Source organism: Rhinoderma darwinii, chromosome 9 (genome assembly GCF_050947455.1).
Source record: "Rhinoderma darwinii isolate aRhiDar2 chromosome 9, aRhiDar2.hap1, whole genome shotgun sequence".
In the NCBI taxonomy this organism is placed as follows: Eukaryota; Metazoa; Chordata; class Amphibia; order Anura; family Rhinodermatidae; genus Rhinoderma; species Rhinoderma darwinii.
The window spans coordinates 2,032,261-2,176,439 of NC_134695.1; the positions used below are offsets into that span (position 1 = coordinate 2,032,261).

General features: G+C 46.0%; 1 protein-coding gene across 1 annotated transcript; it reads left to right on the forward strand.

Annotated features, from left to right (window-relative positions):
* Positions 1-44,935: 44,935 nt before the first annotated feature.
* On the forward strand, positions 44,936-110,373 carry LOC142660238 (solute carrier family 22 member 6-A-like). Its single transcript, XM_075836821.1, has 10 exons — positions 44,936-45,301; positions 53,758-53,861; positions 54,194-54,348; positions 60,871-61,039; positions 81,152-81,275; positions 87,949-88,064; positions 95,162-95,376; positions 107,748-107,856; positions 107,949-108,152; positions 109,829-110,373. The coding sequence occupies exons 1-10, from the start codon at positions 44,936-44,938 to the stop codon at positions 109,935-109,937; spliced, it is 1,671 nt and encodes a 556-aa protein (XP_075692936.1). The 3' UTR covers positions 109,938-110,373.
* The last annotated feature ends 33,806 nt before the right edge of the window (positions 110,374-144,179 follow it).

The following is a 144,179-nucleotide window of genomic DNA, read 5'->3' on the forward strand; positions in this document are numbered from 1 at the left end:
GCGGCGCTGTCTCTATTCCTCCCGGTGATCATGTGACAGGTCACATGATCGCCGGGTGCCGTTAGTGGCAGACTGTTGCTGGGTCTTACTAGACCCAGCACAGCCCTATTAGTGACAATCGTCACTGTGAGAGGGCTGATTTCCCCTGTAACTGGGGCTGCTGTGCAGCTCCAGTTACAGTGGAAAAACATGGTGTAAAACAAAGAGAAAGTAGATATAAAGTTCCCCAAAGGTCTTTTTTGACCTTTGAGGATCAGAACATAGTAATAAAAAATAGTAAAGTGCAAAAAAAAAATATAATAATAAATACACATAAAATACCCACCCCAAAAAAAACGTTCCCCCCGCCAATCATTGTTGTAACGCTAGCGCTGACCCAATTACCCTAATATAGACATGTAATATATTAAAATTTACGGTAGACAATGACGATCACAAATAAAAGGTCTATTTTAGGGTAAAACAATGTTATTACCAAAAAAAAATAGCTGAAACGTAAAAAAGCTTATTTTTTTACTATTATTTTCAAACTTTATGAATAAAAATTCTAAAATGGCAAAAAATGTGTGCATAAAAACGATAAAAAACGAAACCTGCATTGTCTACGGAAAAAACGTCGCAAAAATAACGTCGGTTTTATTTTTTTTTAATAAAAATGTGTGTTTGGTGCAACTTTGTAATTACGTCTTATTAAAAAATATTTTCACTTTTTGAGATACAGCTGCTTTGTATCCTGTATCCGTCAGGTCAGCAGGACTGACGGGATCAGTGAAACGGGCCCTGCGCTAAATTATAATCTTAGATGTGATAGATTTGAGGTGGATCCTGCGTGTCACTGATCCCGTCAGTCCTGCTGACCTGACGGATACAGGATACAAAGCAGCCGTATCTCAAAAAGTAAAAATATTTTTTAATAAAATCAATCAATCACACTGATACACAGACATACTATATATATATATATAATTATAATATAAAGTTTTTAAATGTGTACATAACCTTGTGGCACTATATACAAGGGGGAGCGCTGTGTGGCACTATATACAAGGGGGAGCTCTGTGTGGCACTATATACAAGGGGGAGCGCTGTGTGACACTATATACAAGGGGGAGCGCTGTGAGGCACTATATACAAGGGGGAGCGCTGTGAGGCACTATATACAAGGGTGAGCGCTGTGAGGCACTATATACAAGGGGGAGCGCTGTGAGGCACTATATACAAGGGGGAGCGCTGTGAGGCACTATATACAAGGGGGAGCGCTGTGAGGCACTATATACAAGGGGGAGCGCTGTGAGGCACTATATACAAGGGGGAGCGCTGTGAGGCAAGGGGGGGCTGTGTAGTGCTATCCACCGTGGTATGTGTGTGGCGCTCTTTATAGGGGGGGCTTTTTGGTGCTATTTACAAGAGGGGGAGGGCTGTGTGGCGCTCTCTACAGGGGGGCTGTATGGCACTATCTATAGGGGGCTGTGTGTAACGCTCTCTACGAGGGGGATGTGTGATATATAGAGGGGGCTGTGTATGGCGATATCTATGGGGGTGTGTAATATCTACAGGGGCTGTGTGTGGCACTATGTACAGGGGGCTGTGTGTATGGTGTTTTACAGTGTGTGGTATTATATTCAGGCGCGCAGTGTTTGGTGCTATTATATTTAGGGGTACACTATGTGGCACCATGATAACTTTATTTTCGTTTATAGGTGTGGAAATGTTGGAAAAGTGAGGAGACGTCTAAGTGGCAAATTCTGCAGAAATGAGTCATGGCCGGGAGAAGTCGTCATGAGCGCTGGACCGGATGGAGAAGAAAAGAGGAAAAAAACTACTAGAATCTGAGACGTCGTCACCTGTGAGTCACTAGATTTATAGAGAATCTGTCACCTCTCCTGACATGTTTATTATAGGAAATCCTTGTATTTCACAAAAAGTCTTTCTGCGGTCCAGGACTGATAGACAATTCCCCTTGTCAGGAGGTTGTGTCCCTGCACAGTGTGATCCTGTCAGTATGTAGGGACACCGCGCTGTGACAAGGGGAATCGTAACACTGTTAATGCTTGCCCAAAAAGGTAGTGTTAAAAATAGTTACGGTGAGGAAGGGGGGCCCAAGTTTGGGTAACAGCCCAGGGCCCATGGTCTACTTAATCCGCCACTGCTCCTACCTGTCTATGGGAAGGATGCATGCACCGCGCTCCATCAGCCCGTGCACCGCGCTCCATCAGGCCGCGGTGCACGCTGATATTGGTAGTTCTTTGATGGCCTGATAAGCATTGGCGGCAGTGGTGAGCGGCAGGGAGCATGGACTACATTTCCCATAACTCCCTGCATAGCCGCGCTGTCTGCAAGCACGCACCTGCGTCCCCTAGTGAAGCGGCATTCTTTCTTCTGCGAATGCCTCAAAGCTGGCATTCTCTCAACATCAGGTGGGAAGAATGCCAGCTTCCAGTCATGCGCAGGAAAAAGAAGAAGCCAGACTGCTGGACTGATGTCATGCATCGCAAGCTCACAATGTAAGTTATTTATTTAATTTTTTTACTGCTAATTACCATTGTTTCAGTCCAGTTGTGGCTTTATACAGCAGGGAGGAGCATTCCTTGCTGTACTAAGTGAACATTGGAGCGATTGATCTGTCAATGGCCCTTTAAACATATTGTACGGCTCTCGCGGAATTATATTTCAAAATATGTGGCGTTTACGGCTCTCTTAGCCAAAAAGGTTCCTGACCCCTGCTATAAACTATGGATAGGATACATTGGCTCAGCAGACAGTATCACACATGATAGGATTAGATATAAGGCCCAGCAGACAGTATCACACATGATGGGATTAGATATACAGCTCAGCAGACAGTATCACACATGATAGGATTAGATATAAGGCCCAGCAGAGTTTCACACATGATGGGCTTAGATACACAGCTCAGCAGACAGTGTCACACATGATAGGATTAGATACACAGCTCAGCAGACAATATCACACATGATAGGATTAGATACAGTGGCTCAGCAGACAGTATCACACATGATAGGATTAGATACAGTGGCTCAACAGACAATATCACACATGATTGGATTAGATACAGTGGCTCAGCAGACAATATCACACATTATAGGATTAGATACACAGCTCAGCAGACAGTATCACACATGATAGGATTAGATACAGGACTCAGCTCGCTGACATTGCGGCTCCAGCGCTGGACCCAGGAAAGGTAAGAATAATAATTGTTTTGCTTTTTTATGTGTTTCTAATTATTTTTGTGTGTTTGTGTTTTTTTACAGGTTCGGTTGTTGGACTTCGGATTCGAGGACAATTTCAATGACAGCGTTTTGTTATTCTCCATAAAATGGTTAATGAGGGTTGTGTTTTTTTATTTCAATAAAATATTTTTTCTATGTGCTTGCACTTTTTTAAACTTTATTATTACCGCCTTAGTAATGGCTGCTGGCTGATTGACAACCTCCATTACTAAGGCGGGGCTTAAAGAGGCTCTGTCACCAGATTCTCAAACCCCTATCTCCTATTGTATGTGATCGGCGCTGCAATGTAGATAACAGCAACGTTTGTTTCTTAAAAAACGTTCATTTTTGGCCAAGTTATGAGCTATTTTATATTTATGCAAATGAGCTTTGAAATGGACAACTGGGCGTTATTTTCCCCGTTATGTCAAACTGAGCGTGTATTGTGTTTTTAACTGGGCGTGTTTATGTGTATGACGCTGACCAATCAGTGACCAGTCAGAGTCATACACTCCTCAACATCTGCACGCTCCTCTCCTGAAATATTCTGTGCTGCTGTGAACTCTGCTTATGTGCAGGGTAATGAACATACAGACAAGCAGTAGAAGACTGACTAAGGGCTGAGCATTTCATTGAATTCAGTCTTCTACTGCTTGTCTGTATGTTCATTACCCTGCACATAAACCAATCACGTTCTCCGAATATTCACAGCGCAACCAATCTGAAAGTTTACAGTGCTTGGGAATAAGTGACTGGGGCAGAAGAGGATAGAGGCGCAGCCTTATATAGTGGATCGAGCGGGTTCCCCAGCAGCATTTAAAAAAAACAGGATCCTGACCTGTCCACAGAGTTTAAGGCAGCACAGAGTATTTCAGGAGATGAGCGTGCAGATCTTGTGCAGGGTGGTGACTTGCCAATCATGTGAAGGTGTTATTGAGGACAGGAGTGGAGGAGAGGTAACAGACTGAGAGATACGTAATGGTAAGAGCAGAGTTCACAGCAGCACAGAATATTTCAGGAGAGGAGCGTGCAGATGTTGAGGAGTGTATGACGCTGACTGGTCACTGATTGGTCAGCGTCATACACATAAACACGCCCAGTTAAAAACACAATACACGCCCAGTTGGACATAACGGAAAAAAAAACGCCCAGTTGTCCATTTCAAAGCTCTTTTGCATAAATATAAAATAGCTCATAAATATAAAATAGCTCATAACTTGGCCAAAAATGAACGTTTTAAAAAAAAAAAAAAACGTTACTGTTATCTACATTGCAGCGCCGATCACATGCAATAGGGGTTTGAGAATCTGGTGACAGAGCCTGTTTAATGTTAGCAGGTGCAGAGGCTAACACTAACCCCCATTATTACCCTGGTACCCACCGCCACCAGGGGTACTGGGAAGAGCCGGGTACGAACCAGTACCCGACCATCTGCAGTGACGGCCAGGTAGTATTAGGCTGGGGAAGGCCTTATACAGTGGCCCCTACCACCCTGGTAATGCTGCTTGCTGCTGCTGTGTTGTATCTGGCTGGTTATGAAAATTAGGGGGGACCCCACATCGTTCTTTACAATTATTTTGTATTTTTTTTTTTTTAAATGACGTGGGGTCCCTCCCATTTTTCATAACCAGCCAGATACAATAAAGCAGCAGCAGCCCAGCATTACCAGGGTGGGAAGGGCCACTGTATAAGGCCTTCCACAGCCTGCGGCCGCCCCATTGCCCGACCATCACTACAGATGGTCAGGTACTGGATCGTACCCGGCTCTTCCCAGCACCCCTGGTGGCGGTGGGTATCGGGATAATAAAGAGGGTTAGTGTTCGCCTCTGCACCGGCTAACACTAAGCCCCGCCTTAGCATTGGACACTGTCAATCAGCCGGCGGCCATTACTAAGGCGGTAGTAATATAGTTTAAAAAAAACCACAAAGACATAGAAAAAATATTTTATTGAAATAAAAATAAACCACACAACCCTCATTAACCATTTTATTGATAATAAAAACAGCCGTCATCTAAGTAGTCCAGGAATCTAAAATCTTGTGTAAGAAAACACACAAAAAACGATTAGTAACACGTGTTAGGCTTAGATACAGGGCCCATGTGTGATACTGTCTGTGGGACCCTATATCTAAGGCTACCACAAGGTAGGCTTATATACAGGGTCAGGCAGACAGTAATCTTATACAGTAATACAGGGCCCATCAGACAGGATCACACATGGGCCATGTATCTAAGCCTACCATGTGATTGGCTTAGATACAGGGCCCAGCAGACAGCATCACACAATCTGTGATCCTGTCTCATGGGCCCTCTAAACCTGCTACATCATAGGCTTAAAGGAACAGTGTTACCACAATTTTTTTTTAATATGTTAAAGATGTTAGTGCTTTATTAAAAACGTTTGGATTAATTTGTGTGTTTGTGTGTTACTTTTTCTTATTTTTACACTTTTTCTTCCCTATGGGGGCTGCCATTTTTTTTTCCATTTCTGTATGTGTCGATTAACGACACATACAGACATGGAATACGGCAGCTCCAGTCCCATAGGGACTGCGAACGGGGCCCGTTCCATCTACTAACATGTACGCCGCTGTGTGGGAACGGCGCATGCGCCGCTCCCACACAGTTCAATTTGAAATGCGCGCCGTCCGGCGCCATTTTCCTGTGGACCGGAAGTCGCGGCCGGACAGTAAGATTACTACTTCCGGTCGCGGCTTCCGGACTTGTGCACATGGAGCAGCGGCAGCAGACGGAGCGGATGGACCGGAGGGAGCGGCGGCGACTGGAGCAGGTAAGGGTTTTCTATGTATGTTTGTGTTCAGTGTGTGTTTACTACTGTATGTAAACCTTCTACACTGTGTGTTAGCTCAAAAAATGGCGACACACAGTGTAGGAGGTTAGACCGTTCAAACCCCTCGTTTCTCCCGGCACTAGCCAGGATAAAGGAGGGGGGGATGCTGAGAGCTCACTAGAGCGAGGGCTTTTTACCCAATTTTGCAGCATAAAGCAATGTGGTTGCTTTACCACATGCAATGCTGCAATTTTGGGAATGGCTCCATCTAGTGACCAGCAATGGGAAATATTATAAATTAGAATCCAATTGAATCCAATTTATAATATTTCCTGACTCGTGAAAAAAATAAAATAAATTAGAACAATGTTTAATCACCTATACACTAATTGTTTAAATAAAAATAAATAAATCATGTTTTGCTGGCAACACATTCCCTTTAAAGGACTTGTCCAGTCCCTAAACATTGATGGCCTATCCTCAGGATAGGCCATCAATAGCTGATGTGTCGTTGTCCGTCTCCCGGGACCCACCAATCAGCAGTTTTGAAGGGGCCGCAGCACTCGTACGAGAGCTGCTTCCCCTTCAATTCCCTTACTCGCTAACACTGAATCGCCGACACGGATTCACAGTGTGACCGGAATGAAGTGACCGGAATGAAGGGGAAGCAGCTCTCGTACAAACACTGCGGCCCCTTCAAAACAGCTGATTGGCCGGCTCCCGGGAGACAGACCCCGCCAATTAGCTTCAGCAGACAGGGATATTAATCTTACCCTCCTCTTCAGCCGCGGAGGAAGGTCTATCCTAACTCTATCCAGGATCACGATGTTGTGTGCGGTGTATAGCGCTCTGACGTCATGCGCTGCGCACAGCGCTTGACGTCAGGACCTCCACTGCGCTCCGGAACCAGGAGGGTAAGTACTGTCAGTTACTATAGTAACAGGGGCCCGCGGCCCGAGTTACTATAGTAACTTTTTATTGATGTGGTGCGGGGGGCTGCGGGCCCCCCTGGCTTCAGGGCCCGTTCGCAATTGTGACCGCTGCGACCCCTACAGCTACGCCGCTGCCTATTATATTGCAACATACACTACGCACAATACTGCTACACAGCCTACACACACACAATACCAGTATATACACTATATACTCTACACATCAGTTTTCCCACTATTTACACAAAAGCACAGAAAAACTGTTTCTAAATTATTGCTGCAAAACTACAATGTGTGAATGACCTTACAGTATCATATGTACACGAGAATCATATATATCCACATACACACAGATTATATATATATATATATATATAATCCAAAAAAATGAAGAGGCAGCACTCCAAGGAAATTGGTGAAAAAAAGTGGTGTGTTTATTCACCCCAGGCAGGCAACGTTTCGATCCGTCTCTATGGGATCTTTGTCAAGCAATGACCAACAATCTTAAAGGAACAGTGTCATCAGAAATAATTTTTTTATATGTTAAAGATGTTAGTGCTTTATTAAAAACTTTTATATTTATTTGTGTGTTTGTGTTTTACTTTTTCTTATTTTTACACTTTTTCTTCCCTATGGGGGCTGCCATTTTTTGTTCCATTTCTGTGTGTGTCGATTAACGACACATACAGACATGGAATACGGCAGCCACAGTCCCATAGGGACTGCGAACGGCTCCCGACCCATTGACTGCAGTGTACGGCGTCTGTGTGGGAACTGCGCATGCGCCGCTCCCACACAGTCCTATTCGAAATTGGCGCCGTCCGGCGCCATTTTCCTGTGGACCGGAAGTCGCGGCCGGACAGTAATATTACTACTTCCGGTCGCGGCTTCCGGATTTCTGCACTTGCACCAGCGGCAGCAAACGGAGCGGACGGGCCGGAGGGAGCCGTGGCGGCAGGAGCAGGTAAGAGATTTCAATGTATGTTCGTGTTTGTGTGTGTTTACTACTGTATGTAAACCTACTACACTGTGGGTTAGCTCAAAAAATGGCGACACACAGTGTAGGAGGTTACACCGTTCAAACCCCTCGTTTATCCCGGCACTAGCCAGGATAAAGGAGGGGGGGATGCTGAGAGCTCACTAGAGCGAGGGCTGTTAACCCAATGTTGCAATGCTGCAATTTTGGGAACAGCGCCATCTAGTGACCAAAAATGGGTAGTATTATAAATTAGAAATAATTTATGATATTTCCTGGACTCGTGCAAAAAAATAAAAAAAATTTGAACAATGTTTAACCACCCACACACTAAATGTTTAATTTTTTAAAAAAAAACATGTTTTTCTGGCAACACATTCCCTTTAACAGGGTATATGTAACCCAGTGTGGTAATACAATCAGTGATTCAACCTGAGTTAACAAGTAGGAACAGGTGATCCATTAGTGGTTACTACATAACAACCTAAGTGAGCGTGAGGCATCTGCGCAGAGGGCCCTCTGTTATAACAGTGTGTATAGCGGTACAGTGTATACAGTGTTAAGTAAACATTGGTGAAGTGGCAGATTTACAATAAAATGTACAGTACAGGAAAGACGATACGCACCGTTGGACAACAATCAATGAACAGAAACTCAGTACATCAGCGTCCCCGGCTCACGTATACGCATGCGCGCATGTGATGCATAAGGGGAGGAGACTCCTGAATGGCAAATCTGCCTAAGTATGCAGTAATACCGCAGCGGTTAGTAACATTGTTTTGAAAATTGGTTACGCACTAGTTACGATTACTTACCTGGTCCTGTTATCTGCCGTTCTTGGTACTTTTTCTTCTATTCTTTCCTCTTTTACCCTGCTGCACTGAAAACATCATATAAGCGGTGCGCATGTGGGGACGCTGATGTAGTGAGTTTCTGTTCATTGATTGTTGTCCAACGGTGAGTATCGTCTTTCCTGTACTGTACATTTTATTGTAAATCTGCCACTTCACCAATGTTTACTTAACACTGTATACACTGTACCGCTATACACACTGTTATAACAGAGGGCTCTCTGCGCAGATGCCTCACGCTGAGGCCCCATGCACACGACAGCAAAAAACCTCAGTTTTTGCGGACCGCAATTGCGGTCCGCAAAAACGGAGCCATTCACTTTCATTGAACACTGACACCTTTCCGTAGCACTACGGAAGGGTGTCAGTGCCGTGGAAATGTTCCGGGAATTATGGAACATGTCCGTTCTTTCGCATTTTGCGGGCCGTGCTCCCATACTTTGTATGGGAGCACGGCGCGAAAATGCGTCTGTCAGTCAGCGGGCGGCCGTGCCCGCAATCGCGGGCCGTGATTGCGGGCACGGTCGTGTGCATGGGGCCTCACTTAGGTTGTTATGTAGTAACCACTAATGGATCACCTGTTCCTACTTGTTAACTCAGGTTGAATCACTGATTGTATTACCACACTGGGTTATATATACCCTGTTAAGATTGTTGGTCATTGCTTGAGAAAGATCCCATAGAGACGGATCGAAACGTTGCCTGCCTGGGGTGAATACACACACCACTTTTTTCACCAATTTCCTTGGAGTGCTGCCTCACACACATTTACACACTCATACACACACTTACCTTCTATGTAAGATCTCTCATGCAGTCTCTTGAAGCAGCAGAGGCATCCCAGGTCAGCAGATATAACCAGCTGCAGAAGTATCTGGTCTATTAGACAAATAGGGGGACACAGCACACGAGAGGAGGGGGGCAGAGGAGAGGGGGGGTACAGGGGACACAGGAGAGGAGGGGGGCAGAAGAGAGGGGGGGCAGAGGAGACACAGAAGAGTGACACAGGAGAAGGAGAGGAGGAGGACACAGGGGAGGACTAGACACGGAGCTTCCTCTGTGCAGACGCTGAGGCTGTGAACTCTCCCCTCCCCCTCTTCTCTGCACCGACTGCTTCAGACGAAAGGGAGAGAGAGGGAGAGGAAGTAGTTTGTTTGCACAGCAGTCTCACCTCATTCGTCTGGTCACTTGTTTGAGGAGACAACCACTCCTCCTGCAGACCTGCTCCTCTCTGGTGGCGCGTGCTTCATACAGCGTCAGAGAGGAGCAGGAGTGTTCTCACAGACGGGCACGTCTGCTAAGTAAAATAATCCCCCTCCCCGGTCCAGTCCGTCTCTGGCTCAAAATGCCGCCCCCCACTTTCCGCTGGGCTGCGCCGCCTGAGGCTGTCAGCTCACATTGCCTCATGGTAGATGCGGCACTGGACATGGCCACTCCAGGACAGCCTTCACTTTCTCAGGATCCATTTTGAGGCCTTGATCCGAGATGATGTAGCCCAGGAAGGGCAGAGAGTTCTTCTCAAAGACGCACTTCTCCAACTTGGTGTATAAATGATTCTCCCTCAATCGTAGTAGAACCTGACGGACATGCCTCCGATGAGTCGTCGGATCTGGGGAGAAAATCTAAATATCATCGAGATAAACAACAACACAGACATAGAGTAGATCCCGGAAGATATCGTTAACGAACTCCTTAAACACTGCGGGAGCGTTACACAGTCCGAAGGGCATCACCAGGTATTCGTAGTGCCCGTCCCGGGTGTTAAATGCCGTCTTCCATTCATCACCCTGGCGAATCCGGACTAGATTGTAAGCCCCACGCAGTTCTAGCTTAGAAAAAATGTTGGCCCCTCGTATGCGATCAAACCGCTCAGAGATGAGAGGCAGCGGGTATTTGTTTTTGACTGTGATCAGGTTGAGGCCCGGTAGTCAATGCAGGGACGAAGGGATCCATCCTTCTTTTTAACGAAGAAGAATCCAGCCCCGGCCGGGGAGGAAGATTTTCGTATAAAACCCCTCTCCAGATTCTACTTGATATAGGCCGACATGGATAGAGACTCTGGCAAGGAGAGAGGATATACCCGTCCACGGGGGAGAGAGGCATTTGGAACCAGTTCAATGGGGCAGTCATAAGTCCGATGTGGAGGCAGCGTCTCAGCCTCCCTTTTGCTGAAAACATCTGCATACTGAGCAAATTGGGAAGGCAATCCCGCCAACGACTGAGGCAGAGGAGGCTTGACAGGATGGATCTGCAACAGACAACGACCATGCACTTGGAGCCCCATTGGAGAACCTCTCCAGAATTTCAGTCCAGGACTGGGCCATGTAGTTGAAGCCAAGGCAGGCCCAGCAGAACAGGATTGATGGCCTTGGGCGAAACAAGGAAATAAATATATTCAGAATGAAGTACTCCAACCTGGAGCTTCAACGGCTTGGTTTTAGAGATAATGGGATCAGGCAGAGGCAGTCCAATAACTGAGAAAACAGCCAAATATGTCTCCAGGGGAACTGTGGGCAACTGAAGATGATCCCCCAGCTCTCTCTGGATGAAGTTTGCAGCAGAGCCAGAGTCAAGATAGGCAAAAACTTGATGCGTCCTCTCGCCGGATACCAGGGTCACAGGAATAGTCAATTTGGAAGCGAATGCTCTGTTAGGCTCCGTTCCACCTAGGGTTGTCTCTCCAACCAATCCTAGGCAATGGGGTCTCTCCGGCCTCTGGGGACACAGACTCACAATATGGCCTCCATGGCAGCAATACAGACAAAGTCCAGAAGTCCGTCTGCGTTGTTTCTCCTGGGTGGACAATTTGACATAATTGCCCTGCATCAGATCCACTGGTGGGACGACTGAGGAGGATTGTGGGACAGCAGAATCCAGCCTGGGAAGTTCTCTCCCCCGGAGAACCTCTTGGGAATGTTCAAGGATCCTCATGTCGACACGGGAGGCGAGTAGGATAAGATCGTCCAGGGTGGATGGCAGATCATGAGCAGCCAGCTCGTCCTTGATCCCTGAAGACAGTCCCTGCCAGAATGTAGCCACCAAAGCCTCGTTGTTCCAGGTCAATTCAGCAGCCAGGATACGGAACTGAATAGCATACTCGCCCACCGAGAGGTCTCCCTGGTGTAGGGTTAGCAGGGATGCAGCAGCCGAAGTAACTCTTCCAGGTTCCTCAAAGATCGAGCGGAAGGTCTGTAGGAAGCACTGCAAGTCCCGGGTCTCTGGTCCCTGATGTTCCCACACAGGATTGGCACATGCCAGGGCTTTGCTAGTAAGGAGAGAGATGATGAAGGTGATCCTGACGTCATCTGAACAGAAGGACCTGGCATGTAGTCTGAAATGGATCAGGCACTGATTCAAAAATCCCCTGCAGAACCTCGGATCTCCGTCATAGCGTGGAGGTAGCGGCAAGAAACACAGGGGGTTGGTACCGGTACAGACAGGAAGTGTAGCAGGCGGAACCGCAGGAACGGGTGCGGTGACAACTGTGGTTGGAGTGAGCAACCGATGGGCTATGGCGTTCACCGACCGGGGAAGCTGGTCTTGTCGTGACTGGAGATCCTCCATCTCGGACAGCTTGGCTTGTGTCGTCAAAGTCTCAGGTTGACCAGCGGGGTCCATGGCCTGAGCGTACTGTCACGGAGCGGGTTAGTGGACCCACTAGGCCGTACCGCCGTAGCGGGAAGGCAGCTGGCCAAACCACAGGAAACCGCAGAAATACAATGTCCCGCACAAGGGTACCTGAATAGTCCAGATGGTGGCTGCAGCTCTGGCACAGATGAGATGGGTGCAGCAGATGGCACCAAACGTGGCGGATGACACAGGAGCCGCAAGTTGCGCCAAACGTGGCGGATTCCTCCGGACGTGGCAGATGACACAGGACGTGGCGTATTCCTCTCGACCTGGCAGATAACACAGGACGTGGCGTATTCCTCTGGACGTGGCGTATTCCACTGGACATGGCGGATTCCTCTGGATGTGGCGGATTCCTCTGGACGTTGCGGATTCCTCTGGACGTGGCAGATGACACAGGACGTGGCAGATGACACAGGATGTGGCAGATGACACAGGACGTGGCAGTTGACACCGGACGTGGTGGATTCCTCTGGACGTGGCAGATGAGACAGGACGTGGCAGATTCCTCTGGACGTGGCAGATTCCTCTGGACGTGGCAGATTCCTCTGGACGTGGCAGATGACACCGGACCTGGCAGATTCCTCTGGACGTTGCAGATGACACCGGACGTGGCAGAACTTGATACTAAGGCAAAGCATGGGAAACAGGAACGGGGAACAAGGCACGGGTAACAACAGGAATGGGAAACACTAAGAGACCATTTGCAAGACAGACTGGGAAAACTAACAACGCTCAGACAAGGATTAGAAGGCCAGGGGCCTTCTTATAGACCAGGAAATCGTGGCAGTTGATGATGATGACGATTTCCTTATTGCGCGCACTGGCCCTTTAAGGCCAGGCGTGAGCTTGCGCGCGCATCCTACGGGACACAGCCGAACGAAGCAGAAGTGAGCGCTGGCGTCTCCTAGGAGGGAGACGGGGACCAGCGCTCACAGATCCATGGCCGTGGGCGTCGGGAGGTGAGTGAACCCGATGGCCCGCGGCCATGGACGCTACACCCTTTTCCAGTTCCTGACTGGTTGGCGCTGGAGAGAGTCGAACAACCTCAAAGACGCCGCCCCAGACGATCCAGCCAGTCTTTCATCAGCAGGTCCCTCCCGGGGGCGATACATCTACTGCTAGTGGATCTGTCCCGAAGGGTCCCACCTGAGGCATAATCTTGGATATACGAGCCGGTACCTTCTTCTGCACAGTCGAATGGAACCTTGACTCCACATGTCCTGTTTACGCGTTTTTGTTTTCTTACAGTTATCACCTTGCTCCACTTGTTAGTGAGTATACATTACAATATGACTGTGTGATGAGACTTCTCCAAACAATTAGTTAATATATTTTGTCAGAACAACTGTTGCAATGAGTTAGCCTCACTCCATTCTTTCAACATTAAATTTTTATTACGTTTTTTCAGGTAATACAAAAACAATGCATACGCCAATATATCTCTAATCAGGCTATCAATGACAAAATTATACATAACCCACGGTGTTCACAATAAACAATTCTTGTCACAATCTTACATAGAGACATAAGGCCCGGGCAATTACAGTGCTTATCAGTGCATTATTCATAGAAAAGAAAAATAAATTACAGCAATTGAAATAATCAAAACCAGAGGAACAAAAAGAACAAACAAACAAACATCGTCCATCCAGAACTAAACATGTCTTGGCTTCGTTACATGCCTATGAATGAGGTAGAAAGACCATACACAATACCGGCTGGCATTACCCGTGCTCTGGTATCCGAGCCTTCGGCCGTGGCCAGGCATTTCCCTTCCACGGGTTTCTAGGTCTCCTATGAAGTCCCAAGTGTCTGCTTTCGACAGGGTCAAACTATGGGGCATATAGATGCTCCTGCATTGAAGCTCGGGATTGAGGAAGCCAGATAATTCTGCCATGGCTCCCATAGTCTTAAAATTTTTGGCAACTGATGTGTTCGTAACGCATGCATGCGTTCCATCGTGAATGAAACATTCACTAGATTGACCAGTTCAGGAATGGAAATAGTGTCACTGCATTTCCATGATCTAGCAATCAACAAACGAGCCGCTATAATAATGTGGCTAGACACCGTCCTGGATACCGCTGGGATCTCTGACATATCAAGAAAACATAATGCCATAGCCGGGCTTGGTTCTACTGTGCAGGAAGACACTTGAGAAATCATTGCAAATACCCTAACCCAAAATGAGTGGACCTCAGGACATTGCCACCACATATGAAAGTATGAACCCCTGCACCCACATCCTCTCCAGCACGCCTCCGAGCAAGTAGGATCTGATCTCGCAATCTGTGAAGGAGTCATATACCATCGTAGTAGTAGTTTCTGAGACGATTCCCAATGTTTTACACCTTTCGATATTTTCCTAGTCCACGTGAAGGCCGAACCCCATTCCCTCAATGTGAAGGATGAGCGTAATTCTCCCTCCCATTTTACACAGTAAGGAGGCCTGCTGGAGAGAATGCCGGCACACAAATCTTCGTAAAACATAGAGATACCCTTCTTTTGATTTACAGGACCGAAATAATAGTTTTGGGCTACAGAAGGAAATAATGGCACATTAACATTCAGAGAAGTAAAGAGATGCCTGATACATAGATACTTATAAAAATCCCTATTCGGGATAGAGTACTCCGACACCAGGTCAGAGAACGCCCGCAGAGTGCTACCCGTGAACAGCTTGTATATGTGGGAGATTCCAGATGATATCCAATTGTCCAGAGACACCCCCGGGAGCTCCGAGTTCAGGAATTTCAAAGGTAAATTTTTTATAGGTGTAAGAGCCGATGAGGGGAGATGCGTTGAGTAATGTTTCCAAGCTTTAAGTGAAGCTGAGATAGGCGGGGACATTACCCCGGAAGGCTTAATATTTACTTTGGGGTTTACCCTCAGGAGTGATAAAAGAGGTTGCTCTATTATGGTCTGCTCTATCTGGGCCCATTGTTTTGAGGGCGTAGGCGTACACCAAAATTTTAGATGATCAAGTATAACCGCCCGGTAGTATCTCTGGACGTCTGGCACCCCCATCCCCCCCTTCCTCCAATGTCTGTACATCGTGTGCATCCTGACTCGTGGTTTTTTGTGTGCCCATATAAAATTATTCAGCAATCTTTGGAGCTCTCTCAAATACGAGTTAGGAAGGGGTATTATCACCGTACGAAATTGATACAAGATTATGGGAATGATCATCATTTTAATGACCGCGATTCTGCCCGCCCAGGACGTGCTGACATGGGAGTATGATGCTAATTGTTGAGGAATGGTTTGCAATAATGGGCTAAAGTTATGCTTAAAAAGGAGATTAGTGGACTTGGTAAGAGAAATGCCGAGATACGAAATTTTAAGGGGATTCCATTGAAAGGGAAATGTACTTCGTATGGAGGTTTGGACATGTAAAGGGAGACCCACATTCAGCAAGTGGGACTTGTTGCAGTTAACCTTATAGTATGACACCTCCCCAAATTTGTCTAGCGTCTTTTGAGCCTCTGTCAGAGAAGCTAACGGATTTGTCAAGGAGAGAATCACATCATCCGCATATAGCCCTATTTTATGCAGGGTGTGACCAACCTGGATTCCCTGAATATCAGTATTTTGCCTGATTGCCGCCGCTAATGGCTCCATTACTAAAGCAAATATCAGGGGGGAGAGTGGGCATCCCTGTCGAGTACCATTAGTAATGGGGAATGGCGAGGAAAAGAAGCCTGATGCCAAGACTCGGGCGGAAGGGTTAGAATATAACGCAAGGATCGCAGATTTAATCCATCCTGTAAATCCGAATTTGATAAGGATCGCCTCCAGGTATCCCCAATGAACCCTGTCGAATGCCTTCTCCGCGTCCAGAGCAAGGAGCACAGAAGGCACTCGTCTTTTTACAGCCCAGTCTATCAGATTAACATATCGCCTTGTGCCATCAGGTGCCTGCCTCCCTGCAACAAATCCCACTTGGTCTTCATGTATAATGGTAGGGAGCAGATTAATCAATCTATTAGATATTACTTTGGCGTAAAGTTTAATATCCACATTCAAAAGTGAAATGGGACGGAAGTTTGCCGGGGAGTCCGGAGACTTCCCAGGTTTTGGGAGTGTGACTATAGTAGCGGACAGCATCTCCTCTGGGAAGGAGCCTACTGCCGCCGCCTTGTTGAACACCCCCACCAGATGTGGGGACAACACCTTCGTAAATTTTTTATAATAATAATTAGTGAACCCATCAGGGCCCGGTGCCTTGTGCTGCGGCAAACTTTTAATGGCTCGGGAGAGCTCCAATTCTGTAAAAGGCGCTTTCAGGGCCGTACTATCGGTTTCTGAGAGGGAAGGGAGATTCAGGCTGCCCAAGAAGTTATTTATATCCTCCGGGGAAGGCTGGTGCGTCAATTGATCCTCTTTCAGATTATACAGACTATAATAATAGTTCCTAAATTGTTCACTTATCTCCTGAGGGTGAGTGATGTGACCCCCCTGTTGATCTAATAGGTGCGCAGTTCTTTGTTTAGCATTGCGCTTTTTGATCATTTTGGCTAGTAAGGCTCCCGGTCTATTCCCTTGAGTGTAAAACCCCAGCTGCATAGACTTTGACAATGTCAAATATCTTGACATAAGCACACTCTGGAGTTGCCCTCTAAGAGCTTTGATGCGGAGGGAAGTGTCCGGAGTTACCTGTTTTTTATTAACTGATTCTAGACTATGTAATTGGGAGAGAATGTCAGCAGTCGTTTTTTCCCGATGCTTTTTTAATCTAGACGCGGCCTGAATCCCCATTCCCCTCATATACGCCTTATGCGCGTTCCATAGGGAGAAACTATTCTCGGAGGAGGGAGAGTTCACCTCAAAGTATAAGTTGAGGTGGTTATTCATAAGATCCTCAGTCATTGGGTGATCTAGGACCAAATCATTCAATTTCCAAGAAGAGAAGGGAGGGGAGGGGGACGCATCCGAAACCACCACAGTAATCGGGGCATGGTCCGACCACGAGATATCTCCTATCAACGATGTAGACATATATCGCAGGCTCCTTTTACATACCAGGAACATGTCAATTCTAGAATATACCCTGTGGGGTGCTGAGAAATACGTAAAGTCACGTTCATTTCCATGCTGACATCGCCAAATGTCATACAGCTCCTCCACATGTATCGTGTGATGTAATTGGGAGCGTGGCCTAAGTGCGTTCGAGGAGTCGGTTATAGGGTGCATTACCTCATTAAAATCGCCGCCAATAATTAGTAAACCCTTTTCAACTTTCCGAACTTTACGGAGGATTTTATGGAAGGCCCTGAGTTGATGAGAGTTCGGGAGATATAGATTAACCAAAGTATACGTAATATGATTAATATCACAAATGAGGATCAAGAATCTGCCCTGGGGATCTAATATCACCTCGTGCTCTTTAAAAACCACTGATTCCTTAATTGCCGTAAGGACTCCTTTGGTTTTCTTGGAGCTGTTGGCCTGATAAACATGCGCAAATTTAGCGTGTGTGCATTTAGGGGGGTTGAGTTGCGAGAAATGAGTTTCTTGTGCAAAGAAAACCTCACATTTCAAGTTTAGCGCCTCTTTCCACATCATTTGACGCTTGAAGGGGCTGTTAAGCCCTTTAACATTCAAGGAGGATATTGTAACCGGCATAGTGTTAAATCTGAAGGTGCGTTAGTGAAAGCTAAATACCTGGTTGTCTCCCGCTGGCTGCGGGTGATCCAATCAAGATATCTGGATGGACAAAACCTGGTAACGTTAAACATAAAAACCAAAAGCATTAAAACATAAATGAGAAACACATGGCGCCTACACTGCGCCGAAAGATCCTCCATGGGGGGAGAGAAAAAGGCATCAAGGTAGCATATGTCGCGCGTTTATTATCAGACAGTCACCTTTGAGAGTCCATCCGTAGGGTGTCCTTAATTCGTTTCCCACTCGGGGGGAATACGGCGTGGAGATGCTCTTGAAGGGACGGCCGCCAAACTAGTGATCGGGATATTCCATTGTCGCAGCAGCGATACTCCATCCGAAGGGGACGATATCACATGAGTAGAACCATTCTTATTGACGATCAACTTGACCGGGAATCCCCATTTATACTTGAAATTGTGCTCCCTGAGAGTGACTGTAATTGGTTGGAATTGCTTGCGAAGCATCAACGTAGAGGCAGATAAATCCGGAAAAATCGAGACTTGGGTGTAGGGTTCAGGAAGTTTTCCCAGTCCTCTGGACTCTTGAAGGATGCGGTCTTTAGTTTGATAAAAATGTACTCTTGTTAATACATCTCTTGGAGAATCAATAGGAGCTGAGCGGGATTTAGGGATCCTGTGCGTTCTATCTAGAGTCAGGTCTAGAGGAGCTATCGTAGGAGACAAAGCTTTAAACATGTCCTGTAGATAATTCTGCAAGTCCCCAGGGGAGACGGTCTCTGGGACCCCCCGTACCTTCAAGTTGTTACGTCTGGATCTATCTTCCTGATCCATTAGTTTGGACTTCAGCCATACCACTTCGTCTTTAAGGGCAGAGTGAGCATAAGCGTATTATGGGCTGCAGCATAATCACCCATTTTGCGTTCAATGTGGTCGGTGCGGCACCCCAGGTCATCCACTGACGTTTGAATCTGTGACATCATTTTATGTAATGTCTCCGATATTGAGCTTTGCAACGACTGTATTAACCCCTTCATGATTGCAGTAGTAAGGGGTGCATCATCTGAGATGGCCGCCATTTCAGGAACGCTGGTTGCTGTGGGGCCGCCCACGCAGGCCGTTAATGGAGCAGGGGACTGTGCTTTCTCCTGACCCAGGTTCATGCTGTTAGGCGGGGAGGGTGCTGAACGAGTCGCCCCCCGTTTGGCCAGGGTACCCACATCTTTTGAGCTCCCCTGGATAGAAATATCCCTGTCTGCTGACTGACCTGGGTTAGCCGTTGTTGAGGCACAGGGACGCGTGTCTTCCCTCTCATGAGGCGAGCCGGCGCCATCTTGGATGCGGTCCGTCGCTGGGAAGTAGTCCGGGAGCTTTTTCAGCTCTACCTTTGCTCCCCTTCTCTTAGTCATGTTGCTCCCCGATGCTAGGAAGTTTAAGGAGTGGAACCCTCTTTTTTCCGTTTCTCTTCAAGGCGATCTGTCGCTGTGAGCCGCTACTTAGCTACTCGGTATGCAGGAGAACTTTTCTTACACCGCCATCTCAGTCAGCGGCAAGCTCCGCCCCCTCGCCTCACTCCATTCTTTATAGCAACACATGTAAGTCTATTATTCTTACATGACCTCGAGGTGGGATGCCATCTGCTACTTAATGAAGGCTACAATTCTCATTAGTGAACCCCTCCCCCTGGTCCTCATTCCCTTCCCCATCACAATCTTCCTTCCATTCCCCCCCATCCTTTGTCAATTCCCCCCCTCTCCGACCAGTCACCCCCCTCATCAATCTCTCCCCCCCCATTTCCCCTTCCATACCACCCCTTTCTCTCTCATCACCCCCCATACTGCGTCACTACAGGACTTTTTTACATGCATCTCAGGGTATTAAAATGGTGGGGAATTATCAGGTTGAGCTGCTCGGGGGCTGTTCTATTTCTTACTTCCAGACTGTTGATATTACTGCGCTTATTGTTAGATATGATGCGGGCTCCCATGTCCGTTCTGCGGATCAATTTGTTTCCGCCTGGCGGTCATGGAGACCTCTACTGGTTGCTCATTTAGACACTGATTTCCTAATACTTAAGGCAGGCTAATATGATACTCAGCCCTCTTATTAGCAGGACTCATATAACATACATCATCCCACCAGGAACTGGGATGCAGACATCGGTTCTACAAGTGTTTGTGCCCTCGTCGCTTTCCTTACGACGGGGGCACGCGGGAACAAATGGTTTACTGTTTGATTGTTGTGCTTGCTGTGCGAGGCTCCCCCCCCCCCATGGTTTTCCTAGTCCCCATAAATTTAACACCCTGTCTCCACAGGTTTGGTACCTTCGAGGAGTTGGCCCATGGGCCTCTTTCTTGTGTGTCTTATTTCTCCCTTTCTTTCTTCTCCCTACTTACTCTATTCCGGTCTTTAGTTTGCTTTCTTTCACCACCCCTCCCACCATCGCATCCCACTGCGGATATGGCGCAACAGGTGGATTTGAAGATAGGCTCGCTGAATGTCAGGGGTTTAAACAGTCCTGGAAAGCGATCCATACTCTTCAACATGTTAAAGAGTAGGCACTTACAGGTTGCGTTTCTTCAGGAAACCCATCTGTGTAAGCAGAAGCTTTTTTTAAGTTGTCTAACTTGTTTCCTCATGCTTACCATAGTTTCTCATCGGACCAGAAATCCAGTGGGACAAGTATTCTGATCTCAAGATCCCTCCCTTGGGAATTCCTGGAGTCTCACAGTGATGTTATGGGATGAATGCTTTTACTCAAGGGTTCTGTTGATTCTCAAGTATACACCTTCGCCTCTTTGTACCTGCCCAATTCCGGCCAGGGTACGGCCCTTATTGGCTTTTTGGATGCCCTGGAGAAGTTGGAGCGGGTACCATAGTCTTGGGCGGGGACTTTAATGTCGCGCTGGATCCTACTATGGATACGTCCACTGTGTCATTCTCGTTGTCCCAACTTCGTCGTATTATGCGGTCCTTTCACGATCACCAATTGGTGGACACCTGGCGGCTCCTACACCCGGCAGATAAGAATTTCTCTTTCTATTCCTCAGTTCATGATACTTACTCACGAATTGACCTCTTTTTTATCAAACACCACTCTCTATGATCTGCCGACATTGATACGATCTCCTTCTCGGACCACGCCCTCACCACCCTGACCCTTTTCCTACACTCCCCTCTTATCCGTCAGTCACAGTGGAAATTTAATCCTTCTCTTCTCACCGACTTGGTAGTTATTTCTGATATTCAACGCTCATTTTGTAACTAATGCCACTGCAACCACTAACCCACGTATCGTTTGGGAGGCCCATAAGTGTGTGGTTAGGGGTACATTTATCAAACACGGCGCTCGGTTGAAGAGGGAACGTGCCGCAGCCACTGCCCGCCTATTATCGGAGATTGCGCTCCTTGAGATCTCGCATAAACGCTCCCGAGATCCGGACTGTCGGATAGCACTCCTCCACAAAAAGGAGGAACTTCGAACCCTACTGAGGTCCAAGGCCAAAGCCACGCTTTCCAGATGTAAATGCCACTTTTATGAATATGGCAACAAAAGTAGTAAATCGCTTGCCAGAGCACTGCGCATTCAACAGTCCCAAGCCTACATACCCTCCATTACGTCCTCCTCTTGAACCCGTGTCCATCTACCCAGGGCCGCCATCAGGAATTTCAGGGCCCCCTACAGCTACATTTTCTGGGCCCCCCTACCGTGGCACCGCCTGTTAACGGTACTCCGTCCAGTACTATATCATGGTACCCAGGGCCGCCATCAGGGGGGGTATTAGGGGTACTGATGTGAGAGGCCCGGCCAAACCTAATTGAAAGGGGGGCCCGGCAAACTGCCGCGACTTGCCTTTGGTAGAAAAAAAACAGGCCCCTGCAATGGGGCCCGTTTTTTTCACCAAAAGAATGTCATGAGCTGCGGGCCCCCCTTTCAATTAGGTTTGGCCGGGCTTCTCACATCAGTACCCCTAATACCCCCCCTGATGGCGGCCCTGGCTAGCATGGGGGTCGTCATGGGGGCCGTCAAACACCGCCGCCCGTGCGACCGATCACGCAAACTCCCGCGCATGCGCACCGGCGACCGCCTGGAAGCGCGCACCGAATTTTGAGGCAGATTTTGACCTGCCCACACTATCTTGCCGCGTTTTTTGCCTGCGGCGATTGAGAACAGCAGACAGAAAACGCAGCGAAAAATGCATTTTCTGCCTCCCATTGATTTAGATGGGAGGTCAGAGGCAGAACCGCGGCAAGAAAGGATGTGCTGCTTTTTCTTTTTTCCGCGACTGGCTCCCATTGATTTCAGATTAAATCAATGGGAGGCGGTTTTGGAAGTTTTTTGGTGCTGATTCTGACGCAGTGTCCGAGTCAATATCAAGGCCCAAAAACGTTGAACTGGGCCTTATTGTTAGGGCTTATTCAGACGAACGTGTAATACGTCCGTGAAACGTGTGTGATTTTCACGCGCCTTGCACGGACCTATGTTACTCTATGGTGCCGTGCAGACTGTCAGTGATTTTCACGCAGCGCGAGTCCGTGTGTCCGCTGCGTAAAACTCACGACATGTCCGATATTTGTGCATTGTTCGCGCATCACGCACCCATTGAAGTCAATGGGTGCGTGAAAATCACGCCCAGCACTTCCGCAGCCGTATAAACTATGAATGAAAACAGAAATGCACCACGTGCTACAAACATACAAACAGAGTGTCATAATGATGGCGGCTGCGCGAAAATCACGCAGCCGCGCATCATACGCTGCTGACACAAGGAGCTGTTATGGACCTTTTGCAAGCGCAAAACGCCACGTTTTTGCGCGCGCAAAAAGCACACGCTCGTGTAAATCCGGCCTTAGGGTAGGAACACACTAGGCATGAACACTGCGGATTTTATGCAACACATTTTATTGTGGAAAATCCGCAGCGTATCACAGTCGCAGCCGAGGGGGTCAGATATGAACAAATCTCATCCACACGCTGCAAAAATAATGGACCTGCCGTGTGGCTTTTTAAGCCGCAGCGTGTCAATGTATTCTGTGGGATCGCTGCTCCTCTGTTGCAGAAATGCTGCGGTTCTGCCGCAAAAATCACAAATGAGAAAAAAAAAAAAAGCCACTTTTTTAAATTTATAAAAAAGTTTAGACTTGCCCCGGCCGTAGTCCTGGTGACGCGATCCTCTATTCTTAGCGTAGCCCCGCCTCCTGTCATGACGTTTCATCCCATGTGACTGCTGCAGCAGTCACATGGTCTACAGCGTCATCCCAGGAGGCGGGGCTACGTTCAGAAGAGAGAGATGCGTCACCTAAACTACGGCCGGGGTAAGTCTAAACTTTTTTTTCCCTGCAGGATTCCCGCAGAGGACATGTCTCACGAAACCTGCGCCACTATTTGGTGCGGTTTTGCTGGCGGAATTCCCTGCGGCTCCCGGGATAAGCTGTGTAGTTTTACTCAGCATATCCGCCTAGTGTGTCCCTTATGATGTCGCTCCTGGAGCTGCTGCCGGTCTCTAAATAGGCAGTTGGTCCAGTAGAATTTGGAATTATTTTTTTTTGTGAACCAGCTTAAAAAAATACAAAACTTTGGTGTTAGGGCCTGTTCACATCACTGTTCGCTTCCGTTCCGGGGTTCCATCTGAGGTTTCTGTCGGGTGAACCCCGCAACGGAAAGTAAAAGTGATAGCACAGCTTCCGTTTCCATCACCATTAGCGCAGTCGACTGCGCTATTAATTCCGTCCGAAAACCAGCCGGAATGGTGACGAACGGAAACCATTAGCGATGTTTCCGTCACCATTGAGATCAATGGTGACTGAAACGGAAGCTGTGCTGTCACTTTCACTTTCCGTTGCGGGGTTCACCCGACAGAAACCTCAGACGGAACCCCGGAGCGGTGGTTCGTCACCATTCCGGCTGGTTTTCGGACGGAATTAATAGCGCAGTCGACTGCGCTAATGGTGATGGAAACGGAAGCTGTGCTATCACTTTTACTTTCCGTTGCGGGGTTCACCCGACAGAAACCTCAGACGGAACCCCGGAGCGGAAGCGAACGGTGATGTGAACAGGCCCTAACACAAAAGTTTTGTATTTTTTTAAGCTGGTTCACAAAAAAAAATAATTCCAAATTCTACTGGACCAACTGCCTATTTAGAGACCGGCAGCAGCTCCAGGAGCGACATCATAAGGGACACACTAGGCGGATATGCTGAGTAAAACTACACAGCTTATCCCGGGAGCCGCAGGGAATTCTGCCAGCAAAACCGCACCAAATAGTGGCGCAGGTTTGGTGAGGCTTGTCCGCTGCGGGAATCCTGCAGGGAAAAAAAAGTTTAGACTTGCCCCGGCCGTAGTCCTGGTGACGCGTCTCTCTCTTCTGAACGTAGCCCCGCCTCCTGGGATGACGCTGTAGACCATGTGACCGCTGCAGCAGTCACATGGGATGAAACGTCATGACAGGAGGCCGGGCTGCGCTAAGAATAGAGGATCGCGTCACCAGGACTACGGCCGGGGCAAGTCTAAACTTTATCAATTTAAAAAAGTACCTTTTTTTTCTTCTCTTGTGTGATTTTTGCGGCAGAACCGCAGCATTTCCGCAACAGAGGAGCAGCGATCCCACAGAATACATTGACATGCGACTTAAAAAGCCACAACTGCAGGTCCATTATTTTTGCAGCGTGTGGATGAGATTTGTTCATATCTGACCCACTCTGCTGCGACTGTAATACGCTACGGATTATCCACAATAAAATGTGTTGCATAAAATCCGCAGTGTTCATGCCTAGTGTGTTCCTACCCTAAGGCCGGATTTACACAAGCGTGTGCTTTTTGCACGCGCAAAAAACGTGGCGTTTTGCGCATGCAAAAGGTCCATAACCGCTCCGTGTGTCAGCAGCGTATGATGCGTGGCTGCGTGATTTTCGCGCAGCCGCCATCTTTATGACACTCTGTTTGTATGTTTGTAGCACGTGGTGCTTTTCTAATTTCATTCATAGTTTATACGGCTGCGGAAGTGCTGGGCGTGATTTTCACGCACCCATTGACTTCAATGGGTGCGTGATGCGCGAACAATGCACCAATATAGGACATGTCGTGAGTTTTACGCAGCGGACACACGCTGCGTGAAAATCACTGACAGTCCGCACGGCCCCATAGAGTAACATAGGTCCGTGCGAGGCACGTGAAAATCACGTACGTTGCACGGACGTATTACACGTTCGTCTGAATAAGCCCTAACAATAAGGCCCAGTTCACAGAGTTTTTGGGCCTTGATATTGACTCGGACACTGCGTCAGAATCAGCACCAAACAACTTCCAAAACCGCCTCCCATTGATTTAATCTGAAATCAATGGGAGCCAGTCGCGGAAAAAAGAAAAAGCAGCACGTCCTTTCTTGCCGCGGTTCTGCCTCTGACCTCCCATCTAAATCAATGGGAGGCAGAAAATGCATTTTTCGCTGCGTTTTTTGTCTGCTGTCCTCAATCGCCGCGAGCAAAAAACGCAGCAAAAAAACGCGGCAAGATAGTGTGGGCAGGGCAAAATCTGCCTCAAAATTCTTTAAGGAATTTTGAGGCAGATTTTTTTTTGCCTGCAAAATACTGTGTGAACAGGGCCATACATAAACAACACTTTGAGATAATTTACTCACTGTCAGAAGAGCTGCTCCCACTCCAGTCCTCTTCCGGCGATGTCTTCCAGGGGAGGTCTTCGGTCCAGACGTCCAGTCCTTCACCTCCAGCCAGGCTCCAGGTAAGTTTTGTCCATGTGTGTCCGCGGCTGCGCGCGCTTCGTTCGCGGGTGCGCGCGGCCGGTCGCGGGTGCGCGCGCTTCGTTTGCGGGTGCGCGCGCGGTCGATCGCGGGTGCGCGCGCGGGCGGTCTCCAGTGCGGGCGTTCGTGGATGCGCGCTCGCGAGTGCGCACGCGCGGCAGTTTCATTGTGCGCGCGATCGGGTGCGCGCGCGGGCGGACGGTTTGACGGCCCCCCATGACGAGGGGAGGGGGCCCGCAGCAGCAGCAGCAGCAGCAGCAGCTCACGACATTCTTTTGGTGAAAAAAACGGGCCCCATTGCAGGGGCCCGTTTTTTCCTACCAAAAGAATGTCGAGGCAGTTGCCGGGCCCCCCTTTCAATTAGTTTTGGCCGGGCCCCTCACACCACTACCCCTAATACCCCCCTGATGGCGGCCCTGCATCTACCTCTAGATATAGCCTCGACATTTCAGGATTTTTACGCTTCTCTGTATGGTGCGGACTCAACCAACCCGTCCAGGCTATCCAGAGAATTCCGGTTGAATATCAAAGCTTACATTGCAGACTCCGGCCTTCCCCCTCTATCGGACAATAATCTCACTGATCTGGAAGAGCCGATTACCTTGCAAGAACTTTCCTACGCTCTAAAACATTCCCGATCGGGCAAAGCACCCGGCCCTGATGGATTCACGCTCCCATATTATAAAAAATTCTTAGAAGCACTGAGTCCGCATTTTCTAGCCTCCTTCAATTACTTTTCCACCTCATCTCCTACCCCCCTGATGCTCTTAGGGCGCATTTCGCAGTGATTTCTAAGCCCAGGAAAGACCCCTCACAATGTGTAAGCTACAGACCAATTTCCCTCCTTAACACAGACGTAAAATTGTTTGCAAAGATTCTGGCTGTATGTCTGGCCCCGTTGCTTGGGGGTGTCATTCACGCGGACCAGGCGGGTTTCATGGTGGGCAGAGAAGCACGGGACAACACGACTAAAGCTATCAATCTTATACATAAAGCGAAGATATCCAATACACCACTCATGCTCCTGTCCACAGATGCTGAAAAAGCGTTTGACAGAGTCTATTGGACTTTTATAGAAGAAACCCTTCTCCGTCTTGGCCTCAGATCCCACATGATGGGCTGGATAATGTCTCTATATTGATGCCTGTCTGCTAGAGTCCGTGTGAACGGAATCCTCTCGGAGGGGTTCTCTATTCATAATGGAACCAGGCAGGGTTGCCCTTTGTCCGTGAAATCCTATATACGCTTCATATTAATGTATTCACAAGACAAAAAGTCTTCCAGACATATGTTAGTCCAAAAATATACATTTTATTGTTCCACAATTGGAATACCCTCCCAAAGATACCCATACAAGTACACACAGAATTTAAACATACTTAAAAATCGAACAGAGACCAATATAATCAATACACCACCATGTCCCATATATTATATTGATGCATATTATACAACAAGTCTATCTGAGTGAAGTTCTATCAAGATTGTTATACTGACCACCATACTATGTGTTTATATGTAGAGATGCTTTTATAGATTGAGATGTGGTGTATTTGATGAGATCACTGGTTTTTTATTAATCTTACATGAATTTGTGAGTCACTATTTCACTAGTTAATATATAACTGAAATATTGTTTATATGAATTGATATTAATGTGCACTTTCTACATAATTTAACACGTTAAAATGTTTTTTGTCCCTCGCTCGCCGGACTGGTCTGGAATTATCTCCGGACGGTTCTGGTGACTAATGGACAGACACTATGTAACACTTCTATGTGGAGTGTGGCTATATGTCCACGCTCCTCATACTCTTATACTTTATATAACACTTATAATTTTTTTTTATTTTTTTATTTCACTTTACATTTTGTTAATTTTGCTCCTGGTGTGGAGGTGTTCGACAATTTTATATATTATAATTATGTTTAGGTGTTATGTGTTCACTACATCATCTATAGAACATGGAATATGCATTTTTGTATCTATCAATCACCTTGCATACAGCACCATATCTGTATTCATTGCAATTGTGTCTGGGGTGTACTCTGTGGATTGTCACCCCCACTCAAATGGGTGGTGGCCTTCGCCGAGTGTACCCCAGACATGCGGAATATCTATTCATTTAATATGGATGTACGCACTTTATGTACTTTACTGACCTGGGGTGTCTCGTTCTGTCATGGGGCGCGGGGTGTGCGGCACGGGGGTCCAGGTGGGGGACACTCACCCTCAGTGTTGGGCGCTGGTGGTGGTCTTCCCTATCCGTTCTCCCGGTGCTGGTGCGCGCCGTGCGGCATGGTAGAATGATGCACTCCAACAGTGTGTCCTAATGAGCTGATGTACGTATTTTGGAAGTGTGGGTCGCGGTGCTACTTTGGTGGGGGTCCGGGTGGTGGATTTCCACCGCCGGTGTTGAGCACTGGTGGTGGTCTCCATCTCCCGTACTTCCATTTTTGGTGTTTTGTGCACCGCATAATTTATGACCTATTTATATTTAAATGCACTTAAAATTCTGGGTGTAGGTATACAATACTGCATGTATACATATGTACATAGTGAGCATAACAAACTGTAGTATCCATCAACAACCATCAGTATATCTTACAAACACTCTAAACTCCCCCCCGCTACAAATACATTGTAAATAGTTTGAATGGTTGATTGATACTTTATCACCAGATGACTTGACACACAGGGTGACGTGCGCATGCGCTTGATTGACCCTCCACATGTTGTGCCGGAAGTTGTCATAGTGAGAGCGGAGGTGCAGATGATGGGGGAACCTGCCACTGCACGGAACGCTCCTGACGCGGAAGACACACATGGGAGGGTGCAATGAATCATCATGCGCCATTGGTCACCATTATACAGGTATAGTGTTTAAACCACAATTCTGTACACTATCAGCCACTCCTGACGAAGGGTGCGAAACGCGCGTCAAGGTGTTTTTTCTGAGACCATCAATAGCCATCATGTCGGCCACAGGTAATTGATATGCAACTATGCTGAGTATTCATGTATGGTGGTCAGTATAACAATCTTGATAGAACTTCACTCAGATAGACTTGTTGTATACTATGCATCAATATAATATATGGGACATGGTGGTGTATTGATTATCTTGGTCTCTTTTCGTTTTTAAGTATGTTTTAATTCCGTGTGTACTTGCATGGGTATCTTTGGGAGGGTATTCCAATTGTGGAACAATAAAATTTATATTTTTGGACTAACATATGTCTGGAAGACTTTTTGTCTTGTGAATACATTAATATAAGGCGTATATAGGATTTCTTAAATTATAGATTATGTCTTATGGTTGTTATGCTGCCTAAGGGATATTATAGGTGCTAAGGGTTGCCCTTTGTACCCCTTGATATTTGTGCTCAATCTGGAGCCATTTCTCCGTCACGTCCGAGCAAATCCTGACATTATGGGACTGGAGACGGATGCCACAGTCAACAAGGTCACAAAGGATAAGGAAAAAAAGGGACCAACGGCGCTGCTATAGACAATGTCGAGGCGGAAGATGATGATTAATGTTTAATGAAAGAGGCTACGCGTTTCGACACTGTACCGGCGTCTTCATCAGGCCAATACAAATTGTGCGATATGCACACGTTTAAATACAAAAAGAAATGAGACATAATTGCCAAAAAGAAAAAAAGAACCGCCAATAAGGGCGGGTCAAAGGTCAAATATATAAATTACATAAGTACTGATGTGCAAAACAGCGCGTTATAAGGTTTGTTCAGAAAAAACAATGTTAACATAAATAAAATATGGTTAATACAATAAAACTGCAAAAATCACTAACAGCGTATTAAGAATGAACATATTAGATCAAAAACAACACACAATCGTTAAAAATCTTTATATTAATTATATTACGTATTCGTCTTAATATTAGTATGGGATTGCAAACATCATTCTATAAAATGTGTTAAAAAGAAGAATTACCGTAATGCAAAAGGAACTATTCGAAGCGTCCCTGAGCTCCTAGGTAACGCTAAGAATACGGTGGCCGAAAGGGGACAATATACTAGATGGACCGCATTTGGAACGCAACAAGATACTCAACGGTCACATGAGCAATGAACCCCAGGATACTAACTGGACCGCTTTTGGAACGCAACAAGGTCCTCACAAGAGCAAAGAGCCGAAAAAAATGAAAACGCAGGAACTATAAGAATAACGGCAAATCAAAGCAAGGGAGAAGATTACAAAGGTAAGTAAAAGGACTAATTAAAAGTGCGATAATATATGAGTTATGAAAATATGGGATTGCAATAAAACATGATACAATGTGATACAATGATAATCGGTTGCTTAAGTTAAATGAAAAAATACTCTATAAAAGATACTCTATAAAGGATATTGTAACTACAATGAGAGAAACAATTAAAGGGAAACCTATATTCAAATGGCATATATAATATCATATAAACATTAATAAAAAAAGTAGGACAAATAAAACATTAAACAAAATGTAATAAAGCAAGGTACAGTTAGACCTAGTATACCCAAATATATATACGTATATATCAGATTAAAATTATTCTAGGGACGTTTCGGTGAGATCATTTAGACCACTAGGGTGTAAAGTCTCAAGCTTGAAAATCCAGAAATTTTCTCTCTGTTTTAGCCTGTTAAACCTATTTGGCACATCTAATGGGATTTGTTCTATTGGTGTTATGACAATATTTTCAAAAATGCACTTATGTTTAAATGCACAGTGACGGGAGACACTGTGCTTGAGAAAACCTTGTCTAACATTAAAACGATGTTTATTAACCCGATTCCTAAGCGTTTGGGTAGTCCGACCTACATATTGTAAACCACAGGTACAGTGCAGCAAATAGATTACATACGTGCTCCCACAGTCCAAATGATTTTTAATGGGAAAAAAGGCCCTAGTTTTAAATGAGGAGAATTCGACTACTTTATCAGAAATATTAGCACAACAAAGGCATCTCTTATGCCCACAAGAATATGACCCCTTAATATTTGACAGAGGGTCTACAATTTCCTTTTTTATGACAGGTAATTTACTAGGTGCTAAAATATTTTTCAGGGTTTTTGATCTTCGGAAAGTAATTAGAGGTTTAGCTGGGAGCAAAGGTTTAAGGAAAGGATCACTAGTCAAGATGTGCCAATGTTTCAGAAGGATAGACCTAATGTGTTTGCTACCTTTATTAAAGGACGTAATAAAATTCAAGTTGTATTCAGTTGGTTTGACTTTCTTACTGTCGGTAACGCTTGGTACTATTGCTTGGATACATTCTAGTTGTGTCATGCCTCTAGCTCTTGATTCTGCCCCCTTAATCAAAGTCCCCGGAAAACCTTTATCTAAAAACCTTTTATTTAGAATATCGCACTCTTTATTAAAACTACTATCGTTCTTTCTTATTCTGCGATATTGGCCGAAAGGGACATTTTTAAGCCAGGGAATGTAATGTGCACTACTGAAATCCAGATAACTGTTTACGTCCACACTTTTGAAATGGGTCTTGGTAGAAAAATGACTGCCATTATTAGTGATAGTGAGATCTAAAAAGTCTATAGTGGTACCCGAAAAAGTATACGTAAAATTTAGACCAAAATTATTAATATTTAAAAGATCCATAAAAGCAATAGCAGAGGCCATGTCGCCTTTCCAAATGAAAAATAAATCGTCAATATAACGTTTATAAAAGACAATATTGTTGGAAAAATTATGTGCATTCAATATATGGGATTCCTCAAAACAGCCCATGTACAGGTTTGCGTAGGAGGGTGCGAAACGCGACCCCATTGCACACCCCTTTAACTGTCTATAAAAATAATTTTCAAATGTAAAAACGTTGTGTGTTAGAATAAAATCTATGCATTCAATAATAAAATTAAGCTGTTTATTAGAGAAACGAAGGTCCGATACAAGATATGAGGAGATGGCTTCCATACCAAGAAAGTGTGGAATGTTGGTATATAGAGAAGACACATCAGCAGTTAGAAAACTCAGATCAGATATGTCACAGTTAGGGGGGATTCACACGAGCGTGTATTCGGTCCGTGCGGGCCGCGTGGTTTTCACGCGGCACGCATGGACCAATACAAGTCTATGGGGCAGTACAGACAGTCCGTGCTTTTTGCGCAGCGTTTGTCTGCTGCGCAAAAAGCGCGACAGGTTCAATAACTCTGCGTATTTCGCGCATCACGCACCCATTGAAGTCAATGGGTGCGTGAAAATCACGCGCACCACACGGAAGCACTTCCGTGGGACGAGCGTGATTCGCGCAACAGCAGTGAAAAGGATGAATGAAAACCGAAAAGCACCACGTGCTTTTCTGTTTCCGAACATCCAAACGGAGTGTCTTTGCGTACCGAACTTCACCGGGTTCGGCCAAACTCGTTTTGGCCGATCCCGGCAAAAAAATTATCGGTACGCGACGTCAGGAGATAGTCACTGTCCATGGTGCTGAAAGAGTTAAACTGTTTCAGCACCATGGACAGTGACTTGCGATCCCAAAATACATTAACCTGTAAAAAAAAACCGAAGTTCTAACTTACCGATTACTCCTGTCTCCTTCCTGCAGTCCGACCTCCCGGGATGACACTTCAGTTCAAGTGACAGCTCCAGCCAATCACAGGCCAAGCACAGGCTGCAGCCAATCACAGGCTGCAGCGGTCACTTGGACTGCTGCGTCATCCAGGGAGGTGGGGCCCGATGTCAAGAGAGGCGCGTCACCAAGGACGCGTCACCAAGGACGCGTCACCAAGGCAACGGCCGGGAAGTTCTCGGTAAGTAGGAACTTTATCTTTTTTTTGTACAGGTTTTTCGCTGTTGTGTTCGGCATTCACTGTCGAGGGTGCTGAAAGATTTAGCTCTTTCAGCACCTTGGACAGTGACGGGCGTTGACAAGCCTCATCTCTATGATGCCGGCTGCGCGAAAATCACGCAGCCGCGCATCAGACACGCATGACACACGCAGCTGTCAAATGGTTTTTGCGCTCGCAAAACGCTGCGTTGTTTGCGCGCGCAAAAACGCAACGTTCGTGTGAATCTCCCCTTAGATTGCAATTCGAATAACTCCCTAATCAATTGGGTGGAGTCCTTAAGGAAAGAAGGTAATTTTAAAACAAACGGTTGTAGGTGGAGATCAATAAAATGGGACAAGTTATTAGTAAGGGATCCTATTCCAGAGATGATAGGTCTACCTGGAGGGTTTGACAAGGACTTATGTATCTTTGGGAGATGATACATGAAGGGAGTAGCAGGAAAAGGCACAGTGAGAAAACTCCTCTCTTTTTTGCTTAATAAATCGTCATTAAAAGCTGACTCAATGAGTATTTTATATTCATGTTCATACTTAGGAATGGGATTAGAAGTAAGTTTTTCATAAAATAATGTATCCGATAACAATCTCAAAGCTTCATCGACATAGTCTCCTCTGTCTTGTACCACGATACCACCCCCTTTATCTGCAGAGCGTATAACTATGTCAGACATTTTTTGTAAGTTTTTCAAGGAATTACGCTGAGATTTAGACAAATTATCCGGAGTTTTAGAAATTTGTACTATAGTCTTAAAGTCATTGCTAATTAGATTTGAGAATATTTCGATTGCAGGACCCCGATGGTGGAGGGGATAGAATCCAGATTTGGGTTGTACATTGGTTCTTACAGGCATGGTGAAATCTGATGGAAGAATAACCGGATTGGGCACAGAGGGAGATATTGCAAAGTGACGTTGGAGGGTCAGTTTGCGCAAAAATTTATTAAGGTCCATAAAAAGGTCGAATTCATCAGGGGAAGACGTGGGGCAAAAGGATAGTCCTTTGGAAAGTAAACTCAGTTCAATGTCATTGAAGATGTGTTTGGATAAATTAAAAATTTTTACTGAGTCAGTCTGTATTTTTTCTTTGGTGAGAGGGGAAGGGTCCTTGTGTAGACTTCTGCCCCCCCTACAGCCTCTGAATCTCCTTCTAATTTTCTTTTTGATGAGGATTTTGGAATTTTTTGAAAATAGGTGCTGATGTTCTGAGTCTTTGAGTGATGTGATAACGGATGGACATCTTGGGATGGGAGAGTGGAACTGATAGGGGGCATGGTGAGGTGGGCAGACAGACCTAAAAAAGAAGGAGTGTGAATGATAGGATCATCGGAAGAGGCCTGTGAGACCAAGGGAATGGGGTGAATAATGGGTAAATTGGGCGAGGAGGAACCGGTGGAACATATGGTGATATCTATTGAATCATTGAATATTGAAGTGTCAGATAGGAAACCAGGAGGTGTATCTGGAATAAGATTTAGTAGTTTCAAATGTGCGTCTAAATCATGAGCCCTAAAAGCATGCTGCGGAATTAAACCCAAGGGCAAAAAACTGGACGTAGGTTGAATGTGTGGGCAAAATGAACTGGCACTAGATGAGGAGTGAGAAACAGCGTTAACTGGACAAGACAGAGAGGGAATAGTACAGGGGAGGGCAACACTCGTTGTGGCTGATTGATCAAAAATGGGTCGTCTAGGGGATGATAAATCCCTGGCGCCTTGTTTATGATCTAATCTAGATGATGAAGTGGCACCCGTACCGCGGTAACCACTTTTAGGCCATGGTCCTTTAGTGAGTAAAGGTACACCTAATGTTTTATTAAGTGTTTTGGGAGTGTTAATAGGAGGGAAGAGTTTAGTAGTAATAGGACGCGTGCAGGTCCAATCACCAAGTTTATTATTTAAATAATCTTTCGTATCAACAAGGTGGCAGCGTATGCTGATGATTTACTGTTCTTCTTGACTAACCCGACCATCTCCATTCCCAACCTCATGCAGGAATTCCAGAGTTTCTCCAAATTGTCCAATTTCAAGATAAACTTTTCTAAATCAGAAGCACTGAACATTTCCCTTCCCTCCACCTCCTCATGACCCTGAAACATTCTTTTAGCTTTAAAGGGAATGTGTTGCCAGAAAAACATGTTTTTTTTTTTTAAATTAAACATTTAGTGTGTGGGTGGTTAAACATTGTTCAAATTTTTTTATTTTTTTTGCACGAGTCCAGGAAATATTATAAATTATTTCTAATTTATAATACTACCCATTTTTGGTCACTAGATGGAGCTGTTCCCAATGTTGCAGCATTGCAACATTGGGTTAAAAGCCCTCGCTCTAGTGAGCTCTCAGCATCCCCCCCTCCTTTATCCTGGCTAGTGCCGGGATAAACGAGGGGTTTGAACGGTGTAACCTCCTACACTGTGTGTCGCCATTTTTTAAGGTAACCCACAGTGTAGTAGGTTTACATACAGTAGTAAACACACACAAACACGAACATACATTGAAATCTCTTACCTGCTCCTGCCGCCGCGGCTCCCTCCGGCCCGTCCGCTCCGTTTGCTGCCGCTGGTGCAAGTGCAGAAATCCGGAAGCCGCGACCGGAAGTAGTAATATTACTGTCCGGCCGCGACTTCCGGTCCACAGGAAAATGGCGCCGGACGGCGCCAATTTCGAATAGGACTGTGTGGGAGCGGCGCATGCGCAGTTCCCACACAGACGCCGTACACTGCAGTCAATGGGACGGGAGCCGTTCGCAGTCCCTATGGGACTGTGGCTGCCGTATTCCATGTCTGTATGTGTCGTTAATCGACATAGGGAAGAAAAAGTGTAAAAATAAGAAAAAGTAAAACACAAACACACAAATAAATATAAAAGTTTTTAATAAAGCACTAACATCTTTAACATATAAAAAAATAATTTCTGATGACACTGTTCCTTTAAGTGGAACCCGGTAGCTCTAAAGTATCTTGGTGTTCGCATTCCAGCTGACCTGAAATATCTTTTCCAATTGAACTTCCCTCCCCTCCTCGCTGACATTAGGGTGGACTGCGCCAGGTGGTCAAAAGGCACTTATACATGGATGGGAAGTTGCACTATCTTCAAAATGAACGTGCTTCCAAGGATCCTTTATCTATTCCAGACCCTTCCCATAGCTATTCCAATGCAATTCTTCGAAGAGGTCAACTCTCTCCAGATATCTTTCGTTTGGAGTGGTCAACCTCTTTGACTCTCACGCTCACTTTTATGTCAATCTAAGGAATCAGGAGGGCTGGCACTTCATGACGTCCGATCCTACTACAGTTCATGCCATCTTTCACGGGTAGTTGATTGGTGCAGACATGTGGTCTTTAAACCTTGGGTGGACCTGGAGCAAAGTTCCTCATCGGTGCCCCTTACGGCCATCCCCTGACTGCACCGTAGCCAATGCAAACATCTATGTCAACACCCTTCTATTGGTCTAACACTACTATGCTTGCCTCAGTAACAACATCCTTCCTCCCATTACATTCCCCAATGTATCACATTTTGGGAAACCCCTCCTTTCCCACCGGTATGACTGATCCAGTCTTTCGTTCCTGGCGGACTTCGGGGAAGGTTAGAGCAGCTCCGTTTCTGAATGGCACTGAATGGCTCCCTATTTCTGACATGGCTCAGATACCTGACCTCCCACCATTCGGACACTGGAGATCCCTTCAACTCCGACACTTTTGCTCCTCTATTTCGCCCCCTGCTTCCTATCAAACAGACAGGACTCCCTTGGAGGACCTGTGTGCTGGATCTGACCTAGCCAGGCACATGTTTTCCACAATTTACAAACGTCTTATGGACCCCCCTGACTTACCTACCCCCCCCCCCCCCGACTACCTTTCTAAATGGGAGTCTGATTTGGATATTTCCTTCTCTATCACACAAAGCAAGCGTATCCTTACTATGGCCCACAAGACCTCGATCAATTCACGATATCAAGAAGCTGGCTTAAAATTGCTGTCTCGCTGGTATAGGACCCTAGCCCATTTACACCGCATTTTCCCTACAGCATCCCCTATGTGCTGGAGATGTGGGCGGGAGAATGGTACCCTCTTCCACACCTTTTGGTCATGTACTCTTCTTACCTCATTCTGGGAAGGCGTTAAACGGGTGATAATTGAGGTCACAGACACTGGCATAACCTTGGACGCAGCCCTCTTCGTTCTCCATCACTGCGACGTTCCGGTGAATGTATACAAACGTTCCCTGCTTCACTTTTTAGTGATGGCAGCACGTCATTGTATGCCACTACGATGAAAGGATTGCTCTCCTCCTACCTTGTCCCTCTGGGTTTCAAAGGTCAACGACCTTATGCACATGGAGGATCTGACCTCCATCATTTACGACTCACACACCAAGTTTAGCCAAACTTGGACTCCTTGGATTGCTTTTCAGGATTCAGACTCCTATAAAGACATTATACAAGAGCTAAGTATTTCTCGGCAGCCCGAATAGCGCTCTTTGCTCCGAGGAATGTCTTGGTGGGTCATCCCACATATTCTAACCTGCTCCCCACCCTCCTCTGCGGCCTTTTCGAAATGTTTTTCCTTTTGTTCTTCGTCCTTCTATGCGGCCATCTGAACCAGACCTATTCGTAGGTGGCCTGGAGTCATGCAGAATACTCCCTTATATGGGCATGTTTGCTTTCATAATAGCACTGTATATGTACGCCGCATTTATATTTTCTGTATGTTTTCTGTACTTTTATGTAACTCTGTACCCCGTATGTTACAAAATGGACCTTTTCGGTCATGAAAATAAAGAATTAAAAAAAATAATTTTTACAATTAATAATCCATGGATGTGTGATATACTTTAAAGCACACTTTTATGCACAGGCCAGGTTTGTCAGGGCCTCTTGAAACTGAAGGAATGTCCCTGTCCGGCCTGCACATTGGGATAGCACATAAGCATTATACAATGCCTTCTGTACCATGTGCACTGTCAGCTTTTTGTACCACACCTTTGTTTTCCGCATGGCATTGTACGGCTTTAGTACTTGATCAGAGAGATCAACCTTGCACATGTACTTATTGTAGCCCAGGATGCAATCTGGCTTGGGGGTCATTTTAGTGCTACCTCGGACAGGGATATGGGTGCTGCCGCTAAAGTGTATTGTGGTCAACATAAGAACATCCCTCTTGTCCTTATACTTGACCAGCAACATGTTCTCGCTGTTTAGTGCCCTGCTTTCTCCATTTCTTAGTTGCCCAATCTGAGTTTTAGAGATGCCTCTATGGTTTTTGTGGATGGTGCGGCATGCTGCAGTTCTTCTGGTGGAGAGGCATATAAATAGTGGGATGCTGATTTAGAAGTTATCCTTGTAAAGGTGGCAACTCAGGTCCAGCAGTGGGTGCATCAAATCCCACACTATTTTCCAACGAACTCCCAGGACACGGGGGCATTCTGGAGGTTCTATCCTGGTGTCCTTCCCTTCATAAACTCTGAACCTGTAGGTGTACCCTGAGCTGTTCTCGCACAGCTTGTACATTTGAATTCCATACCTCGCCCTCTTGCTGGGCAGGTATCGGCGGGATTTTAGTCTCCCCTTAAAATTTACAAGGGACTTGTCTATTGCAATGTTCTTTTCGGGGGTAAATGATTGTTCAAATATGGTGCAAAAATGATCAATGACTGGCCTGATTTTAAAGAAGCGTTCATATGTGAGGTCATCACGGGGCCTGGACTGTGCATTATCATTATAATGCAACATTTTCTGAAATATTTAAAAACTTGTCCGGGGCATTGCCATGCGGTAAATTGGGGTGCTGTATAAAATGTCTCTACTCCGGTATTGCCTAATCTCTAGCTAATCAAGGTCCAAAAAGTTCATGCTCTCCACTGCCTCTACGGGGGTCCACCTAGCAAATGACGACGTGGGGTTTTGGGCTAAAAATTGCTGGGCGTATAAATTCATCTGTGACACCATTAAATTAACAAAATTCTCGGAGAAAAAGACCTTGAAAAAGTCAATTTCTGCGAGGCCTGCAATCTCCAACCGAAGTCCTGAGCTGCCTATGTAATCTGGAATGTGAGGCTCATAATTCTCAGGGAGCGGGTTCCACACTCATTTGAGTGGTTGCCTCAGCTGTTGTTATGGGGTGCCTTTGCGGGGGTTCCTCATCACTAGATGAGGAGGAGAATAGGAGGAATGGGGCAATTTCCTCTTCTCCCTGACTAGCCGAATCAGTGTCAGAGGCCAGGATGGCGTATGCCTCCTTGGCAAACACAAAAATTTCAAGATTGGGCAGCCCCTTTTAAGATATTTCCCTCTGTTGATAAGGTCACAGTGCCCTCTGCAGATAATTCCCCAATGCCCTCTGTAGATAATGCCACAGTGCCCTCTGTAGATAATGCCACACACACCCATTTGTAGATAGTGCCAAACACCCCTTTGTAGATAGTGCCACACATAACCCCCTATAGATAGCACCATTGGGGCCCTCTAGGAGTGAAATCCCCAGCCAAAGTGTTGCCAGCACTTTGGCCAGGGATTCCTCTCCTGCAGGAACCCCTGATGTCACTATCCATATATGGACAGTTACGTCAGAGGCCTCGTCTATCAGCGGAATCCCCTACCAGTGAGTCGGCAACGATTCCGGCACAGGAGGAGCCACTGACGTTACTGAGGCCTCAGAGGCCTCATCTATCAGCGGAACCAGTGCCGCACCTGCCATGAGGCGAGGTGAGCCGACAGCCTCAGGCGGCACCACCTACCCGAAAACGGGGGGGGCGGCATTTTCAGCCAGGGACGGACTGGACCGGGGGAGGTGCCATGCAGACACACATAGCAGACGTGCCGCATGATGGGCACATCTGTAATACTCCTCCTCCTCTCTGACGCTGTACGCAGCACATGCCGCCAGAGAGGAGCAAGTCTGCAGGAGGAGCGGTCGAGTGGCGAGAAGTGACAAGACACACAAGGTACTTTCCTGCCTTGCTGGGAGTTGGACCCGTGAGTATACTGCAAGGGGGGGGGTCTGGTCATTTTACCGACAGCAAAGGGCTCTATGAGGCTGGAATAATCCACCCCATAGAGCCCTCACATCACTATAATGGAAGGATTAGTGGGGTGGGGGGGGGGGTCTGGTCTGAGCGTCTTACTTACTGCAGAGGGCTCTATGGGGGGATTCTGCCCCCCCTTTAGAGCAGTCAATCAGATGGTCACACCCCCCTAACCTTGCAGTATAGTAACTAGTCAGGGCTCTATGGGGGGATAATTCCCCCCTATAGAGCTCTCTGCTGTCAGTAAAACGCCCAGACCCCCCCCCTTGCAGTATACTCCCGGCCCCCTAGCGTTGGCCGACCCCTTTTTAATTAGTAGGGGCAGGAAGCTGAGCGCAGTACAAGGGCCTGTTCACATCAGCGTTGGCTTTCCATTGCGGGGTTCTGTCGGAGGTAACCCCGCAACGGAAAGTCAAACTGAAACCACAGCTTCCGTTTCTGTCACCATTAGAAAAGTCTACTGCACTATTGATTCCGTCAGAAAAACGGAAACCTGCCGGAATTGTGACGAACGGAAACCATTAGCAATGTTTCCGTCACCATTGTGGTGACTGAAATGGAAGCCGTGGTTTCAGTTTGACTTTCCGTTGCGGGGTTCACCCGACGGAAACCTCAGACGGAACCCCAGAACAGAAAGCCAACGCTGATATGAACAGGCCCTAATCCTTCCCCATAAACCTGCCCCCACTTATTCAAATTATATATATATATATATATATATATATATATATATAGCGCTGAATCCTGTATCCGTCAGGTCAGCGGGACTGACTGATTCAGTGTCAGCGGGCCCTGCAGGATCGAGCTGTTGCCGATCGCATCTAAGTTCATAACTTAGATGTGATCGATATTAGGCGACCTAATGGATTCAGGTCTCAGCGCTATATACAGCTGCTCTGTATACAGGCTACAAAGAAGCTGTATCTCAAAAAGTAACAATAGTTTTCAATAAAAAGTAATTAAAACTTGCACCAATCGCATTGAGATATATATATATATATATATATATATATATATACATATAGTTTTTAAAGGTGTACCCATATTTAAACTGTAACTAAACTTTTATCATGTCATAGTGACATATTTGAAGTTTTCATCGGTGGGGGACCGAGCACTGAGGCCCCCACCGATCGCTAAAATGAAGCAGCAGAAGTGCTCGGGTGAGTGATGTGCCGCTTCATTTATGATCGACTTCCAGCCGAGTGAGCGGTGTACGGATTCATAGACCTTCTATTGAGCCTGTACAAACAGAATTGAAGCAGCACATCGCTCACCTGAGCACTTCTGCTGCTTCGTTTTAGCGACTAGTGGGGGGTCTCATTGTTTGGACCCCACTGATCAAAACTTCTGACGTCAAAAGTTTTTAAAAAAGTTGTTACACTTTAAAGAGAACCTTTCACCTGCCCATAGATGTGCATTTGAGTGCAGCATGCAATGGTCAGGGCTGCACAAACTCTGGGGCACTTTAAAAAAAAATTCCTACCCTCTTTCCTTACTTAGATATCGGTGCCGTAATATTTGGCGCCCTATATTGAAATAACCCCATGAACTGCCAATGGGGCGGTAATTGGCAAGGGGACGTGTAACATCGCTGTGACACTATCCAATCCGCAATGTCAACAGCAAGAGCTGGAGAGAGGAGAGCATGTGCGCGTGCACACACTCTCACTCTTCAGCTCTCGGCAGGCAAGTACAAGACTAAGTGATCTCTCGCGAAAGATCAGTCTTGTCGCCCTTGTCTGCCGAGAGCTAAAGAGTGAAAGCGTGCGTGCGCGCACAGCTCCGATGCCATGAAACAGAAGAAGAAGAATTCACACTCTTCTTCTCCTCTTCTGTTCCTTAGTGGTGGCGGAGCTGCGCGCTCGCGCGCATGCTCTCGCGCATGCGCTCTCCAGCTCTTGCTGTAACACTGTCCGTAGCTGATTGGATAGTGTCACAGCGTTATTACAAGCCCCCTTGCCAATTACCTCCCCATTGACAGTTCATGGGGTTATTTAAATATCGGGCGCCAAATATTACAGCACTGATATCGAAATAACGAAGGAGGCTAGGAAAAAAATGTAAAGTGCCCCAGAGTTTGTGCAGCCCTACCCATTACATGCTTCACTCAGCTGCACATGTATGGGGAGGTGAAAGGTTGTCTTTAAAAGAAAGGTGTTATTTTTTTTTTTCATATGTTTTATTTTATGGGCCTAATTTTTCTAATTATTTTATGTTCCCGAAGGTAACTATTTATTCATATGTTTGTACTTTTGTGGGGGCAGCCATCTTTATTTTTATTTTTCATACTGCTAATTTTTGTTTTGCCGGTTCCGCTGGACCATTTGGACTACGTTGTAAATTCGTTGGACTACTTTGCTTTTTTTTTTTTATAAAATGGCTAAAGTGGATTGTGTGGAAGAGTTGTCATTTCAATAAAATAAATTTCTTTATGTCTGTTTTTTAATACTTCATTACCGCCTTAGTAATGGCTGCTGTCTGATTGAGAGCGTCCATTACTAAGAAGGGGCTTAGTGTTAGCCAGTAATAAGGCTATCACTAACCCCTATTATTACCCCGGTACCCACCGCCACCAGGAAGAGCTGGGTACGATCCAGTACTCAACCATCTGAAGTGAAGGGTACTGGGGTGGCTGCAGCCTGGTACTATCAGGCTAGGAAGGGACAAAAACCATGGCCCTTCCCACCCTGGTGATGCTAGGTTGCTGCTGCTTTATTGTATCTGGCTGGTTATGAAAAATGGAGGGGATTTCACATAATTTTTTTTTCAATTTTTTTTATAAAAAATTATGTGGGGTTCCCCCTATTTTTCATAACTAGCCAGATACAATAAAGCAGCTGCAGCCCAGCATCCCCATGGTGGGAAGGGCCACGTTTTTTGGCCCTTCCCAGCCTGATAATACCAGCCTGCGGCCTAACCGTCGTTTCAGATGGCCAGGTACTGAATCGTACTCGACTCTTCCCGGTATCCCTGGCGGCAGTGGGAACCTGGGTTATAATAGGGGTTAGTGATCGCCTTTTTACTGGCTAATGCTAAGCCCCAGCCTTAGTAATTGAACACTGTCAATCAGACAGCAGCCTTAAGGCCATAATAAAGTATTTTAAAAAAAACAGACATAAGAATTTTTTTTTTATTGAAATCAAAACTCCCCCATGCAACCTTCTTTCACAATTTTTTTTTTAAAGTAGATCATTGAAGCAGTCCAATGAATCTACGACGTAGTCCAAACGGTCCAGCGGAACCTACCAAAAAAAAAGGCCACAGCCTGGTTTAGGCCTGAGGCCTACAAGAGATCGGGAGCACGCTGATGACGTCAACTGCCCGGTACTATGACGTCACTGCATCATGCCGTCCACGCCGGGCCACTGAACTCATTTAAAAATCATGTCAATTAGGTAATATAAAGGGGGCATAGAAGATGTGTTGAACCATTTTCAGTGTTAATGCTGTGTTGCTGATCTATGATACTAAAGTAATACAGTAAAAAGTGTTCTTTAATGTATAGAAAAGATTTAAACAGCACTTTACCAAATAAACAACAAATGTTATCCTATTTAATTTTTTTTATTTATTGCGTGTTTGTTGTGTAAAGCCAGTAATGAGAAAACTCGGATAGATTGGGGGGGGGGGGGTGTCTTTTTATAGTTCGCCTCAGGCAGCAGAGGGGCTAGGTTCACCCCTGAGCGGAACACCCGACTAGAGCAGGGGGGGTGGAGCACTGTCCACAGGGTGTGGTATGGCACTATCTACAGGGGGGTGCGACACTCCTCCTTTGGCCTGCTCTCTCTTCTACCGTTGTCAGAGGGCCGAAGATGATCGCTTCAGGGGCCGCATGTGGCCCGCGTTTTTGGGCCCTTTGGACTACACAGAGGTGTATTTTATGTTACCATGGGAATGCAAAGGTCTGCATGTTACTTTAGACACAGAAGAATTGTAATGACTGGGTAGGGAGACAGACAGGTGAGCCCTAATCTACCCGCCACTCAGTCCCTGCCTAATTGCAACGGCCCGTCCTAGGCGACGGCGTACAACTGGGCGACGGTCCCTACGCTCAATAAGTGCACGACAGACAAACAGACAAGGGTACACAGAAGCTAAGGGAAATAGGGCAGTTGCCCACGGCAACACAGTGAACAACAAGAGTAGTGAAGGAGTCGAGTCAAACCAGGAGTGCACGAGGTACAAATCGCAGAGCAGGAGCGTAGTCAGTAAAACCAGGGTCAAAAATTAAGCAAGGTCAATAATCATAGCAGGAGCAGCAGAGCCAGGAAACAGAAAAGAATCACAGGCAAAGGAGGAGCAGGAAATGCAGGTATAAATAGACAGAGGGCGGGAGCTAGCTCCGTCTGGCCAGGCTGTGATAGGCTCTCCCACTCCTCAGCCTCCCAGCCTGACTGGTAGAAGATCGTGTCACTCTCTCAGACTTAGGAGCAGGTGCAGACTGATTACCCACGGGCGTCGACACAGAAGCTGTATCTGGCAGATCCTTTACAAGAATAGAACATTTTTAATCAAGACCTATTGCAAATTTTCTCTATTTTAATTTTTAGATACATTGGGACAATGAAAAAAAAAAAGTTAAGGGGGATATGGCCATATCTATCACAAGAAGGTAGCAACAAATAAAGACATTAGGAAGGTACAGGTAAAAAAACTTCTAGTACTGCTCGAGAAGGACATCGCAAGTCAGTGATCAGAACAAGGAAATTTGAGAAAGGGTAACCAGAATAATGAAATAGTCACAATACAGGAACATACTGGACTGTTCAAGACAATATATTACCTTCAAATAATTGTTCATCAAATAAGTACAATAGATGACAGATAAATAATTTGTTGACTCAAGTTTTTTTACAGTTTTTTATATAATTGATGGTTGGTTAACAGCTAATTTCATGCAAACATCAGATGACCTTTCCTCCTTATCTGTAATTAATCTGTTGTAAAAGTGTCAAACAGTGATGTTTTAACCAGCCTAAAATTAACGTTTACAGAAATGACAAAGCAATGTGGGGGATGTCTGCTGCCCATTATACATATTAGCAGTTCTCCTCCATGCTCACTTATATTCTGGTCCATTTTACAAAGACAATATAAGTGCTGTCTTATATTTCTTACACAGTCCCAAAACAAATACTGGTCATTAGCACCAGTGTAGGCAGTACCCTGGGTTCTTAATTCACTTAGCCATTCATACCTTGTAAGGTGGAGTTAAGATTACAATATTGGACTGGCAAATTCCAATTTTTTTTTTCTTCACTTCTACCAAGGAATAATTTAGAGGGTCAATTATAATGGGGTTTAATGACCTCCTAGAAATTGTTGGGGGGCAGGGAAGATTCCAGGTGATCAATACTACTGTGCTTTTGATCCCTATGCTTTTTATGGCCTGTCATAACTTTCTTCAAAATTTTTCTGCTGCAATACCTGCCCACCGCTGTTGGATACCAGGTGTGGATAATACTACAGCTAATTATAATCAAAGTAACTTGGTTGCATTCATACCACTGCATGGTGATCAAAATGCCAAGAGTTGCACGCGATTCAGGAATTCTGAGCTTCTTTACTGGAAAAATTATACTATCAAGAATAACACTGAACTTTGTAAGGATGGCTGGGTCTATGATAAGAGTGCATTCTCTTCCACAATTGTAACTGAGGTATGATCTATCTATCTATCTATCTATCTATCTATCTATCTATCTATCTATCTATCTATCTATCTATCTATCTATCTATCTATCTATCTATCTATTTTCCAATATTCCTTTCATTTTAATAATCCTTTAATGTTAATTTCATGCATTTTTGTATTATTACTATTAAAAAAGTGTACCTATACTTTAACCCCTTAAGGACGCAGCCTAGTTTTGGCCTTAAGGCTCAGAGGCCATTTTTCAAATCTGACATATTTCACTTTATGTGGTAATAACGTCGGAATGCTTAAACCTACCCAAGCGATTCTGAGATTGTTTTCTTGTGACACATTGGGCTTCATGTTCGTGGTAAAATTTGGTCGATATATTCAGTGTTTATTGGTGAAAAATTGCAAAATGTAGAGAAAATTTTGTAAAAATAGCATTTTTTAGAATTTAAATGCATCTGCTTGTAAAACAGACGGTTATACCACCCAAAATAGTTACTAGTTCACATTTACCATATGTCTACTTTAGATTGGCATCGTTTTTTGAACATTCTTTTATTTTTCTTGGACGTTACAAGGCTTAGAACATAAACAGCAATTTCTCATATTTTTAAGTAAATTTCAAAAGCCTTTTTTTTAAGGTACCTTTTCAGTTCTGAAGTGACTTTGAGGGGCCTATGTATTAGAAACCCTGATAAAACACCCCATTTTAAAAACTAGACCCCTCAAAGTATTCAAAACAGCATTTAGAAAGTTATTTTAACCCTTCAGGCATTTCACAGTGGAGGTGAAATTTGCAAATTTCATTTTTCTTGCTGAATTTCAATTGTATTCATTTTTTTTTCTGTAACACAGAAGGTTTTACCAGAGAAACACTACTAAATATGTATTGTCCAGATTCTGCAGTTTTTAGAAATGTCCCACATGTGGCCCTACTGCGCTCGTGGACTAAAACACAAGCCACAGAAGCAAAGAAGCACCTAGTGCATTTTGAGGCCTCTTTTTTTATTAGAATATATTTTAGGCAGCATGCCAGGTTTGAAGAGGTGTTGAGGTGCCAAAACAGTAGGAATCCCCCAATAGTGACCCCATTTTGGAAACTACACCCCTCAAGGAATTCATTTATGGTTGTTGTTACCATTTTAACCACACAGTTTTTTCACAGCACGTATTTGAATTGGGCTGTGAAATGAATAAAATTTCATTTTTTCCAATAAAATGTCATTTGTGATCAAAATTTCTTATTTTCACAGGGAACAAAATACCCCATTTTGTTGCCCAATTTGTCCTTAGTGTGGCAATACCCCATTTGTGGTGATAAACTGCCGTTTGGGCTCATGGGAGGGCTCAGAATGAAAGGAGCGCTATGTGTTTGTTGGAGTCCAGATTTTGCTGGATTGGTTTTCGGGTGCCATGTCGCATTTGCAGAGCCTCAGAGGTATCAAAGCAATGGAAACCCACCAGACGTGACCCCATTTTGGAAACTACACCCCTCAAGGAATTCATTTATGGTTGTTGTTGTTAGCATTTTGACAGCACAGTTTTTTCACAACACCTATTTCAATTGGGCTGTGACATTAAAAAAAATGTCATTTTTTCCAATAAGATGTAATTTTTTATGAAAAATTCTTATTTTCACAGGGAACAAAATACCCCATTTTGTTGCCCAATTTGTCCTTAGTGTGGCAATACCCCATTTGTGGTGATAAACTGCCGTTTGGGCTCATGGGAGGGCTCAGAATGAAAGGAGCGCTATGTGTTTGTTGGAGTCCAGATTTTGCTGGATTGGTTTTCGGGTGCCATGTCGCATTTGCAGAGCCTCAGAGGTATCAAAGCAATGGAAACCCACCAGACGTGACCCCATTTTGGAAACTACACCCCTCAAGGAATTCATTTATGGTTGTTGTTGTTAGCATTTTGACAGCACAGTTTTTTCACAACACCTATTTCAATTGGGCTGTGACATTAAAAAAAATGTCATTTTTTCCAATAAGATGTAATTTTTTATGAAAAATTCTTATTTTCACAGGGAACAAAATACTCCATTTTGTTGCCCAATTTGTCCTTAGTGTGGCAATACCCCATTTGTGGTGATAAACTGCCGTTTGGGCTCATGGGAGGCCTCAGAAGGAAAGAAGCTCTGTGTGTTCTTTGGAGTGCAGATTTTGCTGGTTTGGTTTTCGGGTGCCATGTCACATTTGCAGAGCCCCAAAGGTATCAAAGCAATGGAAGCCCACCAGAAGTGACCCCATTTTGGAAACTACACCCCTCAAGGAATTCATTTATGGATAATGTGACCATTTAGACCCAATAGTTTCTTCACAGAACTTATTTGAATTGGGCTGGGAATGAAAAAAAAATATATTTTTTCCAATAATATGTCATTTTAGCTCAAAAAGTCTTATTTTCACAAGAAATAAAATACTCCATTTTGTTGCCCAATTTGTCCTGAGTGCGGCAATACCCCATTTGTGGTGATAAACTGCTGTTTGGGCCCATGGGAGGGCTCAAAAGCAAAGGAGCGCTATTTGTTCTTTAAAGTCCAGATATTGCTGGATTGGTTTTCGGGTGCCATGTCACATTTGCAGAGCCCCAGAGGTATCAAAGCAATGGAAACCCACCAGAAGTTACCCCATTTTGGAAACTACACCCCTCAAGGAATTCATTTATGGGTGTTGTGACCATTTTGACCCCATAGTTTTTTCACAGAACTTATTTGAATTGGGCTGGGAATGAAAACAAAATTATTTTTTTCAAATAATATGTCGTTTTGGCTGAAAATTTCTTATTTTCACAAGAAACAAAATACCCCTTTCTGTTGCGCAATTTGTTCTGAGTGCAGCAATACCCCATTTGTGGTGATAAACTGCCGTTTGGGCCCATGGGAGGGCTCAGAAGGAAAGGACCACCATTTGGCCTACTGGGGATTTTCTAGTGCGAAGTCATGTATGCAGAAGCACCTGAGGTACCAGTACAGTTGAAACCCGCAAGAAGTGACCCCGTTTTAAAAACGACACCCTTAAGGCATTCATCTAGAGGTGTAGTGAGCATTTTGACCGGAGACCTACACCCCATAAACTGTAATGTGGGTTCTCCTGGGTATGGCAATACCCTACATGTGGCTGTTATCAGCTGCCTGGACACACAGCAGGGCCCAGAGGGGAAAGACGAAGGGGGATAAGCTGTGCGGAGTGCGTCAGGGTAAGTAAAATTGGGGTAAATTATAAACCAAGGGATGTATGATAAATTTTAAAAAACACTCTTTTATACAGAGCTCTGGTTATTCGGGACACGGTTCACATTGGTATATTGTGTCATCCCTTATAGCAGACTTTGCATCTCTTTTGACTTTTTCCCTTCTTGCCAGTTTGGGGAACTTCTCCTGGAAAGTGTTGCCGCCCTGGTATGATGCGTGTGGCCCCGCTTCCAGAAGTACTGGGTGCTCCCCCTTCTTGGTCCCTAAAGATTAGGTTCTTGATAATCACCTCTTGAAATTCCAGGAAAGTTCCCGTCTGGCCTGCACATCGACGTAGCACGTACGCATTGTACAAAGCCATCTGTATGATGTGCCCGGCCAGCTTCTTATACCACAACGCATGGCGCTGTAGGGTTTCAGGATTTGATCTGACAACTCCACCTCTCCCATGTACCTATTGTAGTCCAGGATGCAGTCTGGTTTGGGGGTGGCCTTTCCTTCATATATCCTAAATTTGTAGGTATACCCTGATGCACTCTCGCAGCTTATATATCTTCACGCCATACCTTGCCCTCTTACCCGGCAGGTACTCGCGGAATTGAACCCTCCCTTTAAAATGTACCAGGGACTCATCAATAGAAATACACGTCTCGGGGGTGAATGCTTGGGAAAACCGGGCACTGAAACGGTCTAATAGGGGTCTCCGTTTATACAAACGGTCAAAACTGGGGTCACCTCGGGGTGGGCACGGCTCATTATCAGTATAATGTAAGAAGCGAAGTATTGCCTCATTTATTTATTTTTTTAGGTTCCAGTTCAGTTCTGAAGTTGCTTTGAGGGGCCTATATATTAGAAACCCCTATCAAACACCCCATTTTAGAAACTAGACCCCTCAAAGTATTCACAACAGCATTTAGAAAGTTTATGAACCCTTTAGGTGTTTCACAGAAATTTAGAGCAAAGTAGGTGTGAAATTTACATTTTTTTTTTGTCAGAAAATCCTCTTTATACCATTTTTTTTACAACACAAAAGGATTTATCAGAGAAACGCAACTTAATACGTATTGCCCAGATTCTGCAGTTTAGAGAAATATCCCACATGTGGCCCTAGTGCGGTAATGGACTGAAGCACCGGCCTCCGAAGCAAAGGAGCACCTAGTGGATTTTGAGGCCTCTTTTTTATTAGGCACCATGTCCGGTTTGAAGAGGTCTTGTGGTGCCAAAACATTGGGAACCCCCCAAAAGTGACCCCAATTTGGAAACTAGACCCCTTGAGGAATCCATTGTAGTTTTCATGGGGTGCATGCGGCTTTTTAATCAGTTTTTATTCTATTTTTAGGTGGCGTGGTAACTAAAAAACAGCAATTCTACTATTGTTTTTTTATTTTATTTTTTTTACAGTGTTCACCGTGCGCTATAAATGATATATTCACTTTATTCTGCGTGGCGATACTATTACGGCGATACCAGATGTTTATAGTTTTTTTTTATGTCTTATGGCGTTTGCACAATAAAATACGTTTTGTAATAAATCACTCACTTTTGGTTTTACCTTATTCTAAGTGCCATAAAGTTTTTTATTTTTCCATCAATAAAGCCGTGCGAGGACTTATTTTTTGAAAACGAACTGTAGTTTCCATCAATACCATTTTTAGGTACATGCGACTTTTTGATCTCTTTTTATTCCATTTTTTGCGAGGTGAAGTGACCAAACAATTGTGATTCTGGGACGGTTTATTATTTTCTTTTACGGCGTTCACCGTGCGGGATAAATAACGAAATAATTTTGTAGTTCAGGCCGTTACGGACGCGGCAATACCAATTATGTATAGTTTATTTGTTTGTTTATATATTTTTATTAATAATAAATGACTGATAAGGTAAAAAGGGGGATTTTTACTTTTAATACTTTTAAAACTTTTATTTTCTTATTTTTACACATCTTTTTTTAACTTTTTCTTAACTTTATTACTTTGTCCCACTAGGGGACTTGAGGGCAGGAGGCCCTGATCGCTATTCTAACATATGTAGTGCAGTGTATTAGAACTGTCAGCTACTCACTGACAGCAAGCATAGTGGGTCCTGACGTTGTCAAGACCCACTAGGCTTCCGTCTATGGCATAGCCGGACGCCATTGTTTGGTGTCCGGTTGCCATAGTCACCATCGCCGGCCGCTATCGTGTAGCAGGCCGGTGATGGCAGCTTAACCCCTAAAAAGCTGCGATCTCTATAGAACGCGGCTTTTAAGGGGTTAATCAGCGGGGACACAGCGATCGGTCCCCGCTGTAGGAGCTGTGACAGCTGCTGTACGAGACAGCAGCTGTCACAGCTCCTGTATGTGTCGGGAGGACGGCCGAAACGGCCATTACTCCCGAGACGTACTATTCCGTCATGGAGCGCGAACAGGGCGCTTTCCATGACGTAATAGTACGTCACTGAGCATTAAGGGATTAACCCCTTAAGGACATGGCCAATTTTTTTTACATTTCCCTCTTTGCATCCCGACGCTCATAACTCTTTTATTTTTTGTATGACGTAGTTGTATGAGACTTTGTTTTTTGCGGGACAAGTTGTACTTTATGTACGTACCATTTTTTGGTACAAATACATTATCGTTTAATTTCTATAAATTTATAATTAGATTAAAATGCAGAAAAAAAGCAGTTGCGCAGCAGTTTTAACCGATCATCATAAATAATGTTATACATTTGTTGTACAGGTTGTTACGGTCGTGGCGATACCAAATATGTCTATATTATTTCATGTTTTGGGACTTATATTTTAAAAAGTTTATTTATTATAAAAAATGTGTGTTTCTGTGTATTTTATTTACTTTTTATTTATTTATTTACCATTATTATTTTTTTTACATTCATTTAACTTTTTTTTTGAATCCCATAAAGGGATTTATCATTTTGATTTTGATTTTGTAACTGCAATGTACTGGCATAGATCTATATGCTAGTACATTAGCCTGTGTACTGATTGTACACAGGCAGTTGTTAGGGCATACCTCAGTATGCCCTAACAACAGGAAATATGTTCAGACAGCCCTGGGGTCCTTCACTGGACCCTAGGCTGTCTGGCCATATGAGTTGTGGGCTTTGATCGCGTCACAGTTATCTTCTGTGACACGATCAATGTGCAGTCCCCCCTCTTTGAACGCCGCAATCAGCTTTCATCGCGGCGTTCAAAGGGTTAACAGCGGAGAGAAGATGTTTCTCTTCTCTCCACTGTCAGAGCGGGGCCGTGGCTGTGTATTACAGCCGTTGCCCCGCTCTCGATCGCACGCACAGAGACGGCTGTCACACAGGACGAGTATGCTTGTCCTAATGCGCGAAGTGCTCGCCGCTCAGGACGAGCATACTCGTCCTGTATCGGCAACCAGTTAAAGGGGTTTTCCCACGAGGGGCATTCATGACATATCCACAGGAGATGCCATAAATATGTCAGATAGATGCGGGTCCCACCTCTGGGACCCACACCTATCTCTAGAACAGGGCCCCCTAAACCCCGTTCTATCTTTCTCTTTTTCCGCTGTGACTTGTAATTCAGAAACATGTAAATAGAAAACAGCGTAGCTCGCTGAGCTACGCTGTTTACGTAACTCCCATAGAAGTGAATGTCAGTTACAGAAGCAGTGTAGCATGCGTAACTCTGATGGGAAAACCCCTTTAAGTATTCTATGGAGTTTAGGTCTTATTCCAATCATTGTTTTGGGGCTTTTTGAATTTTATACTCCTGGAAAGAGAATTAATTAATTCAATACAAACAAATGTAGGTCTAGCAATAATTTTAGATTATAGTTCAGGGTTTTTCTTCTTTAATGGATGTGCTTATACAGTTTAAAATGTTGTAATCATGTTTTCAGTACGGGACAGTAGTTCCACGGAGAGGCAGGGACTTCTAGCGTCGTACATAACTATGATGCTAGGAGCCCGGCTCACTGCAGTGTGTTCGGTCCGAGACTTGCAGCCGAAATACGTTCCGTCCTTTATGGACCGAACATGCTCGTGTGAATCCAGCCTTAGTTTCTGATCGTCTCTGCTCAGCTTTCCTCGGAAAGCTGAGCGAGCAGTGTACGGACTCAGACTTTCTATGGAGCCGTACACCACTCGCTCAGCTGTCAGAGAAAAGCCGAGCACAGCTGATCAAAAACTAAGATGCACATCGCTCACCTGAGGGGTTCTGCCGCCTCGTTTTAGCGATCAGTTGCGTCTCAGTGCTCAGCCCCCCACGGATCAAAACTTCAGACGTGTCACTATGACATAGCAAAAGTTTTATTAAGGCACTGCTCCCATTCAAACCTGACTCTAATGATCCCCAATGCCCTTCTTTCCCCCATGTCATACACATCATACACCCAGGAACACAGGAATTTCTGAACCTATTTTAGCACTGAAGATCTGCTTAAAGAGACTCTGTCACCACATTATAAGTGTCCTATCTCCTACATAATGTGATCAGTAGATAAAAGTGTTTTTTATTTTGAAAAACAATCAATTTTGAGCAAGTTATGCACAATTTTACATTTATGCTAATTACTTTCTTAATAGACAACTGGGTGTATTTTTACCTTTTTTACCAACTGGGCGTTGTAAAGAGAAGTGTATGACGCTGAGATCACGTATGCTGTCATTCACAGAAACTTTACCGAAGTGTCGGGAGTGATGAATAGACATCGCGTCCTGGCTGGAGGCATTGTCTATTCATTCCCAAGACACTTTGCTATGTTACGAGTACTGCTAAAAATGAATGGAGAGAAGTGTATGACGCTGATTGGTCAGCGTCATACACTTCTCTTTACAACGCCCAGTTGGTAAAAAAAGTAAAAACACGCCCAGTTGTCTATTAAGAAAGGAATTCGCATAAATCTAAAATTCTGCATAAGTTGCTCAAAATTTATTTATTGCATATGAATGGAGGGGTACTGCGCATGCTCGTCCACTTCTTCATTCATTTCTATGGGACTGCTGAGCGCTATCTTCGGTAGCCCCATAGAAATGAATAAGGAAGTGGACGAGCATGTGCAGTACCGCTCCATTCATGGAATGGCACGGTACGCACGTTCCCGTGACCTGTGGGGGTCCCAGTGGTCGGACTCCCACCGATGAGAAATGTATCACCTATCCTGTTAGTAGGTGGTAAATATTGATAACCACTTTACTGGTAAATATTGGAAAACCCCTTTTAAGTTTATTAGAACAGTTTGTCTCCTAAGGAACATCATGATTTTCTGTTGCTTTGTCTGATAACGTATTTTCTCTCCTCTGCAGTGGAATTTAGTCTGTAACCATCGTAAAATGAGACAAGTAGCTCAATCAATTTACATGGCAGGGGTGTTGGCTGGAGCCGTTGTGCTTGGGAGTTTGTCAGACAGGTAATCATCTCATGTAATATGTAGACTATGGACTCCAAATTACAGATCTAGAACCAATTACTGCCACCACCTAAGTATTTATCGTTTCAAGGAACCCCGGACAGTGCCAGCCATTGAAATCTGAGACACTTGAGGGTTATTATAATATGCAGACTACAGGTATCAGAGCAGCATTTTGGAGACAGAGCAGAGTAATCTGATGATAAGAGAGAGTTTGAGACTTCGGAAAACATAGATGAGAAAGAAGTGAAGAATGATGTGTTTGTCTTATTGCTATATTATCATCATATACATAATAAATCATACATACATATCAATTTTGTTTTGATTAGGTTTGGACGAAAAGCCATTCTGATTAGTTCATGCCTAACCATGGCCGTATCTGGCACGTGTGCTGCCTTCCTTCCCAGCTTTGTGACTTACTGCGTTTTCCGGTGCTTGTGCGGAATAGCTTTCTCTGGAATTGTTCTCAACACCATCTCTTTGTGTATGTGTACAGCTATTTTACCTGGAAATCCCAAATAGAAGCGTTTTAAGTGGTTGATCCTTGTTCTTATGTCAGGGATCATTACTATGTATATTGTCTGAAAAATATTATCCTCACACATATGTATATACATTTCAGTTCTTTGTGTAATATACTGATATATATAACAAGTTCTTTGTTCATGTCGGACACACCTATGGAAGACACCGCCCCCTGGAATGCAAAGAGGAGTGTGCAGAAGAATGTATAGGAAAAGTTACAGCTGGGGAGCGAATAGAACTTAAGCAAGTCACACATCTATAGGGAGGGGCATGTGTCTTTTCTGTGTGTGTTTCTTTGTTCTGAATAAAGTTCAGTTCCTCCTGGCTGACATTGAAGCTGTACCACAGACATTTGTGTGGTGTACTTCTCTCCAGGCATGCCTTCAGCTTTCAATTTACAAAGGTGGTTATTCGGTGTGAAATACGGACCTGACATTTGGCACCCCAGATGGGACCTCACTCGAGGAAATATCAAAATCCGGAGAATCGACAATCACAGGGTGAAACAGATAACTCAAAGTTGCCCACTGAAGGAATTTGATCACCTCCGCAATAACACGGTAAGCGAATTGATTTTATAAATCTTCGTCTTATCTGTGTTAGTGGACAGTCTTGTGGCGATCTGTAGAACACTTTTGTTGATTTCCTGGACTATCTCAGGCGACAGAGGTGATATTTTCCGCTGTGAGGTAAAAAACATGTGAGACCTTAGTCGCGCCCGACTAACCATCCTCTGGGTAATTAGGGACTAGATAGAAAATACGCGGGCACAATATATATGTGTGATAAGTCGTGGATAGTATTATAACCTGTCTTATACAGGGGCACGCTTGCATAAGTACATGTGTGATAAGTCGTGGATAGGCACGCGGGCATAAGTACATGTGTGATAAGACGTGAGACGCGGGCACGCGGGGTGCAATGATGCACTGATAAGACGTGTGATAAGACGTGAGACAAAAACACTGATAAGTCGTGTGATAAGGCATGCGGGGTGTATAAACTGAAAAAAAAAAAAACGAAAAAAACAAAAACTGTTAAGTCGTGTATTAAATTGTAAGTAATATAGTGGCCAGACAAGAGAGTTGTAGACCGAAAATTGTTATATAAGTTACGTGTATAATATAGACTGTTAGAATGGATGGTTTACGGTCCATATTCAAATCATCAGGATCACCCGATCCTATTCATGATTTGGTGAAGTGAATGGAAGTTAGTAATAAGAAAGGTATTGTATGTTATATGTATTAGAAAACACAGGACCAGCCGACGCCCGGTAATGGTGTCCGTAACCTCATGTTGAGTGTGTCCTCATTGTGGGTGGGGGAACCCCCCCCCCTTCACAGCTGCGCAATGTGTTTCCAATGGGAGAGGCTGCCCCCCACCACCCACCCCTGATGTGGCCACGCCCGGCCCAACCAAATCAGTATGAAATAATCACCTTGTTAATTTTGTCATTTGTAGTGTTTTTTTTCTATTTACAGAAGTTCCAGTCTAGTTCACTGATGAAACAACACGTCATCATAATATAGAGATGGTGGCCGACAGATTGTACGGTTAAAGATGTGTTTGATACGTAGATAATTCCTATACAATGGTGTGATAAATGATTGCAGATACGTATGTTGTTTTGCCGGCATTGAAAGTGTTAAGATTGTGAGAAGCTGTGAGAAGTTGTGAGAAATGAGTGTGTGACCCCCCTCCCTCTCCCCTGTAGTGTGCTGTGTTTGGGAGGAGGAGGGGGGCTGACTGGGTGCAGTCTGCAGGGCTGATGAGACAAAGGGATTTCAATATGCACTGCTGATATATATATATATATGTAATGTGTACAAACCTAAATAAATTTCTTCTCTTTTGCGCATGCGCTGTTGTTTATAAAAGTTCTGATATTTATGTGTTATGATGTGATCAGATTTCATGTGTTTTGATGTTAATTCAGATGTATTAAACTTTAGATACTGTGAGACACGGGGTTTTGAAAATGTATGTGCCCCCACCGTTCCCTATTTATATATACAGTTTATTGGTTTGCAGTAATTAATGTTATCAGAGATAATATTTTCTGTTTTATTGAATAACTAACTACAATTGTTTTGTTTTTGATTTCACACATGAGTTATGTCATTGTGAAGATCAAATGTATTTTCGTCAGGAAAAAGTCATTTTTGTTTCAGGCTGTTGCACATTACAGGGGGTTAAACTAGTGCCAGACTTTGTTATGTTGAGATGTAGTTTTGAACTCTGCTACATCACTCTCGCAGAGTCCACAAAGGGGGGAATGGTGAAGGGACTGATGAGGTACAATTTTGGTTTGTTTTGAGTTAATTAATTTGGTTTCAGGAGATCTAAAAATGTGTAAGAGACCATCCCCCTCCAGCAAATTTACACAGGAGGCAGAGGTGACGTCACTCACACGAGTCTTTATGGATTTAGATGAGGGAGAAGGCAAAACAAAAATTGTCTGGACATTGTTAATTTGATGTAAAGTTTTTAGGAATGTTTTCTTTTTATTTGTTTTTGTATTAATCAAGTATTTGCAGAATCTGATAAAAGTGAGATTCTCAAAGTATTCTGGATTATCAGATGAGTGTGGGGAAGTGTATAACATTTGGTTTTATTTTAGAGGATGAAGACGCCACCCCTTTGAGATGTTCTATCTATATGTGACATGGGTTTTTAATGTAAATTTGTAATAAAGAGATTTTATTATACAGTATGTACAAGCCGGGATACGAGGCACCAGGTAAATTACCCAGAAACCACTCTCACCTTCTTGTTCATCTCAAGGAGCGGAGCTGGAGGTGCTCGCTGAGGCTGTAACCTGGCAGAAGGTAAGACGGCCGACATTTACACTGGCTCTAGGTACGCTTTTGGCATCGCCCACAATTATGGGCCCATTGGTAGTAGGAACTTTATTGGATCATCGGGTAAGCCAATTGAGAGAGGGAGAGAAGACAGAACTGACAACAAGGGTATGTGCGGCCAGGTATCAGTAAATTGGCTTGTCCCTGGATACAATAATGCCACCACTAGGTTTGTAGCAGCCGGCATGATGTGCGCACGGCATGACATAGGTAAAACAGCAAAGGTACCTGTGAAAAGTGAAGCCCGGCCAGATTACCCGTCCCAGCGACTGCAGAACATACAACTACCCGAGGTAGAAGTGTATGACAAAGTGCTCATGTGTGTAGACCTGTTCTCAGGGGGGGCCTGAAGCCCGGCCTGTATTTTTCCCACTGCAGACCTTGTGTGTAAGTGACGGGGGGGGGGGGGGAACAATGTTATCCCAAGTATTGAACTGGTGTTTGTACAATGATAAGATGTCAGCAGTTCTCTAGACATTGTCCCAAGGTTAGTTTGTTTAATAACTGTATTTAAGAAGTGTTGTGGGAATATTAAATACTGAGGTTAAGTTTTATGTAAAGTTCTGGACCAGCCTTAGCATTGGACTATTAGAGTCATGCGTCAGATAAAAAGGTACAGAAGTGGAATATTCCCATTAGAAAACATTTTTATTTGTTTATTTTTTATTTTTGTTGTGAAAGGGAAATTTTAGAGCAGAGAATTCTGTGCAGTGTATATGTGTATGTATAGATATGTATATAAAGAAGAAGAATCAGTTTGTAAGTTTTAGTTACTGACCAGTGTGAACGTTTAAAATAAATCTGTCATTGTTAATGTTCTCCTTCAAGTTAATTATCTTATTAAGATCAATTACTGATTAGGCTATGAAAAGCTTGTTCTTCACAGGAAGAGTCCAACTGGGAGCGGAAGGCGTGGGAACCAGATTCTAACAGAATGTGGACAGATAAAGGAAGGTAAACCGGTACCACCCAAGGCACTCTTGATGGCTTTTGCATTGATGGTGTATGACCTCACATATGCCCCAAGACTGCAAGGATCGATTTGGTAAGATCTAATTGGTATGTCCCAGGTTTTTACAGCTGTTGCTGCTAAATTCTGTTAGAGCTGTTTGATTTGCCTACAGAACAGTCCTGGCAGACCGGTGCCAACCTTATCATACCCGCCTCCCACGAAGAGAACCGACCTTGAGAGGCCTTCCCAGGTAGAACGAACCAGATTAGAGTAAGAAAAATAGGTTTAAGACGCTTGTCAGATAAACATGTGGAATCTGTGTATCTTTCTGTGAGGTGGAGATGTTCCAGGCAATCAGCTGAGATCAAGGTACAAATCCTGCTGAAAAAGTATCACCAAGTGCAAATGAAATGTACCCAATAATTACACATCTTCTAGGTGCCCTGTCCATTGTAACAGAGAAGTTTTTCCTTTATATAAAGGTGTTTGATGTCATTTAGGGGCCTGACATTATTGTATGTACTTAGAACAACGTTTATAGTGTATGCGGATGATGTTATCACCAGATTAGTATTTATTTTAACAATTGACAAGAGTTGGGGGTCCCCAGCAAGTGCCAGTAAATATGAACTAAAAGACTTTTAACACGATGAACTTTATCACTGAGATGCGGCAGGCACAGCCTGAGCCAGTACAACGCGTTTATCATGAACTGACGGCAGTGTCCCAATTCTAAGCGGCCGCCCAGACAAGTAACTTGCCAGAGGAAGAGTACAGATGCGGAGGGTTTGATAGTCACAATACAACTCCACTAATCCGCCTACGTGGGATCTCACCCCAGACTCACAACATGAGGTGCTATGTACAGCCTGATGACGTAAACTAAAGGAGACGGTGTCGGACAGATGAGAAGGACCAAACCAAGTCCTGAGGACATCAGCAAAGTAAAGACCAAAGACCTGAGTGAATCCGTCAGCAGGATCAAGTGTTTTGATAATTAAGTGACCAGGAGGGGGTAATAATAACTCCCCCACTGGACACCAACGTAGTCTGACTCCACAATTGTGTGGGTTACCCTGAGGGTGACAGTCAGTGAAGAGCAGAAGACAGGAGAAGAAGAAGACGATGGTGTACAGGACTGGCAATGAACTGATGGGACCCGAGACCTGAGGGTGATAGCATGAGATTGGTGATAGCATTATGTTATTAGCTGAGGCCCTATTGTTTATAATGTCTGAGGTTTATAATTATAATGTGTGTAAATATGCCGCGGTGCTGCAAATTACAATCTGAGGAGTTTTATGTGAAGGTGTGAGGTGAAGGTCACTGTGCTGCCCATGACCTGTCATATCTGCAGGGGTAAAGTCCCATTAGGACAGTAAGTGAGAGTGCGACAGTTGTTACCATTAATAAAATGTAGACTGGATTAATATATATATATTACAACCAGCAGTGGTTTGTAGATTATATCAAGACAACCATCCTGTATCCAGAGGAGAATAGGGAAAGTTAGGACCACTCCGACACCTTAGAAGTCCAGGTACAAAGGGGGGTTACTCATCAGGAGTAGCTCGTCTCAAGCTGGTGAAGAAATCCAAAACCCCTACCCGCCTGGTTCGAGTGGTCAGTGGTAGGTTGCTAGGCAAGACTCAGGGATAGAATAATATTTTTAGGGGGGACTGTCAGGGATCATTACTATGTATATTGTCTGAAAAATATTATCCTCACACATATGTATATACATTTCAGTTCTTTGTGTAATATACTGATATATATAACAAGTTCTTTGTTCATGTCGGACACACCTATGGAAGACACCGCCCCCTGGAATGCAAAGAGGAGTGTGCAGAAGAATGTATAGGAAAAGTTACAGCTGGGGAGCGAATAGAATTTAAGCAAGTCACACATCTATAGGGAGGGGCATGTGTCTTTTCTGTGTGTGTTTCTTTGTTCTGAATAAAGTTCAGTTCCTCCTGGCTGACATTGAAGCTGTACCTCAGACATTTGTGTGGTGTACTTCTCTCCAGGCATGCCTTCAGCTTTCAATTTACAAAGGTGGTTATTCGGTGTGAAATACGGACCTGACACTTATAGTATCAATTTTTACAAAAATAGTTGTACGGTTAAAAAAGTAATTTTTATTTTTTTCACATTAATTTTGGCTAACTTTTTTCCTTAAATGGATATTACGGTTTTTAGCAAATAAATGTTATTTTTCATATAATAAAACGTTATACCGTTTTACAACATATTTTATGCAACAATTCCTCCTCTTCAATATCTCTGCAAATGGAAATTTCAGTGGATAAAAAAATTGTACTGGTTATTGTTTCAGATCTGTGGCTTGTAACGAGCTGCGCAGCGATGTATCACATTAAAAGGACAGATTTTTATTTCCTTAGAGTAAACAATGAAAGTTCCTATTGAATGATGGCAAGCAGAGATATTAAAAATCATTAGAAATGAATACAAGTATATTGGAAATGTGTATGATTCTTTTTATTATACAAAGAATAACATTTATTTTCTGAAATTGAATATCCCTTTAAATAAATTAAAAAGGAATTCAGGAACTGTATTATGCGTTTCATTTTCTCCTTATCTAATATTACATTGTGTTTGAAGACAAGGAAGCATTCAGCCTTTTATTCATTTTCTCTTGAAGGTCTAGAATGGACACCACCCAAAGGACGAACTGTGGTTGGCACACTTTTTGCTTATGGTTTTACATGTGGACAGCTTTTTCTGGCAGGGATTGCATATGGAATTCGGGACTGGCGGTGGCTTCAGTTCAGTGTTTCAGCACCGTATTACATCTTCTTCTTGACCTCCTGGTAAGGATATACATTCAATAAATGGGAGCTGGTATTGTTTCTTAGTGAAGATAAGCAAACATGTCAAAATTCTGATGGAAAATGGCCACTCACTTAAATGGGTAGCATATAATACCACCTTTCCCCTTCTGCCACTAAGGCTACTTTCAGGCGAGCGTAATAAGATTTTTTTTTGTGCCATATTATGGATGCAATGCACAGACCTCCCGTGGTACATCAGTAAGCTGTTGGGTCTCACAGAACCAAGATTAGTTTTCACAGTGACGAGGTTACAGTATGGGGAAATTTTGTGGTTGCTAAGGGAGTACAGTAAAGTAAGGAAGACTAAGCTGCAAACGCTTCTATACAGTTAAAGTGCTTTCTCAAGGATAAACTATATAAAAAAAAAAAAAACACCTTCGCTGATCGTATTTATAGTGCTGACGCTACTCTCTAAATACCTGAATCTTCCTATAATATATAAGCTAAGACTTGTGTGAACCTAAAAAAAATATGAAAAATGTGTTTGTTTTTTTTACTGTAATTGGTAAATTAACATCTACATAATTTTTATTAAAGTGTATGGATTTAAAACGCTATGGGGGAGATTTATTAGAAATGGTGCATTGGAAAAGTAAACAGTTACCCATAGTAACCAGTCAGATTCCAGCTCTCATTTTCCAAGGTCCTCTTTTGAATGAAAGCTGCATTGTGATTGGTTGTCATGGGCAATTGAACTACATTTTTTTTGCACCAGTTTTGAAAAACCTTCCCCCTGTGTGTCATGCAAAAAAAAAACGGACTACCTAGAGGCATCGCTGGGGCTTAGCAAAGGAGGGGCAAAACACATCTGGGGCCCCCTAATGCATGTTTGCATACAGAGGCGCATCTGGCGTGGTCAGGCCTATGTAAACAGCGTTGTTTTCTGTGATACCCTGTTTCTATAAGCTTCCGTAGAAGTGAATGGGTGTTACATAAACAGCGTAGCATAGCGGTCTGTGCTGTTTACTTAATTCCATTTACAGTATAGTGCCTCCCCGCACAGTATAATGCCCCCATAGTAGCCCCCGCACAATATAATAAACCAATAAACCCCTTTAGGGGCCCCCACTCAGTATAATGCCCCCATAGTGACCATCAGGGCCGCCATGAGGAATTTCTGGGCCCCATACATCCAAGATGTCTGCCCCCCTTCCATTACCGGGGTTGGGCAATGGAAAGTGTGGCTCTCACGTTTGTACATTATACGCATTAACTGATTTAGGTGCTGATGTCAATTACAGTGAATGAAACTATGGAGCAGGCAGTAACTGGTTAATGCTCTGGATTTTGTTCTATTTAGCCAAAACGTATCCCACTGAGTGGCATAATGTGGGATACGTCGCCCGGGAAATGGCCATGTGGAAAATCCTGAAGTCACTGTCCATAAATGGACAGTGTTGTCAGGGGCTTTCCCAGGGTTGGAGTCCCTGGGCAGAGCTTCTACTAGCGCTCTGCCCAGGGACTCTGGCTTTGCAAAGCCGGAGTCCACAGCCAGAGATTCCAGCCCTTGAGTATCCCCTGACGTCACTTTACATATATGCTCTGTCTGGGGACTCCGGCATTGGGAAGCTCCTGACGTCAGTCCACATATTAATGTCAGGAGCGGTATACGTTTTTTTGTGGAATCTCTCAGGATGGAATAGCAAACTCTACTATGCTATTCCATCCTTCAAAAATAAAGCAAACTGACGTATACCAGCCTGATGGAGGCTAAAAGGACAGAATGGAGCCCTATGAGTTATCGTTTATGTTGTTTATAGTGTACGCTAGGAGATTTTCTCTACAATAAATGTGGAGCAATAACACGATGTGAAGGGGGCGTTAAGAGGGGGAAGCACTTGTGAGGATATAAGGAGCACTAACTTTCTTAAGTTGCCATTAAAGTCCAATGTGTTTTTTCGTAGCAAAAATCTGAGGATTACACTTGGATTTCTGCCGCAGATGTGCCATAAGCGTGTAGCTGATCCGCACGAGAATTAGTCCCATTGTCATTCAAAAGTTGCTTATCCTCGGCTTTTCCGTGCAAAATAAGTCGCATGCTTCTTATTGCTGTGGTGGATTTATTTTCATGGTGCGGACAAATATAAATGTGGAAACATTTTCGCAGCACGTGAACTGGGTTGCGGAAACCTCATATGCATGGGATGCAGATTGTCTTTGAAATCTGTATAAACTCCAACACGTGTGAACGGGGCCTTAGGATGAGTTAAACCTCTGTTAGGCCAAATGCACACGATGCATATTACGTGCAGATTTGCCACATGTATTTTCGTGCAGCAGATCCGCAGTGTAATACATTACCAGCAAAGTAAATGAGAGCTCAAGAAATCTCATCTACACATCGCAGATTTTTTTTGCATATAAATTGACCTGCGGTGCGTATTTTAAAATCTGCAGCAATTTATTTTGCGTTTCCGCTTGCAAATTGTATCTGACCAGTTTAAAAAAAAAAAAAATAACAAGCCCACAGCATAAAACCTGCACCTAAGAATGCACTATTAGGGCTTGTCCACACGTTACGGAAGTGCTGCGTTTTTTCCGTCCGGAATTGTGGACGGAAAATACGTATCAAAATACAGTAGCACCAAAGTGGGTGTGATGTAACAAATCTCATCCACACGCTGCGGAAAAATTCTGACCAGAAATTGACCTGTGGTGCGTATTTTTCAGACCTCAGCATGTTACTTCCTGCTGCGGAAAGTGGACTGAGTTGCTGCATTTTTCAACGGAGATGTCACCATCCCCCAACATTGTGAAAAATGCAGCAAAATATGCACCGTTTTCTGCAGTAAAAAATGCAGGAAATGGTGCGTTTTTCTGCAGCTTTACCCACGGCTTTGATGCAGATTTTCTGCACCAAATTCCTCAACGTGTACGTGTAGCCTTAGGCTGGGTTCACACGACCATGTAACGTCCGTAAAGTACGGAACGTATTTCGGCCGGAAGACCCGGACCGAACACAGTGCAGGGAGCCGGGCTCCTAGCATCATAGTTATGTACGATGCTAGGAGTCCCTGCCTCGCTGCAGGACAACTGTCCCGTACTGAAAACATGATTACAGTACGGGACAGTTGTCCGGCAGCGAGGCAGGGACTCCTAGCATCGTACAGAAGTATGATACTAGGAGCCCGGCTCCCTACACTGTGTTCGGACGTAATTAGTGTGTGTGCACATACCCTAACAGATTTTGCTAGGGATTTGCAGCAACCCTTTGCATTGTAAGGGTATGTTCACACTGCCTATTTTCAGCCGTAAACAACCCGAAAAACTGCTAAAAATACGGAGGCTGGACGCCCCCAAAAATCTGCTGATTTATTTCAATGGGAAAAAAGGTGTTTTGTTCCCACGGGGCATTTTTTTACGCGGCTGTTTGTAAAAACAGTGCGTAAAAAAAAACCCGTAAAAAAGAAGTGCATGTCCCGTCTTGAAAAGTTTTTGGAGCTGTTTTTCATTCTCTAAATAGAAAAACAGCTTCAAAAACGGCTGTAAAGAACGCATCACAAAATGATAGATGCATAAAAAAAACGGCTGAAAATCAGGGGCTGTTTTCCCTTGAAAAGCTCCGTATTTTACGGACGTTTTTTGTTTGCTGTGTGAACATACCGTAAAGAGTAAAATACGTTCAAATTCTGCAACATAATAGGCATGCTGCTGATTTAATAATCAGCAGCACATTCTAAATTTTGCATGGGGTTTTAAAGGGAATGTGTTGCCAGAAAAACATGTTTTTTTTTTAAAAATTAAACATTTAGTGTGTGGGTGATTAAACATTGTTCAAATTTTTTTTATTTTTTTCGCGAGTCAGGAAATATTATAAATTATTCCTAATTTATAATACTACCCATTTTTGGTCACTAGATGGAGCTAGTTCCCAAAATTGCTGCATTGCAACATTGGGTTAAAAGCCCTCGCTCTAGTGAGCTCTCAGCATCCCCCCCTCCTTTATCCTGGCTAGTGCCGGGATAAACGAGGGGTTTGAAAGGTTTAACCTCCTACACTGTGTGTCGCCATTTTTTGAGGTAACCCACAGTGTAGTAGGTTTACATACAGTAGTAAACACACACAAACACTAACATACATTGAAATCTCTTACCTGCTCCTGCCGCCGCGGCTCCCTCCGGCCCGTCCGCTCCGTTTGCTGCCGCTGTTCCATGTGCACAAGTCCGGAAGCCGCGACCGGAAGTAGTAATATTACTGTCCGGCCGCGACTTCCGGTCCACAGGAAAATGGCGCCGGACGGCGCCAATTTTGAACAGGACTGTGTGGGAGCGGCGCATGCGCAGTTCCCACACAGACGCCGTACACGGCAGTCAATGGGACGGGAGCCGTTCGCAGTCTCTATGGGACTGTGGCTGCCGTATTCCATGTCTGTGTGTGTCGTTAATCGACACACACAGAAATGGAACAAAAAATGGCAGCCCCCATAGGGAAGAAAAAGTGTAAAAATAAGAAACAGTAAAACACAAACACACAAATGAATATAAACGTTTTTATTAAAGCACTAACATCTTTAACATATAAAAAAATTATTTGTGATGACACTGTTCCTTTAAAAATGAGTTAGGGCTTATTCAGATGAACGTGTTATATGTCAGTGTGACGGCCGTTGTTTTTACAGCCGTCACATGGTTGCATGTATTTCCATGGGGCTGTTTACACAGTTGTTGTTTTAACGGACCGTGTAAGGGGCCGTGAAAAAATAGTACATGTCCCATTTATGTCTGTTTTTACAGATCCCTCAATAGACTCAAGCCTATGAGGGATCCGTGAGAATGGGTCCCACACTGGTGCAAATTGGCCATTTTGCACACGTTCGTGAACATTTGTAGTGAATTTTCAGTGCGCAATCCGCACAAGAAATAGGAGACAAATCCGCCACTTCTGAAGTGGCCTTGATGAAACATCTATGTTCGGTCCGTTTTATATGGACCGTATGTCGGCAGTATTTCCCGGAACGACCACAGTTCAGGGAGCCGGGCTCCTAGCATCATAGTTATCTATAAAGCTAGGGGTCCCTGTCTCTCGGCAGGAATACTGTCCCCGATCCTGTACTGAAAACATGATTACAGTACGGGACAGTTTTCCAGCGGAGAGACAGGGACACCTAGCGTCATAGATAACTATGTTGCTAGGAGCCCGGCTCCCTGAACTGTGGTTGGTCCGAGAAATATGGCCGATACACGGTCCATATAAAACGGGCCGAGCACGGCCATCTGAATAAGGCCTTAGTCTATTTACACAGTGCGGTCAAATCACATTATTTTGCAAAATGGCAACAAAAATGTGATTTTACCGCACTTTGACTATAGCCTAACAGCACTGTTTTACCATGTGTTGTACCCTTTTTTTAATGCAATTTTCATAATCGCGGCACACATCACGTGGTTTTGCCGTGATTTTTAAAAAACGCTGCAAAACTGCACCATTTTTTGTGGAATCAAAAATCGCGGCAAAAAAAACGCTAGGAAAACAATTTTAACATACTTTATATAATCAAGTTATATATAATGAAGTGGGGTCAGGAGGAATGGGAAGCAGGATGGAGAGAGGGACACACTCACCAGCCTGCAGGTCCAGTCCGCGGTGTAGAGATGGAGCTGGCGGGGGGCAGGATCTCTCCACACGGAGCTTCTACATGCTGAATCTTCCCCTACTGTAAGTCCTCTCAGTGCCCCAGCGCTATTTACTTTAGAGTAAGGAACGGGCCCTATTACATTGCAGGGTCCGTTCCTTTCTCCAAGTGACTAACGCTGGGGCCCCCAATGAAATGTGTAAAGTTGCTGAGAAGCGACGGGCCCCTATTTTTCATCATTCTGGCCGGGCCCCTGATGGCAGTACCAGCTGTTCATAGCGGCCCTGGTGCCCATCATACAGTATAATGCTCTTATAGTGCCTTCCCACACAGGATAATGCCCCCATAGCTTGCCCTCACACAGTAGAATTCCCCTATAGCTCCTCCCACACAGTATAATTCCCCTATAGCTGTCGCCACACAGTATAATGCATTTATAGCTGCCCCCACACAGAATAATGCCCTGAAAGCTGCCCCACACAGTATAATGCCCCTATTGTTTCCCCCACATAGCTACCCCCACACAGGATAATAACCCTATAGTGCCTCACACACAGTATATTGCCCCCACACCTGCCCCCATACAGTATAATTGTAAAGGATCTGCTAGGCACAACTTCTGTGTATACGCCCATAGGTAATCAGTCTGCACCTGAGTCTATGTCTCTGAGACTGACTCCATCTTCCACCACTCAGGATGGCAGGCTTAGGAGCGGGAGAGCCGATCGCAGCCTGGCCAGACGGAGCTAGCTCCCGCCCTCTGTCTATTTATACCTGCCTTTCCTGTTCCTCCTTTGCTTGTGATTCTTCTCGTGTGGTTTCCTGGCCCAGCTACAGCTTCTAACTATTTGATCCTGCTCCACACTGACCCTGGCTTACTGACTACTCTCCTGCTCTGCGTTTGGTACCTCGTTCACTCCTGGTTTGACTCGGCTCGTTCACCACTCTTGTTGCTCACGGTGTTGCCGTGGGCAACTGCCCCATTTCTCTTAGCTTTGTGTACCCTTGTCTGTTTGTCTCGTGCACTTACTGAGCGTAGGGACCGCTGCCCAGTTGTACCCCGTCGCCTAGGGCGGGTCGTTGCAAGTAGGCAGAGACAGAGTGGCGAGTAGATTAGGGCTCACTTGTCCGTTTCCCTATCACCATCATTACAATAATGCCCTATAGTGCCTAACAAAAAAATAAAATAAACTCCCCTAAACCCATTTCCATGACAAGTGGAGGAGATCCCTCCACTACTCCACCCTATGCAGTGTGTGGCTCCTTGCTCCAGCACTGGATTCAACTGTATCTGCATCCTGAGGCCGCAGATACAGTTGAGACAAGGACACACCACTGCTGGGGGACCGCCCAGCCCACCCATGGGTCCCACCATATCAGAGGCCCCAGGGCCACCGAACCCCTGCTAGTTATGCCTTTGGGACTACCGTAATAAATAAGAAGTTATAGCTGTAAAGGCTGTACATGCATAAAATTACTAAACAAAGTCTGTTTGGTTGCTTAGTCTCACACTACATTGTCTGTACCCCTTTTTACATTGAAGCCCATCTGGCGATCAGCTGCAGGAGAAGTTCAGCTGAATATCCTTGTAGTGTTACATGCCGCTCATTTAAATGAATAGCCGACCATGTATTATATGGATGGGCAGAGTCCACTAGAGACACTCCACCCTGGCTAAGAAAGGGGTACCCCTCTCTATAACGTTTATATGTCCTCAAAGGGGATATGGTAAGGTTTAGTTGTGAGATAACCCTTTAATGGTATTTTACACTTTATTCTAATACACTACATCACCAAAGAGTTCAATGCTATTATTAAAACCATATTTTCTGTTTCAATATGTCTTTATTAAACAGTTGAGACATCAGAAAATATATGTGAACAGTTCTACTCGCAGGTAGAAGTAAATAGTTAGTTTCAAATAATAATTAAATCGTTAATTCCTATAAGTTTTAACATTTTGAGAAAATGGGATTCAAAATAATATAGATAATAAAAGAAAGGTAAATAAAATAAATGTTGTGAAGAACGTATACAGGTCATAAAGAAAAAATAAAATGTATACAACAGACAACGTATGAGCTCCCACTAGAAAGGGAGAGGTACGGCATATACAGAGTTATTCCAACACATCCAATCTGTACAGAAGCGGTCATGTCTTTGTATGCTACAGGCATAAATATATTCATATCAATCAAGAAGAGGCCGTACTGCAGACCAAAAATAAAATAAGGGGAGGCCTCCATGACTGAAATAGATGGGAGGGACTCAGAGTTGGCTGGCCTATGTGAGATTAGGTTAAGGATAGGAGGAGGGCTTGGGGGATTAGGGGTGGGGATTGAAGGGGATGTACCTGTTTCCTGTTGTGCTCTTCCCTCTCTTCACCAGGACACAGAAGCAGAAGCATGTCTTACATCCCTGCTGCATCTGACGAGGAGGCGATGGAGCTGCTGCGGGCCGCGGCAGCCTCTCAGGGTCCTGGATGGTTTGGAGCACGAGTGGCGACGCTGCTGCAGGGACAAGCGGGCGCTCCGGTCCAGGAGCGGGCAGAGTCGTCCGGAGCTGGCGTGGAGCGCTCCACCATGCCGGGGGTCTCGGGGCTGCTGGAGCAGGCCGAGGTACAGGACCGGCGTGCCAGGGGGACGGGCAGGAGAAGAGGAGAGCCCGTTTCCCCCGTGACTCAGGCCAGGGCTGGCACTCCCGGCACGACGCCCGCACGGCTGAGTCCGGAAGACATCCCGCGGGCGCGGCGGCGCAAGAGGAGCCCCTCAGTGGACCCTTCAGGCCAGACCCCAGGGCGGCCTGCCGCTGCTCTTTCGTCTGGTCCTGGGAGGAATCCCAAAACGCGGCAGCGCCCGGCAGCGGCGAGGAGGATGCGGCCTTCACTACCGGCCACACCCCCGCCTTCTTCTGTACGTGGCGGAAGGGCAACGGCGAACCTGCATGGTGATGTGCCAGCCAGAGAGTCGGCTCATGGTGACGACGAGCGGGCAGTGGAGGTGGACGCGAACAGAGGACGCAGGATGAGGTCGGTGGTTCAAGTGCCAGGGACGGAACAGCGTGGAGCTGGTTCAGCAGGACGGATGAGGCAAGAACTGGAGCTCGGCCAATTGGATGATGCGATGTCGCCCCCCCCTTTTCCCCGTGCACACACTGCCAATGCGGACAGCGCCAGAGGGAGTCCAGAGCATTGGAGGACGGTGAGCGGCGGGCCTCTGCACGTGGACATGGGGGTCCGGCTGACGGGTTCACAGCCCCTGGGCAGCCTGGTGAGTTGACACCTACGTTACCTTTTCCAGCTTTATTGATGTCGGGTATCGGCGTAGAGGGTGTCGCGTCGGCTGGCGTCACGGCGGAGTCGGGGGCCCCGGGGTTACAGGCGGGTGCAGGGGGGGATAGTTTGGCGGGGTTAGTGGGTTGTTTAAAGGTGTTGGTGGGGCAGCTAGGCGGTTTCCCTACCCAAGAACCGGCAGGCGTGGCGCCGGCCGCGGTGTGGGGGGGCAGTAGTGGTAGCGCTCCGGTTTTTCAAACCGGAGGGGGGTTAACCGCGGGGGCAGCGGTTGCAGTGGCGGCGGCGGTTCAAACAGACTTGCCAAAGGAAGTGGATAGGGTGCGTCTGGATGATCGCGCACGCGGGGAGGTTTACGTTTGTTACGAGGGCCCGTTAGGGGCGCATTTGAAGCAGGAGGTAAAGGAAAGAATTTGGAAAGATGAGTATGTGGAGATCTTTTCCCTGCTTCCGCTGGAGAAGTTTAAGTTGGATAAGGTGAAGCGGGATGAAACAAAAAAGGAGGAGGAAGAAAAGAGACGGTACAGGTTGATTCCAAAAACATACGTCAATTGGATGCAGGCTTTTGCAATTTTGGCGAGTGTTATTGGAGAAAAGGCGCCGGATAATTGTTCCGGCTTGTTTTGTTATTTGGATGCGGTGGGGGAGGCACATCGTGTTTATGGGGGCCAGGCTTAGCTTCGTTACGATGAACAGTTTCGGCAGCGGAAGGCGGTGCGGCCAAATATACGGTGGGATCATAAGGACATAGCCTTATGTTTGAAAGTGACGGCACTTTATAAGCAGGGGTAGTCCTTTCCCGGGAGCGGGAACGCAGCAGGAACTTCCGGCGGAACTAGTCAGGCCTCAGGTTCCAAATTTGGGACGTGTTGGCAGTTCAATGAGGGGCAGTGTAAATTTGGAGCAGCGTGTAAATTCAAGCATGTGTGCTCACACTGCAGCGGGCAGTCGCATGGAGCGTCCAAATGTTTTAAAAAGGGTAAACGACAGGGGGGAGCCAGCGGTGCGTCTGGTTATGGGGGAGACTCCGGTGAAGCTCATAAAGATGGCCCCCTTTCTAAGTAAATACCCCAATAAGGAGGGGGCGCGGTTGATTAGTTTAGGTTTTGGTTTCGGTTTCGTTATTCCACCCCCTTCGCATGAGGTCCGTTTCACGCGGCGCAACCTTAAGTCGGCATATCAGCATGCGGGGGTAGTCTCGGAGAAACTACGGAAAGAAATTGATCTGGGCAGAATGGCGGGCCCTTTTAGCACGATCCCAGTTCCGGGTTTGGTGGTGTCGCCGTTAGGGGTGGTTCCGAAACGGGAATGTAACAAATTCCGGCTCATTCAGCATTTGTCCTTCCCAAAAGGGGCGTCGGTTAATGATGGCATCGACCCGGATCTCTGTTCCGTGGTTTATACGTCGTTTGATGCGGCGGTTGCGTTGGTACGTGGTTACGGAAGAGGAGCTCTGATGGCGAAAACCGATATTCAAGCGGCGTTCCGTTTATTGCCGGTCCATCCGGACAACCAGCGGTTGTTGGGATGTTATTGGGAAGGGGGGTACTACATTGATCGCTGCCTTCCCATGGGTTGTTCGTTGTCGTGCGCGTATTTTGAGGTTTTTAGTTCTTTTTTTGGAATGGGTAGTTAGGGAGGTCGCCGGGGTGGAGTCAGTTATTCACTATCTCGACGATTTCTTGTGTGTTGGCCCGTCGCGTTCGGGGGTTTGCGCAAATTTATTGGAGACGGTCAACTGGGTGTCGCGGGAGTTCGGGGTGCCCTTGGCTCTGGAAAAAACTGAGGGTCCAGTGACGACCATTTGTTTTTTGGGAATTACAATTGATTCCATAGCAATGGAGTGCAGATTGCCGGAGGATAAGTTGGGGGATTTGCGGTTAGTAGTGGAGTGAGCGTGTCGGATTAAGAAAATTACACTACGAGAGTTGCAGTCCCTATTGGGGAAGTTGAATTTTGCTTGCCGCATCATGCCGATGGGCAGGGTTTTTTGTCGGCGGTTGGCAGCGGCGACGGCGGGGGTTGGGGAACCCCACCATTTCATTCGTCTGGCGGCGGAGCACAGGGAAGATTTGCGGGTCTGGCTCCATTTTCTGGCACAGTATAATGGGCGCTCTCTTTGGATGTCCCGGGCGTTGGATAGCTTCGATTTGGAATTGTTCACTGATGCGTCCGGGGCGGTGGGGTTTGGGGCGTTCTTCAAAGGTCAATGGTGCTCGGGAAAATGGCCGGTTGCGTGGGTGGAGGCGTGCCTGACGCGTAACTTGGCCCTACTCGAACTGTTTCCCATCGTGGTGGCAGTCACCATCTGGGGAGACAGGTTCCGGGATAAAAAAGTGAGTTTTCATTGCGATAATCTGGGTGTGGTGATGGCTATAAATAATACTTTGGCGTCGTCCCCTCCAGTGGTTCGCTTGTTGCGTCAGTTGGTGCTTGCCTGTTTGAGTTTAAATGCGTGGGTGGTGGCGGTGCATGTTCCCGGGGTGGAGAATTGTATTGCTGATGCGCTTTCTCGCTCGCAGTGGGATCGTTTCCGTCAGCTGGTCCCGGACGCGGAGTTAACGGGGGTGGACTGTCCCAGTCATCTGTGGGAGCTGGTATCCAGGCGGCAGGTGCCTTGATACAACGTTCGCTGGCCGGTGCGACGTGGTCGTCGTATGCTGCTGGATGGAGTCAATGGGAAGAGTGGGTGAGATCTTTGGGTGATGTGTGCTCTGATGACGATAGGATGGTGGCCTTGCTGTTTTGGTTGGGGGACACGTTTGCCCGGGGTTGCACGGTCGCTAAGGTTAATCGCTTCGTGGCGGCTATTGCTTTTGGTTGTAAATTACGGGGGTTAGTGGACATCACGAAGCGTTTCTTGGTGGGCCAGGCATTGAAGGGGCTGAGACGGGGTGTAGTGGTGAGAGATAAGAGGCGTCCCGTGTCATTTCAATTGTTGTGTTCGCTGGAGGTGGTGGTGTGGCAGGTGTGTCGTTCAGTGTACGAGAGCAAGCTTTTTCGGTTGGCTTTTGCGTTAGCCTTTTTTGGAGCTTTTCGGGTAGGGGAATTGGTTTTGCCTAGTACGGTAAAAGCGGGGGGCTTGCTGCAGGATAATGTCGATTTGTATGAAGACAGGGTGGAGATAGTGTTGCGACGGTCGAAAACGGATCAGGGGGGGCGGGACGTCGAGTGGTTTTGTTGGCGGTGCCAGGAAATCCGGTTTGTCCAGTGTTGTGCACCAAGGAGTACTTGGTGGTGTAATGGCAGGGGGTAGGGAGACGGACAAGTGAGCCCTAATCTACCCGCCACTCTGTCCCTGCCTACTTGCAACGACCCGCCCTAGGCGACGGGGTACAACTGGGCGGCGGTCCCTGCGCTCAGTAAGTGCACGACAAACACGACAAACATACAAAGGAACACAAGCAAGAAAAAGGGGTCGTTGCCCACGGCAACACCGTGAGCAACCAGAGTGGTGAACGAGCCGAGTCAAGCCAGGAGTGTGCAAGGTACAAAACGAAAAGCAGAAGAGTAGTCGGTAAGCCAGGGTCTGTATGGAGCAGGATCAAAAATAGCAGGAGCTGTAGCTGGGCCAGGAAACCACAAGGAAAGAATCACAAGCACCGAGGGACAGGAAGTGCAGGCTTAAATAGACCGAGGGCGGGAGCTAGCTGAGTCTGGCCAGGTTACGATAGGTTCTCCCACTCCTAAGCCTGCCAGCCTGAATGGTGGAAGCAGGAGTCAGTCTCAGGGATGTATTCTCAGGTGCTGACTGATTAGTTCTGGGAGTTAACCCCGAAGCTGTGCCTGGCAGATCCTTTACAGTACCCCCCCTTTTATGAGGGGCCACCGGACCCTTTCTAAGTGGACCTGGCTTACTGGGGAAACGCAGGTGGAACCTCCTGACCAATACCCCAGCGTGAACATCCCGGGCGGGTACCCAAGTCCTCTCCTCGGGCCCGTATCCTCTCCAATGGACCAGGTACTGGAGGGAGCCTTGCACCATCTTGCTGTCCACAATCCTGGCCACCTCGAATTCCACCCCCTCAGGGGTGAGGATGGGAACAGGAGGTCTCCTCGAGGGAGCCAAGGACGGGGAGCAGCGTTTGAGGAGGGAGGCATGAAACACGTCGTGTATCCGGAAAGACGGGGGTAACTCCAGCCGGAAGGAGACAGGATTGAGGACCTCAATGACCTTATACGGCCCAATAAACCGGGGAGCAAACTTCTTGGACGGAACCTTGAGACGCAAGTTCCTAGACGACAACCACACCAGATCCCCGACCATAAACAGGGGCTTAGCAGAACGTTTTTTATCAGCCTGAGTTTTTTGTACGCTCTGGGACACCTCTAGGTTTTTCTGAACCTGGGCCCAGACTGTGCACAGTTCCCGATGAACGACCCCTACCTCGGGATTGTTGGAACTACCAGGTGAAACGGAGGAGAACCGTGGATTAAACCCAAAATTACAAAAAAAAGGAGAGACCCCTGATGAGTTACTGACCCGGTTATTAAGGGAAAATTCGGCGAGGGGAATGAAAGAGACCCAATCAAATTGACAGTCAGAGACAAAACACCTTAAGTATTGTTCTAGAGATTGATTAGTCCTCTCCGTTTGGCCGTTGGTTTCAGGATGGAAGGCAGAGGATAAGGACAGATCAATCCCCAACTCATACAGAAGGCTCTCCAAAACAATGAAACAAATTGAACCCCTCTGTCCGAAACAATATTGACAGGGACCCCATGGAGACGCAGGATGTGTTTGACAAACAAGGTAGCCAATGTTTTGGCGTTGGGTAGTTTCTTGAGGGGCACAAAGTGGCACATCTTACTGAAGCGGTCCACCACCACCCACACCACCGACTTGCCTTGGGATGGAGGCAAATCGGTGATAAAATCCATGGAGATATGTGTCCAAGGTCTCTGGGGAATGGGCAACGAACGCAGTAAGCCCGCTGGTCGGGACCTGGGAGTCTTGGACCTAGCACAAACCTCACAAGCGGCGACGTAGGCCTTAATGTCTTTAGGCAACCCAGGCCACCAATAATTTCTGGTAATGAGGTGTTTGGTACCCAGGATGCCTGGATGGCCAGATAGTGCGGAGTCATGATTTTCCCTAAGTACCCTTAGCCGGAATTGCAGGGGAACAAACAGCTTGTTCTCAGGAAGGTTCCCGGGAGCTGCACCTTGATCAGCAGCAATATCAGAGACTAAATCAGAATCGATCGAGGAAATGATTATACCTGGAGGCAAAATACAAGCAGGATCTTCCTCCGAAGGAGGGCTGGCCATGAAGCTACGCGACAGTGCATCAGCCTTAATATTTTTAGACCCAGCCCTATAGGTAACCAAAAAATTGAATCTGGTAAAAAATAACGCCCATCGAGCTTGTCTCGGGTTTAAGAGGCTCTGTCACCAGATTTTGCAACCCCTATCTGCTATTGCAGCAGATAGGCGCTGCAATGTAGATTACAGTAACGTTTTTATTTTTTAAAAACGAGCATTTTTGGCCAAGTTATGACCATTTTTGTAATTATGCAAATGAGGCTTGCAAAAGTCCAAGTGGGTGTGTTTAAAAGTAAAAGTCCAACTGGGCGTGTATTATGTGCGTACATCGGGGCGTTTTTAATACTTTCACTAGCTGGGCGCTCTGAAGAGAAGTAACATCCTCTTCTCTTCAGAACGCCCAGCTTCTGACAGTGCAGATCTGTGACGTCACTCACAGGTCCTGCATCGTGACGGCCACATCGGCACCAGAGGCTACAGTTGATTCTGCAGCAGCATCAGCGTTTGCAGGTAAGATCGACTTACCTGCAAACGCTGATGCTGCTGCAGAATCAACTGTAGCCTCTGGTGCCGATGTGGCCATCACGATGCAGGACCTGTGAGTGACGTCACAGATCTGCACTGTCAGAAGCTGGGCGTTCTGAAGAGAAGAGGATGTTACTTCTCTTCAGAGCGCCCAGCTTGTAAAAGTATTAAAAACGCCCCGATGTACGCACATAATACACGCCCACTTGGACTTTTACTTTTAAACACACCCACTTGGATTTTTGCAAGCCTCATTTGCATAACTACAAAAATGGTCATAACTTGGCCAAAAATGCTCGTTTTTTAAAAATAAAAACGTTACTGTAATCTACATTGCAGCGCCTATCTGCTGCAATAGCAGATAGGGGTTGCAAAATCTGGTGACAGAGCCTCTTTAGCCTCCGGGCAGATTCTAGGAAAACCAGATTCTTGTGGTCAGTAAGGACCGTTACCTGGTGCCTAGCCCCCTCCAGGAAGTGGCGCCACTCTTCAAATGCCCATTTAATGGCTAAGAGTTCACGGTTGCCAATATCATAGTTACTTTCAGTTGGCGAAAACTTCCTGGAGAAGTAGGCACAGGGGCGGAGATGGGTGAGGGACCTGGTACCCTGGGACAAGACAGCCCCCACTCCCACCTCAGATGCGTCAACTTCCACGATAAATGGCTCCATTTGGTTGGGCTGAACCAGCACCGGGGCCGAGACAAAGCACTTCTTAAGGACCTCAAAAGCCTGGACAGCCTCAGGAGGCCAGTGGAGGAGATCAGCACCTTTGCGAGTGAGGTCCGTAAGGGGCTTAGCGATGACCGAGAAGTTAGCAATAAATCTCCTGTAATAATTAGCGAACCCCAAAAAACACTGTAACGCCTTCAGGGAGGCAGGTTGGACCCATTCCGCCACAGCCTGAACCTTGGCGGGGTCCATGCGGAATTCATGAGGAGTGAGGATTTGACCCAAAAATGGAATCTCCTGTACCCTAAACACACATTTTTCGGTTTTGGCAAACAGTTTGTTTTCCCGAAGGACCTGGAGCACCTTCCTGACATGCTCAATGTGGGAGGACAAGTCCTTGGAAAACACCAGTATGTCATCAAGGTACACTACCAGAAAAACCCCCAGGTAATTTCTCAAAATCTCATTTATGAAATTCTGGAAGACCGCAGGGGCATTACACAACCCAAAGGGCATGACGAGGTATTCGAAATGGCCTTCGGGCGTGTTAAACGCAGTCTTCCACTCATCCCCCTCTTTGATGCGAATAAGGTTATACGCCCCCCGTAGATCCAATTTAGAAAACCATTGGGCCCCCTGAACCTGATTAAAGAGATCAGGAATCAAAGGAAGGGGATACTGGTTCCTTACCGTGACCTTATTCAGGCTACGGTAGTCAATGCATGGCCTAAGACCACCATCCTTCTTCCCCATGAAGAAGAAGCCAGCATCTACCGGAGAAGAAGAGGGACGAATGTAACCCTTGGCCAGGGATTCCTGGATATACACTCTCATAGCTTCACGTTCGGGACAAGAAAGATTAAATATCCTACCCTTAGGAAGCTTAGCTCCTGGTACCAATTCGATAGCGCAATCGTATTCCCTATGAGGAGGTAACACTTCGGAGGCCTCCTTAGAGAAAACATCAGCGAAGTCCTGAACAAACTCGGGTAGCGTATTCGCCTCCTTAGGGGGAGAAATAGAATTAACAGAAAAACATGACGTACAACATTCATTACCCCATTTGGTTAGCTCCCCAGTGTTCCAGTCAAACGTGGGATTATGCAACTGAAACCAGGGAAGACCTAGAACCAAATCGTACGATAATCCCTGCATTAACAGTACAGAGCATTGCTCCAAATGCATGGAGCCAACAAGGAGTTCAAAAACAGGGGTATGCTGTGTAAAATAACCATTAGCAAGAGGAGTGGAGTCGATACCCACTACCGGGACAGGTTTAGGCAAATCAATCAGAGGCATAGCAAGGGACATAGCAAATTCCACAGACATGATATTAGTAGAGGACCCTGAATCCACGAAGGCACTGCCGGTAGCAGACCTACCACCAAAAGAGACCTGAAAGGGAAGCAAGATCTTAGTACGTTTCATATTTACGGGAAATACCTGTGCGCCCAAGTGACCTCCCCGATGATCACTTAGACGCGGAAGTTCTCTGGCTGCAATCTTACGCTTAGGACAGTTGTTCACTTGATGCTTGTCGCCCCCACAGTAGAAGCAGAGACCATTCTTCCTGCGGAATTCTCTACGTTGTTGGGGGGACACGGAGGCCCCGAGTTGCATAGGTATCTCTGAATCTTTCGGGGAGGAACGAAGCAACGGAGCTTCGGGAGGCATCATGGGGGAGTCGGAGGAGAAAACACAAACGTTCACGTTGTCGTTCCCTGAGACGTCGGTCAAGTCGTACCGCTAAAGCCATAACCTGGTCTAGGGAGTCAGAAGAGGGATAGCTAACTAGCAGGTCTTTCAGGGCATTCGACAGACCCAACCTAAACTGGCACCTTAAGGCAGGGTCATTCCACCGAGAAGCTACGCACCACTTCCGAAAGTCAGAGCAATACTCCTCAACAGGTCTCTTACCCTGACGTAAGGTCACCAGCTGACTCTCGGCAAAGGCAGTCCTGTCAGTCTCGTCATAAATAAGTCCGAGAGCAGAAAAGAAACAATCAACGGAGGAAAGTTCAGGGGCGTCAGGAGCCAAGGAGAAGGCCCACTCTTGGGGCCCTTCCTGGAGCCGGGACATAATTATACCCACCCGCTGGCTCTCAGAACCTGAGGAGTGGGGCTTTAAACGAAAGTAAAGCCTACAACTCTCCCGAAAGGAGAGAAAAGCCCTCCGGTCCCCTGAGAACCGGTCGGGCAACTTGAGGTGGGGTTCAAGAGGTGCGGTGAGGGGAACTACCAGGGTAGCATCAGGCTGGTTGACCCTCTGAGCCAGGGCCTGGACCTGTAGGGAGAGACCCTGCATTTGCTGAGCCAGGGTCTCACGGGGATCCATAGTGGTGTCAGGGAACAGGGGTAGACTAGGTATGGGCTTGTGATTATGTAATGGCAGGGGGTAGGGAGACGGACAAGTGAGCCCTAATCTACCCGCCACTCTGTCCCTGCCTACTTGCAACGACCCGCCCTAGGCGACGGGGTACAACTGGGCGGCGGTCCCTGCGCTCAGTAAGTGCACGACAAACACGACAAACATACAAAGGAAAACAAGCAAGAAAAAGGGGTCGTTGCCCACGGCAACACCGTGAGCAACCAGAGTGGTGAACGAGCCGAGTGTGCGAGGTACAAAACGAAAAGCAGAAGAGTAGTCGGTAAGCCAGGGTCTGTATGGAGCAGGATCAAAAATAGCAGGAGCTGTAGCTGGGCCAGGAAACCACAAGGAAAGAATCACAAGCACCGAGGGACAGGAAGTGCAGGCTTAAATAGACCGAGGGCGGGAGCTAGCTGAGTCTGGCCAGGTTACGATAGGTTCTCCCACTCCTAAGCCTGCCAGCCTGAATGGTGGAAGCAGGAGTCAGTCTCAGGGATGTATTCTCAGGTGCTGACTAATTAGTTCTGGGAGTTAACCCCGAAGCTGTGCCTGGCAGATCCTTTACAGGTGGATTTAGATCTCTCGGACGCGCCGTTGCTGCGGCACGCGGATGGCAAGTTTCTGTCGCGGTATCAGTTTATCTCAGTTTTCAGAAAGTGTCTAGTGGCTAGCGGGGTGCAGGCAGAGCAGTACTCGTCGCATTCTTTCCGTATAGGGGCAGCGACGGAGGCGGTGAGATGGGGTTTGGATGAAGCAGGTGTGCGCGGATAGGGCGTTGGGAGTCTGCGCGTTTCCGTTCTTATGTTCACTTGCACATGTTGTGATATGGTAATGTATAACATGTTCCGGGTGTGTGCGTTTCCGCCTGAGTATTAATTGTGCGCGGCAGCGAACGGTGGTGCGTGTATGTTCTCCATTTGTTTTGCAGGCCGTGACTCATGCATGGTGTGGATTATGGGAGACACTTTTGTGTACTGGGGTGCCCTTTGCGCAGATGTACAGCCGGACGGTCGACAGCTCAGGATTCCGCGGGACACGGCGGTCGTGAGGTGGATGGGTATACGGGGAATGACATGGAACAGGGTATTGCCTGAGTTTCACAATTTTGTACTGCTTGACAGGGCGCCGGAGGTGCTGGTGTTGCATGTGGGAGGCAACGATTTGGGCCTATGCCCTTTCCGGAAGTTGGTACGGGACGTCAAGCATGATTTGCTCTGCTTATGGGCAACTTATCCCAAATTGGTGACTGTGTGGTCCGAGATGGTCCCTAGGAAGAGCTGGCGGATGGCTCGTTCGGCGGGAAAAATCAACAAGGCTCGCATTAAGGCTAACAGGGCCATATCGAGCTTCGTGGCGCGTAATGGTGGGGTTGCGGTGCGCCACTGGGATCTGGAGGCTGGGACAGGCAGGTATTGGAGAGAGGATGGTGTGCACCTCAATGATGTGAGGATGGATATGTGGAGTCTGGCTTTGACTGATGGAATCGAGCGAGCAGTAGGAGTGTGGAGGAGCTCGCAGGCGTGAGGTGGTCAAGGCCTGTTTCGCTTTAGCGGGGGGGAGTCCTTGAAGTAGGTCATAAAAAAGTGGTGGGGGGGGAATGCATCACGGGATGCACCCCCAATTAGTCGGCTTCTTAGGGTGTTACCCCTTTTGAAAGCTGGGTTATATATATGGTGGTCATCTGCAAAAGGTAATTGGTGCCCCCGGGCCGGGTTACGGCTGGGGGTAAGGTATTGGTGGGCAGATGGCCAAAATTAAGTATCGGTGGCTTCATGGACTTGCCCCTGTCATTATGGTTGGTTAATAATGTTGTGACCCTGATAGGGTCGCAGTGGGTTATTTAATGTTATGATGAATCCCTTTTTGGGGATTCAAAAGTTATGGTATTTAAAAATTCATTGTTATGTAAATAATAAACGGCTGCTGTGGCCATAAAAATCCAACTCTGTTTCAGTGTCTGCTTTGGGAAGGGTAGTTTTTACATAAGGGGGGAAGTGACTCGACTTATTTGAGTCATGTACATTGCACTGCCAAAATTCAGCATGATCAGTCCAATGATCCAGTTTGTCTCCGCTGCAATGTCAGACAAGCTATTGTGTAAAGTCTTCCTAATGAAAACCTTGAATAGTAGTGAAGATCGGCACCAGCTAGCATAACATCATTTCTTTATTATATCGGTGTAAAAACAGCAGGAAATAGCATGGGCCTCAGCCGTTTCTCTTTCTTCACAATCCGATGTCTTGCTGCTTTTATTTTGGATATAATAATGATGTGACTTTACGCTATCTGGTGCCAGTCTTTGCTGCAATGTCCCATGACCTTTTCCTCTGGCCACCTTGAGTAGCATTGTTAATCTGAATTTAATATATAAATGTACTAGTGTGTAATCTATGTACTACAGGTGTGTTCCAGAGTCTGCCCGCTGGCTTATAATGAATGGCCGGTCACATCAGGCACTTAGAAACCTGCAAAGAATAGCTAGGATTAATGGAAAGAGAGAAGAAGGAGAAAAGCTTACAGAAAAGGTAACATTTAAGTACATTTAATACTAAGAGAATAATCTAAGGCCCCATGCACACAACCGTATTTTTTTCCCTCCCGTAAATACGGGTCCGTTGTCACACGTTTTTAACCCGTATTTACGGACCTGTGCATGTAAATACGGGTCCGTTGTCATCTGTATTCCACCCGTATTTACAGAGCCATAAAAAAGGGGGGCTGGAAATGATGTCACATGATCGCTCAGACGCCATTTTCTCTGCTTCTCTTTATTCAAAAATTGAAATCCCCTGACGTCACCTAGCAACGCTCCCGTAATTATGGGTGCACACACGTAGCCACCCGTAATTACGGGAGCCCCATAGACTTCTATGGGCCTGTCCGTGCCGTAATTACGGCTTGAAATGAAAAATATAGAACATGTCCTAACGGCCCGGGCACCTTCCCGTACGCAAACGGGAAAGTACCCGTGGCCAATAGAAGTCTATGACCCGTAATTGCGGCCCATAATTGCTGCCCGTAATTACGGGCATTTTTACGGTCGTGTGCATGGGGCCTTAAGCAGTAATCTAAACTTTCATAATGGGTGAATAATTTTCTGGATAAGGCCATATTTGCAAACCTTCCTGGATAGTCTCTCTCCAAAAAATAGAGGGAGCACCCACCTGGTCAGACGAGTCTTCCGAAAAGCTGGGTGTATGTTTGGCAGGGATCCAACCGGATGAAAAAACTTTGATAGTGATCAGCACTAGTGCCATGTGAGCAGCGCCAAAGTCACTTTCTGGCAGCCTGCTAAAATACTGGCTTGTGGAGTTTTAATTTGTTTTTAATATTTTATTATATATAAAATAAGATTCTGTTCACATCACTGCATTTAATGTATTCACCGGGAAATTCTCTGATCAAGATGAGCTTATAATGGGGCCAATGTACTGTGCCAAAAGTCTGTCATTTTGCCATACATTTTGGCATTATATGTAAGAATACCTTTTTTTACACTGTAGAAAATTGCATAGGCAACTACGCTTTTCAATAAAGGGGATCCTGTATAAAAACGTATGGGTAATGTATGCAGCCATATGGCATACTGTTGTGTTTGCCAGGGCTAAACGTTTAGTGTATACATTTTCCTGCTGACCATGCACAACAAACATGATCTAAACAGAGCCTCCGGCCTCATGCACACGACCGTAGCAGTGCGCACGGTCCGTGATTATAGTAGAGACGCCCCGAAGAATGTAATCCGCGGGCCGTCCGCAATCACGGACCGTGCACACACAAGATGTACATTGACTTTAAGGAGCCCGGGCCGTAAAATGACTTGTCCTATTTTTTTGCGGTCCGTGCTCCTGGGCAATGCACGGAGCGTGGAAACCACGTCGTGTGCATTGGCCCATAGGATAGAATGTGTCCTATACTATCTGCAATTGCGGATAGTATCCGGCCGCAAAACTACGGTCGTGTGCATGAGGCATTAGTTTGGCACTAGTTATGGGGAAACTCTAGCACTATTCATGTGGGCACTGTGGTATTATTACTGGAGACTCTGTTAATTGGGGCATTCTGATACTTTTAATGAAGGCTCTCTTGCTTGCACTGTTTATAGTGTCACTACAGCTGTTGTTATGAAGTCATGGCCTTTTCTAGAGAGAAAAAATAACCCTGAAAGCAATTGTAACAAGTTGACACATATGGATAAGGAACGGACCCAGCTAACCAGTGTCAATCTCCAACTACTTCTCTCATGCCCTATATGTTTACAATACCGGACATCAAGTAATGCAGCTTTTCATATACTAGTCCTTCTCAATGAATTAGAATATCATCAAAAAGTAAGTTTATTTCAGTAATTCAATTCAAAAAGTGAAACTCATATATTATATAGATTCATTACACACAGAGTGATCTATTTCCAGCAGTTTTTTATTTTAATGTTGAGGATTATGGTAACCGTTAATGAAATCCCCAAATTTAGTGTCTCCGAAAACTAGATTATTATATAAGCCTAATTTCACAAATGATTTTTAATACCGAAATGTTGGCCTACTGATATGTACAGTATATGCCCTCAATACTTGGTCGGGGCTCCTTTTGCATGAATTACTGCATCAATGTGGCGTGGCGATCAGACTGTGGCACTGCTGAGGTGTTATGGAAGCCCAGGTTGCTTTGATAGCAGCCTTCAGCTCGTCTGCATTGTTGGGTCTGGAGTCTCTTATCTTCCTCTTAACAATACCCCATAGAATCTCTATGGGGTTTAGGTCAGGCGACTTTGTTGGCCAATCAAGCGCAGTGATACTGTGGTTATTTAACCGTGGTTATTGGTACTTTTGGCAGTGTGGGCAGGTGCCAAGTCCTGCTGGAAAATGAAATCTGCATCTCCATAAAGCTTGTCAGCAGAGGAAAGCATGAAGTGCCCGAAAATTTCCTGATAGACGGCTGCGTTGACTCTGGACTTGATATAACACAGTGGACCAACAACCGCAGATGACATGGCCCCCAAACAATCACTGATTGTGGAAACTTCACACTGGACTGCAAGCAACTTGAATTTAGTGCCTCTCCGCTCTTCTTCCAGACTCTGGGACCTTAATCTCCAAATTAAATGCAAAATTTACTTTCATCTGAAAACAGGACTTTGGGCCACTGAGCAACAGTGTTGGTCCACTGTGTTATATCAAGTCCGGAGTCAGCGCAGCCGTCTACCGGGAAATTTTAGCACTTCATGCTTCCCTCTGCTGACAAGCTTTATGGTGATGCAGATTTCATTTTCCAGAAGGACTTGGCACCTGCCCACACTGCCAAAACTACCAATACCTGGTTTAATATAACCACAGTATCACTGTGTTGATTAGCCAACAAACTGGCCTGACCTAAACCCTATAGACAGTGGCGTAACTACCGCCGTAGCAGCAGTAGCGGCTGCTACGGGGCCTGCGGCATGAGGGGGCCCTTGTCGCCTGCCGGCACGGGCCCCCACCATGGCCGGAGGCTCCGCTAGCAGCCGCTATGGCTGCTACAGCGCGATGCCACTGAACAGTACGGCAGAGCAGGGAGGTATCTCCCCGCTCTGCCATTAAACAAAAGACTTGTATCCCCTATCCACAGGATAGGGGATACATGTGTGATCGCTGGCAGCGATAGGGAGAACGGGGGACTGAAAGTCCCCTGAAGTTCTCCATCACAAACCTCGGACTTCCGGGGTCTGTGTCAGCAGCTCCGGAGAAATTAATGGAGCGGCGGTCTCGCTTGTGCGCATGCGTGACCAGCGCTCCTTTCATTTTTAGTGAGCTGCGCAGACGCCGGAAGTCAGAGGTTAGTCATGGAGAACTTCCGGCGGACTTTCAGTCCCCCGTTCTCCCTATCGCTGCCAGCGATCACACATGTATCCCCTATCCTGTGGATAGGGGATACATGTCGTTTATTAGGACACACTGTAGGTTGCATTTTTTTGGGAGGGGGGGGGCTGTATGGCGTTCCCTACAGGGGGGGCTGTATGGCGTTCTCTACAGGGGGGGGGGCTGTATGGCGTTCCCTACAGGGGGGGACTCTGTATGGCGTTCTCTACAGGGGGGGCTGTATGGCGTTCCCTACAGGGGGACGACGCTGTATGGCGTTCCCTACAGGGAGGGGGGACTGTATGGCGTTCCCTACAGGGGGGGCTGTATGGCGTTCCCTACAGGGGGGGCTGTATGGCGTTCCCTACAGGGGGGGCTGTATGGCGTTCCCTACAGATCCCCCCTGTAGGTAGCGCCATACAGCCCCCTCTGTAGGGAACGCCATACAGCCCCCCCGTAGATAACGCCATACAGTCCCCCCTCTAGATAACGCCATACAGCCCCCTCTGTAGATAGCGCCATACAGTCCCCCCTGTAGATAGCGCCATACAGTCCCCCCGTAGATAATGCCATACAGTCCTCCCGTAGATAACGCCATACAGTCCCCCCGTAGATAACGCCATACAGCCCCCCCGTAGATAACGCCATACAGCCCCCTCTGTACATATCTACAAAGGGGGCTGTATGGCGTTATCTACAGGGGGGCTGTATGGTGTTATCAAAAGGGGGGGTTTGTAAAAAAGGCACTATCTACAAGGGGGGGGGGATTGTGTGACACCCAGGGGAGGGGGGGCCCCAGTCAAAAGTTTGCTATGGGGCCCAGTCTTTCCTAGTTACGCCCCTGCCTATAGAGAATCTATGGGGTATTGTCAAGAGGAAGATGAGACACCAGACCCAACAATGCAGATGAACTGAAGGCCGCTATCAAAACAACTGGGGCTTCCATAACACCTCAGCAGTGCCACAGGCTGATCGCCTCCATGCCACGCCGCGATGATGCAGTATTTCATGCAAAAGGAGCCCCGGCAAAGTATTGAGTGCACATGCTGTACATACTTTCAAGTAGGCCAATATTTCGGTATTAAAAATCATTTTTGAAATTGGGCTTATATAATATTCTAATTTTCTGACACTCAAAATTTTGGGTTTTCATTAACTGTTACCATAATCATCAACATTAAAATAAAAAAATGCTGGAAATAGATCACTCTGTGTGTAATGAATCTATATTATATGAGTTTCACTTTTTGAATTGAATTACTGAAATAAATTAAAGAGGCTCTGTCACCAGATTTTGCAACCCCTATCTGCTATTGCAGCAGATAGGCGCTGCAATGTAGATTACAGTAACGTTTTTATTTTTAAAAAACGAGCATTTTTGGCCAAGTTATGACCATTTTTGTAATTATGCAAATGAGGCTTGCAAAAGTCCAAGTGGGTGTGTTTAAAAGTAAAAGTCCAAGTGGGCGTGTATTAGGTGCGTACATCGGGGCGTTTTTAATACTTTTACTAGCTGGGCGCTGTGAAGAGAAGTAACATCCTCTTCTCTTCAGAACGCCCAGCTTGTGACAGTGCAGATCTGTGACGTCACTCACAGGTCCTGCATCGTGACGGCCACATCGGCAGCAGAGGCTACAGTTGATTCTGCAGCAGCATCAGCGTTTGCAGGTAAGATCGACTTACCTGCAAACGCTGATGCTGCTGCAGAATCAACTGTAGCCTCTGGTGCCGATGTGGCCGTCACGATGCAGGACCTGTGAGTGACGTCACAGATCTGCACTGTCACAAGCTGGGCGTTCTGAAGAGAAGAGGATGTTACTTCTCATCAGAGCGCCCAGCTAGTGAAAGTATTAAAAACGCCCCGATGTACGCACATAATACACACCCACTTGGACTTTTACTTTTAAACACACCCACTTGGACTTTTGCAAGCCTCATTTGCATAACTACAAAAATGGTCATAACTTGGCCAAAAATGCTCGTTTTTTTAAAATAAAAACGTTACTGTAATCTACATTGCAGCGCCTATCTGCTGCAATAGCAGATAGGGGTTGCAAAATCTGGTGACAGAGCCTCTTTAACTTTTTGATGATATTCTAATTCATTGAGAAGGACCAGTATAAACTGATTTGTGTATAAACACTTGGGTTCAAAACCTTCATCTAGTAGCTATGTAACTGTAACTATAGTGCCCACACTTTGCCTAAAAAGTTGTCCCAGGATCTACTTGCAGATTCTCTCCCTGATAAACTACTATATGTGCACTTGGTGTGCATTAGCTGCGAAATTTTCTACAACCGATTTCATTGCGGAAAATCTGCAGCGTATTACAATAGCAGCAAAGTGGATGAGATTTGACCAAATCCCATCCACACACTGCTGAAAAAAAATCAACTCTGAAAACGTGCATAAATTGACCTGCGGTACAGATTTTAAATCCGCAGCATGTCAATTTATGCTGCGGAATTGTTGCACTTATGTTGTGGTTTTCCCCATTGAGTTCAATGGGAAGGCAAAAGCTGCAACAAATCGCAAATTTTGCGATTTGTGCAGCAGAAAAACTGATTCCGCCACAGAAATTGCAAATCTTAAAAAAAAATAATTCTTGTTTAAATTTAATTAAAATGTTTACACTTCCTTTGATTCCTATATTTCCCTGTGGGTTCTATGTCGGATACGCTGTGTTGAAAAACACTTGATTAAGCTTCCCATTCAGATCAATGGAAAAGCGCGCTGTTAGTACATACAACGCGTTTTTTTACAAGAGCGTATTTAAAAAATGCGTTGCATAAAAAAAAAAAAAGAGTCAGGTAAATTCTTTGGCGCATTAGGCACTCTGAAAACGCGGCAAATGTTCACATAGTCAATGGGAGTCCTAATTACATCGGAATTCCCTGCGGGTTCCAGGAAGGATACTTTTAGGGTATGTGCACACACACTAATTACGTCCGTAATTGACGGACGTATTTCGGCCGCAAGTACCGGACTGAACACAGTGCAGGGAGCCGGGCTCCTAGCATCATACTTATGTACGATGCTAGGAGTCCCTGCCTCGTTGCAGGACAACTGTCCCGTACTGAAAACATGATTACAGTACGGGACAGTTGTCCTGCAGCGAGGCAGGGACTCCTAGCATCGTACATAACTACGATGCTAGGAGCCCGGCTCCCTGCACTGTGTTCGGTCCGGTACTTGCGGCCGAAATACGTCCGTCAATTACGGACGTAATTAGTGTGTGTGCACATACCCTTATGCAGCGTATCCGCTCTTTGTGAATATGGCCTGATGATTAACTGCTTTTAGTGATGTAACACACATACTAAAGAACAACATCTTCATGATACTAATAACACTTTTGTAGATTCTTATTTCTCACATGCAGTCTGAGTTAAATAGTGTGAAGCATGTTCATTCACCGCTGGACCTATTCCGCACTTCAGGAATGTGCAAAGTCACAATTTGTCTAATGATCGTCTGGTGAGTAAGCTTTGTTGTGATTTGTTTGTAACAGCCCAGCTTTTCTATCTTTTAACCCCTTCCCTCTTTGCCCACTTTTGACCTTCCTGACAGAGCCTCATTTTTAAAATCTGACATGTTTCAATTTATGTGGTAATAACTTCGGAATGCTTTTACCTATCCAAACGATTCTGAGATTGTTTTCTCATGACACATTGGACTTTATGTTACTGGCAAAATTTGCTCGATATGTTCAGTATTTAATTGTGAAAAACACCAAAATGTAGCAAAAAATTGCAAAAATTTGCATTTTTCTCAACTTAAATGTATCTGCTTGTAAGACAGGCAGTTATAACACACAAAATAGTTGCTAACGAACATCCCCCATATGTCTACTTTAGATTGGCATCGTTTTTTGAACATCCTTTTATCTTTCTAGGACGTTACAAGGCTTTGAACTTTAGCAGCAATTTCTCACATTTTTCAAGAAAATTTCAAAAGGCTATTTATACAGGGGGCAGTTCAGTTGTGAAGTGGCTTTGAGGGCCTTCTATATTAGAAACCCCAAAAAAGTCACCCCATTTTAAAAACTTCACCCCTCAAAGTATTCAAAACAGCATTTAGAATTATTTTTTACCCCTTTAAACTTTTCACAGGAATTAAAGCAAAGTAGGGGTGAAATTTACAAATTTCATATTTTTTTGCAGAAATTAATTTTTAATCCAATTTTCTTTATAACACAGAAAGTTTTACCAGAGAAATGCAACTCAATATTTATTGCGCAGGTTCTGCAGTTTTAGGAAATATTACACATGTGGCCGTAGCGTGCCACTGGAATGAAGCACCGGCCTCAGAAGCAAAGGAGCACCTAGTGGATTTTGGGGCCTTATTTTTATTCAAATATATAGGTTTGAAGGGCTCTTGCGGTGAAAAAACAGTGGAAATCCCTCAAAAGTGATCCCATTTGGGAAACTACACACCTCAAGGAAATTATCCAGGGTTTATATTGAGCATTTTGACCGCACAGGTTTTTTTACAGAAATTATTGGAAGTAGGCTGTGAAAATTAAAATCTAAATTTTTTCAAAGAAAATGTAGGTTTAGCTAATTTTTTTCTCATTTCTACAAGGACTAAAGGAGAAAAAGCACCACAAAATTTGTAAAGCAATTTCTCCCAAGTAAACCAGTACCCCACATGTGGTAATAAATGGCTGTTTGGACAAACAGCAGGGCTCAGAAGGGATGGAGCACCATTTGGCTTTTGGAGTTCACATTTAACAGGAATGGTTTGCGGAGGCCATGTCACATTTACAAAGCCCCTGAGGGGACAAAACAGTGGAAACCCCCCACAAGTGACCCCATTTTGGAAACTACACCCATTGAGGAATTCATCTGGGGGTGTAGTAAGCATTTTGACCCCATAGATGTTTCATATAATTTATTAGAATTGGGCAGTGAAAATAAAAACAATCCTTTTTCTTCAATAAGACGTAGCCTTAGCGCAAAATTTTTTGTTTTCTCAACAAATATAGAGAAAAATGAACCCAACATTTGTAAAGCAATTTCTCCCGAGTACGGCAATACCCCATATGTGGTCATAAACTGCTGTTTGGGCACACAGCAGGGCTCAGAAGGAAAGAGCACCATTTGGAGTGCAGATTTTGCTGGATTGGTTTCCAAAACAGTGGAAACCCCCTAGAAGTGACCCCATTTTGGAAACTACACCCCTCAATGCATTTACTTAGTGGTGTAGTGAGCATGTTAACCCTGCAGGTGTTTTGTAGAAATTAGTGTGCACTCGATGTTGCAGAGTGAAAATGGGATTTTTTTCCATAGATATGCCAATATGTGGTGCCCAGCTTGTGCCACCATAACAAGACAGCTCTCTAATTATTATGCAGTATTTCCCGGTTTTAGAAACACCCAACATGTGGCCCTAATCTTTTGCCTGGACATTCGACCAGGCTCAGGAGTGAAAGCGTACCATGCGAAATTGAGGCCTAATTTGGCGGTTTGCAAAGTATTGGTTCACAATTGCAGAGGCTCAGATGTGAAATAATAAAAAGAAAACCCTGAGAAGTGACCCAATTTGGAAACTGCACCCCTCAAGGCATTTATTAAGGGGTGTAGTGAGCATTTTCACCCCACAAGTCTTTTCCATAAATGAATGCGCTGCGGATGGTGCAAATTAAAAATTTATATTTTTCCCTAGATATGCCATTTCAGTGGCAAATATGTAATGCGCAGCTTATGCCACTGGAGACACACACCCCAAAAATTGTTAAAAGGGTTCTCCCGGGTATGAGGATGCCATATATGTGGAAGGAAACTGCTGTTTGGGCACACTGTAGGGCTCCGATGGGAGAGAGCGCCATTTGGCTTTTGGAGAGCGGATTTTGCTTGGTAGTAGATTTGTTTGAGTATTACTGGTGTTTCCATTTATAATGTGGGGGTACATGTAAGCTGGTCAGAGTACATCAGGGGCATAGTCAGGTGGTATAATAATGGGGTAAAAAAACAATAAAATAATCCATAGATGTGTGTTACGCTGTGAAGCAATCCTTTCTGCACAGGCCAGTGTCGCATTGATAAATGGCGTCCTTTCTTATGCTCCTTTTGGTCCACGCTCCGCACCTTTGCAGTTTGGGGAATTTTGCTGGGAAAGTGTTGTCCTGGTATAATACGGGCCCTCCCCTTCCTAGGTTCCCTAATTTTAGGCCGGATTCACACGAGCGTGTTCAGTCCGTGATATACGGTCCGCAGGTCGGCCGCATTTCCCGGACTGAACACACTGCAGGGAGCTGGGCTCTTATCGTCATAGTTATGTACGACGCTAGGAGTCCCTGCCTCGCTGCAGGGAAACTGTCCTGTACTGTAATCATGTTTACAGTACGGGACAGTAGTTCCGCGGAGAAGCAGGGACTCCTAGTGTCATAGATAACGATGATGCTAGGAGCCCAGTTCACTGCAGTGTACTCAGTCCGGGAAATGCGGCCGACCTGCGGACCGTATATCACGGACTGAACACGCTCGTGTGAATCCGGCCTTAGGTCCTTGATCAATCGCCTCTTGAAACAGAAGAAATGTTCCCCTCGGGCACAACTGCATATTTTTTATCTATTGGAGCCAAAACTAATTTTCTTTTTTCATAGACGTAGTGGTATGAGGGCTGTTTTTTTGTAGGACGAGCTGTAGCGATTATTGGTACCATTTTGGGGTACATGCGACTTTTTGATCACCTTTTATCCTATTTTTTGGGAGACCAGGTAAACAAAAAAACACAATTCTGGCACAGATTTTTTAGTTCTTTTTATACAGCGTTCACCATGCATTATAAATTACTTGTTAACTTTATTCTGCGGGTCAGTCCGATTCTGGCGATACCTAATTTATAGAACTTTTTTATGTTTTACAACTTTTTGCACAATAAAATTACTTTTGTAAAAAGAATGTATTTTTTCTGTCGCCAAATTGTGGGAACCATAACTTTTTTAATTTTTTTGTCGACGGAGCTATACGAGGGCTTGTTTTTTGCGAGACAAGCTATAGTTTTTATAGGTACCATTTTTGGATACGTGCGACTCTTTGATCACTTTTTATTCCAATATTTGTAGGGCAAAGTGACCAAAAAACAGAAACTCTGGTATAGTTTTTTTTACGTTTTTTTTTTTACGCTGTTAGCCGCGTGCAGTAAATAATATAATATTTTGATACCTCAGGTTGTTACGGTCGTGGTAATACCAAATACTTATTTTTTTCAATAATAAAGGACTTGATAAGGGAAAAAGGGTGATTGTGTTTTATTTTATTACTTTAAACTTTTATTGTTTTCCAAACTTTTATTTTTTTCACTTTTTTTGAAACTTTTTTTTTTAATACTTTTTCTTTACACCTTTTTTCATGTCCCACTAGGGGACTTGAAGTTCCAGCTGTCTGATGTTTTTTTCTAATACATTGCACTAGCTACGTAGTGCAATGTATTAGATCTGTCAGTTATTTACTGACAGCAAGCCGATTAGGCTTTGCCTCCCGGTTGGTAGTGCCACACTGCCCACAGCCTCCTGGTTGGTAGTGCCACACAGCCCCCTGGTTGGTAGTTCCACACAGCCCCCTGGTTGGTAGTGCCACACAGCCCCCTGGTTGGTAGTGCCACACAGCCCCCTGGTTGGTAGTGCCACACAGCCCACAGGTTGGCAGTGCCACACAGCCCACAGACCCCTGGTTGGTAGTGCCACACAGCCCACACCTCCCTGCTCTGCTATAGTGCCGTCGCTACCGCTATAGCAGCAGCTGCTAGCGGCGTCATCGCCCTCATGCCCGGTGTCGCCTCTTGCAGCTGCTATTCACAGCGGTAGTGACGGCGACTAAGTGAAGAAGCAACTGGGCGGAAAGGCGACTGTAGTTAGTGTGTGTATCCCCGCTGGTAGTTGCAACGGCGCGGGGATACATACACCCGCTGGCGCCCCTCTTGCAGTGTAGCGGCTGGCGCCCTGTGCGACCGCACTGGTCGAACGTATTTAAGACCGGCCATGTTCACAGTGAGCCATCTTCAAAACAGCTGATAGGCGGGGGTCCCGGAAGTCTGACCCCAACCCATCAGTTATTCATGGCCTATCCTGAGGATAGGCCATCAATTTTTACTGGCTGAAGAACCCCTTTAAAGTGTACCTGTCAGCTCTCCTGACATCTGTATTAGTGTCAGACTCTGTAGGCATACACCCTATTGACCAGGGGAATGGTAGCGCTCAATTGACAATTTATTCATATATTTCCGGGAGGAATAACAGTAGATAACATAATGAAGAGTTCTAAGAAATGATACTTCGGAATTGTTATTTTATGGAGAGTACAAGTATTTATTAAACAAATGTCAGGAGGGTAGACAGGACCTATTTAACTACTCTGGAAAAATGAAATCTGTACTGTGATTGTTTGATGTTTTTCTGTTAGACATTTTTTAAATGAGGCCCGTTGCTTTTAAACATATAATGTACCCCTTGTTCTTCTGATTCCGCCCACATTTGTCAGTCCCTTCATTGGCTGTCCATCACACAAAGAATCCAATTCAAAAGCATCACATTAATGTACAAAACACTTCAATTATGCTCTGTCTAACATTTTTTCTGTAATATATCACCCCACATGCAAACTTCTGCAATGACAAAGACCATCTCCTCTCTACCCCTCTAATCAACTCCTTAAAGGGGTTATGTGGGGACTGAAAAGTATTAGCAATGTACTCACTGCAGTATGTAAGTACACTACTAATATACATTCCGGTTCCCTGTCGCACTGATTATGAGGTTTTAATAGAGTTTTACAGCGCTGGCGGGGGACCGGAAGCCTAGTTGCACAGTTTTCCTTCATGACGACACAACTCTTCGTCATGTGACCAGCCCCATTTTACTCTATGTAATCGCTGTACTACTACTACAGCGAGTAAATATGGTATAGCAGCGCCGGTCACGTGACCAAGAGTCATGTCGTCATGAAGGAAGACTGTGCAGCTAGACTTCCGGTCCCCCGCCAGCTCTGTAAAAATCTATTAAAATCTCACAATCAGCGCGATGGGGGACCAAAATGTATATTAACAGTGTACTAACATACTGCAGTGAGTACATTGCTAATACTTTTCGGTCCCCACATAACCCCTTTAAACTCTCGCATACAAGACTTCTCTCCTGCCTCCCTTCTCTTCTGGAACTCTCTCCCTCATTCCATCTGACACTCTCCAAACCTCTAAACGTTAAGTGAAATACCTCTTCTAACTGTATGACCTGGACTAAAGATTTCCCCCAACCGATATTCCAATACTACCTTGACCTGACATGTTTAGAGCTGCTTTCCCTCTTCCTTAACGCCTTGTCTCTATTCCCTAGAGATTGTAAACTTGTATGGACAGGGCTCTTGCCTAGAGGCCCTTATACATAGGCCAATGATCGGGCAAATGAGCGTTCATATGAACACTCGTTCCCGATCATTGTCCTGTGTAAACAAAGCAACATTCAGCCGATGATCACTCGTCCCCATGCATTACTGATCGTAGCTTGTTGATTGGTGCCCGTTTTCATAGGACCGGCCGTGTTATAGGACCTTAACATATCATGGAAACACTGTTACTCTTGTCTGTACTAAAATATCTTATGTAATTGTTATACTGTTCTATATAGAGCGCTATAGATGTTGATGGCACTATATGACCGCAGCAATCTACAGTGTGATTTATAAACTTTGTAGAGTGATCGTGTCATCTAGTGGTAAAAGTATTAATGGGTAATCTCAAAGAAACTGGCATTATTGCCAGCCGTTCCTCATCTCCAGAGTTTAAATTTAGCTTGTAAAAAAAAATTAACAGTATGTCAATTTTTTATATACTTAAATACAATAACTATTTTATTACTATGTGCCTTGTGTACTTACACTAAGAATAGACATATATATATATATACTGTTTTTTTTATGTAATACAAATAGACATCAGATATTTACCTTTTTTCCAATAAATTGTATCTCATTACCACCGCAGTAGTCTTCTTAGGGAATGTTCACACGGCCTATTTACGGACGTAATTCGGGCGTTTTTGCCCCGAATTACGTCTGAAAATAGCGCCTCAATAGCGCTGACAAACATCTGCCCATTGAAAGCAATGGGCAGACGTTTGTCTGTTCACACGAGGCGTATATTTACGCGCCGCTGTCAAATGACGGCGCGTAAATAGACGCCCGCGTAGAAGAAGTGACCTGTCACTTCTTTGGCCGTAATTGGAGCCGCTATTCATTGACTCCAATGAATAGCAGCGCTAATTACGGCCGTAATTGACGCGGCGTTCAAGCGCCTGCACATGCCGTTACGGCTGAATTTACGGGGATGTTTTCAGGCTGAAACATCCCCGTAATTTCAGCCGTTACGGACCCCCGCCGTGTGAACATACCCTTACGATTATTTTTCACACTGATTTCCAAACAAGCTGATTTTTGTTCTCATACGGTTCACCAGTAGTAATCGCTCAACCCATACCACAAAGAAGACAAAAGGTTTATTAAAATCTCTGCCTGTATATACCTATGTATTTTTTCGTAGATAAGCTCAGATGTTCTATGGCTTTCCTTATCTTCCAGGTTCTCCACCAGCTTTGCATTTTACGGCCTTGGCATGGACTTGCAAAATTTTGGTGTTGATATTTTCCTGCTGCAATTTGTCTTTGGATCCATTGATTTACCATCTAAGTTGGCAGGTGCCATCCTATTGAGCTATACTGGGCGCCGAGTGACACAGGCTGCTTCTCTAATACTGGCTGGTGTAGCATTGTTATGTAATGCTTTTATACCTCAAGGTGAAATCATCTATCATTGACTTTACAGTGACGTTCTAACGTCAAATTAAAGAGTAACTAAACTTTGAAAAAACTTTTGACATGTCATAGTCACATGTCAGAAGTTTTGATTGGTGGGGTTCTGAGCACTGAGACCCCCACCGATCGCTAAAACAAAGCGGCAGAATCGTTTCGGTGAGCACTGTGCTGCTTAGTTTCTGATCGGCTCTCTTTGGAAAGCCGAGCAAGCAGTGTATGGGCTCTTAGACTTTCTATTGAGCCCGTACACCACTTGCTCATCTTTCCGACAAAAGCTGATCAGAAACTAACCGTCACAGCACTCAACCACTTCTTAGCGATCGGTGGGTACCCAGTGCTCGGACCCCCACCGATCAAAACTTCTGACATGTCACTATGACATGTCAAAAGTTTTTTCAAACTTAGTTACCCTTTAATATTAACAACATAGGAAAATCTAGCGTTTATCATATCTAGCATGTAGAATCTAGCATCTAAAATATGGCTATTTTTTTTGCTTTTTTCACTTCTTTTTCCATTTTGTTTTTACTTAGAGCAGACTAGAAAAAAAAAATCTGTTGTTGCTACATGGAAACTATTAACAAGCTGCTGTTGATTGATCTGTTCTTATTTTTCTCTATTTAGTTTTGAGTGTGCGCTGCTGTAGTTTGTAGAAGGCTCATTAACACCCTTATATTCCCTACAGCTTGGCTCATTAACAAATGACACAACCAATACCAATATTAGTATTGAGTATATAAACACCGATCAGCAATAACATTAAAGAGGCTCTGTCACCAGATTTTGCAACCCCTATCTGCTATTGCAGCAGATAGGCGCTGCAATGTAGATTACAGTAACGTTTTTATTTTTAAAAAACGAGCATTTTTGGCCAAGTTATGACCATTTTTGTAGTTATGCAAATGAGGCTTGCAAAAGTCCAAGTGGGTGTGTTTAAAAGTAAAAGTCCAAGTGGGCGTGTATTATGTGCGTACATCGGGGCGTTTTTAATACTTTTACTAGCTGGGCGTTCTGACGAGAAGTATCATCCACTTCTCTTCAGAACGCCCAGCTTCTGCCTGATCACTGCTGTGACGTCACTCACAGGTCCTGCATCGTGTCAGACGAGCGAGGACACATCGGCACCTGAGGCTACAGTTGATTCTGCAGCAGCATCAGCGTTTGCAGGTAAGTAGCTACATTGACTTACCTGCTAACGCCGAGGCTGCTGCAGAATCAACTGAAGCCTCTGGTGCCGATGTGTCCGACACGATGCAGGACCTGTGAGTGTTGTCACAGATCTGCACTGCCAGAAGCTGGGCGTTGTGAAGAGAAGTGGATGATACTTCTCATCAGAGCGCCCAGCTAGTAAAAGTATTAAAAACGCCCCGATGTACGCACATAATACACGCCCACTTGGACTTTTGCAAGCCTCATTTGCATAACTACAAAAATGGTCATAACTTGGCCAAAAATGCTCGTTTTTTTAAAATAAAAACGTTACTGTAATCTACATTGCAGCGCCTATCTGCTGCAATAGCAGATAGGAGTTGCAAAATCTGGTGACAGAGCCTCTTTAAGCCTAACTCCCTAATATTGTGTAGGTCCCACTCGTACCATCAAAACAAATCTGACCCATCGAGGCCTGGACTCCACAAGACCTCTGAAGGTGTTCTGTGGTATCCTGCACCAACACATTAGCAGCCAGGGGCATAACTAGAAAGACTGGGCCCCATAGCAAACTTTTGACTGGGGCCCCCCCTCCCCTGGGTGTCACACAACCCCCCCTTGTAGATAGTGCCTTTTTCACAGCTCCCCCTGTAGAGAACGCAATACAGCCCCCCTGTAGATATCGTCATACAGCCACCTCTGTAGATAACGCCATACAGCCCACCCTGTAGATAGCGCCATACAGTCCACCATGTAGATAGCGCCATACAGCCCCCCATGTAGATAGCGCCATACAGCCCCCCTGTAGATAATGCCATACAGCCCACCCTGTAGATAACGCCATACTGCCCACCCTGTAGATAGCGCCATACAGTCCACCATGTAGATAGCGCCATACAGCCCCCCATGTAGATAGCGCCATACAGCCCCCTCTGTAGATAACGCCATACAGCCCACCCTGTAGATAGCGCCATACAGTCCACCATGTAGATAGTGCCATACAGCCCCCCATGTAGATAGCGCCATACAGCCCCCTGTAGATAATGCCATACAGCCCAGCTGTAGATAGCGCCATACAGCCCCCCTGTAGATAGCGCCATACAGCCCCCCTGTAAGTAACGCCATACAGCCCCCCCTGTAGGTAACGCCATACAGCCCCCTGTAGGTAACGCCATACAGCCCCCCTGTAGGTAACGCCATACAGCCCCCCTGTAGGTAACGCCATACAGCCCCCCCTGTAGGTAACGCCATACAGCCCCCCCTGTAGGTGACGCCATACAGCCCCCCTGTAGGTAACGCCATACAGCCCCCCCTGTAGGTAACGCCATACAGCCCCCCCTATAGGTAACGCCATACAGCCCCCCCTGTAGGTAACGCCATACAGCCCCCCTGTAGGTAACTGCACACAGCCCCCCCTGTAGGTAACGCCATGCAGCCCCCCCTGTAGGTAACACCATACAGCCCCCCCCTGTAGGTAACTCCATGCAGCCCCCCTGTAGGTAACGCCATACAGCCCCCCTGTAGGTAATGCCATACAGCCCCCCTGTAGGTAACGCCATACAGCCCCCCTGTAGGTAACTCCATACAGCCCCCCTGTAGGTAACTCCATACAGCCCCCCTGTAGGTAACTCCATATAGCCCCCCCTGTAGGTAACGTCATACAGCTCCCCTGTAGGTAACGCCATACAGCCCCCCTGTAGGTAACGCCATACAGCCCCCTGTAGGTAACGCCATACAGCCCCCCTGTAGGTAACGCCATACAGCCCCCTTGTAGGTAACGCAATACAGCCCCCCCTGTAGGTAACGCCATACAGCCCCCCCTGTAGGTAACGCCATACAGCCCCCCCTGTAGATAACGCCATACAGCCCCCCTGTAGGTAACGCCATACAGCCCCCCCTGTAGGTAATGCAATACAGCCCCCCCTGTAGGTAACGCCATACAGCCCCCCCTGTAGGTAACTCCATGCAGCCCCAACCCCCCAAAAAAATGTGATTTATAGTGTGTCCTACAAAAGACATGTATCCCCTATCCACAGGATAGGGGATACATGTGTGATCACTGGCACTGATAAGGAGAATGGGGGACCGAAAGTCCCCCAATGTTCTCCATGACTAACCTCTGACTTCTGCGCAGCTCAATAAAAATGAAAGGATCTCTGGTCACGCATGCGCACAAGCGTGACCGGCGCTCCATTCATTTCTAAGGAGCTGCCGAGACAGACCCCGGAAGTCCGAGGTTTGTGATGGAGAACTTCAGGGGACTTTCGGTCCCCTGTTCTCCTTATCGCTGCCAGCGATCACGCATGTATCCCCTATCCTGTGGATAGGGGATACATGTCTTATGTAGGAACAACCCATTTAATGGCAGAGCGGGGAGATACCTCCCTGCTCTGCCGTAGTGTTCAGTGGCGTCGCGCTGTAGCAGCCATAGCGGCAGCTAGCGGAGCCTCCGGCCATGGTGGGGGCCAGTGCGGGCGGGCGACACAGGCCCCCTCATGCCACGGGCCCCGTAGCAGCCGCTACGGCTGCTATAGTGGTAGTTATGCCACTGTTAGCAGCAGATCCTTTAAAGTGTAGCTAAACAGTTGACAAACTTCTGACATGTCATAGTGACTTGTCAGAAGTTTGGATTGGTGGGGTCCGAGCACTGAGACCCCCACCAATCACTAGAATGAAGCAGCTGAAGTGCTCAGGTGAGCGCTGTGCATCTTCGTTTGAGCGCTCAGCCGCTTCGTGTCTGTTCAGCTTTTTCCAGAAAGCCGATGTGTCGGAGTACGGGTTCATAGACTTTCTATTGAGTCCGTACACCATACATAGTTTGTACGGTTGAAAAAAGACACATGTCCATCAAGTTCAACCAAGAGATGGGAAAGGGGAAGTAAAAAATTTCTACACATAGGAGCTAATATTTTTTTGTTCTAGGAAATTATCTAAACCTTTTTTAAAGCCATCTACTGTCCCTGCTGTGACCAGCTCCTGCGGTAGTCTATTCCATAAATTCACCGTTCTCACAGTAAAGAAGGCTTGTCGCCTCTGCAGGTTGAACCTTTCTTTTTCCAGATGGAGGGAGTGCCCCCTTGTTTTTTGAGGGGGTTTTACATGGAACAGGATTTCACCATATTTTTTGTATGTGCCATTCATATACTGTATTTATATAAGTTAATCATGTCCCCCCTTAGTCGTCTTTTTTCAAGGCTAAATAGGTTTAGTTCTTTTAATCTTTCCTCATAACTTAGATTCTCCATGCCCGTTATTAGCTTCGTTGCTCTTTGTATTTTTTCTAACTCCAGGGCATCCTTTCTATGAACTGGAGCCCAGAACTGGACTGCATATTCTAGATGAGGCCTCACTAATGCTTTGTAAAGTGGTAATATTACATCCCTGTCCTGTGAGTCCATGCCTCTTTTAATACACGACAATATCTTGCTGGCCTTTGAAGCAGCTGATTGACATTGCATGCTGTTATTTAGTTTTTGATTTACAAGTACACCCAGATCGTTCTCAACAAGTGACTCCCCCAGTGTAGCTCCCCCTAGGACATATGATGCATGCAGGTTGTTCGTACCCAGGTGCATAACTTTATATTTATCTACATTAAACTTCATTTGCCAAGTGGACGCCCAAACACTTAGTTTGTTTAAATCCGCTTGCAATTCACAAACATTTTCCATAGTCTGAACTATATTACATAGCTTGGTGTCATCTGCAAAAATAGAAATAGTGCTATTAATCCCATCCTCTATATCATTAATAAATAAGTTGAATAATAGTGGTCCCAGCACTGAACCCTGGGGTACACCACTTATAACCAGGGACCATTCAGAGTAGGAATTATTTACTACAACTCTCTGGATACGGTCCTTCAGCCAATTCTCAATCCAATTACAAACTATACTTTCTAACCTATAGTTCTTAATTTACCCATTAGACGTCTATGGGGGACAGTGTCAAATGCCTTTGCAAAGTCCAAAAAAAACACATACATTTATTTCCAGGAAAAAGCCGAACAGACACGAAGCGGCTGAGCGCTCACACGAGCGCTTCAGCTGCGTCGTTCTAGCGATTGGTGGGGGTCTCAGTGCTCGGAGCTCCACCAATCCACACTTCTGACATGTCACTATGTTTGTCAAACGTTTAGCTACATTTTAAGTTCTGTAAGTTGCGAGTTCGAGCCTACCTGGATCGGACATGTTTTTCAAGCACATCCCACAGATGCTCAAGTAGATTGACATCTGGGGAATTTGGAGACCATGTTAACATTTTGTACTCTGTCATGTTTCCCAAACTATTCCTGATCAATTTTCGCAATGTGGCATTGTGCATTATCCTCATAAGAGATCACTGCCATTAGGAAATACTGTTACCATTGCTGGGTGTACTTGGTTGCAACAATGTTTAGGTAGGTGGTACGTGCAATAGCATTCATGTGGATGTTACTAAATGCAGTTGCACATGACCGAGTGCCACTCGGGTCGTTTTTCACGGCATCCGAGTGGCATTCACGGAGCCATTTACTAGCGGGTGAATCGAGTCTGTGAAAACTGACCTGACTCTCCGATCTGTGGAAAGATAGGCTATGTCGGCACACAACGGTCATGTGCATTAGGTATAAGACCCAAGTTTTCCCAGCAGAACATTGCCCAGGGCATCACACTGTCTCCTTCCCAGGCCCGTGGAGTTTGCTACCCTCTGTTGCATCGAGAACTTTCCCGTTCAAAGCCAGCAGGATGTGGGGTTTTTTGGTACTGTTGTGGTCTCATGGCTGCTGCGGTATTGGGAACTGGTGGGATAAGGGGAGGCTTGGTGGTGCTTCTGCGACTGTATTCGCACGGTGGAGGGGTTTGGGGCGAGGTGGACAGTGGAGCGGCATGCTCTTGAATGGTGTCTTGCTGGCTCAGGGCGCTAGTGTAATTTCCGTGGCTGCGAGCTGACCGCTCCGTTCCCCTCCTGACAGCCGCAGCCAGAAGTCGGCAAGCGCTGGCCCCAGCCTCCTCAGGAAACGCCAGCGCTCGCGTCCACTCACCTCAGCCGGATCCCGTAGGGTGCGTGCGCATGCTCGTGACCACTCTTAAAGGGGCAGCACGCGCACCGGACATTGTGGATGAACTTTGACCCGTGAGTACCCTGGACTATAAGAGGGGTTGAGCCCCCTAGTTCGATGCCTGAGCATTGTTGTGTTCCCTAGTTCGTCTATGTGATGGCCTCCTAGTGTGTTACCTGTTCCAGTCCCTGTTCCAGTCCTTGTACCTGTTCCTGTTCCTAGCATTCCATACATTCCTAGTCGTGCCGTGCTGCATCCACGTCTGACCTGCTTCACCTCGCGTGATGTCCGCCTGCTACCTAGTCCCAGCCGAGCCTGTCCTGCTGCTGTCTGAGCTGCCAGAGGTACTATATAACTATAGATTCTCACATGCTCCCTGTTGGCCAGCTGCCTTACCGCCAAGGCTGCATGACCCAGTGGGTCCACAGACCCTTCGTGGACCCCGCTGGTCGATTCAAGACCATGACGACGCCACAAGAGATGCGAGCGGATTTGCTGGACCTCCGGTCTCGACAGGTCCAACTTCTCCAGGCGTTGAACATCCTTGCACGCCGGCAGGAGGCACAAGCTGCTGTTCCTCCTACTAAACCTCTTGGCAGTGTTGACCCGCGTGTTTCTTTGCCACATCCTGACCGCTATAATGGAAAAGCAAGTGCCTGTCATGGATTTTTGAACTAGTGCCAGATACCCTTCAGCCTGTATAGTAAGACATTTTCATCCGATGGTGCAACGGTCGCTTTCATCATTTCTCTCCTCACCGGCAAGGCTCTTGCATGGGCGAACCGTATCTGGGAGAGACAAGGCCCAGAGACCCGTGACTTCCAAGCCTTCCTCCGGACTTTTCGCATGGTGTTTGAGGAGCCTGGACGAGTCTCATCTGCAGCAGCATCTTTGATTGACCTGCGCCGAGGAGACCGCTCCGTGAGTGAGTACGCCATTCACTTCCGCACCATGGCGGGAGAACTGTTATGGACCGATGAGGCATTGGTGGCAGCATTCTGGCATGGACTGGCTTCCAGAATTAAGGACGAACTTGCCACCCGAGAACTGCCGTCTACCCTGGACGACCTCATCCTTTTGTCGGCCCGGATTGATATAAGGATCCGGGAACACCTCCAAGAGGTTTGACGGGTGGGAGCCCGCTCCAGTTTGGCTCCTACTTTGCAGGAACCCTTGCTGTTCTCAGATGTCAATCCTCCTAAAGAGTCTGTGATAATGGACCAGCATAAGTTATCCATCCAGGAAAAGCAACGCAGACGCACATCTGGACTCTTTATTGTCTTTATTGCGGTCTCGATGGCCATCTTGTGCGCCTGTGTCCCCAAAGATCCCAAAACCTAGCGTTGCTAGGAGTGACAACCTTGGGTAAAGATGGACTTCCGTCTAAATTGTCCATACCTGTGACCATAGTGTCTGGTGAGAAAACGCATCAGGTCTCTGCGTATCTGGACTCTGGATCCGCTGCTAATTTCATCCGCAGATCTGGTGGACCTTCTGCAATTGCCCACTACCCCTCTGGAGAGCCCGTTGACAGTTGCCTCAGTGAATGGACTACCTCTGCCAGATCCTATTATAGCTCTGACCAAGCCGCTGAGGTTCCAAGTGGGAGCCCTTCACTCCGAACTTCTGTCTTTCTATGTCCTGTCCAAAGCTGTTAACCCTGTGTTGCTGGGCCTGCCTTGACTCCGACTGGATGCCCCAGTCCTGGAAGGAATTCTGGAGAGGTTCTCCAATGGGGCCCTGAGTGTCAAGGTTGTTGCCTGGTGCAGATTCATTTGGCTCAGCCTTCGCTACCTCGGTCATTGGCAGAATTGCCGAGTCATTATGCTGCATTTTCGGACGTCACGACTGCCCTATTGAACTGATTCCTAGTGCATCCCTTCCCTGTGGTAGGGTCTATCATCTCTCCTTGCCAGAGACTATGTCCACATCCGCCTATGTGAAGGAGAACCTGAAAAGGGGCTTCATACGGAAGTCTTCCTCCCCGGCAGGTGCCGGGTTCTTCTTTGTCAAAAAGAAGGATGGTTCTCTTCGTCCTTGTATTGACTATTGGGGTCTCAACCAGATCACGGTAAAGAATAAATATCCGTTTCCACTGATCTCTGAACTGTTTGATCGTATACGTGGTGCCAGGATTTTTTCTAAACTAGACCTGCGTGGGGCTTACAACCTAGTCCGGGTTCGCCAGGGTGATGAATGGAAGACTGCATTTAACACCCGTGATGGACACTATGAATATCTAGTAATGCCCTTCGGTTTGTGTAATGCTCCCGCGGTCTTCCAGGAGTTTGTGAATTACATTTTCCGTGACCTCCTCTATGTTTGTGTAGTAGTTAACCTCGATGACATCTTGATTTTTTTTCTCCAGATCCTATAACGCACCAGAGACATGTCCGTCAAGTTCTGCTACGATTAAGGGAGAATCGTCTGTACGCCAAGCTGGAGAAGTGCGTTTTTGACAGAGATGAGCTACCCTTCCTGGGCTACATCGTCTCGAATCGAGGTCTCGAGATGGATCCTGAGAAGGTAAAGTCTGTTGTGGAGTGGCCACGTCCTCAAGGCTTGAGGGCGATACAGTGCTTTCTGGGATTCACTAACTTTTACAGGCAGTTTATTCAGAATTTCTCCTCACTGACTTCTCCTATCTCTAACCTTACTAAGAAGGGTATGAACGCCAAGGTGTAGACTCCAGAGGCAGAGTCCGCATTCAATAGCTTGAAGAGTGCCTTCACGTCAGGCTCTATCCTCCATCATCCGGATATATCTCTGCAGTTCTCGTTGGAGGTCGACGCATCCTCTGTCAGTGCTGATGCACTCTTGTTCCAGAGAGGTCCCAAGGGCAAGTCAAGGGTATGTGGATATTTCTCCAAGCTCTTCTCTTCCGCAGAACGCAACTACTCGATTGGGGATCGGGAGTTACTAGCCATCAAATTGTCTCTGGAAGAATGAAGACATCTATTAGAGGGCGCAGCTCAGCCGATCGTGATTTTAATAGGCCACAAGAATCTGACCTACCTCCAGACGGCCCAACGGCTGAACGCACGTCAGACCAGGTGGTCACTGTTCTTTACTAGGTTTCAGTTCGAGCTCCATTATCGCCTGGCCGACAAGAATGTGAGGGCCGATGCCTTGTCCAGGTCTTTCGAGACGGAAGACACCTTGGAGACTCCACAGAATATTATTGATCCGTCTTGCATTATCTCTGTCAATCCCCTGCAAGTTGGGGACATTCCTCCAGGGAGGGTGTTTGTGCGACCGGCTGATTGTCGAAGAATCCTCCGCTGGGGACACTCCTCTAGACTGGCAGGTTACGCAGGGGCCCGTAAGAGCCGGGATCTGATTGCTCGTCATTTCTGGTGGCCCACACTGCCCAAGGACATTATGGACTTAGTTTCTGCCTGTTCTGTATGTGCAGCCAATAAGGCCGCTCACTCCAGACCTGCTGGTCTGCGCCAGCCATTTCCTGTGCCCAATGCTCCCTGGCAGCATATAGCTATGGACTTTGTTATGGACCTGCCTCTCTCTGCTGAATGCAGTGATATCTGGGTGGTGGTGGTTCGATTTTCGAAGATGGCCCACTTCGTTCCTCTGACCAGTCTTCCTTCTGCTCCTCAGTTGGCCAAGCTATTCACCCAACACATCTTTCGCCTGCACGGCTTGCCGCAGCATATTGTGTCTGATCGGGGGGTTCAGTTTACCTCGAAGTTCTGGAGAGCCCTCTGCGGACTCCTCGGTGTGAAATTGGACTTTTCATCAGCCTACCATCCTCAGTCCAATGGTCCAGTCGAGAGGATTAATCCGATTTTGGAGAACTACCTACGCCACCTAATTTCCAAGCAACATGATGACTAGGTGCAGTTGCTCCCATGGGCAGAGTTCTCATACAAATAATCATACCAGCGAGTCTACAAGGAATACACCGTTCTTCATGGTCTACGGCCAGCACCCACAAATTCCTTTCCCGGTGCCGATACTTCCGAGGTAACAGCTTTGATTCCACATTTATAGACTATCTGCAGATCTGGCAGCAGACTCGATCCTCCATCCTACTGGCAGTCGACCACATGAAACTGAAGGCTGACACAAGGAGAAGAGAACCTCCTCAGTTTCTTCCTGGCACAAAGGTCTGGCTGTCCTACAGGAATATCCGACTAAGGGTGCCATCATGCAAATTTGCTCCCAGGTTCCTCAGACCCATTGAGATCCTTCAACAGATCAATCCTGTCACCTATAAGCTTCGGCTGCCTCCTACTCTCAAGATCCCCAACTCCTTCCATGTATCCCTCCTGAAGCCAGTGGTCCTGAACCGCTACACCAAGACTCCTAGCCCTGTGGTTGCCTCCAGCGGCTCTTCTGACACCTTTGAGGTTCAAGAGATCCTGGACACCAAGAGAGTGAGAGGAAAGACCTTTTATTTGGTGGATTGGAGGGGGTTTGGTCCTGAAGAGAGGTCTTGAGAGCCAGAGGAGAACCTCAATGCTCCTACTCTTCTGAAGAAGTTTCTCTCTCGCTCTGGTCCCAAGAAGAGGGGGCGTAAGAGGGGGGATGCTGTAATGTCCGTTGCTGCGGGCTGTCCGCTCCGTTCCCCTCCTGACAGCTGCAGCCATGAGTCAGCAAGCGCTGGCCCCAGCCTCCTCTTCGGGAGATGCCAGCGCTCGTGCCCGCTCTTAAAGGGGCAGCGCACGCACCGGACATTGTGGATGAACTTTGACCTGTGAGTACCCTGGACTATAAGAGGGGTCCAGCCTCCTAGTTCGATTGTTGTGTTCCCTAGTATGTCTAAGTAATGGCCTCCTAGTGTGTTACCTGTTCCAGTCCCTGTTCCTGTTCCAGTTCCTGTTCCTAACATTCCATACATTCCTGGTCTAGCACTGAGCTGTGCCAAAGTCGCGCTGTGCTGCATCCACGTCTGACCTGCTTCAACTCGCCTGACGACCGCCTGCTACCTAGTCCCAGCCGAGCCTGCCCTGCTGCTGTCTGAGCTGCCACAGGTACCTATAGAACTATTGACTCTCACCTGCTCCCTGTTGGCCAGCTGCCTTACCGCCAAGGCGGTACGGCCCAGTGGGTCCACAGACCCTTCGTGACAGCTAGCTGGAAGTAAAAGGAGTGTACTTTTATCAATAACTTTATTTAGATATAAATTGCTCCCGGCAGGTGGCAAAGGGACTAATTGGCCCAGTCACAACTGCGACCGCTGTGACCCCTATAGTTATGCCATTGCTAGTGCCATCTCTTCGCACACACCCAGCCTTCCCCATGATGTAAAAGAAAACATGACTCATCAGACCGGGCCACCGTCTTCCATTACTTCATGGTTCAGTTCTGATGCTTACGTGCCCATTGTAGGTAAATGTCAGCATGGGCACTCTTACCAGCCTGTAACTGCGCAGCCCAAAACACAGCAAGCTTCAATGCACTGTGTGTTCTGACTCCTTTCTATTGAAGCCAGCAAAAAATTTCTCAGCAATTTGTGTTACGGTAGCTTTTCTATGGAGTCAGACCAGATGGGCTAACCTTCACTCTTGTGGGAGAATCTACAATCCGTATCCAAATCCACATTGAAATATGCTAGATAATCATGCAGATTTCACCCATTTCAATACAGTTTTAAAATCTGAAAGATGCCCTCATATTTACGCAAATTTATTTTGCATTGTGTGCAAGGGGTTTCCTAAAACTTGCACAGAACTATACATTTGTTGCAGATTTTCACAGTAGAATCCTTACCAAAACCTGCAACAAATCAACCACATGTGAACATGGACTTAATAAGCCAAGCGGCTCTGGATGTTCACACAAACAAATATTAAGCTGCATTCAAGACCCTCATTGATCAGCAGAATGAAGGGGTCTTGGCACTTGCTAGGGAGCTGCAGCCCCTTTTTTTTCAATCACTGACTTAGCGCTGTCAATGTTCATGTATCTGGTACCAAACACAGCTGCATTGACAATACTGCAGTGAAGGAGCAGGGCTTTAACCCCCCATTAATCACTATATTCTAACATTAGGTCACCAATGTTACATCCTGGGAAACCCTTTTTCAAAATTGTTTTTTGAGGACAACACGATTATCCGTCGTTTGCCAAAACTAAGGTTAACTTTTGTCAGAGTTATCACTTTCGTGCTATTTTATTCTAATCGCAAATTTCTCTATTTCAGAGATGAGGATTGCACGATTAGTGTTGGCCGTGCTTGGCAAGGGTGCTCTGGCCTCATCGTTTTGCTGTGCTTACATATACTCTAGTGAACTGTTTCCTACTATTATTAGGTAATGTCAGACTTGGTTATCAGGGCCTTATAATTAAATTGATGTTGCTGGTCATTTTCTTAATAAACCCTATCTTTTTTCCCCTCATGCAGACAGAGTGGGATGGGAGTTGTTAGTATGAAAGCTCGAATGGGCTCTATGGTTGCCCCTTTGGTGTTGATGCTGTCAGAGATCTCTCCTATTTTTCCTCCAGCTATTTATGGTGCCGCTGCTATTATATCTGGGACAGCTGCAGTATTTTTAAATGAAACCTCTAACCAACAATTACCAGATACTATAGAAGAAGTTGAAGCCAGGTAATGTACTATTTTCTGCCAAGATATAAAATGTTACTTTTTGAAATTAACTTTGTGTCCTATGTACAAATTTATGTTTCATCAATGTTGGAGAAACAAGGTTTGGCTCTGGCAACCAGAGGAATGAGGTATATAACCCACAGTCTTCCTCAACACATCTACCTCACCAGGCTCTGGAGGAATGCTGATGTAAAATGGTGCATGGGCAGTTGTGAGCATCTCCAATAATACCTGACTGGTGGTCTATAGTGCCAAGATGAGTGACACTATGCAGCATTGAAAAACAGCTCCAATAACGTCCGTAAAATACGCCGCGAAAAACGCGAGTTGTTAAACATCTGAAAATCAGGAGCTGTTTTTGCCTGAAAACAGCTCCGTATTTTCAGACGTATTTTGCTAAGCCGTGTGAACATACCCTAATGAGAAGATTAAGTTCAGGTAATATAGTTACCAATTTATATGTGCAGAAAGCTTTCATTCTAAATACTCCTTCAACATTTTTTTAGACTCTGCAATTGCCCAGTAGCTCTAATAATCTTGTCCTTTTTTTAATATATTAGTTTTGTTGTTTTAGATTTCCCCCTGAGGCTCATTATGTAAATGATCATTCAAATGGCATTGGTAGCAGTGAGCGTGCATTAGAGAATGAGCTTCCGGCAGCTGCATATCTCGGACCTTAGTTTAGTTTTTGGAATTCACAGTAAAATATTGTAAAAATGATTATCTAAAGTTCTTACAAAAAGAACAAAAGAAAAGGCTAAATGAAGGCAATTAATCTTTGCCTTAGATCTTTCACTATCTGGCCTATGGCTAGAAAAGATAGAAGACCTCTGTTCTACAGAGTAAATAATGTTGTATCATTGTTAGGGTATGTGCACACGGTAGCAGGCTTTTACGTCTGAAATGACAGACTGTTTTCAGCATTTTGCGAGGCTTCTCTGACAGCCGTAAATTTTGAGCTGTGCTTCATTGAGTTCAATGAAGAACGGCTCAAATTAGGTCTGCAAGAAGTGCCCTGCACTTCTTTTGACGAGGCTGTATTTTTACACGTCGTCTGACAGCTGTCAAACGACGACACGTAAATGACAGGTTGTCTGCACAGTACGTCGGCAAACCCATTCAATTGAATGGGCAGATGTTTGCCGACGTATTGTAGCCCTATTTTCAGGCGTAAAACGAGGCATAATATGCCTCGTTTACGTCTGAAAATAGGTCGTTTGAACCCAGCCTTACCTAATCTCATTGAAGGCAGCTATTTTAGAAGGTAAACAATTTTTGCTTGTCTGATGACAGACTACCTGTAAGGCTTCGTTCACATCTGTGCTAGGGCTCAGTCAGCAACGCTATTGATTCCGTCAAAACGACGGAACCCTTGCACAACGGAGACAAATGGAAACCATTTGCAGCGGATCCGTCACCATTGAAATGAATGGTGATGGAAACGGAAACCTTTGGTTTCCGTTTTGTCAGTCGGGGTCCCGTTCCGACGGAAAGCTCAGATGGAACATCGGAACGGGACCCTGGCGCAGATGTGAACGAAGCCTAACAAATGTAAATGAAAGTAATGTTGTTAACACTTAATATGTGTTGCTGACACTTCCCTGTTGATATTCAGCAATGAATGTCTAATCCTGGTATCTGTGTATCTCACTAATAACTTATTTCATTTTTTGCAGGTCTAAAAGTAGAGCGTTTCAAAAAGTCATCCATAAAGAGGAGGTGCCACTTACCCAGAGCCAGGCTCTACGTCAAACGCAAAAAAGACATCTAATACACACTGTGTAATATTTAACATGATGTCAAGATTAATGGGATTTTTTTTAACCCCTTAGATGCCACTCTTAATAGAGACTGGGGCATTCAAATGGTTTATATGGGGAGGGGATCTCTTTGTTACCCATCGGTGGCCCGTGAATGAGATTTGCAAGCCATCAATGGGGTACCATTGCAGCCAGGAGCCTAACAAAGACCCCCAGGCCTGCCATAGCTATATGCCTATTAAGCCGTTCCAGAGCCATGGCCTAATAGACTGCCTGTCCGTTTTACATTGACAGGCAGTATTGCTTTGGTATACTAAGTATATCAAAGCATCACATATAGATGTCCCCTAGTGCGACTAAAAAAATAATTTATGTCAAATAAAGTTTATAATAAAAAAGTGCACAGTAAAAAAAAATTTTAATTTTTTTCCCCCATAAAAAGTTGTTTTATATTGTCAATTGAATCAGCCCTAAGTCCAAGTGAGCACATTGAGTTGCATAGTCTTGAGCATTGCCGTTGTCCTTTAAAGGGAATGTGTCGCAAATTAAACCTTTTTTTTTTAAGTGTCGTTACTTATTTCTATTATATTTTTTACGTTTTTTGCTGTATTTTTAATTTTTTTTTCCGTATGGTGGAAAGTATTAAAAATTAAAGAATAATTTGACATGTTTTCCAATGTTGGCCACCAGGGGGGGCACTTCCCAGAATTACAGCCAGGTGAATAAGGCAAAGCAACCTGACTCACAGCTGCTGTAAATGTGGGAGGGAACCTCACCCCCCCTCTCACAAGCCAGGTAAACGTGTCTTCAAATTGCTAAGCAGTGTCTGGCAGCCATATTGGGTGTGATTCTGCAGCTGGAAGAAGTTCTAGGACACACCAAAAGGCTAAGTGTATGTTCACACGCTTACTAAGCAAAGGGAAAACCGCTCCTGATTTTCAGCCATTTTTTAATCAAACTCGCGTTTTTTAACGGCCGTTTTTGGAGCTGGTTTTCTATAAAGTCAATGAAAAACGGTTCCAAAAACGTCATAAGAAGTGATGTGCACTTCATTTTGGTCGGGCGTCTTTTTACGTGCCGTTTTTGGAAAACTACCACGTAAAAAACGCCCTGTCGGAACAGAACGCCGTATTTCCCATTGAAACCAATGGGCAGATGCTTGTAGGCGTTCTGCTTCCGATTTTTCAGCTGAAAACATTGTGTGTGAACATACCCCTAGGGTATGTACACACGCTAACTGCATTTACGTCTGAAATGCCGGAGCTGTTTTCAGGAGAAAACAGCTCCGTCATTTCAGACGTAATTGCTCGTACTCGCGTTTTGCGAGGCGTCAATTACGGCCGTAATTTGGAGCTGTTCTTCATTGAATTCAATGAAAAACGGCTCAAATTACGTCCCAAGAAGTGTCCTGCACTTCTTTGCCGAGGCTGTTATTTTACGCGCCTTTTGAAAGCGACGCGTAAAATTACAGGTCGTCGGCACAGTACGTCGGCAAACCCATTCAAATGAATGGGCAGATGTTTGCCGACGTATTGGAGCCGTCTTTTCAGGCGTAAATCGAGGCGTAAAACGCCTCGTTTACGCCTGAAAATAGGTCGTGTGAACCCAGCCTTAGAATGATGAAAGTGAAGTGAATGACTTTACAGTTGACCGGTTCACACGCCGTGTATTTGACATGTTTTTTTTTTTGCACATTTTTCGTGCAAAAAAAACACATAAAAAACGCTTGATTACACTTGATTTTGCGTGTTTGGGGGATTTGTGTGTGTGTGTGTGTGGGGGGGGGGGTGCTCGCCGCTGATTCTTCAAAACAGCTGATAAGCGGCTATGAAGTGTCAGCGGCGCCCGTGCACACTCCGCTCTGCCACACACACACACGGGAAAAGTCTTAAAGGGGTCGTCCAGGAAAACATGGCGCCGCACCTGTCCTCAGGTGGTGTGTGGTATTACAGCTCTGTCCTATTCACTTCAATGGAGGTGAACTGCAATACCAGACACAACCTGAGGACAGGGCGCGGCGCAGTGTCTCCAATCCGGACACCCCTTCTGTCCTGAGATGACCCGACGGGGGAGGCGGGTGTCAGAGCCACCCACCGCCATCACCGCAGACAGAACCACAACTACGGCATGAGGGCAGGGCTTGTCCTGGGTGCACTGTCTCTTGTTATGGACAGAGTTATAGTCACATGAACCCCGTCTGATGAACCGGTAACCTAGGTCCGATCACATGACAGAGGGGGTCACCAAAAACCCTGTGCACCCTCAGCCCGTCCATCCATTATTTTTACTTTTTGAGATACAGCTGCTTTGTATACTGTATCTAGCGCTGAAACCTGTATATGTCAGGTCAGCAGCACTGACAGGTTCAGCTGTTACTGATCACATCCAAGTTCATAACTTAGGGCCTGTTCACATCAGCATTAGTTTCCGTCGGGGAAACCCCTCAACGGAAAGGCAAACGTAAGTCTTAGCTTCAGTTTGCATCATCATTGATCTCAATGGTGACGGAAACTTTGCTAATGGTTTCCGATTGTCACTGTTGTGACAGGGTTCAGTCGACTGCGCTATTTATTCTGTAAAAAACAGCGGAGCCCTGTCACGACGGTGACAAACGGAAACCATTAGCAACGTTTCCATCACCATTGAGATCAATGGGGATGCAAACTTAAGCTAAGGTTTCCACTTGCCTTTCTATTGAGCGGTTCCCCCGATGGAAACCTCAAACGGAACCCCTTAATGGAAAGACAACGCTGATATGAACACAGCCTTAGATGTGATCGATAACAGGTGAATCCCGCGTGTCAGAGACACGCAGGACCCGCTGACACTGAACTCGTCAGTGCCGCTGACTTGATGCATTCAGGTATCAGCACACGATACAGCAGCTCTGTATACAGAAAAAACAAGCCCTCATACAGCTATGCTGATGGAAAAAGAAAAAAGTTCTGGCTACTTGAATGGATGAAAAAACTCTAAATAATTGCTTGGTCATTAATGGCCAAAACAGGCCGGTCATTAACCCCTTCCCGACATTTGTCGTAAGTATATGACATGGAAAGCCAGTGCTTCCTGCAAAATTTCGTATACTTACGACAAATGCATGGCACCGGCTCAGAACCTGAGTCAGTGCCATCATCCCCGGATGTCCGCTGTATCTGAAGTGAGCTTCGATCCCCGCCATTAACCACTTAAATGCAGCCGTCAAAAGTGATCGCTACATTTTTTTTTTTCTTTATCAAAGTTTATTACATTTTCAATACAAACAAATAACAACTTCGATGCATTTGAATGAGTGGCAGTTCAACTGAACCACTGTACATAAGATTTTTGCATACATTGCGAATGTTATACATGTTATACATAAAGAGCATATACATTATTGGCATCAAGCAGTGTACCTTGCGTAAGAACCATTCAATAAGGCACAAATAAGTACTGAAGAATTAGCACAATATAATCAATCTGATGTATTATATAATATAGTGCAAAAAAAAAAAGGGAAACATATAATAAAAATAAAGTTAAGAGACAGGGGGGGAGAAAAGAAAAACAAAGAAAACGGAAGAGGGAAGGACCGCGGGACAGGTAAGATATATATTGGAGAGGGGGGGGGCCTCTGATCAAGACGTACGGACGCCAAAGAAGATTTAGGTGTGTTCTTCCAGCCAACGTGGCAAGGCTTCGCTTTCTGCAAACAGAATCCAGCTCCTCCATGTAGCCATGAATCTGTCTCGTTTGCCATTGTCCCCTGCTAGAAGCCCTTCCATTCTCATGATATGAGTTAATTCGGTAACCCATTCACAAAAAGAGGGGCATCTCGTGGATTTGCAGTGTCTAGGGATCACGCACTTAGCTGCAGTGAGAAAGTGCCTGAAAATACATTTTTTCAAGGCTGTGAAGTTGCCTGGCAAAAGGGACAGTAGTCCAATGGCAGGTTCAATAGGAGTCTGGGAATCAGACAGCACATTATATAGTTCAAATATATTAATCCAAAATGGAGATAATATGGGACATTCCCACCATATGTGCAACATGGTTCCCAAAGCGGTAAGGCAGCGCCAACATTGGTCAGACACGGAGGGAAAAGCTTTATGTAACAAGACCGGGTATCGATGCCAACGGGTGAGAATTTTTAAATTCTTTTCCTGTGCGTAACTGGCTGATGGCAGTTTATGGGTAAGCAAAAAAAATTTTTTACCAATCATCCTCCTGTATGTGCAACCCCAATTCCCTCTCCCACGCCTGTACATATCTAAGTTGAGACAGCTCAGAGCAGTCACTAAGAAAGACGTGCATTGTTGATAACAGTTTGGTCGGCATGGAGGGTATCAGTAGGAAGACTTCCAGTGCTGTTTTGTCTAAGGTGATAGCCTCATTGTCTGGGAAAGAGGAAATGTATGCCCTAAGCTGTAGATACTCCATCCAAGATAGTCTTTTATGAGGACACGATTCCCTCAAGGACAGTAAAGTGGGGAGCTCATGAGTGTCAGTAAGTGTAGAAGCTAGTCTGACATTGTTCTGCTTCTTCCAAGAAAGAAATTCCTCGACTCCCACTGCCGGTGTAAAGTCTGGATTGTCAAATAAAGGAGTGAAAGGACCAGGACAATGGGTTAGACAATGTCTAACAATGTCCCAGGCCACCAAAAAGTTTTGAGTTAACAATGGTAGCATAGGGGTATTTCTGAGCTGTTTGGCCATCCATGGGAGAGATGTTGGTCGTAAAGGGGAAATTTCAAATTCCAAACGAACCCATTGTTTGTGTGTATATGATCTAAACCAGTCAGCGATTCTCATCAACAATGCTGCAGAGTGATATTTTTTAAAATCTGGTAGCCCCGCCCCTCCCTCCGATTTTGGTTTACAGAGCACTTTCAGGCTTATTCGGGGTTTTTTAGATCCCCAAATAAATGTATTTATGCTTCTATGTAACTGACGGAAGTAGGGTTGAGTTGCCAGAATCGGGACCGTCTGAAATAGATATAAAAATCTAGGTAAAATGTCCATTTTTACCGCATTAATTCGGCCAAACCAAGAAAGGCGAGCCGAAGAGTATTGCTCCACGTCTTTCATTGTGCGATGCAATAAAGAGGTGTAATTCAGACGGAACAACTCTGTCAAATCCGTTGGAATATTGATTCCCAGGTACTTTAGAGATTTTTGCTGCCATTTGAATGGGAAGTTTTGTTTTAATTGTTCCACCAACTCACTGCTGAGGGAGACATTTAAAGCTTCAGTTTTAGGCCTCATTTACACGAACGTAATATACGCGCGTGCGACGCGCGTGCTTTGCACGCATGTCGTACACACCTATATTAGTCAATGGGGCAGTTTAGACGATGCGTGAATTGCGCTCAGCGCGTGTGCGCAGAAAAAAACTCACGACATGTTCTATAATCGTGCGTTTTTCGCGCACTCACGCACCCATTGAAGTCAATGGGTGCGTGAAAACCACGCATGCCGCACGGAAGCACTTCCGTGCGAACTGCGTGATTCGCGCAAGAGCTGTCAAACTCCTGAATGTAAACAGAAAAGCACCACGTGATTTTCTGTTTCCAAACATCCAAACGGAGTGTCAAATTCGAGATGAGCGCACCGAACTTCACCGGGTTCGGCCAAACTCGTTTTGACCGAAACCGGTAAAAAATGTTCGGGTACGCGACGTCAGGAGACAGTCACTGTCCACGGTGCTGAAAGCGTTAAACTGGTTCAGCACCATGGACAGTGACTTCCGCTCCGAAAATCCATGAACCTGTAAAAAAAAAAAGACGTTCTGACTTACCGATAACTCCGGTCCGACCTCCCGGGATGACAGTTAAGTCCAAGTGACAGCTGCAGCCAATCACAGGCCAAGCACAGGCTGCAGCCAATCACAGGCTGCAGCGGTCTCATGGACTGCGGCGTCATCCTGGGAGGTGGGGCCGGATGACAAGAGAGGGACGCGTCACCAAGGCAACGGCCGGGAGCCCGGACTGGGGGAAGCAGGAAGTTCTTGGTAAGTATGAAAGTCTTTTTTTATTCACAGGTTGGTGTATATTGTGATCGGCATTCACTGTCGAGGGTGCTGAAAGAGTTACTGCCGATCAGTTAACTCTTTCAGCACCTTGGACAGTAACGGACGTCGACTAGCCTCATCTCTATGATGGCGGCTGCGCGAAAATCACGCAGCCGCGCATCATACACGGATGACACACGGAGCTGCCAAGTGCCTCTTGCGCGCGCAAAACGCAGCGTTTTTTGCGCGCGCAAAACGCACACGCTCGTGTAAATGAGGCCTTAGAGTAGTTGACTTTGAAGTTACTGAGCTGGCTGAAACTTTCAAATTCCTTAAGGATGGAAGACAGAGTCACAATAGGTTCAGTTACATATAAGAGGAGGTCATCTGCATACAAAGCAAGTTTAGTATGCATTGATCTCACGTTTATTCCTTTTATGGAAGAGTTGTTCTGCAATGCACTAGCCAAATGTTCCATGGTGATGTAAAGGATCTGCCAGGCACTGCTTCGGGGTTAACTCCCAGAACTAATCAGTCAGCACCTGAGTCTACATCCCTGAGACAGACACCAGCTTCCTCCACTCAGGCTGGCAGGCTTAGGAGTGGGAGAGCCTATCGCAACCTGGCCAGACTCAGCTAGCTCCCGCCCTTGGTCTATTTAAGCCTGCCCTTCCTGTCCATCTGTGCTTGTGAATCTTTCCTTGTGGTTTCCTGGCCCAGCTACAGCTCCTGCTATTTTTGATCCTGCTTCATACAGACCCCGGCTTACCGACTACTCTCTGCTTCTACTGTGGGGATGTCAAGCATCAAGTAAACAACTGTCCCAAGCGTAAGAATGCTGTCAGAGAGCTTCCGCGTCTAAGTGATCATCAAGGAGGTCACTTGGGCGCACAGGTATTTCCCGTAAATAGGAAATGTACTAAGATCTTGCTTCCCTTTCAGGTCTCTTTTGGTGGTAGGTCTGCTACCGGCAGTGCCTTCGTGGATTCAGGGTCCTCTACTAATATCATGTCTGTGGAATTTGCTATGTCTCTCGCTATGCCTCTGATTGATTTGCCTAAACCTGTTCCGGTAGTGGGTATCGACTCCACTCCTCTTGCTAACGGTTATTTTACACAGCATACCCCTGTTTTTGAACTCCTTGTTGGCTCCATGCATTTGGAGCAGTGCTCTGTACTGTTGATGCAGGGATTATCGTACGATTTGGTTCTAGGCCTTCCCTGGTTGCAGCTGCATAATCCCACGTTTGATTGGAATACTGGGGAGTTAACCAAATGGGGTAATGAATGTTGTACGTCATGTTTTTCTGTTAATTCTATTTCTCCCCTTAAGGAGGTGAATACGCTACCCGAGTTTGTTCAGAACTTCGCTGATGTTTTCTCTAAAGAGGCCTCCGAAGTATTACCTCCTCACAGAGAATACGATTGCGCTATCGAATTCGTACCAGGAGCTAAGCTTCCTAAGGGTAGGATATTTAACCTTTCTTGTCCCGAATGTGAAGCCATGAGGGAGTATATCCAGGAATCCCTGGCCAAGGGTTACATTCGTCCCTCTTCTTCTCCGGTAGGTGCTGGCTTCTTCTTCGTAGGGAAGAAGGATGGGGGTCTTAGGCCATGCATTGACTACCGTGGCCTGAATAAGGTCACGGTAAGGAACCAGTATCCCCTTCCTTTGATTCCTGATCTCTTTAATCAGGCTCAGGGGGCCCAATGGTTCTCTAAATTGGATCTACGGGGGGCGTATAACCTTATTCGCATCAAAGAGGGGGATGAGTGGAAGACTGCGTTTAACACGCCCGAAGGCCATTTCGAATACCTCGTCATGCCCTTTGTGTTGTGCAATGCCCCTGCGGTCTTTCAGAACTTCATAAATGAGATTTTGAGAAATTACCTGGGGATATTTCTTGTAGTGTACCTTGATGACATATTGGTGTTTTCCAAGGACTGGTCCTTCCACATAGAGCATGTCAGGAAGGTGCTCCAGGTCCTACGGGAAAACAAACTGTTTGCCAAAATCTAAAAATGTGTATTTGGGGTACAGGAGATTCCATTTTTGGGTCAAATCCTCACTCCTCATGAATTCCGCATGGACCCCGCCAAGGTTCAGGTGGTGGCGGAATGGGTCCAACCTGCCTCCCTGAAGGCGTTACAGTGTTTTTTGGGGTTCGCTAATTATTACAGGAGATTTATTGCTAACTTCTCGGTCATCGCTAAGCCCCTTACGGACCTCACTCGCAAAGGTGCCGATCTCCTCCACTGGCTTCCTGAGGCTGTCCGGGCTTTTGAGGCCCTTAAGAAGTGCTTTATCTCGGCCCCGGTACTGGTGCAGCCCAACCAAATGGAGCCATTTATCGTGGAAGTTGACGCATCTGAGGTGGGCGTGGGGGCTGTCTTGTCCCAGGGTACTAGGTCCCTCACCCATCTCCGCCCCTGTGCCTACTTCTCCAGGAAGTTTTCGCCAACGGAAAGTAACTATGATATTGGCAACCGCGAACTCTTAGCCATTAAATGGGCATTTGAAGAGTGGCGCCACTTCCTGGAGGGGGCTAGGCACCAGGTAACGGTCCTTACCGACCACAAGAATCTGGTTTTCCTAGAATCTGCCCGGAGGCTAAACCCGAGACAAGCTCGATGGGCGTTGTTTTTTACCAGATTCAATTTTTTGGTTACCTATAGGGCCGGGTCTAAAAATATTAAGGCAGATGCACTGTCGCGTAGCTTCATGGCCAGCCCTCCTTCGGAGGAAGATCCTGCTTGTATTTTGCCTCCAGGTATAGTAATTTCCTCTATCGAGTCTGATTTAGTCTCTGAAATTGCTGCTGATCAAGGTTCAGCTCCTGGGAACCTTCCTGAGAACAAGCTGTTTGTTCCCCTGCAATTCCGGCTAAGGGTACTTAGGGAAAATCACGACTCCGCACTATCTGGCCATCCAGGCATCCTGGGTACCAAACACCTCATTACCAGAAATTATTGGTGGCCTGGTTTGCCTAAAGACGTTAAGGCCTACGTCGCCGCCTGTGAGGTTTGTGCCAGGTCCCAGACTCCCAGGTCCCGACCAGCGGGCTTACTGCGTTCATTGCCCATTCCCCAGAGACCTTGGACACATATCTCCATGGATTTTTTCACCGATTTGCCTCCATCCCAAGGCAAGTCGGTGGTGTGGGTGGTGGTAGACCGCTTCAGTAAAATGTGCCACTTTGTGCCCCTCAAGAAACTACCCAACGCCAAGACGTTGACTACCTTGTTTATCAAACACATCCTGCGTCTCCATGGGGTCCCCGTCAATATTGTTTCTGACAGAGGGGTACAATTTGTTTCATTGTTTTGGAGAGCCTTCTGTAATAAGTTGGGGATGGATCTGTCCTTCTCCTCTGCCTTCCATCCTGAAACCAATGGCCAAACGGAGAGGACTAATCAGTCTCTAGAACAATACTTAAGATGTTTTGTCTCTGACTGTCAATTTGATTGGGTCTCTTTCATTCCCCTCGCCGAATTTTCCCTTAATAACCGGGTCAGTAACTCGTCAGGGGTCTCTCCCTTTTTCTGTAATTTTGGGTTTAATCCACGGTTCTCCTCGGTTTCACCTGGTTGTTCCAACAATCCCGAGGTGGAGGTCGTTCATCGGGATCTGTGCACAGTCTGGGCCCAGGTTCAGAAGAACCTAGAGGCGTCCCAGAGCGTACAGAAGGCTCAGGCCGATAGAAGACGTTCTGCTAACCCCCTGTTTGTGGTCGGGGATCTGGTGTGGTTGTCATCTAGGAACTTGCGTCTCAAGGTTCCGTCCAAAAAGTTTGCTCCCCGGTTTATTGGGCCGTATAAGGTCGTTGAGGTCCTCAGTCCTGTCTCTTTCCGGCTGGAGTTACCCCCATCTTTTCGTATACACAACGTGTTTCATGCCTCCCTCCTGAAACGCTGCTCCCCGTCCTTGGCTCCCTCGAGGAAACCTCCTGTTCCCGTCCTCACCCCTGAGGTGGTGGAATTTGAGGTGGCCAGGATCGTGGACAGCAAGATGGTCCAAGGCTCCCTCCAGTACCTGGTCCATTGGAGAGGATACGGGCCCGAGGAGAGGACTTGGGTACCCGCCCGGGATGTTCACGCTGGGGTATTGGTCAGGAGGTTCCACCTGCGTTTCCCCAGTAAGCCAGGTCCACTTAGAAAGGGTCCGGTGGCCCCTCATAAAAGGGGGGGTACTGTAAAGGATCTGCCAGGCACAGCTTCGGGGTTAACTCCCAGAACTAATCAGTCAGCACCTGACTCTACATCCCTGAGACAGACACCAGCTTCCTCCACTCAGGCTGGCAGGCTTAGGAGTGGGAGAGCCTATCGCAACCTGGCCAGACTCAGCTAGCTCCCGCCCTTGGTCTATTTAAGCCTGCCCTTCCTGTCCATCTGTGCTTGTGAATCTTTCCTTGTGGTTTCCTGGCCCAGCTACAGCTCCTGCTATTTTTGATCCTGCTTCATACAGACCCCGGCTTACCGACTACTCTTCTACTTTTCGCTTTGTACCTCGCACTCTCCTGGCTTGACTCGGCTCGTTCACTACTCTATTGCTCACGATGTTTCAGTGAGCAACTGCCTATTTCCCTTGCTTGTATTCCCTTGTTTCTTTGTCGTGTTTGTCATGCACTTACTGAGCGCAGGGACCGCCGCCCAGTTGTACCCCGTCGCCTAGGGCGGGTCGTTGCAAGTAGGCAGGGACAGAGTGGCGGGTAGATTAGGGGTCACTTGTCCGTTTCCCTACCCCCCACCATTACAGGTGACCACGTATAAGATAGGGGATAACGGGCATCCCTGTCTAGTACCATTTGAAATATGCAGTGGATCTGATAATAGCCCATTCACGCGGACCTTGGCTGTAGGTTTTGTGTATAAAGACATTATTTTTCCAAGCATGTTGTTGCCCAAACCAATTTGTGACAATGCCCTCCCAAGGAATTGCCAACTTACCCTATCGAACGCCTGTTCGGCGTCTACTGAGAGCAGGCAGGTAGGGATCCGTTGTCGTTGTGCATAAGACATGAGAAGGATGGTTTTGTTTGTATTGTCTCTAGCCTCTCGTCCCTTGACGAATCCCACCTGATCATCGTGGATGAGAGACGGTAAAATAGGGGAAATGCGTGATGCAATGATCTTCGCAAATAATTTGACATCCACGTTGATCAGTGAAATCGGGCGGAAATTAGGGCAAGACGTAGGGTCCTTCCCCGGTTTTGGTAGTAATGTGATGTGTGCCTCAAGCGACTGTTGGGCGAAGCCGCATGTTGGAGTGATGGAGTTGAAAACCCTTGTTAAAAAATGAATTAGAAACTCCTGGAATGTTTTGTAGAACTTGTTATTGAAACCGTCAGGTCCCGGACTCTTTCCCAATGGAGAGTCCTTAAAGGAACAGTGTCATCACAAATTATTTTTTTATATGTTAAAGATGTTAGTGCTTTATTAAAAACGTTTATATTCATTTGTGTGTTTGTGTTTTACTTCTTATTTTTACACTTTTTCTTCCCTATGGGGGCTGCCATTTTTTGTTCCATTTCTGTGTGTGTCGATTAACGACACATACAGACATGGAATACGGCAGCCACAGTCCCATAGGGACTGCGAACGGCTCCCGTCCCATTGACTGCAGTGTACGGCGTCTGTGTGGGAACTGCGCATGCGCCGCTCCCACACAGTCCTATTCGAAATTGGCGCCGTCCGGCGCCATTTTCCTGTGGACCGGAAGTCGCGGCCGGACAGTAATATTACTACTTCCGGTCGCGGCTTCCGGATTTGTGCACTTGCACCAGCGGCAGCAAACGGAGCGGACGGGCCGGAGGGAGCCGCGGCGGCAGGAGCAGGTAAGAGATTTCAATGTATGTTCGTGTTTGTGTGTGTTTACTACTGTATGTAAACCTACTACACTGTGGGTTAGCTCAAAAAATGGCGACACACAGTGTAGGAGGTTACACCGTTCAAACCCCTCGTTTATCCCGGTACTAGCCAGGATAAAGGAGGGGGGATGCTGAGAGCTCACTAGAGCGAGGGCTTTTAACCCAATGTTGCAATGCTGCAATTTTGGGAACAGCTCCATCTAGTGACCAAAAATGGGTAGTATTATAAATTAGAAATAATTTATAATATTTCCTGACTCGTGCAAAAAAATAAAAAAAATGTGAACAATGTTTAATCACCCACACACTAAATGTTTAATTTTTTAAAAAAAAAACATGTTTTTCTGGCAACACATTCCCTTTAAAAGCTTGCAGCACTTCGTATGGGAAAGAGTAGGGACTGGAGTCTCGTTCAAATACTCCTCTATTTTGGACTGTAATGTTTCCACTGGAATGTCATGTAAGCTACCCTTAATATTGTATAAGGAAGAATAATATTGCTGGAAACCCATGGTGATGTCCTTGGGATCAGAAACCACCTGCCCTGATGCTGTATGTAATTTAGGGATATATGCAGCCTGTGATCTGGGATGCAGCGCCCTTGCGAGAGGTCGTCCACACTTGTCAGCGAGTTCATAAAAGTACTTCCGATTCCTGTCTCTATACCTCGTGTATGTTTGGTCGAGCAGCTCCCTAAGTTGGTTCCTAGCAAGGCCGAGTTCTGAGAATGTAGTGAGGAGTTGCGTGCGTTTATGTTGGGTCTCAAGGACATTGATCTTATCTAATAATTTGGTCATTTGGGCTCCTTTCTCCCTCTTCAGGCGTGACCCATGTTGAATGAGAACTCCTCTTAACACACATTTCAACGCCTCCCATTGCAGTGGTAGGGCTGTTGTGTCAGCTGTATGATTAAGAATGAAGGACTGAATAGAGTTCTTCATTGCGGTCATACAGACTGTGTCGTTTAGGAGTTTGTCATTCAGCTTCCAGTTCTTAAAATGTTTCGGCTTATCTGGGATATCTAAAATCAGATACACCGGAGCATGATCCGACCAGAGTACATTCCCAATCATTGTGGTGGGTTTCCATGTGAGGAGATGGTGGCTGAGAAGGAACATGTCAATTCTACTATATGAATTGTGCAACGCTGAAAAGTAGGTGTAGTCTTTGGTTTGTGGGTGGAGCGTGCGCCACACATCAACTAACTGCATTGTATGATAAAGCTGACAAATGTGACCTAGGTACCGAGCTTTTACCAGACGAAGAATCAAGATATCTGTCCAACACTAGGTTAAAGGGAATGTGTTGCCAGAAAAACATGTTTTTTTTTAAAAAATTAAACATTTAGTGTGTGGGTGATTAAACATTGTTCAAATTTTTTTATTTTTTTTTGCACGAGTCAGGAAATATTATAAATTATTTCTAATTTATAATACTACCCATTTTTGGTCACTAGATGGAGCTGTTCCCAAAATTGCAGCATTGCAACATTGGGTTAAAAGCCCTCGCTCTAGTGAGCTCTCAGCATCCCGCCCTCCTTTATCCTGGCTAGTGCCGGGATAAACGAGGGGTTTGAACGGTGTAACCTCCTACACTGTGTGTCGCCATTTTTTGAGCTAACACACAGTGTAGTAGGTTTACATACAGTAGTAAACACACACAAACACGAACATACATTGAAATCTCTTACCTGCTCCTGCCGCCGCGGCTCCCTCCGGCCCGTCCGCTCCGTTTGCTGCCGTTGGTGCAAGTGCACAAATCCGGAAGCCGCAACCGGAAGTAGTAATATTACTGTCCGGCCGCGACTTCCGGTCCACAGGAAAATGGCGCCGGACGGCGCCAATTTCGAATAGGACTGTGTGGGAGCGGCGCATGCGCAGTTCCCACACAGACGCCGTACACTGCAGTCAATGGGACGGGAGCCGTTCGCAGTCCCTATGGGACTGTGGCTGCCGTATTCCATGTCTGTATGTGTCGTTAATCGACACACACAGAAATGGAACAAAAAATGGCAGCCCCCATAGGGAAGAAAAAGTGTAAAAATAAGAAAAAGTAAAACACAAACACACAAATGAATATAAACGTTTTTAATAAAGCACTAACATCTTTAACATATAAAAAAATAATTTGTGATGACACTGTTCCTTTAAAGTCGCCTCCAATTACCAGCAGCCCTTCTGAGATATCCTCCAGCCTACGCAACAATGACCTGCAACCCTAGCCTGATCCTGATTAGGCAAATAAAAGTTAGCCAACGTAATCACCTTGCCATGTAGAGAAATTTTGACAAATAAGTAGCGACCCTCCGTGTCTGATGCCGTCGCTAGTACCTCGTGCAATAGGGACTTATGAATTGCAATACTACCCCTTTGCTTTTGGACTCCGTATTCGTGCTATGATACCACTTGGAGTAATATTGAGTGCTAAGACGAGGGATGTGTGCTGTTTTAAAATGGGTCTCCTGTAAAAACAAGAGTTGGACCCTCTCTTTATGCATGTCATAAAGGATCTGTGCGCGTTTTTCAGGAGTATTAAATCCCCTGACATTCAGAGTGCACATCTTTAGGGAGGCCATCCCCTCACACTAAAAAGGCGGGAAGGAGGGAGGAAGGGGGAAAAGTTTAGGTATAGGAGAAATTAAAACAAAAATACAAAGAAAACGAACTTCGAAAATAAAGTATAGAATAAGGGTGAAAACCCACTCTCTGATGACTAAATCAGAGAGATATTACAAACCAAGTAACACTGGCGAACCAGTGAATCCCTAATTGGAAGAGTGACTAGTCAGGAACCTAGCGAACGCTTAGACTATCACCCCAGCAATATTACTGAAAAAATATATCAGGAAGAACAACATGAAATAATACAATATGAATAAGTATCAAGAGAACAGTATAATATAGCACCAAAAGGAGCTATGGAGAACACCCGTTAAGCGGTATTATCTAAGGCAGTATGGTATGACACATGAGGTGGTGCGGAACCTTAAATATACATTCAGAGGCAAATATTGGAACAGTGTACCATTAAAGTGACACATTTATGAAAAGTGCTAATGAACCTCGTCTATCTCTAACCGGAGCACAGTTGTATAAAAGCATATCACGTCAAGGTATTCGTTCTAGATTCTCTCAAAAAACATCATGAACCGGGGGCGGAGTCTGACCGCTGAGACTAATGGCTGCTTGATCTCTGCTCTCCTGCATCGTAGCAGCTCAAATCAGCTCATAGCGACACTATCTCCTCCATTGTCCGACTAAGATACCTGCTGGGGTTTGAGGCTGGACCGGAGCATACATTGGGAAGTTTCCCCACAAGTTTACTCACTGTGCCGGGATCTCAAACTTGACTCTTCTTCCAGCGACGCCATCCACAAGACGATCTGCCACGAGGTGAGAGGAAACACTAGCCAGGTCCTGCTCTCTCCTAGGCTGTGCTCGTCTGCCTGCCGCCTGTCAGCTGCTTAGAGATCGCAGCCTCTGTGTCTCCCTCTGTGTCTCCCTCTGTGTCTCCCTCTGTGTCTCCCTCTGCAGAGGGCTCTCCTCGTGCTGTAGTGAGGACTGTTATCTAGCTGCACTGTGCACAGAAGCTGCCTCTCGCCCATCCCCCCTCTGGCTCAAGTTACATAGAGCAGGGACGCCAAGACTGCTGAAGATAAATCTGTCAGGTTCCACTTATCTCACCTCCTGCTGGGTTCTCCACAGCCTGTGAAGGGGTGAGTGACTCATTTTATCTACTGGGGGAAGTTGCCTGGTTTTCTCCAGCTCCAGGAGCTAACATAGCTCAGCACAAGAGGTGTCAAGGTGGGAATACAATCGGAATTAGCAGTATCTACTGACACGATCCCTCCTTTTGGTGAAGTTCTTTCTAGCTTCTTCACAGTCAGCTACCATGGCAAAAAAGAGGGGGAAATCGACTGCTCCCAGAAAAATGACAGAATTTTTCGGCTCTTCAGCCCCTGATTTGGAGGAATCTTCATCTTCACCGTTACATAATGTGGAGATGCCTTCCCCATTGAGTTTACAAGCCCAGTCTTCAGTCGCTCAGGTCCTCCCGGGGGCGCCTGATCCGAACCCAGATGGACAGAAACGTAGAGTTGCTGCCTCTTCCCCGGCTTCTCCCAAATCCATGGAACCTGCACAAAAAAGAAGCAGTCCCGAGGGGGACACATCATTGTCCTCGACCCTTTTAAACCCGCAATATGATATAGCTCTCTTTCCATCATCTGGAGAACCCATTACGGTGGATACCCTCAAGGATATGCTCGTTCTTCTGCAAAATGGGATTACCACTAGTATGTCTTCCATGATCCGCAAGTTGCAATCTAACGTGAATATTCTAGGTGAAAGAACGGATCACTTGGAAAGAAAGATGGAAGAATATTCTGCTGCCCATAACGAACTGGTTGATGCACAGCTTGCTTTGGCTGACGATGTAAAGTGGCTCAAGACCAAAACTACGGACGCGGAGGACAGATCACAGAGGAACAATTTAAAAATACGGGGCATCTCGGAGGAGGTCCCTCCATCGGATCTTGCAAAATATATCAAATTATTGTTTCTCTCCATAGTGCCAACGCTCTCAGAACTGGACTTGACAATAGATCGTGCTCATAGGCTGCCTAAGTCCAAACAAGCTCCGGACTCGGCCCCTAGAGACTCTCTGGTTAGAGTTCACTTTTATCATATTAAGGAACTTATTATGTTCACATCCAGGAAACTCGGCCGTTTTTCTACTCCGTATTCCTCCATTTCCATATTTCCGGATTTGTCTGCCGCCACGTTGCAAGCACGCAGGATTCTCCAACCAGTTACCAAGCCCCTATGGGACAACAATATCAAGTACCGCTGGGGATTCCCCACCAAACTAATAATTTCTTACAAAGGCTCATCCCATGTCGTCCCCTCGGTGGAGGAGGGCATGTCTTTGCTGCAAAAATGGCATATCCTTCATCCGGGATACGACCCGCCACCTGAGGGTCGTTCTCCACCTAGACTTTCTCCTGACTGGCTTACTGCTAAACCTAGACGATCCCCCACATGAAGGGTGGTAAGATGCCGATATTGATTTTGCACTCACCCATATTGTATTCTGATACAAGATAGTGTCCATTATTTTCTTGTTGTATTACGCTTTTTGGACATCCATGTTTTTCCTACCAAAAATTTGGTGTCTTGTCTCCCCCCCGGAGTCCATAGTGCGCATACGCGCTGTATCTACTGTTGCATGTGTTAATGCTGATATGTTATTGTTATGTTGCTTTTGTTCCTGGTTCTATACTGTGACTGCTGCAACTCTCTCTCACATAGTAAAATGTCTGCAATACTGTTGTTGTAACTCTGATCTGTGTGTCCCTATATGCTCCACCGTGCTGACACTGAGCCATCTTTCATGTCGTAGCTTTATTTGGAACGCTAATGGTTCTGAAAATATCATCTATTAACGTTAAGGGGCTAAACAGCCCCTTCAAGCGTAGTATGTTTTGGCGGGAGGCTAAAGGGTTGAATTGTGATGTTGTTCTTGCTCAGGAGACACATTTCCATATAGATAAAACTCCCCAATTTACACATAAACGATTTCCACATATTTTCATGGCCTCCTGTCCAGCTAAGCGTAAAGGTGTTCTCATTGCTATCAGAGACTCAGTGGCGTTTACCCTTAAGTCTACTCTTCTGGATCCTCAGGGTCGTTTCCTAGGCATAAATTGTGAAATCAACAATATTTTGTACACAATTTTCAATGTTTACCTCCCCAATAAGCGACAGGGCCCCTACTTTAGATCCCTGCTCCCTAAAATTAAAGAGGCTCTGTCACCAGATTTTGCAACCCCTATCTGCTATTGCAGCAGATAGGCGCTGCAATGTAGATTACAGTAACGTTTTTATTTTAAAAAAAACCAGCATTTTTGGCCAAGTTATGACCATTTTTGTAGTTATGCAAATGAGGCTTGCAAAAGTCCAAGTGGGTGTGTTTAAAAGTAAAAGTCCAAGTGGGTGTGTATTATGTGCGTACATCGGGGCGTTTTTAATACTTTCACTAGCTGGGCGCTCTGAAGAGAAGTAACATCCTCTTCTCTTCAGAACGCCCAGCTTCTGACAGTGCAGATCTGTGACGTCACTCACAGGTCCTGCATCGTGACGGCCACATCGGCACCAGAGGCTACAGTTGATTCTGCAGCAGCATCAGCGTTTGCAGGTAAGATCGAAGCTGGGCGTTCTGAAGAGAAGAGGATGTTACTTCTCTTTAGAGCGCCCAGCTAGTAAAAGTATTAAAAACGCCCCGATGTACGCACCTAATACACGCCCACTTGGACTTTTACTTTTAAACACACCCACTTGGACTTTTGCAAGCCTCATTTGCATAACTACAAAAATGGTCATAACTTGGCCAAAAATGCTCGTTTTTTAAAAATAAAAACGTTACTGTAATCTACATTGCAGCGCCTATCTGCTGCAATAGCAGATAGGGGTTGCAAAATCTGGTGACAGAGCCTCTTTAAGTCATTTGCTCAGGGCCTTCTAATTATAGGGGGTGATTTCAATTTAGTGCTTGACTCCGCTTTGGACACTACCTCATGTCTAAGAAACCCCCCACTAATTGCTCCACTTCTACATGACGAGGGCTTGTATGATGTTTGGAGGTGTCAGCACGGTGGAGAAAGGGATTATACTTTTTTCTCTGCCCCTCATAAATCCTACTCTAGGATTGACCTTTTCTTGGTTTCTAACAAGGGCCCTTATCCAGTCCCAGTCTTCCGCCATAGGCACCATTACCTGGTCAGACCACGCACCCATATCATTGTCCCTGCAAGAATCTTTCACTTCTCCTCCTCCTTCTCAATGGAGATTGAACGATTACATCCTCCAACACCCTGATCACAAACAATCCTTGAAAACCGATTTGTCCAATTTTTTTCTAGATAATGTGGGTTCGGTTCAGAACCCTCATACCTTATGGAATGCCCATAAGGCATTCATGCGCGGTATGCTTATTAAAGCAGGTTCAGCTGCAAAAAGGAAAAGGGAAAAATAAATTTATGACTTGTGCTCCTCAATAACGGACTTGGAATCCAAGAATAAAGCATCTCCTAATCCAATTCTCATTTCGGAACTCCGTAGTCTTAGGTTACAGCTCCAATCGTTACTTACCTCCCAGTATGATAGAACCCTTAAAAAGCTACAACTTCAGTCCTATGTCCATAATAATAGGGTGGGAGCACTACTTGCTAAAAAAATTAGACAGATATCATCTAGATCCCGTATAGCGTTTCTGAAGGATGCCCAAAATAATAAGATTCTTGACCCTAGATTAATCGCTAAACAATTTCACTCATACTATTCCTCCCTTTATAATCTTAATCTCGACGACAACCTGACACAGCCAACTAATACAGGTATACAATCATTTCTAAATTCCATTTCCCTCCCTACGCTTTCCTCGGAACAGGTGGAGAAATTATCTTCCCCCTTTACTAGCCAGGAAGTCTCTAAATGTATTTCCTCCCTCAAACCACATAAGGCCCCGGGTCCTGATGGGTACTCCAACTCATACTATAAATACTATTCGTCTATATTAACTCCACATTTAGTTCAGGTGTTTAATAGGGCCAGGATAGATGGAAACTTCCCAAAAGAAATGCTCGCTGCCACCATAGTGACTTTACCGAAACCAGGAAAGGATCCGATAACCCCTGCTAATTTCCGCCCTATTTCTCTCCTAAACTCGGATCTCAAAATTTATGGGAAATTATTGGCTGATAGGCTTCTACATGTCATTCCACAACTAATTAATCCTGACCAAGTTGGTTTTGTGTCTGGTAGGCAGGCCCCTGATGGGACCCGAAGATTTTTGAACCTAATTCAAAAGGTGGAGGCCTCTCAGACGCCTTCTCTACTTCTCGCTTTGGATGCGGAGAAGGCATTTGACAGGGTCCACTGGGGCTATTTGTCACAAATATTAGATAAATTTAGTGGGGGTATTAAATCGGCTATATTGGCTCTTTACTCCTCACCATCGGCTAGGGTTTTGTCCTCAGGCTTTCTTTCCGATACCTTTAACATCACCAACGGGACTCGTCAGGGGTGTCCTTTATCCCCGATAATTTTTGCTATGGTCATGGAGCCTCTGGCCGAAAAAATTTGTTCAACTGCAAGTATTCATGGTATTCAGGTAAACCAATATACCCACAAAATAGGTTTATATGCTGACGATGTCCTTATATCTTGCACGCAGCCCCTCTCTTCCTTGCCGTCATTGCAACTAGTTCTCGCAGAATTCGGCAAAATCTCATATTATAAAGTTAATGACACAAAATTTCAAATCCTGAACATTGGTATAGATCAAGCGACCTGTACGTTACTTGCTTCTCAATTACCATATTCATGGCAGGACGGCTCCCTGACATATTTGGGTATATCCTTGACGAGTCCCAGCTCTCAAATGTATGCTAGGAACTATCTTCCCCTTGGGATATCTCATCTTCTGGGCACCTTTTCTAAACCTATGATCTCCTGGGCTGGTCGTACGGCTATTGTTAAAATGATGATACTTCCTATTATTTTGTATGTTTTCCGGGCAGTTGTTATACTTGTTCCTGTCACCTTTTTACAAAAGTTGCAACGTTTACTTACCAATTTTATTTGGGCGGGCAGAAAGCCTAGGATTCGCGCCTCCACCATGGTTCGACCTTGTTCTGGTGGAGGGATGGGGGTCCCAGATGTGAGGAAATACTATGTCGCTTCCATTCTCTCCCATCTTCGACATTGGTGGAATAATAACTCAGAACTAAGGTGGGTTGCCATTGAAAGAGATCTAGCCAGGGTACCTCTCATCTCATTGTTACGCTCCAGTGAACAGAACCCAATGAGTTTCTCAACCCGCTTCTCTACAATAGCTGCTTCTATGGCAGCTTGGAAATTTCTGCACAAATGTACACCTATCGAGGATTACAAATTGTTGAAATTTTTACCGCTCAAATACCTATCCATTAAGATTCCGGACATATCCTTCCAAGGATGGGAAGAAGTGGGCATCTCCCAGATAAATCTTCTCCTGGACTCCACAGGTCTCGTTTCTTTCCAACATCTCAGGAATACATATGGCATCGCGAATCGGGACTTTTATAAATTCCTCCAGATCCGACATCTTTTACAGTCCTGGTCTCCTGACTCTCCGACTATTCCCAAAGCAGCCTTCGATTACTATAACAGCTCAGCCCATCAACTAAAAGGTATTTCCTTTTTTTATACTGCTCTCCATAGACCTCAACTCTCAACGGCTAGCTCCCGGACGAAGAAGAGAACGGCATATTTTGGAAGGTGTCTTTTTCCTTAATATCTAACGTTACTCGCTGCACAATCCTCCCGTCTCCGGCTCTAGCTCTATGCTTCATAGGCATTATGGACATCCCGCAATCCATGAGGACGATTGTGGGACATATAATAATGGCGACTAGAATTATAATAGCTAGATCCTGGAAGTCCCCGTCACCTCTGGTTCTTCAGGAACTCTCTAACCAGGTGCGCTTGGATTGGTTAATGGAAAAAATGTTGGCAATACGATCCTTCCGATACTCTGCCTTTGCCTTACGTTGGTCTCTTTGGTCAGACTTTGTAGACCAACTTCCTGATATACGCTCGCAAGCTCCTGTGGTATCTGTCTGCTGAGATATTGACATTATATTTGTTTTTCGATTCTGGGAAGTATAGTTTCTGTCTCTCTGCATATAGGATTTAGACCTAATAATGTTTGCACATTCTGTTAGCCATAATATCTGTTTGACACTCAATAGATATGTATAACATTTACACTCCTTTTCTCTTCAGCAGTCACGGTTTCCTTTTTACTGTCTGTTTGTTTCTTATTGTTCTTCTGTAATTCTGTACTAATGATGTACCTCATTATCCTTTGGATTAAGGGTGTGAGGATTGTTGTAAACGCTCATGTTTTGTTTTTTTTCTCAAAAAATAAAAACTTTAATTGGAAAAAAAAAAAAAAACATCATGAACCCTCAACCTGTGTCCCTATAGAATGAATAGAATACAAATAGGTAATCATGAGAGTTCCGCATCAAAGCCGGCAAGGGCTTATAATTATGCTACCTGTGGGTGAGTATTTATACTCACGACCACCACTTAATTTTCTGGAACCGGTTCCATCTGTCGTCGCTCCTGACGCCGTCCACGCAGGGCTGGAGATCTGCCGCGCCGACCTTGGTGCACTCTTTGGGGAAGAAACGGAATTGAGGGCCAGTCCAATATGGAGACTCTTGGGATGTCTAACGCCTCACAAAACTCTGGAATGTCGGCTAGCTCCCGGACGAAGAAGAGAACGCCATCTTTCCTGACTTGAAGCTGGAATGGATATCCCCAAGAATATGGAATCCCATTCTCACGCAGGACATCCAGTAAAGGGCGCAAGTTCCTACGTTTATCCAAAGTCATTTTGGAGAGATCAGATAAGAGTTGTAGTTTTGTCCCCTCCCATACAATATCGCCCTTATCTCTGGCTTTTCGTAATATTTCTTCCTTCAGCGTGAAGTAGTGAATGCGGCACAGGATATCTCTCGGCCTATCAGGGTCTGCGTTTCTAGGACCCAGAGTGCGGTGTGCTCTATCAATTTCCAGAGCAGATTCAGGCTCACGTCCCAGGAGAGAATTGAATAGGCCCTTCAGGGTAGGAACTATAGAGGCAGTGCTATATGTCTCTGGCAGGCCACGAACACGCAAATTATTCCGCCGGTTGCGGTTTTCATGATCTTCAGCAATATTAAACAGCATATGGATTTGCTGAGTATGTTGCTCCAGTGTCGACTGATGTGCTGCTTGTGCCTGAGAAGTCGCTGTAATATCTCCATCCATGCGCTGTACCTGGTCTGTAAGCTGAGAAAGATTGCATGTCAGCGCCTGAATCTCAGATTTGTACGTTGTCTCCAACCTGCTCACATAAGCTTCCATGTCTCCCTTTGTTTGAACTGCAGCAAGTTGTTGTTTTAGCTCCATAAGCATATTCCCTGAAACAGAGATCATATCTGTCGCAACCATTTGCGTGGTTAGGCCTGTGTCATTCTTCTGAGGCGACGAGGAGCTAGGAGAGGAGTTTTGGGCTGGAGATGGGGGAGCTATAGGAGAAGGGTCCTGTACTGTGCTTCCCTTTCCCCTGGTCCGGCGTTCAGGGCCCGGCGGCGCCATCTTGGATTTCTCTCCCCTCACTGTGTCGGCAAAATACCTGTGAATACCTCCGGTTAGTGCCCTCGATTGTGTTCTGGACGGTGTGCCTGTATGTCTGGGTGTTCTCCTGCTCATCGGGGTGCCGTTTGCCTCTGCCTTCTCATGCTAAAGAGCTTTCTGGGATGAAGTCTGTAGCGGAGCTCTCAGTCCACACGTCCGCTCGGCGCCATTACCAGGCCACGCCCCCGTGATCGCTACATTTAAGGTGTTTGCAGTTCATCGACACCCCAGCAATGAAATCGCCGGGGTGTTGGTGGCTGCAATGGCAACCGGAGGCCTAATACTGGCCTCCCGGTGTGCCTAGCACGGAAAACTTCCAGCCCCCGCCCGGAGGCGGGGCCTGAAAGGATTCCGTAGCCGCCGGCAAGATGGTGCCGGCTCAGGAGATGAGCCGGCGTCATCAGCGGTGGATATCAGCTGTATGTTACAGCTGAAATCCACTAGTAATGGCAGGAACCAGAGCTAGCTCCGATTCCTGCCATTAACCCCTCAGATGCAGCGATCGGATCCGATCGCTGCATCTTTGTGGTTGCTAGCAGATCGCCAGCTGTGCCCTACAATCGCACGACTGCCGACTGCTATTATGACACCGGGAGACCTAGCAATGGCCTCCTGTTTGCCATTATGGAAGCCGATTAGGCCCCGCTCGGAGGCGAAGCCTAATCGGCTTGCTGTCAGTGAATGACTGACATCTAATACATTGCACTACGTAGGTGGTGCAATGTATTAGAAAAAAATCTGACAGTTGGACCTTCAAGTCCCCTAGTGGGACTAAAGTAAAGTGGAAAAATAAGTTGTAAAAAATATAATAAAAGTTTTAAGTAATAAAATAAAACACAATCGCCCTTTTTCCCTTATCAAGTCCTTTATTATTGAAAAAAGAAATAAGCCATACATATTTGGTATTGGCGCGACCGTACTGGCCTAAACTATAGACATATTATGTTATTTATTCCACGCGGTGAACGGCGTAAAAAAAACTTTAACAAATAGTGCCAGAATTTCAGTTTTTTTGTCACTTTGCCCTACAAAAATTTAAATAAAAAGTGATCAAAAAGTCGCATGTATCCAAAAACTATAGCTTGTCTCTAAAAAAAACAAGCCCTCATACAGCTCCGTCGATGAAAAAATTAAAAAGTTATGGCTCTCACAACATGGCGACAGAAAAAATACATTCTTTTTACAAAAGTAATATTATTGTGTAAAAAGTTGTAAAACATAAAAAAGTGCTATAAATTAGGTATCGCCGGAATCGTACTGACTCGCAGAATAAAGTTAACGTGTAATTTATAATGCATAGTGAACGCTGTATAAAAAAAAACTAAAAAAACTACGCCAGAATTGCTGGTCACCTTGCCTCTCAAAAAAATAGGATAAAAAGTGATCAAAAAGTCACATGTACCCCAAAATGGTACCAATAATAACTACAGCTCGTCCCGCAAAAAAACAGCCCTCATACCACTACGTCTATGAAAAGATAAAATTGGGTAAGGCTTCCATAAGTCAGGAAATAAAAAATATGCGGTTGTGCAGATCAGAGGGGAACATTTCTTCTGTTTCAAGAGGCGATTTATCGGGGCCCTAAAATTAGGGAACCAGGAAGGGGGGGCCCAAACATATCTGCTAGAAGCGAGGTTGCCCGTATTATACCTGGACAGCACTTCCTAGCAAAATTCCTCAAAACTGCAAAGGTGCGGAATGTGGACCAAAAGGGGGATGAGTAAAGACACCCTTTATCAGTGTGACATCGGCCTGTGCGGAAATGATTGCTTCACAGTGTAACACACATCTAAGGATTATTTTATTGTTAACCCCATTATTATACCACCTAACTATTCCCCTGATGTACTCAAAACTTGATGTGCTCCAAAAGCCAAACGGTGCTCCCTCCCATCTGAGCCCTACAGCGTGCCCAAACAGCAGTTTACTTCCACATATATGGCACCGCCATACCCAGGAGAACCCTTTTAACAATTTTTCGGGTGTGTGTTTACAATGGCATAAGTTGGGCACGACATACTTGCCACTGAATTGTCAATTCTCTGGAAAAATTTTAATTTTTACTTTGCACCATACGCAGCGCATTTATTTATGGAAAAGACCTTTGGGTGAAAATGCTCACTACACCCCTTAATAAATGCCTTGAGGGGTGTCGTTTCTAAAATGCGGTCACTTCTGGGGGGTTTCTTTTATTATTTTCCATCTGAGCCTCTGCAATTGTGAACTAATTCTGTGTAAATCGCCATATTAGGCCTCAATTTCGCATGGTATTCTCTCACTCCTGAACCCTGTCAAATGGCCAGGCAAAAGATTAGGGCCCCATGTAGGGTTATTTTAAAACCGGGAAACACAGCATAATAATTAGAGAGCTGTCTTGTTATGGTGGCACAAGCTGGGCACCACATATTGGCATATCTATGGAAAAAATCCTTGAGGGGTGTAGTTTCCAAAATGGGGGTCACTTTTGGGGGGTTTCCACTGTTTTGGTCCCACAGTGGTTTTGCAAATGCTACATAATGACCAGAAACCAATCCAGCAAAATCTGTACTCCGAAAGCCAAATGGCACTCCTTCCCTTCTGAGCCCTGCCGTGTGCCCAAAAATTTGTTTAGAACCACATATGGGGTATTGCCATACTCGGGAGAAATTGCTTAACAAATGTTGCGGTTCTTTTTCTGCTTTATTTTTTGAGAAAATGAAAACATTATTGGAAAAAAAATTTTATTTTTATTTTCACTGCCCAATTCAAATAAAATCTATGAAACCGCTACACCCCTAGATTAATTCCTCAAGGGGTGTAGTATCACAAATGGAGTCCCTTTTGGGTAGTTTCCACTGTACTGGTACCTTAGGGGCTTTGCAAAAGCGACATGGTGTCAAGAAACCAATCCAGCAAAATCTGTGCTCCAAAAGCCAAATGCCACTCCTTCTCTTCTGTTCCTTGCCATGTGCCCAAACAGCAGTTTATGACCACATATGGGGTATTTCCGTACTCCAGAGAAGTTGCTTTACAAATGTTGGGGTTCTTTTTTTCCTTTTGTTGAGAAAATGAAAAATTTTGAGCTAAAGCTATGTCTTATTGAAGAAAAAGGATTGTTTTTATTTTCACTGCCCAATTCTAATAAATTCTATGAAACACCTGTGGGGTCAAAATGAGTCAAGGGGTGTAGTCACCTAAATGGAGTCACTTTTTGGGCGTTTTCATTGTTTTGTCCCCTCAAGGGCACTGCAAATGTGACATGGCCTCCACAAACCATTCCTGCTAAATTTGAGCTCCAAAAGCCAAATGGTGCTCTTTCCCTTCTAAGCCCTGCCGTGTGTCCAAACAGCCGTTTATTACCACATATGGGGAATTGTTTTACTCTGGAGAAATTGCTTTACAAATTTTGTGGTTCTTTTTCTCCTTCAGTCCTTGTGGAAATGAGAAAAAATTTTCTAAACCTACATTTTCTTTGAAAGAATGTAGATTTCCATTTTTACGGCCTACTTCCAATAATTTCTGCAATAAACCTGTAGGGTCAAAATGCCCACTATACCCCTAGATAATTTCCTTAAGGTGTGTGGTTTCCAAAATGGAGTCACTTTTGGGGGATTTCCACCGCAAGAGCCCTTCAAACCCGACATGGTGCCTAAAATATATTCTAATAAAAAGGAGGCCCAAAATCCTCTAGGTGCTCCTTTGCTTCTGAGAACGGTGCTTCAGTCCATTAGCACACTAGCGCCACATGTGAGATATTTCCTAAAACTGCAGAACCTGGGCAATAAATATTGAGTTGTGTTTCTCTGGTAAAACTCCATGTTACAAAAAAATTGATTAAAAATGAATTTCTGCAACAACAAAAAATTCAATTTGTAAATTTCACCTCTACTTTGGTTTAATTCCTGTGAAACGTCTATTAAGAAACTTTCTAAATGCTGTTTTGAATACTTTGAGGGGTGAAGTTTTTAAAATGGTGTGACTTTTTGGAGATTTCTAATATATAAGGCCCTAAAAGCTACTTCACAACTGAACTGGCCCCTGTAAAAATAGCCTTTTGAAATATTCTTGAAAATGTGAGAAATTGCTGATAAAGTTCTAAGCCTTGTAACGTCCTAGAAAAATAAAAGGATATTTAAAAAACGATGCCAATCTAATGTAGACATATGGGGGATGTTAATTAGCGACTATTTTGTGTGGTATAACTGCCTGTCTTACAAGCAGTTACATTTAAATTTAGAAAAACACTCGTGATTTTCATATTCTATATTAGTCTATGGGGCTGTGCAGACATGTGCGTGATTTTTACTCAGCGTGAGTCCGCTGAAAAAAAGTCACGACATGTCTGTTCTTTGGGCGTTTTTCGCGCACCACGCACCCATTGAAGTCAATGGGTGCGTGAAAACCAAGCATGCCACACGGAAGCACTTCCGTGCGACCAGCGTGATTTGCGCAACAGCTGTGAAAAGAATGAATGAAAACAGAAAAGCACCACGTGCTTTTCTGTTGACAAACATCCAAATGGAGTGTCATAATGGCGACTGCACGAAAAGCACGCAGCCGCGCATCATATGCTGAGGCCACACGGAGCTGTTAAGTGCCTTTTGCGCAGGCAAAACGCCACGTTTTTTGCGTGCGCAAAAAGCACACGCTCGTGTAAACCCAGCCTAACATTACTGCAGTGTCCTGACAATGAATATAGCCAGGACGTGATGTGTATTCAGAATCCTCACACTTCGCTAATACAATCCCGACACTACAGCCCAGCAAGCGTAATCTCGCAAGATTACGCTGTAAACTGTCATTTCAAACAAGATTATGCTTGCTGTGACATATTGTACTTGTACTTTATGTTAGTACTTTATGGTAGTTAAAAAATGTGGTTGATAAATTCAATATTTATTTGTGAAAAACGACAAATTTTAGCAAAAATTAGCATTTTTCTAAATTTAAATGTATTTGCTTTTAAAACAGATAGTAATACCACACAAAATAGTTACTAGTTAACATCCCCCATATGTCTACTTTATATTTGCATCATTTTCTTTCACGTCCTTTTATTTTTCTAGGACGTTACAAGGCTTAGAACTTTAGCAGCAATTTCTGATATTTTCAAGGAAATTTCAATAGGTCATTTTTTCAGGGACCAGTTCAGTATGGAAGTGGCTTTGAGGGCCTTCTGTATGAGAAAGTCCCCATAAATCATCCCATTTTGAAAACGGCACCCCTCAAGGTATTCACAACCACATTCAGAAAGCATTTTAACCCTTAAGGCGTTTCACAGGAATGAAGGCAGAGTAAAGGGGAAATATACAAATTTCATTTTTTTTGCCGAAATTCATTTGTAATAAAAAAAAAATCTGTAACACAGAAGGTTTTACCAGAGAAACGCCACACCAGCAGTGACTAGCAAGGAGGGAGGTTGTGTGTTTGGGAGCTGCTGTGTGTGTGCTGTGAGTGTGCTGTGTGGACCACACCCGGAATCCAGGGAGTTTCCTTTCTTTCACCAGCCCAGGTTTCTATCACCTGCCTGGGCTAAGGGAGCTTCCCTGAAGGAGGCTCCATTCATACATGGAGCCTCAGACCTCTACCCCCTGGAGCATGCAGGCGGGGGGTAGGGGGTCTTCCCAACCTGCTGGGAGCGTGCAGCCAGCATCAGGGGTGAGAAGGTCATCCCGTGGAAAGATCTGTGCGGCCCCCCCTGATGCTGGGGCTCTGGAAGGAGCCAGGAGGAGAGACATGGCGGATCATCCAGGTGGAGGACCAGAAGGCCCAGCAAGGCCAGATGCCAGACCTGAGGACCAGAGCACGGTAGAGGAATGGGGGCTACTGCGGTCGGGAGAGTCGGTGGAAACCTTCAGCTCCCGCCTAGCTGCCCGGCTGGAAGAATACCGGGACCTCGGTAAGTCCCTGCGGCGGCTTCGTGAAGATCTGGCGGTCGCAAGGGGACGAGCCGCGAAAACATCAGGCGCTAAGAGGTCCCGGTATAATCTACAGGTAAAGACAATTTTGGAGGAAATTAATATGGTGGAGGAGAGGAAGATGGAGATTGTGGTCGGTGGGGGAGCCTTCGGGGAGAAATTGGAGAATGATGAAAGGTTTTCCCTGATGGCGTCCCCCACGCAAAGTAATGAAACCCCCTGCAAAAGGGGAGTAAAGGCATTGGCTGCTAAAAGTGCAGAGGCAGTGGAGGCCGCAGAAGTGGAGGCCGCAGAAGTGGAGGCCGCAGAAGTGGAGGCCGCAAAAATGGAGGCCGCAAAAATGGAGGCCGCAAAAATGGAGGCCGCAAAATTGGAGGCCGCAGAAGTGGGGGCCACAGAAATGGAGGAAAGCGTGGAGGTGGAGAGGACGCCAACCCGGGAGGAGACGGGCTCGGAGGACCCCTGGGAAGGCAGTAACGGAGGGGCAAGTGGGGAACTTTCCTGCAGCCAAGTTGTGCAAAACTTTGAATCGGGCAGTGGGCACCCCCCGGGGTTGCTCACGCAAATACGGCTGCAGGAGTCCCCAGTGTCCCTCCAGAACTTTACTTTTGGAGATGAGTTGCCACCGGAGGAGGAGAAAAAAAAAAAGAAAAAATTATGGAAGTTGAGGCGGAAAAATGCAAAGGGGAAGACAGGTGGAGTATCTTACAAATATTCCTACCTGTCTTCCTTGCGTTCCGGACCGGGTGAGAGCTCGGTTCGGGACGCAAACCCCGCAAATCCCCCAGCTCCGGCCTCTGCAGTGGGGTCGTGGCGGGTATGTGGGCAGAAAGATATGGTGCTGGTTTTGAGCAATGTGGCCAAGATGGCGCCAGACGCCGTCTCCTGTAAAGGAGGTGGTGTCGCTGGCCACGTGGCGCTAGGGGGCGTGTCCCCGTGTCCGGCGGATGGGGAACCTCAGAAGCCGGTCTCTGGCGCAAGCCGGAGGCCGGGGGACGGGGGGAACCGGAAACCGGATGTGGCGCCGGAAAACCGGAAGTCTGCTGGTCATGTGACTCGGCCAGCAGACGCACCAGAAAGTGTTGCGGCAGCGAGTGGTGGCGGTAGGAGAGGCTTCGGCACTGCTGGCCACCCCCCGACGGGAGGGGGGAGTGGTTTGGTGCCGGGAGCGGCTCTAGCTGTGCCTGCGGCCCCTCCATCTGCATCGCCGCAAGGCGGTGGGAGGGGTTTAGCGGGCACGGGGGGTGACGGCACCCCTCCTCCCGAACATTGCAATGGTGGCGCAGCAGAAATGGAGGTCGGTGAAGCGGAGGGTGCTGAGGGATTGCCGCCTGAGATATCCGGCGGCGCCCCAGAAGTAGCGGCACCTGATGATGTGGAGACCCCAAAAACAACATATAAAAAGCCAGTGGACAAAAGGAAGAACTCCGTAACCAGCCTGGCCGGTATGAAAGTTGTGGAGAGGAATGTAAGTGGAAATGTAAATATTGATGGTAATGTTAGTAGTGTTGGTAATATTGTTGGTGGTGGTAATGTTGTGGATATTAATGTGGGTTGTAATATTGTGGGGGGAGTGTCAACCAGTGGCGGGCCGGTTGCTCCTTCTGCCAGAGCGCCCGGCAGGTCGTATGCGGGCGTTGTGGTGGGGGGACCGTCGGCCCACCCATCCTCATCTTCTGGGCCCGGGGACGGCAGTTTGCAACAGCGCCTCCTAGAAGCCTTAAGGGAGGGGAAGCAGACGATAACAGTAGGGGGAGTGCAGAAGGACCTATCCTTTTGGATAAATAGGTATGGTCTGGATGCCTTCCGAGAGAGACGGGGAGATCAGTGGTCGCTCCCAACAACCGGGCCGGCCGTGGCCAGGAGGAATGTGGTCCGTCTCCAGTGGCGTGGCAATGATGCGTGCCCTCCTCGTAAGAGGGTGGTGGAGCTGCTGCTGGAGATGGGCTTCAAGGCGAGTGACATCTACGCCTTGATACATCCTCATGGTACGGCTGAGTTTGACATCAGCTTTGTTCAGCCGGGGGGCCTTGAGGTCTTCTGGGGGAACTATGAGCTGGTGAAAAGCGAGCCCGGCTGGCGAGGGTTTGCTGCGCAAGCAATCTCTCGCCAGAATGGTCTCAGGAAAGTGACCGTTCTTACCCGTAACGAGTCGCTTTCCTGTGTGGACATCATGACCTGGTTGGGAAGATACGGTGAGGTAGCAGAGATGCCACGGAAGAACTGCGATGAGTTTGGCATCTGGTCGGGAGCCTGGACGTTTATGGTCAAACTTAAGCGTCTGGGGCAGACGGTGTCCCACATACCATCATCTGCTTTCTTGGGAAGAGATCGAATCCTTGTCTTCTACCAGGGGCAGCCGAAGCTGTGTCACCGGTGTGGCGACCCCTCACACTTGAGCGCAAGCTGCACTGTGCAGAAGTGCGCTCATTGTGGGGGGGTAGGCCATCTGGCCGCATCGTGTGAGCAGATTAGGTGTAACCTGTGTGGTGACCTAGGTCACCCTTTCAGTCGGTGTCCGCGCTCAGTCGTCAATGTCTGTTCCAACCCTACGGAGAATGTAAGGAGGGAGGTCTCCGTGGGCGAGGGGGTGGACAGAGACGATAGAGCCCAAGAGCAAAGGACGAACGCCAGGAGGGGACCCCCTTCTCGTCAGAGAAGGGCGGAAAAACGCAGAAGGGAACGAGAGCTGAGGAGGACCCAGGAAACTGGGGACTCCTCTGGCTCGGACCTGGATGCCCCCCAGGATACTGATGCTCTTGGGGGGGCCGTACTGGACGAGGAGATAAGGAGGATAGAGAGAGAGCAGAGGGCTGAGGACTCCCAGTCCTCCCACTATGAAAGTGTGGAAGAGGAAGGGAGGTCACAGCCTAAAACAAAACAGGGGACACCGGGTAACATCAAAACAGGGCTAAAAACATCTGGCCCTGCCCCGGCCAAGGAAGGCAAAACCTGCACCCCCCTGGTGTGCTCCCCCAACCGATACCGTGTTCTCATGGATATTCCAGACCCCCAGGCCGGGGGGGAGAGCACGGTAGGGAGTCTAGGTGTCGTTGAGCCTCCTCTTCTGCGGGGGCCACTGTCCCCGGGGGAGGGGGTCGGCCCGGACCCAGGAGATGAGAATGGGAGGGGGGTGGTGGAGGTTATGGACTCCTCAAAAACAAAAAAAAGAGGTAAAGAGGGTGAGGGGTCCTCCTCAGAGGAGAAAGCAAGGGGTGGGAAGAAGAAAACCGTCTAACTCAATCATTTATGATGGCGGCACCCACTCCGTTGACGCTGGCATCGATTAACGTTGCCAGCATTAAGTCGAATATGGCTAGATTTGCAGCCTTTGATTTTCTCGGCCGGGTTGAAGCTGACATTTTGTTTTTGCAGGAGACCAGACTGTCACTTTTGGCAGAGGTCGTGAAAGCTAGGAGGGAGTGGCGACGTGGGCCCTCCTACTGGTCTCTTGCGGCTGAGCCATATAGCGGGGTGGCGGTACTTTTTACCGCACCGGTCACATGCCGGCGGATGATCGAGTTAGAAATGGGGCGGTGCTTGATCTTAGATGTTCTCATGAGGGGACAAGAACTAAGACTTATCAACATCTACGGTCCCCAGACAAAGTGGGACCGGAAAAGTCTCTTCATGAGGATTAAGCCCTTCCTTTTTACAGGCCGACAAGTCATTTTTGGAGGGGACTTTAACACTGTCGTTAGGCCCCAAGACAGAGGAGGTTCCAGAAAGGTACTGGCCTATGATAGTGTCGAGTTGAATAGAATAGCTAGTGATGCTCGCCTGGAGGACATCCACATTCGGTATACCCCAGGCCACTCGGGGTTCACCTATCATAGTGGTAGTCGTAGGTCCAGGATAGACAGGTTTTTTTTAAAGGAGGACGCCATCTCTTCGGCAGTGTCCGTCGTTGAGGTGGAGTTCTCCGATCACTGTATGATTATTTTTTCTTTGAATGTTGCAGAGTCCCTCCAGATGGGAAGAGGTATATGGAGGCTGAATTCTACTCTCCTGGAAGAAGCAGAGATAAGACAGGCCTTCGAGGATTTTCTTCAGAGCCAGGTACCTTTATTGGATCTAGGTGGTACTAAGTCTGAGTGGTGGGAGGTGTTCAAAGAACGGGTGGCTGAGTTTTTCCGTCAGATCTCGTGCCTCAGGTCTATGAGCAGGTATCGCCTGTATCAAGACATGAGGAGGAAACTCGAACATCTAGTCTCAACCGGAGGTAGCCGTGAGGAAATCTCCGTGGTGAAAGCTCTGCTCAAAAGATGCCAATATGATAGGCACACGTCTTTGGTTCTTGAACGGGATTTCGGGAGGTACCGCTCGCCCGACCCTTACAAGAACTGCAAGATGTCAGTGAGTCGTAAGGTGGTGACAGGACTGGTAGATAGTACAGGCTCCCTGATGAGATCCAAATCAGGGATCCTGGAGGTCATCAGATCCTTTTATTCGCAGCTTTTGGGTGAGCAGGATCTAAACCGAGACGAAATGTCGGCTTTCCTGGCTGAAACCATCCCTGAGCCAGGAGCAGACCCCTCGCTTGGTGTTTTGACAGAGTCGATCAAGGAAGAGGAAGTGATGCTGGCGATTGATGGGTTGGCCATCAAAAAGTCGCCAGGCCCAGATGGCTTAACATCTGAGTTTTATAAGGCTTTTAAGGGAACCTTAGTTCCCCTCTTGACTGCGGTTTTTAATGAGTGCCTCTCCTCGGGCGCTCTGCCAAAGTCAATGGGCAAGTCGGCCTTGATCATTCTGTCAAAGGGTAAGGATTCGACCCGTATTGAGAACTGGCGTCCCATAGCGCTCCTCAATACGGACAGAAAGGTTCTCGCAAAAGTACTGTTTAATCGGCTGGTGAAGTTTGCACCCCGGCTCCTTTCGTCGGCCCAGCATTGCTCTGTTCCAGGCCGCAGCACCTTTAGTGCTGTCCTCAGTGTCAGAGAGGCAGTGGAGCAGGGACATTCTGGCCGATGGGAGGGGTACATGCTGTCCTTGGATCAGGCCAAAGCTTTTGACCGGGTGAATCACAAGTACCTATGGTCAGTCCTTCTGAGGTATGGCCTACCGGGTGAGTTCGTTAATTGGCTCCAGACCCTATACGCTGGGGCTGAGTCTTTTGCACTGGTGAACGGTTGGACTGGAACCCCCTTTGAGGTTGGGTCTGGTGTCCGCCAGGGTTGTCCCTTAAGCCCCTTGCTGTATGTTTTCGCGATCGACCCCTTTCTTAGGCGGCTCGATCGTGGGCCATTGGCGGGGGTGGGGATGGACTTGGAGGAGCCGGAAG

What these genes read in the sequence shown, in the direction of transcription:
- LOC142660238 (XM_075836821.1), top strand. Translation starts at nt 44,936, where the DNA reads ATGGGGTTTAATGACCTCCTAGAAATTGTTGGGGGGCAGGGAAGATTC. An exon ending in CTTGGGAGTTTGTCAGACAG is followed by an intron (nt 53,862 to 54,193) that starts GTAATCATCTCA and finishes TGTTTTGATTAG; the next exon opens with GTTTGGACGAAAAGCCATTC. An exon ending in CTGTTTCCTACTATTATTAG is followed by an intron (nt 107,857 to 107,948) that starts GTAATGTCAGAC and finishes CCCCTCATGCAG; the next exon opens with ACAGAGTGGGATGGGAGTTG.